This window comes from Malaclemys terrapin, chromosome 1, assembly GCF_027887155.1.
Source record: "Malaclemys terrapin pileata isolate rMalTer1 chromosome 1, rMalTer1.hap1, whole genome shotgun sequence".
Lineage (NCBI taxonomy): Eukaryota > Metazoa > Chordata > Testudines > Emydidae > Malaclemys > Malaclemys terrapin.
In genome coordinates, this window is record NC_071505.1 from 325069595 (window position 1) to 325213773 (window position 144179).

At 44.8% G+C, this 144179-nt stretch overlaps 3 protein-coding genes and 1 pseudogene across 6 annotated transcripts; 1 reads left to right on the forward strand and 3 right to left on the reverse strand.

Moving 5' to 3' along the window:
* Positions 1 to 9304: 9304 nt before the first annotated feature.
* Positions 9305 to 68851, reverse strand: PIWIL4 (piwi like RNA-mediated gene silencing 4). Of its 4 annotated transcripts, XM_054015623.1 has the most exons (20): positions 68647 to 68851; positions 67168 to 67273; positions 66437 to 66562; positions 64465 to 64679; positions 63051 to 63172; positions 58103 to 58183; positions 57452 to 57649; positions 55912 to 56023; positions 53563 to 53686; positions 39324 to 39441; positions 36334 to 36445; positions 35078 to 35262; positions 32037 to 32109; positions 30812 to 31012; positions 27395 to 27498; positions 24570 to 24640; positions 18452 to 18605; positions 17960 to 18085; positions 11355 to 11502; positions 9305 to 9877 (listed from the first exon to the last, which is right to left on the reverse strand). In XM_054015623.1, exons 1-20 carry the CDS (start codon positions 68734 to 68736, stop codon positions 9761 to 9763), a joined length of 2583 nt encoding a protein of 860 aa, XP_053871598.1. In that variant the 5' UTR covers positions 68737 to 68851; the 3' UTR covers positions 9305 to 9760. The 4 variants fall into 4 exon arrangements, with proteins under 4 accessions (XP_053871598.1, XP_053871600.1, XP_053871601.1 ...); XM_054015625.1 differs by lacking the exon at positions 57452 to 57649; XM_054015627.1 differs by lacking the exon at positions 11355 to 11502 and having other exon boundaries at positions 9790 to 9877.
* A 9920-nt stretch (positions 68852 to 78771) lies between these two features.
* LOC128838315 (39S ribosomal protein L49, mitochondrial-like) lies at positions 78772 to 79279 on the forward strand (annotated as a pseudogene).
* Positions 79280 to 100369: 21090 nt separating this feature from the next.
* Positions 100370 to 106366, reverse strand: FUT4 (fucosyltransferase 4). Its single transcript, XM_054015628.1, has 2 exons — positions 104519 to 106366; positions 100370 to 103554 (listed from the first exon to the last, which is right to left on the reverse strand). Exon 1 carries the CDS (start codon positions 106222 to 106224, stop codon positions 105148 to 105150), a length of 1077 nt encoding a protein of 358 aa, XP_053871603.1. The 5' UTR covers positions 106225 to 106366; the 3' UTR covers positions 100370 to 103554; positions 104519 to 105147.
* An 18791-nt stretch (positions 106367 to 125157) lies between these two features.
* On the reverse strand, positions 125158 to 136769 carry C1H11orf97 (chromosome 1 C11orf97 homolog). The gene is made up of 4 exons (XM_054015629.1): positions 135741 to 136769; positions 133490 to 133594; positions 127677 to 127802; positions 125158 to 126566 (listed from the first exon to the last, which is right to left on the reverse strand). Exons 1-4 carry the CDS (start codon positions 136144 to 136146, stop codon positions 126562 to 126564), a joined length of 642 nt encoding a protein of 213 aa, XP_053871604.1. The 5' UTR covers positions 136147 to 136769; the 3' UTR covers positions 125158 to 126561.
* Positions 136770 to 144179: the final 7410 nt, after the last annotated feature.

Genomic DNA, 144179 nt, shown 5'->3' on the forward strand with positions numbered 1-144179 from the left:
TCCTGGGAGCACAGTATGTGAATCATGTAATTAATGACTGAGGGCCAGATCTTCCGTTCTATGGGCCACAAACCATAGGCTGTTAACCATTAAAATTAATTAATCCATTAATTAATTAATCCATCAGCTATGGATCTGGCAATGTATCGTAATGCAGATGCACAAGAAGGCAGAGTTAAAGTTATACAGCCTTAATTGTGGCACTGCCTGGTTGATTAACTTTCAACATTCTCCATGTTGATTTTTGCATGTAAGTTAATAAGATTTCAGGCAACTGGAAACCACAAGTTAATCCATAATTTTAACTGTGCACTGTTAAAGTACAAGCCTATGTGCTCTAAGCCAGAATGCAACTATTCAGAGTAACACTGCACTTAGCAACTGTCATTGCAGGCTAGTCAACCTGGGAGCTGGAACTGAAATAACTGAGTTGCCGTTTAAATGTTTTGTTATTTTGGTGCAAGTCTCTGTATGGATATTCTTTTTTTCAATAGAACTTTCACTGACTTTTTTTTAACCGTCAATTCTATCAAAATAGAGAACTCTTATTCCAAAATAAGCGTATGCAGAAACTTGCACTGGAATAACTAAGGCTACAACTACAGTATGAGCTAGGTGAGTGATTCGTATCTCATGTAGACATACTCACACTACCTCCCATCAAGCTGGTGCTCTAAAAGTAATAGTGTAAGCCGGGTAACAGGACAGTGATGAGCAGCAGTACAGGCTAGCCATGCCACGTATGTACCTAGGGGGGCCAGGTGGGTTTGTGCTCGAGGAGACTGACCCATGCCATGCTTCTGCCTATACTACCCTAGCTACACTACTATTTTAAGCATGCTATCACGAGTATGTCCATGTGAGCTGGGAATCACACCCCAGTGCCAAGTGTGCACATACCCTAAAAGTATGACTTACAATTTATTTCCTTATTCTGGCTCCCATTACCATGTAGATAAACCCTTCGTTACACCCAATACCACTTGAAAGAGTGATTAAGTCTAGTGTCGGTCACTTGTTAGACCAGATATAAATTCGTTAGAAGAGAACTATCATTGCAGAGAGCCAAATTCTACCACCCATGCTCACTCAGAGTAGTATTTTACTTGGCGAGCATTGCAAGGGGGGTTGCTCAAGGAGTAAGGAACTTTTCAGCACAAATAATAGTGGCTGAATCTGGCTCAGAATAAACGTCACCTGGTTTGAAAATAAATGTCAGAGTAATAATCTAGAAGCAGACAGTAATCCCCATGACTACATTCCTTTGCATTGAAATGCATTTTTAAAATTTGATTCAAGTATGCAGCAGTATTTATTCAGCAGCTGCTGCTAAAAACAGGGCTTACAGGAATTCATTATTTTCGGGGAAATGATGCTTTTTCACTAGAAATTGGTTAGTGGTTGAGAATTCAAGCAGCTGAGTTTTAACTTCTTAAATTGTATTCAGTGCCCACTTTAAACACCTAATTTTTTTCAGGGGGGTCTAGTGATATAACACTATTTAAATAGATGCCCAGGCTGCCTGTGAACAGTTACTATAACTCCATCAATTTCTTCATCTGCAGCTCATCTTTGCTTGACTTCCCTTTTATTAGCACCTGTGGACCCCTACCAAGACTGGGGCCCCATTGTTCTAGGCACAGTACAAACCTATAGTATGAGACATACATGCTATGAAGAGCTTACAGTCCAAGGACACAAGACAGAGACAAGGTGTGAGGGGAAAACAATGCACAGAGGTGAAGTTACTTGTCCAAGGTCACACAGTATGTCAATGGAAAAATGAGAAATAGGACATAGGTGGTCCCAATTCCTGATTTAGTGCCCTATCCTATGGACCACACTGCCTTTCTCATGTTGATGACTGATGTATGACAAGAAAATGTTTTGCTTTGCTTGTCATTAAGTGCACATCCTGTGCTTTGGTGAACCAACCTGCAGAATTTTAAAAAAGGTTTTAGGATGTGGAAAACATTGTTTACTATCAGTTAAAACTGCGTTCTGCAAGCCCTACTCATAGACTTGGAGATTTTATCTTCCTCTGGTAGACAGGGTTGGTGGCCCCAGCCAATTTACTCAGGCTGGCCGGAACATTTTTGCCAAAATATATTATTTTGTCTAAGTCAAAATGTTTTATGGAGATGCCCTGGTTTCCATTGGAAGAGGTGTGTGTGTAAGAGATGCTGTAACTGGGTGGTTAGAGTTCTAATGCAGAACAAAAACCAATTTCAAAACCTTGAAAAGTGCTGCGAAACTGTTGCCTTCCAGTCCGCCGGCAGGTCTCTCTCTCTTTCACTGAACAATATTTACCTTGGGCTTCCTCATGATTGTTTATGTTCCAGTTCTCCATTTTCAGGGATTTTCTTTCCTTTAAGGCTCCATGTTTGTTTGCACATTTGATTTGTGGCGTTAAAGCGATTTTCCCTGCCATATTGCTGTTTAGTTTCACTAAGGGCTTCTCTATCAACAGAGAACTTGTACCTTTTAAAACTAATAATGTGATGATGTAATGATTAAGTTTAACCAGTGCATCTTTGGGTATGAACCCTTCAATAACAAGGACAAGCGTGTCCACACAGAGTTGCAGCATTTTAACTAAATCAATGCAACCCTGTCCCTTTAGTTTAACAGATGCAATTTTGTGTTTGGACCAGGCCTTAGACTTCACAAGCTTGATCTATGCTAAGAGGTTTTACAGTTTCAGAGAGAAAAAAGCCCGACAACTCATAGACTTTTAAGGCTCAATGAATACCACAGGACTCATTCTCATCTGACTCACTCTGGTATAAATCAAGAATACATAAGAACGGCCATACTGGATCAGACCAAAGGTCCATCTAGCCCAGTATCCTGCTTGCAACAATGGTCAATGCCAGATGCCCCAAAGGGAATGAACAGAACAGGTAATCATCAAGTGATCCATCCCCTATTGCCTACTCCCATCCTGGCCATTGATGGACCTATCCACCATGAACTTATCTAGTTCTTTTATGAACTGTTATAGTCTTGGCCTTCACAACATCCTCTGGCAAAGAGTTCCACAGGTTAACTGTGAGTTGTGTGAAGACCTATTTCCTTTTGTTGGGTTTAAACCTGCTGCCTATTAGTTTCATTTGGTGACCCCTAGGTTCTTGTGTTATGAGAAGGAGTAAGTAACAGTTCCTTATTTATTTTTCTCCACACCATTCATGATTTTATAGACCTCTATCATATCCCCCCTTAGTCATCTCTTTTCCTAGCTGAGACGTCCGTCTTTTTAATCTTTCCTCATACGGAAGTTGTTCCATACCCCTAATCATTTTTGTTGCCCGTTTCTGAATCTTTTCCAATTCCAATATATCTTTTTTGAGATGGGGTGACCACATCTGCACATAGTTGTGACGTTGTGCAGTCTATATGGTTTTATAAAACCATATAGACTGCACATCACACCCTCCTCCTGAACTTACTGCCAGAGACTTGGACACTGACCATGGCGGAGGCAGTATACCTAAAATTTGTTTTTGGGCTCCCCTATGGCGCAGACACTCTTGTGTCCCCCAAAAGGGAAAGACCCTGATCCAGCTGTAGGCTCACAGCTACCAGCTATGAGAGACCTTTCGCTGGCCAGCAATGACGAGTTGGATCACAGAAACCACCTTGGGAGCTGCCACCCAATGTACCAAGACTACCCCCGTTCCTGTTTTCCCTGCCAGCTCAGGACTCCAGCACCCTGTCTTGCTGAGCCAGACACTCCCGTCTGCCCCAACACAGACCCAGGGTCTGAATCACTTGCCCCAAAGCTGCAAGTTTACCTGAAGACAGCTCACAGTAGTGTGCTTGTCTTTAGCACTCAGATGCTCAACTCCCAATGGGATCTAAACCCAGATAAATCCGTTTTACCCTGTATAAAGCTTATGCAGAGTAAACTCATAAATTGTTCGCCCTCTATAACACTGATAGAGAGAGATGCACAGTTGTTTGCTCCCCCAGGTATTAATACATACTCTGAGTAAATTACTAAATAAAAAGTGATTTTCTTAAATACAGAAAATAGGATTTAAGTGGCTCAAAGTGGTAACAGACAGAACAAAGTCACCAAGCAAAGCAAAATAAAATAAAATGCACAAATCTATGCCTAATCAAACTGAATACAGATAATCTCACCCTCAAAGATGCTTCAGATTTTTTTTTTTTTTTTCTTTCTCAGACTGGACACTTTCCAGGCCTGGGCACAATTCTTTCCCCTGGAACAGCTCTTGTTCCAGCTCAGGTGTTAACTAGGGGATTCTTCATGATGGCTCCTCTCTCCCTCTGTTCTCTTCCACCCCTTTATATATCTTTTGCATAAGGCGGGAACCCTTTGTCCCTGTGGGTTTCCACCCCCCCCCTCACTGGAAAAGCACCAGGTTAAAGATGGATTCCAGTTCAGGTGACATGATCACATGTCACTGCAAGACTTCATTACCCACTTGCCAGCACACACACATACAGGAAGACTCACAGGTAAACACAGCCATCTGCAGATAATGGGAGTCATCAAGATTTCAAACCACCATTAATGGCCCACACTTTGCATAATTACAATAGGCCCTCAGAGTTATATTTCATATTTCTAGTTTTAGATACAAGAATGATACATTTATACAAATAGGATGATCACACTCAGTAGATTATAAGCTTTGTAATGATACCTTACAAGAGACCTTATGCATGAAGCATATTCCATTTACCTTATATTCACTTATATTTTTATAAAACCATATAGACTGCACAATGTCACAATAGTATTCAAGATGTGGGCGTACCATGGATTTATATAGAGGCAATATATTTTCTGTCTTATCATCTCTCTCTCTTAATGATTCCTAACATTCTGTTCGCTTTTTTGACTGCCGCTGCACATTGAGTGGATGTTTTCAGAGAACTATCCACAATGACTCCAAGATCTCTTTCTTGAGTGGTAACAGCTAATTTAGACTCCATCAGTTTATATGTATAGTTGGGATTATGTTTTCCAATGTGCATTACTTTGCATTTATCTACGTTGAATTTTGTCTGCCATTTTGTTGCCCAGTCCCTCAGTTTTGAGATCCCTTTGCAGTCTGCTTCGGACTTAACTATCTTGAGTAGTTTTGTATCATCTGCAATTTTTGCCACCTCACTGTTTACCCCTTTTTCCAAATCATTTATGAATATGTTGAATAGGACTGGTCCCAGTACAGATCTCTGGGGGACACCACTATTTACTTCTCTCCATTCTGAAAATGGACCATTTACTCCTACCCTTTGTTTCCTATCTTTTAACCGGTTACCGGTCCATGAGAAGATCTTCCCTTTTATCCCAAGACAGCTTACTTTTCTTAAGAGTCTTTGGTGAAGGACCTTGTCAAAGGCTTTCTGAAAATTTAAATACATTATATCCACTGGATTCCCCCTTGTCCACATGCTTGTTGACCCCCTCAAAGAATTCTAGTAGATTGGTGAGGCATGATTTCCCTTTACAAAAATTACATTGACTCTTCCCCCAATAAATTATGTTCATATATGTGTCTGACAATTCTGTTCTTTATTATAGTTTCAACTCATGTGCCCGGTACTGAAGTCAGGCTTACTGGCCTGTAATTGCCAGGATCACCTCTGGAGCCCTTTTTAAAAAATGGCGTCACATTAACTATTCTCCAGTCATCTGCTACAGAAGCTGATTTAAATGATAGGTTACATACCACAGTTAGTAGTTCTGCAATTTCACATGCGAGTTCCTTCAGAACTCTGGTCCTGGTAACTTATTACTGTTTAGTTTATCAATTTGTTCCAAAACCTCCTCTAATGATACCTTAATCTGGGACACTTCCTCAGATTTGTCACTAAAAAGAATGGTTCAGTTTGGGAATCTCCCTCACATCCTCAGCCATGAAGTCTGATGCAAAGAATTCCATTTCTCCGCAGTGGCCTTATCATCCTTGAATGCTCCTTTTGCATCTCGATCATCCAGAGGCCCCACTGGTTGTTTATCAGCCTTCCTGATGTACTTAAATTTTTTTGCTATTATTTTTTGTGTCTTTGGCTAACTGTACCTCATTCTTTTTTGGCCTTCCTAATTATATTTTTACACTTCATTTCCAGAGTTTATGCCCCTTTCTATTAGGGATGTAAATAGCGAGTAAAAAAAGTAATCGTTTAACCTACTGAAATTCAATCAGTTAAATGGTTAATGGGGAACAAGGGGTGCGGAGATAGTATTTGTTCATAAAAACAAATTGGGCAGTTGAAATCAATGAGTTAAAGATAGCCGAATTATTTTGTAATACTGGGATGCTTAAAACAGAATTTTTTGGTTAGTAGTAGCTCATCTTTGGACAACCTGAGATAACATCTTGCAGAAATCCAGAAGATGTTCAGTTCTTCTACCCTGTCTCTTCGCTCCTTTGAGGAAAGAAAAGTTAGTTAACCAGACACAATTTTTTGTATAACACCAGGTGCATACTCTCTGCTTTTGGAAGTAAAAACTCTTACCAGAAGCAGTTCATACACGCAAAAATACCATGAACAGAAAGTCAACATGGCATGTTCTAATAGAAAATGAAACTTGACCTTTTGTGAAACAGTTTCTAAGCTTCTGTTAAGACTATGTATATAATTCAAACAATATTAGCTAGAATAAATTTAGAGTTGAAATCTGTTCTGAGCAGGCTCATTCTCAGATGCAGTCCTTGCCCCACCTTCACTTTGTCTAAAATATGTTCTGTTTTTGAACGTTTACTATTATTGCCTGATTTACTGAATGGTGAAGCACTGCTGTGAAGAACACAGCTGTGGCAATCCCTACGCAGCAAAGCACTTAAGCACGTGCTTGCTTTAAGCAGAAAGTAGTCATAAGAACATAATGGTCATACTGGGTCAGACCGAAGGTCCGTCTAGCTCAGTATCCTGTCTTCTGACAGTGGCCAATGCCAGGTGTTCCAGAGGGAATGAATGGAACAGGTAATTATCAAGTGATCCATCCCATTGCCAATTCCCAGCTTCTGGCAAACAGAGGCTAGGGATACCATCCTTGCCCATCCTGGCTAAGAGTCATTCTTGGCCTTCACAATATCCTCTGGCAAAGAGTTCCACAGGTTAACTGTGTGTTGTGTGAAGACATACTTCCTTTTAAACCTGCTGCCTACTAGTTTCATTTGGTGACCCCTAGTTCTTGTATTATGAGTAAATAACACTTCCTTATTTACTTTCTCCACACCAGTCATGATTTTATAGACCTCTCTTATATCTCCTCTTAGTTATCTCTTTTCCAACCTGAGACATCCCAGTCTTTTTAATCTCTCCTCATATGGAAGGTGTTCCATACCCCTAATAATTTTTGTTGCCCGTTTCTGAATCTTATCCAATTTTAATATATCTTTTTTGAGATGGGGCAACCACATATGCACACAATATTCAAGATGTGGGCATACCATGGATTTATATAGAGGAAATATATTTTCTGTCTTATTATCTATCCCTTTCTTAATGATTCCCAACATTGTTAGCTTTTTTTGACTGCCCTGGACATTGAGTGGATGTTTTCAGAAAACTATTCACAATGACTCCAAGATCTTTCTTGAGTGGTACCAGCTAATTTAGACCCCATCATTTTATATGTATAGTTGGGATTATGTTTTCCAATGTGCATTACTTTGCATTTATCAACACTGAATTTCATCTGCCATTTTGTTGACCTGTCACCCAGTTTTGTGAGGTCCCTTTGTAGCTCTTTGCAGTCTGTTTTGGACTTAACTATCTTGAGTAGTTTTGTATCATCACATTAAGACTTATTCTCCTCTCACTCCAATATAGGTAAAGCAACTAGACCAGATTCTCCTCTCCCTTATACTGGCGTAATGACTTCAGAAGAGTTGCACCTGATTTATATTGGTGTTAGAGGAGAATTAGACAACTCCTCTCTCTAAATTTTTCTATACCAAAGAGACATAGCAATGGTTTAATGTGTATCTTTGTATTATTAAATATATACATGATCTAAGACCACTTCAGATATGATTCTTGCCCCAGTGATCTCATAATCAAATATGAGAAGAGATTTCACTGGGAGACCCAGAGGATGGTAAGTTAGTTTTGTATTTTTTTTAAATACAGGGAATCAAGATGTTATTTGTAGAAATTAGCTCTTTTGGGACTGCCTGTATGGTGTACGTGTACACAGCTATATAAAGCAAAGGGTACTAACAGACACTGGCACTTGTCTATTAGAATTACTCTGTAGTTGTATATGGAATAGTGTGAGAGTCACATCAGATACCCATCAAGATGCTTCATATCACCAGTTTGGCCAGGTACTCACTGGCTTCCAAGTGGCAAACTACCTGCATGAGGGACTCAATAATGCTAAGAGTGCTTATTTTGATAAGTGACCTGCAGTAACAATGATACGACTATTAATAGATTCCACTGGTTTCAGAGAACTAGGTCACTGACTGGAACTATGTGAAAAAGGTGCAAGATGCACAACTCTTTTGGGAGCAATCTAATTTGGGACATTTTTGGGCAGCAATCTCTCCACCGTTATTCTTTGCTATCAGTATCAATCCTGATTCTTTAACTCTATTTTGCCCAAAGTGGAAACAGCTCACCACAGCAATGTGTAGACTCCACTTTCATTACTTCCTAAGATATGACCTGTGGGTAACTTTTCTCTTTGAATCCCACTCATTTATTTTACAGATTTGACTGTATCTCTGTGTGAAACCCCCTTTTTAAAACTGTGAAACTTTTCATATTTGTGAAGTATCTGAACATAGAATATACGTATTTCTGTGGCACTAATACATAAAAATCAGACAGTTAAGGATGCTAGGTTGTATTCTTGCTCTTCACTCAAAATTTTGCTATGACCAAGACACTTAACTTCAGTCTACCCATCTATTAAGCATATATGGTAACATTTACCAACCATCCTGGGTTGCTAAGACACAATTTGGCTGTTGAACCCAGATCCTTGAATGAAAAACTCACAAAGTAGGGCTATTATCTAGCTAGTGCAGTGAGGCACCTACACTATTTAAAAATCAAACTAAAAAAAAAGAGACTCCTCCAAACCAATTTTTTTCAATTAACTCAATTCTAAACCATTTAGTAATACCTCCCAGCTAATATGTATGTATAACAAGGTGTCTGTTCCTACATTTTGTTTACTGTGATTTGTTAATTTGCAAAACATCCATGCAACACTGGGCGCTTTTTTTTTTTTTTTTAAAGGATTGTCTATCAATAGCAGAGTGAGCCTAAAAGAAAGTTTGGTATATATTCTAACTAATTATCAAAAATCTTAAAATGCAAACAGAATAAAACTTTATTTGTTAAAATTTCAACCTTATCCAAACAGTTTTCTAAAAGAGTCTTTGAAGGAAAAAGTAACCCTCCAAAACATTTTGGAAATTAAATGGCAATGATATGCTTACAGAATAATCAGCTGTACAGTGTATCTATATCAACAACATTACTATCACATACCCCTACATTTTCAAATGTTACTTGGGAGTATGCTCCAAGTCTCCTATTGGGGCTAACTGAAGTAAAGTACCTTAATCCCTTATACTGCTCAGGATGCTCTGTTCTCTTCATTCAGAGAATAGATATTTCTCTTTATGTCTAAAACTAAATGTTTTCCTTCAAATACAAGACTGAGTTTGAGCTACACTATGCTGGTAGCCATGAGACCATATCCAGATTTGGCCATGTTAGTATTTCTTAAAGTTGTCTTCGTGATTTATTATTATTCTCCTCACAAATAGAAAAGCTTGTCAGCTAGTTCCAGGCTTGGCTCTCTGTGAATGCTCTGACCCACCAGGAAGGTCAGCTTGTGGGCATACTGACAGGGCGCTGGCACTCTGATTAGACCCTATGAAACAAACATCAAATGAGTAAGACTGACATTCCCAGCCTGTATTGCTGCTTTCTGCTGAAAAAAGCAAACTATTTTTAAGATCCCAAGTGCCACTTCCATACATAATATAATCCCAGAATTCCTTTCCCGGCTAATGGTAGGCAGGAATTGCCCAAGTTTGTAGTGATGAAATTTAGCCGATAGAGGGCACTCCTGCACAATGAAAACACCATCCCCTTTATTCAAAGGATATACCTACTGGAGAGGTAGGCCATTTTCCCCCTCTCCCCCCGCCACTTTATTTTAGACTGCATCTGCATTCAATTTCTTAAATGCCTGCTGAATGGAAGGATTCACACCTTCAGCTCTCCTCTTCCCACTCCCTCATCAAGACAAGTATAATCCCACTGAGGATCCCGAGTACATACTCAGGGGGCTAGCCTGGGCTGCTGTGGCTACACTGCTATTTTTAGTGAGCTACCTCAATTAAAGCTAGCTCTGGTACACCAACATGTGCTGCAATTGCATATCTTGAGTGCAGTGTAGACATACCCAAAACGTCTCAACCTTGAAATGGAGTTACCACTTCTACAGCTGAATGTGTAATGCAGGCTGCCTGCCTATTCAATCATTGGCCTCTCTATTAAGTATGCCAATTAGTACCAATAATTGTGATATGGATACATGTCTACTAGGAACTGAATTAATATCACAAACACATTTTTCAGAGGGGTTTCAGCAAATAGATGCCTTTCAAAATAGCTCTTTGGCTACTAAGAAATTATCCTCTAGCCATTGTAAATATGTCCAACCAGCTCGCAGCTGGAGAAGCTGCTCCTCCCAGCATAGATGACATGGCGGAGGCATGTGGGATCAAGTACCCTCCCCAGATTTCTGCTTGGTGGGGGGAGGAGGAGGAGGAAGAAGGGCTCTGTCTTTCTCCTGCTGCACCTGCCCCCTGGCATGTTCAGCCCCTGTCCCTGGCAGCTGGGCCTGGGCAGGGAGCAGAGTGGGTGGGGCGGGCCGCTGCCCCAGCCAGGCTCTCTCTCAGGCAGCTGCGTGCCACACAGAATCAGCAACCCAGAGCGGCCAGCTTCAGTCGCATGAGAAGTGGCTCCATACCACTCCCCGTCTGGGCCCTGCTGTCAGTGAGAGCAGTCTAACATGGGCCAGGGGGTGCATAGCAGGAGAAAGACAGAGCCCTCCCTGCAGATAACTGGTGGGGAGCATGGCAGCTCCAAGCTCGGCGCAGTACGAAAGGGTTGCTGGGTAGAAGAGACATATGGGGCAGTCGCATGTCTTCCCCTTTACATTGTGCCCCCTACCCCAGCATCTGGAGGCACAAGTAATCTATGCCTCCCACCATAACAGCAGCAGGGTGGCTACTGTAATAACTGCACTGAATAATCAAATGTGAAACTATGTGTGATTTAAAACCAGCTGGAAAAATTACACTACTTTTAATGAAGATTGTATGTGACTATTTACTCACTGGCCAGTTGTAGTACAGGTGGCACATCTTGTACGTGAGGCGCTGCATGTGATCTGGTTTTAATCCACTGTTATCATACACAACATTATAGTATGTGGGATTGACAGTTCCCTGACGTGCTAATTGGCTGATTAGGTAAAAGTCATACCTAAAGAATTTGGGGGGGGGGGAAAATAGCATTAGCTTATGTGCACTTGACAGTTTACCCTCACTGATATTGCCTATTAGTTCAAATGAAAGGTGGTTCTTTATCATTTAAGGGCCTGTGATCTCACTTTGCTGCTGTAAATCAGGAGTAACTCTACTGAAGTTAGGTTTCAGAGTAGCAGCCGTGTTAGTCTGTATCTGCAAAAAGAACAGGAGTACTTGTGGCACCTTAGAGACTAACAAATTTATTAGAGCATAAGCTTTCGTGGACGTCTCTAAGGTGCCACAAGTACTCCTGTTCTTTCTACTGAAGTTAGTGGATTTACTATGCTGCAATCAGATTAAGGTTCTCTGGGCTAGATTCATATTTCCACTAAGGCCCCTGTACAGCAGTCTTGCAATGTAAAGGGGCCTTAGTGTAAATGAGAATCTGATCCTCCTCTGTTTATATTCTAGACAGGGCCCTGGCCTTGTCTACACTGCAGAGTTTTACCGACAAAAGGCAGCTTTTGTCTACTAAAAAGTGAAGGCAAAACCACTATAATGCAACTTTTGGTGGCAAATATGCCTTGTTTTGTCGACAAAACAAAACCATCCAGATGAGAGAGACAAGGCTTTTTGCGCAAAAGTTTTGTTGACAAAGTGCCAGTGTAGACACCGCACTTGATTTTTATTGCTTTAATTGGCCTCCAGGAGGTGTCCCACAATGCCCATCCTGACTGCTCTGGTCAGCAGTTTACCTGGCTGGAGGGCAGCAGATTTCAAACAACCATCCCCCGCCCCTCCCCTTTAAAGCCTGGGAATTTTTGAAATTCCATTTCCTATTTGCTCGATGTGGAGAGGTCTCATTGCATCTTCCCAGGTGACCATGGCAACCCCACGCATCAAACGCTCTCCTGCTGGACTACTAAGGAGCAGTGTTCCCTCTAATTTTTTTTACATCCATGTATAACACATCACCTTCATATTGGTGCACATAAAATTCATTTGGTGGGGGTGGAGCCGAGGGTTTCGAGGGGCTCAGGGCTGGGAGAGAGGGTTGGGGTGGGGGTGTGTGAGGGCGTGGGCTCTAGGGTGGGGCCTCGGGGTATGGGAGGGGGCTCAGGGCTGGTGTGTGGGGGCATGAGGGCTCAGGGCTGGGGGTAGGGTGCAGGTTCTGGGGATGAGGGGTGTGGGAGGGGGCTCAGGGCTGGGGGTAGAGTGCGGGGAGGATGAGGGCTACAGCTGGGGGGGTGAAGGCTCTGGGGATGAGGGGTTCAGAGTGTGGGAGGGGGCTCAGAGCTGGGACAGAGGGCTGGAGTGTGGGCTCTGGGGTGGGGCCGGGGCTGAGGGGTTTGAGGTGCAGGCTCCCCCCAGCCCTCTCTCGCCACAGGGGAGAGGCACCTCTTGCTAGCTGTGGCAGCTCCGGTGGGGCTGGCCCGGGGCTCCTCTCCCCCGTAACTGACTGGCCTGGGCTGGGCCAAGGGAGGTTCTCCTCTCCCCACACCGCAGCGGGTCTGTGCTGGGGCCGGTGGAGAGGGACGCCTCTCCCCGCTGCAGCAGGCTTGTGCTGGGACCCGGGGGAGAAGCACCCCTCCTCTCCCCGCTGCTGCAAGTCTACACTGGGGCCGGTGGGGAGCGGTGCTTCTCCCTGCCACCACAGGTCCACGCTGGGGGAGAAGCATCTCTCCCCACTGCAGCCCCAAGTCCTCATGCAGGGCTTAATAGGCAGCTGCACAGCCACACAGCTAAGAGGGAACTTAGCTGAGGAGCTGCTGGATCTGCTCAGTATTTGGGGAGAGGCAGAGGAGGCTGTACAGTCCCAGCCATAGGAATTTCGATACCTATGGGTAGATTTCTTGAGGCTTGTACGAAAAGGGGTATGACCGGGACATGGTGCAGTGCAGAGCAAAGACAAGAGAGCTGAGGCAGGCGAACCAGAAGGTGAGGGAGGCAAACCGTCGCTCTAGTGCTGCACCCAAGACCTGTTGGTTCCATAAGGAGCTGAACACTATCCTCAGAGGCGACCCCGTTGCCACCACCAAGAGCTCCATGGATACTTGGGCGGGCCTGGAGGTGACAGGAGGACTTAACCTGGAGGACAAAGTCGTTGATAAAGAGGTGGAGATAGACGATGATTTGGAGCCCATGGTGGAGTTGCCCAGTGGGGCAGGCAGCCAGGAACTGTTCACCACTCTGGAGGTGTCTAGCTAGTCTCAGCAGTTGCTCTGCAGCAAGCAAGAAGCAGGAGAGCACATGCCTGCTAAGCGGTTGTGCTTTGTGTAGTTGAAATTATAGCGATTAAGGATCACTTACTAGTTTGCAATGCGAAGCTGAGCCCTCCAGTAGAATAAACCTTTCTACCAAAGAGGTCCAGCTTCTTCACATCCTTACTTTTGGGTGTTGGACCTTGCTGCCCCTGCTTCTCCCATTCATTTGCAGCTGCTATCACCATTGACCCAGGCTGAGTGGGGGTAAAGAGGTATTTGTACCCCTTTGATGGCACAAAGTATTTTCTCTCTATCCCTTTAGTCATGGGAAGTAGAGAGGCAGGCGTCAGCCACAATGTCATGGTAGTGGTCTGAACGGTCTTTATGAGCAGCAAGTCACCCTCAAAGGGCCCTTGTGTCAAAATGTCCACCATAGGGTTCGTTGCCTCAGTCACCTCCTCCACCTGGAGTCCCAGATTCTGGGCCACGCTCCTCAACAGCTCCTGGTGAGGCCTGCTGTCCACTGGAGCTGATGTCACCAATGTCCCTGCCACCACTTCATCAGGGGTGAAGATGATGCCCGGGCTGGTACAGGGCCCTTCTGTTCCTCCAGCTTGCAGGGTCCGGCCTGTGCTGGTTCCTCAGTTTTGGTGCCAGGCTCGGCACCGGCCCTGATCTCGGTACTGGCCTCAGTGCTGTGTTCCTGTGTAGAACACTTACCCCTATCCCCCAGCCAACACTCACCATGCTTGGGGTGCTTGCCAAGACGTGTGCTTGCCAAGGGTCAGTGAGAAAGTGTTTGTTGTTACCGGAGGTGCATTTTACTGAAATGTTTCAATGCTGTGTGTGAACTTAACAATCACGCTTCTGTATATTGTTTCTTATGCTTCTACAGATGTGGCTTCAGGGGCACCCTCTACACTCTCGCAGAACATGTCGGCCAGATGATAAAGCACACGAGACAGAGCAAAGATGACATGTTTGGGGAGGTACTGCAATTCTCCAATGCAGAGAAAAGGGAATGCCAGGAATGGAGGGAAGCAAAAGGCAGGACAGAAAATAAAATCAGAAGTTAGTTAAGGACATTACTGTGCAGATGATTAAAGTCATGGAGGCGCAAATGCAGATGCGGAAGTCCTTAATAATGCTGCATACTGAGCAGATGCGTGCCCACCCTCCCGTGCAGCACATTCAGAACTCTTTTCCATGTCCCCCAACTCCACTCTCTCAATCCTTTCCGCTTTCTGAGGACTTCTCTGTTTCCCATTCACTCCACCCCCTCGGGCAACTTTCAGAATGATAGCTGGACCTATGCACAGCTCTGAAAGTCTGCCCTTCCCTGGTACCTTCTTTTTACACACACACACACACACACACACACACACACACACACACACACACACACACACACACACACACACACACACACACACACACAGTGTGTGTGTGTGTACACCAAGATATATACAGGCAGTTTAATCATTTGCTTACTGGAATTTAAGGCCCCAAAATTCACAATTGCTTCCTAGGAAAACTAGATGTAATGTAACACTGCTGTACCGAGCACAGGGATATACATTACTGGTTCTAATTTTCAAAGTGTTGCCTCAAAGCCTCCCTGATTCGAATTGCCACCCCCCCCCCCCCCGTGCCCCCGATAGCCCTGGTATCTGGCTGCTCAAAATCAGCAGCCAGGCAGTCTGCCTCAGCACTCCACCCCTGAGCACACCTTTCACCCTTAGCTTCCCAAATATTACGCAACATACAACACGCAGCTGTGACCATGGGATTATTATCCTCATTGAGGTCTAACCTGCCACAAAGGCATCGCCAGCGCGCCTCTAATCTGCCAAAGGCACATTCCACGGTCATCCAGCACCTACTCAGCCGGTTGTTGAACCGCTCCTTACTGCTATCCAGGTTTCCTGTGTAAGGTTTCATGAGCCAAGAGGTAAGCCAGGTCTCCCAGGATCACTATGAGCATTTCAATATCCCCCACTATAATCTTCTGGTCCAGAAAGAAAGTCCCCACTTGCAGCTTTCTGTACAGGCTGGTGTTCCTGAAGATGCATGAGGTGAGTTCAGGGTACAGAAATGTACAAGGCATGCGGTGTTTGTGTGCTCAACATTTCCTGTGCAGCTAATCAGTATGGCAGAAAAAACGGTTACCTACCTTTTTGTAACTGTTGTTCTTCAAGATGTGTTGCTCATGTCCAGTCCAAGCAGGTGTGTGTGTGCCACGGACACAGTTGCTGGAAGGTTTTTCCCCTAGTGGCACCCGTCGGGTTGGTCCAAGCGCCCTCTGGAATTGCACTTTCATGGCGCCACAAATAGGGCCCTGCCAACCTGGTACCTCTTCAGTTCCTTCTTGCCGTCTGGCTCCGACAGAAGGGTAGGTGGGTGGGTCTTGGAATGGACATGCACCTTCCTGGACCACTCCGCGTTTATGTCAGTGAAACACCCACAGTGATCCACAAGCACCTGCAACACCATGGAGAAGTACCCCTTCCTATTAATGTACTCTGTTGCAAGGTGGTCTGGTGCCAAAATTGGCATGTGTGCCATCTATTGCCCCTCTACAGTTAGGGAAATCCATTTCTGCAAAGCTGTCCACTATTTCACACACATTTCCCCGAGTCAGGGTCCTTCATAGGATGCAGTTAACGCAGCACCAATGATCGACCTTCTGACTCCAAACTGATTCACGACTGACCAGTAGCAGGCTGGAGTCACCAGCTTCCACACTGCGATCGCCACATGCTTCTCTACCAATAGGGCAACTCTGGGTCCGATGTCCTAGTGCCGCTGTGCTGGGGTGAGCTCTGCACACAGTTCCAAGAAGGTGGCTTTCTGCATCCGAAAGTTCTGTAGCCACTGTTCGTCATCCCAGACCGGTATGACAATATGATCCCACCACTCCCTGCTTGTTTCCGAAGCCCAGAAACAATGGTCCACCATGTGCAGCTGTTCCGTGAATGTCAACAGAAATCTAAGTTGCTCCTATCCATATCACACAGCAGGTGAGGCAACTGGGAGTCCTGTTCCGTTAGGAACTTCATGATTAACTGCACTGCCATCCACAATGTTTTAATGACAGTTATCAGAGCATAGGAGAGCAGTGTGGGATCCAACCCTTCACACACAGATGCTAGGGTGCACAGCGAACAAGGGCTGTTGAAAAATGCCATGAAAGAAAGCTGGAAGCCCATAGAATGCTGGGATGGAAAACAATGCATCATGGGATGTTGAGCCCAGTCCCAAAATGCGCTGCGATCCACTCCACCTTCCCACAAGACTTAGTGGCAGAAGGTGTCGAGCTGAACAGTGGCATAGATACCCACAATGCAATGCTTACAGTCAATGCTAGTGCCTGACAACAGATGGAGAGTAGTGTGAACATGCAATACCGATTTTTATTATCACGCTTTTTGAGTGTCGACCTAACTTTTGTCGACAAAACTCTGTAATGTAGACAAGGTCGAGCTTAAAAACTTGGCTGAAATGGGTTTGAAAAGGACATCAAAATGCAGACCTTTTTCCTTGTTAGGTTTCTGAGTCTGTCATCTCTGTATCAATGTCTATTAATGTAGCATCTTTGGCTAGTTACATTAATATTAATACCTATAACCAGTATAACAGAGAAAATAAACTTTAGGATTCTCATATGGGTCTGATTCACCCATGCATTACTCTAGCTTCATGCCAATGAAATCAATGGAATTACATCAACATAAACCTGGAGTAATGCACGGGCAAATCGGACTCCCATGAGAATCTTAAAGTTGTATTTTCTCTGTGGTGTTTTTTTTTTTTTTTTTTTTAGGATTTATCTTTTAAAATACAATGTAAAGATAAATGGATTATATTGATACGTACATTTTGTATACTATAACTGTCATTTTAAAAAATTAATGCAGCTTATGTACTTTTTCAATTTGGTTAGTGTAATTCAACGCAGAACACTGTATATTTCACTTTTAATAGGAGTTTCAAAATCAGAATTTTTGTACAGGGATTAAACGTAAAATGAATTGTGTTTGCTGAAGAAATTCTACAAGCATATCTGAAAACAGATATATTTGCTCCTTCAAACAAATTATACTGTATGGTTGTTGAATTAGGAGAGCTGAAAAAATTTCAGGGTGCCTTTCTAACCTGAAGTTTTAGAAGACTCCTGCTTAATAACATTATACTCCCTTAATCTGATATTCAAATTGTACTCTATGAAGGAGACAGCAGGTTCTTTCGGTTTGACGCAAGTATACTTGCCATTCAGGACGAGTAGCCTCTGTGTCAACAATAGTGCCAACAGGTGGGTTTTGCAGGCTTCTGTTTGCCTCTGCGAAGAATCGAGGAATGCATCTCTTCCTGACCACAATCACTGACACTTTGGGACTTGAAACAAAGGACAAATATAAAGTAGCTAAAATAAATGATTTCATATTACCTCTTTCCTAGTTATAAAAGGACTAAGAATAGAAACAGGCAGATGGCTTGAATTATGTTGCCATATCTCATTCAGAATGTTCTACTTGTCTTTTTATAAAGCATATAAACAATGGATTATGTCTGAGACCTGAAAGAACATATCAAGTTACATGATAGTGTCTGTAAGTCCTCAGTCTCTTTGGAAATCAGCAATGTCAGCCAGAATTTTATGTTTTCAGATATATTCTATAGGAAATGACATAATAGATACAAGTGCATTGAATTTGCTTTGATTTCTCCAACATGGAGGGGAAGAGAAGAAATTCTAGTTACCTGTAATTAGTAGTTAATTCTGTGAGGACACTAAGTAGTTGGGGGACCTCATAATCCACCACCATCTTCAGCTGGCCATCTGCAACACCATCACGGTATACTATGATGCGCGCAGGCAACTCACAATTATACTTGTGCCACTTGCTGATAGCGCCTATATTACATACCGCATCAGTAAGGAGAGAGTGATCAGGGTTTATTTCTTTTCAACCTAATTTAATATTAATATTCTTGTTTTCTTTTGTAACAATATGCAATCATTTTTTTTGATTGTGTCATAAAAATAATACTAGCTCTGGCTCTAGAGGTAATAAATCTCCTCTCTGCTAAAATGTGTACTGTACTGTATGTGCTATTAATAGTAACAGCAAGTTCTCTGATGCATTTTTCTTTCACTTGAATATTTTTAATGCATTAATATACAACATATTATGTTATGAAACTTCTAGTACAAATTCATTCCTGGTGTTAATGACTCAAATAAATTGATTATATCTTTTTATTGTGATTTCCTGTATTTTATATATAGTTGGCTGTATCAAATGTTCATGATTTACCAAAAGCTAAACACAGTTTTTATCTATTCCAAGTACCAAAGAAAACTACACATGCTTGTATTTAAGATTCTGTAAATACAAACTACCTAATGCAGAACACTATATATTTCTGTGTATATCATAAACGTATACTACAAACACACATCCATCTTAGATCTATTTAAAACTGGACACAATTTATAATTAGGGCTGTCAATTAATTGCAGTTAACTACGCAATTAACACAAAAAATGAATCACTATTAATCAGTTTTAATTGCACTGTTAAACAATACCAATTTAAATGTATTAAATATTTTGGATGTTTTTATACATTTTCAAATATATTGATTTCAATTACAATACAGACTACAAAGTGTACAGTGCTCACTTTATATTATTATTTTTTATTACAAACATTTGCACTGTAAAAAAGATAAACAAAAGCATAGGTGCCGACTCCATGGATGCTCCGGGGCTGGAGTACCCATGGGGAAAATATTGTGGGTGCTTAGGACCCACCAGTAGCCCCCCTATCAGCTCCTCCCCATCCCCCAGTGCCTCCTGCCCACTGGTGGGTCCCGTGGATCAGCACCTCCCCCACCCTCCCCGCGCCTCCTGCCCACTGTTTCGTGGCATGCAGGAGGCTAGGGAGGTGCGGGGGGAGGGGGGAGTAGTGAGGACTTGGCGCGCTCGGGGGAAGGAAGAGGCAGAGCGGGGGCAGGAAGAGGTGGGGCAGGGATGGGGCCTTGGGGGAAGAGGTGGAGTGGGGGCGGGGACTTGAGCAGAGCCAGGAGTCAAGCATCCCCCAGCACTCTGGAAAGTCGATGCCTGTGAACAAAAGAAATAGTATTTTTCAATTCACCTCATACAAGTACTGTAGTGCAATCTCTTTATTGTGAAAGTACAACTTACAAATGTAGATTTTTTTTGTTACTTAACTGCACTCAAAAACTAAACAATGTAAAACTTCAGATCCTACAAGTCCACATAGTCCTACTTCGTATTCAGCTGATCGCTAAGACAAACAAGTTTGTTTACATTTATGGGAGATAATGCTACCCACTTATTTACAATGTCACCTGAAAGTGAGAACAGGTGTTCGCTTGGCACTTTTGTAGCCGGAATTGCAAGGTTTTTGTGCCAGATATGCTAAATATTCGTATGCCCCTTCATGCTTCGACCACCGTTCCAGAGGACATGCTTCCATGCTGATGACGTTCGTTAGAAAAATAATGCATTAATTAAATTTGTGACTGAACTCCTTGGGTGAGAATTGTATGTCCCCTGCTCTGTGGTTTTACCCACATTCTGCCGTATAGTTCATGTTATAGCAGTCTCGGATGATGACCCAGCACATGTTGTTCATTTTAAGAACACTTTCACTGCTTTGACAAAACGCAAAGATACCAATGTGAGATTTCTAACAATAGCTTCTGCACTCAACCCAAGGTTTAAGAATCTCAAGTGCCTTCCAAAATCTGAGAGGGATGAAATGTGGAACATGCTTTGAGAAGTCTTAAAAGAGCAGCACTCCCATGTGGAAACTATAGAACCTGAACCACCAAAAAAGAAAATCAACTTTCTGCTGATGGCATCTGACTCAGATGATGAAAATGAACATGCAACGGTATGCACTGCTTTGGATCGTTATCAAGCAGAACTCGTCATCAGCATGGATGCATATCCTCTGGAATGGTGGTTGAAACATGAAGGGACATATGAATCTTTAGCGCATCTAGCACCTAAATATCTTGCGACACCAGCTACAACAGTGCAATGCGAATGCCTGTTCTCTCTCAGGTAACACTGAAAACAAGAAGCAGGCAGCATTATCTCCCGCAAATGTAAACAAACTTGTTTGTCTGAGTGATTGGTTGAACAGGAAGTAAGACTGAGTGGACTTGTAGGCTCTAAAGTTCTACATAGTTTTATTTTTGAATGCAGTTTTTTGGTACATAATTCTACATTTGTAAGTTCAACTTTCATGATAAACAGATTGCACTTCAGTACTTGTATTAGGTGAATTGAAAAGAACTGTTTTTAGCAGTGCAAATATTTGTATTCTGTGTTGTAATTGAAATCAATATATTTGAAAATGTAGAAAACATCCAAAAATATTTAAATAAATGGTATTCTATTATTATTAACAACGCAATTAATCGAGATTAATTTTTTATCACTTGATAGCCCTATTTATAATATACTTGAAATATGCAAATTATGGGCCAAAGCCTACCACAGTAAATGGAAACATTCCCACTGATGTTAATGCACTTTGGATCAGGATATAAGTCTCCAGAGGCCAAAATCAAAGATGCAAGTTGCACACTGGAAATGGGTGTATATACTGTAAATAAACTGATGTAATTTACATGATGAAGAGTTGGACAAAAGTCACATATCTGAATTTGGATCTTTTTCTTTGCATCTGCTAAGCACCAATTCCTCAAAATAAAACAGAGTCCTGTGCTGGAATGGCAGAGAGTGAGATTTCCCTCCTCCTGTACCTGACCCCAGCCATCCCAAAAATAGAGCAGCAGCATCAGAACAAGGAGCAGGGTGATCCAAGCCAGCCTGAAGACCAATAGCAGCGGGCTCCTTGCCTGTTACTGCTACAGAGGGCTCTTCTATGGGGGAAGGGGGCGGGGGACGTGAGGAGCAAAGATTCTGCTAGACCAGGGATCGGCAACCTTTCAGAAGTGGTGTGCCGAGTCTTCATTTATTCACTCCGATTTAAGGTTTCGCGTGCCAGTCATACATTTTAATGTTTTTTAGAAGGTCTCTCTATAAGTCTATATATTAGATAACTAAACTAGTGTTGTATTGTAAAATAAACAAGGTTTTCAAAATGTTTAAGAAGCTTCATTGAAAATTAAATTAAAATGTTGATCTTACACCGCCGGCCCGTTCAGCCCGCTGCTGGTCTGGGGTTCTGTTCACCTAGGCCAGCAGCGGGCTGAGCGGGGCCTGCGGCCGGGACCCTGGCTGGCAAGGGTCCGGCAGCCAGAACCCCAGACCAGCAGCGGGCTGTGCAGGGTTGGTTGGTGACCAGGACCCCGCAGCCCACTGCCGTTCAGGGGTTCCATCCGCCGGCTCCTGCCAGCCGGGATGCCAATAGCCGGACCCGCTCAGCCTGCTGCCGGTCTGGGGTCCCGGCCCTGCACACATACAGTGGGTACCTACCTTCTCCCTGGTTCTGGCCCATTCTCTTCCTCTCTCTGCACTGAGCTGAGGGTGGGAGTGCACTGAGCACAGGGCTGGGGTGAAGGGTCTGGCCAGGAGCTAGAATGAGGGAGGGGACTCAGGGTTGGGGCTGGAGATTTGGGTGTGGGGCACTTACCTGGGCAGCTCTCATTTGGTGCAAGGGGTGCAGGTGGGAATGTGTGTGGGGTGTGTGTGCAGGAGCTCCGTTTGGTGCTCACGGTGGGGGTGGGGATGTGGGGGGTGCATGGGGCGAGGGGGCGCAGGGTATGAGGGGGGGTGCAGGTGTCAGGGAGGGGAGGCTGGGTATATGTGGGGGTGCCAGACTCAGTGCTGGGGTCATGGGGGGGTGAAGGAGTCAAGCAGAGGGCTAGGTGTGTGTGAGGGGGGTACAGGGCTCAGGGCAGGGGCCTGGGGTGTGTCCGGGGCACAGGGCATGGGCCTGGGGGGAATGCGGGGCTGAGGGCAGAGGGCTGGGGGTGTGTGAGGTGCAGAGGGCTGAGGGCTCCCCCCACTCCTGCGGCCCCCAGCTAGCTCACCCACTCAGGGCCCTGCGGCGCACCCCACGAGCGCAACTAGCACCCCCCAGCGAGAGATTCCCCTCTGGCTGTGTCTGGAGGAGCCACTCTGGGCGGCGCATGACCCCACGGTATGCGAGCTCCTCGCCCCAGGGCTCTCTGGCCACCACTGATTCCCGCTCACCCGCACCTGCTGTGCATTCAGCGCCACCAGGCCGCGGGGCTCTCCGCTCCTCCCAGCAAGTACTGATACATGGCCCCGGCCGGCCACCTCCTCCTGGGGACGCTCAGCAGCCGGCGCTGCTGCCACCGCCGGCCTCTCCCACCTCCACTGCCCCTGCTTATTGCTGCCGGGAGTCGGGACCGGGTCTGGCAGCGAACCCGCTCCCCCGGTGCACCGCCAATCCACCATGGCCAGCTATACCAAGGCGTCCAGGTGAGCGGGCCCCTCCACGCCCCCGGGCAGGGCTCCTCGCTGGGTGAGGGGACGCGAGAGCCCACAGGCAGACCGCTGAGGCAGCTCCTCTCTGGGGCGGCGCGGGCTCTGCCCCTCACTGGCTGTGTGTGTCCTTGGGACTTGGTCAGGCAGCAGCGTGCCATTAAAAATCAGCTCGCGTGCCATCTTTGGCACGCGTGCCATAGGTTGCCGACCCCTGTGCTAGACATTCTCCCACTGAGCACGTGTGAGCCTCTGCTTTTTATAGGAAGTGGCGCAGAAGCCCCACCAAGGCCCATCACTCCTAGGAGTGATGGCTGGACGCTGGCAGCCTTAGCACTGGTGACAGGCACACTCATCATCTGCCCCTCTTAAAGTGACAGCAACATTGGAACCATCTCTCTGAAGACTTATACTACATCTACACTGCAGGCTTCTTTCGGCAGTGTGTAGCGTACATACTCAGCCTCCCAGCACAGATATAAACAGCAGTGTTGATGGTGAGACATGGCTTAGGCAAGTAAATATACATCGGGGGGGGGGGGTTGGCTATGTAACCAAGTACATACCTTACATGGCTCTGCTCGCCCAAGCCATGCCTCCCTGCCTATACTGCTATTTTTAGCCATCTACTGACCCAGTGCCTGAGCCTTTCCTTGCTGCAGGAAAAGACTCTGGTGGGGGAGCGACTGACACCTTTTGGCAATGCCAGAGCATTTTACTGAGTTGACACATACTGCAGCGAAACTACACATACCCTGCATGCTGCCAAAAGTGGTGCATAGTGTAGATGTAAGCCTTGGGAAGAGCACACTTGCTTCTTGGGAGGTTTTGTTCACAACCACAAGAGCTAGAAAGGGGTTGGGGTGTTTTTTTTTTGTTTGTTTTTTGGTAGAGTTTAGATTCTACAGATGTTGAAGAAGTAGAAAAGAGTCCTAATCATGCTGGATGAGTGACATTTTCAAGGTTTCTTACTATATATTGCCATGCAATTTTGATTATATATTTAGATAGCACACTTGGTGAACCTTACTCTTTACAAATACATAATAAGTCAACGTTCCTGCCCCAAGGAGCTTACAAAGTGAGGACATGGGAGTAGTACTCCGTATAATGAATAAGGACTATTCCTGTGACTAAGGATTTACAAGTTAAAGCCCTAACTTATTATTAAAAGAAAGAATATAAGAATTTACAAAATACAGAGTAATTGGTGTAATAATGTTGTGCATCTGGTTTTAAAACTAGTCTGGGTAGCCAATTTCTGTAATAATAATAGTTTCTATAATACTACAGGTTCTGATGCATTGTGAAATTCATTTACACAGGAGATTAGAATGTAATGCAAACAATACATTGGGAAATAGCCAATAATCAACCTATAAACTGTATTGCTCTAACTTTAAAAGATACATGACATTATACCTTTCATGCAGACTTTTAAACAATCTGCGATATCAGTCCCTGTATTCTGAAGGATGCAGCGAGAGAACCACCTAAAAATAAGTAGTAAGTTACTAGGCAACCACTACAATAATGTTCTTCTGAGTTCTGCATTACTTTAACACCAAGTTTCCTTTACTATTGGCTGCGCGTCTCATAAATCATACAGCCATCACCTGAAACTACCAATAAAGGGAGGACTCTTTAAAGTAGGGATAGCTTATGAGAATATGAAATCTAGATCCTGAGCAATGCAGTAGAACAGGTCAGACCTGCCTTATTCCCCAGGATTTATGAGCTACATTTTTCAAACTTGATGTCTAGTTAGCTCACACTGACTCCATTGGTAGATTAAGTGTTCAACAGCTCTGAAAATTAGCTAGTTGGTGTCTAAAGTTGGCCACCCAAAACACTGAGGAATCTGAAATTAGAGGCCACTTTTGAAAACTTGAGCTTCAACCTCCTGCTTTTCTTTCTTCTCTGTAAAATGCTTACATCTCTAACTGGGGTGTTGTAAGATGAATAGACTATATTTGTGAGGCACTTTCAGATTCTCAGATGGAAGGTTCTATGTAAATGCTAATTATTATTATAATATGCAGAAGAAGGGGGTACACCAAAGAACTGGACTGAACATATATGAAGGGAACATTAACATCCATTCAGCACTGAGAAGTTGACCAACCATATCATGACAGCTTATAATGAACCCCATCAGGGCTGCCAACAAGTCTTTCCAGGTTCAGGATTGTGAAGACACTATCATGCACTAATAAAATAGCTGAATTTGTTTACAATGTTTGTTTAATTCTAGAGTTCTTCATAAATAATGCTGTGTGGTTTCAATGGTTTAAAAATACATCCTTACTGGATTACTGTAAAAAATAGCTTTACTTTGAAAAAATTAAGTTTGTGTTGGTTGCTGAATATACCCCCAAACACGTAAACCATCACAATATTTAAGTTTATACAGACTTCTGAATGCAAAGAAATTTCTTTTTCTAACATTGACTCTATATCACAACAGTGAAATTAAATTGCCACCATTCTATCTTCTGAAGAGTCTACAGACCGAATACTGTATTAACAAACACTTGCCCTGACACTGTATGAATTAGGATTTGCAATGAATTCACTATCATTATACCAGGTCCAAACTCCAAAAAGTTCTGAACTCATAAATAATAAACATTATTTTATATTTATATAGCACCTTTTATCCTAAAGCACTCCACTAAATACTATTCAAGTCATATACAGGAGTCACTTAATCTATCTTTGGGGCGAAAAAAGGCAGCTGTTTAATACTAAGACAGAAAGTGAAAAGAATACTATATCCAATTTAGTAGGCAGAATGTAATTACCTAATTCAGCAAAGACACCAGGGTTAACACCCATATTATTGCCAAAAATGCCCGTGCCTTTCAATAATACATGCAGCTGAATTTTACATCCTATCCAAAAAACAGCCCATTGATAGGCACGGACTCCGTGGGTGCTCCAGCCCTACAGCACCCATGGAAAAAAAAATTAGTGGGTGCTTAGCATCTACTGGCAGCCAGCACCCCCATCCCTCCCAGTGCCTCCCACCCGCAGCGATCAGCTGTTCCGCAGTGTGCAAGAGGTGCTGGAGGAGAGAAGGGGAGGAACGGGGCTGGGACGCGCTCGGGGCAGGGGGTGGAACTGGGTGGGAAGAGGCGGGGTGGGGCCTTTGCGGAAGAGGTGGATTGGGGGCCGGACCTGGGGCAAAGCAGGGGCAGGAAGAGGTGGGGCAGGGGCTTGGGTGGAGGGGTGAAGTGGAGGTGGGGCCTGGGGCTGAGCAGGGGTTGAGCACCCCGAGGGAAAGGAGGAAGCCAGCACCAGTGAGCACATCCAATGTGGGAGCAGAACCCAAGAGTCCCCCAGACCCACATGATACTCTTGATCCACATATACAACTACAATCAGTATTAACTGGAAGTGATGCCTAGTTCCCAAGGGCGTGATATTGTCTTTAACATGGAAGACTCCTCAAATGGCTCATAACAGATGATCTTAAAGAGTATCATCTATTCTGTAATACTTAGGAACTGTTTGAGTGATGGATAGAATAAGGACACAAACTTACTGCTGTTGAAGTTGATGGTAAAACATCTATGGCTGATGAGCATAGGCTCGTGACTTAATGGCCATTTTTAAGACTTCTACAGTCTTTATGGATTTAAGAGTCATTTGAAGTTATTTCATATTTGTTTTAAACTCTCATTTTCTTTGGTGTATTTAAGGGATTGCAAAGAAAAACACAAAATTATTGACTTTTAAAATAAATTATATTTAAACCATACTGGTTTGAAATTGTTGCGGTGATTTACTAAGTCTGCCTCCGTATGAAGGCGGATATTAAGTATGTATATATGTACAGAAGTGAATGAATGATAATGACACCATTCTGCTGATTATACACCATAATCCCCAAATCTTTTTCAGTCCCAAGATATAATCTCACATCTTATAAGTATGGTCTATGTTCTTTGTTGCTAGATATATGAACTTACATTTGGCTTTACTGTACTGACCTTACTGTATTAAAAGGCATACATTAATTGTGCCCTGCTTACCAAGTGATCCAGATCGCTATGTATCAGAGACCTGCCCTCCTCATTATTTACCATTCCTCCTATCTGACACCTGAAAATTTTAATCAATAATAATTTTATGTTTTCTTCCAGGTCAGTGATAGTGCCTTCTGTCCAAAGAATTCAAAACAGAAAGTAAGCCCCCAGAGATAGGTAGGCATAATTATAGGAGTAGTAGTATAAAAGGCTTACCTTGTAATTTTTGAATTAGTGCTAGCCACAAATCCAACTACTGAACTTCCCTTGTTAAGAGCATCTTTATTGACATCAATACCTATCACCATGAGTGATTTTAGCTGTGAAATAAATTTAAATTGAGAATAATTTGGTGATGCAATGAATTATCAATTATATACAGTACTTCAAATATACTGATTTTCAAAGCTTTACCAAATCACTTTTTGAAACAGTTAAAATGCGTATGGCATAGAGCCACACAACAGAGCAAAGCTAGAGTATTGTCAGATGAGACTACACTATTTTCAATAAAACCCTCAAATCCTCAAGTTTAATTTTGTTAAATAAAGACATTTTAAACTCTGTTTAGATGAAACACATTCACACCAATGCTAATGGATCACTTCAGACCTGATTTGCTAATTCTGTAAGGTCCTGACCTTGTACCCACATTCTACATAGATCATTTTACCATGCCATCACAATGATATGCCAATGAACATCAACATGACTAGAGGCTGTAAAACATGATCCTTTCTTTCTCCCTTTCGCTCACTGGGGAAAAACTGTTAAAGAATTAAAAAATATTTTATGTATGCCGCTATGCGTATTTATTATTGAAGGTCAGGTCATAGTGTGCTTTCCACTTGGGGGGGGGAGGGGAGGAAGTGGTAAGACTTAAGGTGATTCTGAGAAGGAACAGATTGCTAAAAGACACTATCAACTTGGAATAATTGAATCAAATCTTTTGAATTAAATAAAAGTGTCAGAAATAACCACTATTTAGGACATCTGTAGATGGGACTCAGGCTCTCTGTAATAGGTGGGAGCAAATAGTTCATACAGTACTACTGGTGAAATTTAACTGTGTGTTATGAAAATAAGATCGTGTTACTTAACTTTTTTCTACCTATGCAAACTATGAAAGTGAAGAATGTTTCATTCTAAAGTGGGATGGAAATCCCATCCTCATCCCCACAAAATGTTTGTAGTCTGATGCCTATCTCACCTAATTAAATTACAAGAGGATTCAAATACAAGGACTGCAAAAGTACTGTAGATACTTGGGTTAGTGTACCTATTTTTACTGTTATTTATAATTATAGCAGGACCTCATTACGAGGCTCAGACTCTCATACAACACAAGAAGAAGTAGGGATACAGGGTGAAATTCACATATAGAGCACAACAGACATGGACTGCAGGGGAGTAATTCAGGGCAAAATTTGGTACATAGTTTACATTTTTATATCTTATTAAATAAACCATAGAAGGGAAGTGGAGTGATAGCAGAAAGGCATAAAGAATGAGCAGAGTTCTCTGGTTCATGATAAAAGAGAACATTGTAAGGATATTGTCTAGCACTAATAGAGTTAAGCCCTGCTCATTCAGTAAGGAATCTTGACACCTTTTATGAAGGGAAATCAGATGAAATGGAAGAATTTCAAAAGGAGCATAGGTGTCTCATGATGAAAGATCATACTAAATAAAACAAAATAGTCCATTTCCTCTACTTAGTTCTGGCAACTGAATTTCAGCATGCTGTCAAGCTGTTTTTATAATGACAAAGAAAATCAATGAATGAAGTAAATGTTCTTGTTAAAGTGAGTGCTAAAGATTAAAGATGAAACAGAATTATCTGTTTCCCATTAAACATTAGATTGATAAAATATATATGAAATAAAGCAGAGTTCTGAATACTTTAAGAAATACAGAAGAACTCTGTTTATCTGAACCTCCATGTGGTGTGGAGCCCTGGGCAACTGCAACAAAAAGGCTGAGAAACACTGTTGTAGACAGTCCCTATAATGTTCAGGGTTAAAAGGAAAGAATGTAAAAATGATCAATACCTGTACTTGTTAAAAACTCGCATTGGTTTTCTTGTTAATAAATGAACAAATCATTCTTTGCAAAAACTAGGGGTTTGTATATTCTGTTAAGTGGATAAGAGGGGGGGGATATGTTTTAATGCTTTTCCGGAAGTGGTCAAGCTAGTTTTAAAGCAACTCCGCATCTTAAAATAACAGATAGAAAGCTCTTTGCCCATTCTCCTGATTATCCAAATTTTGATTATCCAATCTGGTCCTGGTCCCAATTAGATCAGATAAACGGGGTTCCATTGTATTTTTAAAATGTGCAGGAGGCATCCCAAAATGATCAATTAAAAATCAGGGGGAGATGACAGAACTTGATATGGAATTAATTGCTTACTGAATCTCCTACTGATGAATGAAAACATTATTCTGTAGTGTGATCATTTATTTTACTTTTTACCAAGTTTCTAAGAAATCGCTATTCAATCTCACTTTTGGCCTCAAGTCTGAAGCCACAAGGTGTTGAAGCACATGCAAATACCATAAGTAACAATCAAATAACTGGCATTTTAACACTAGAATTTGTTATTTCCAGACAGGACTTGCTTGATATAAACTTTGGCCCGAATCGTGTTCTTTTTTCAGTCACTGGAAATTTGGCTGCTGATTTCAATGGAAGCAAGTTTGGACCTCAAGAGTGATTGTACAGCCCTTACATCAGCGAGCTATTACTCACACAAGTAGATCCACAGAGGTCAAAAATATTATTAAGCCTCACTGCACTTCTGTGAGATACATAAATATTATTATACCAGTGTTAAATATGGCTAATATGAGACATATGAGTTAAAACTGTTTGGGGGCAGAGCTGTCTTACTATGTTTGTACAGTGCCTTGCACAATGGGACTCAGATCCTACTTGGGGTCTTCAGGTATTATTTGTAATACCACTGCTACATCTAATGATCCCCTTTACATTCCTTTAAATTCTATTCTTTTAAATCTCATCACCACTGCAAAAATACTGTCAAACTAAATAGCCTATAGATATGATAACATGAAAATAAAGCTTATTTAAAGAATTTTAGAGGTTTTTTCCCCCGTTGGTTGGGCCATTAGGGTCACAAATGCTTGATTTCCTGCCCAGAAATGTGGATCAAAGAAATGCTAAAGTTGGACATTTGTTTGTATACCTTCATAAAACATGGATATGTTTCACAATACTGTACCTTGTACCAATTTTTATTGTAAACAAGAAGTGCTCAGATTTTTGAGTATGCACAGAGACATACTTTAATGTAAAAATGATTTTGATGGGATTAAATACACCAACATTTTGTGAAGTCATCAGATCAAGAGTAAGGATCCTGCACCATTAACACAGGGCCCAATCTGGGGCAATCATTCCTCATGCTGAGGAGTGGTTTCTCGTATGAATTATTGTTGCTGAAGTATTCTGAGATCCTCAGATGAAAAATGTCAACAAAGCACAATGTATACCAAGCTAAATCAATTTCAGCTAGAGCTAAGCATTTTTGACATACCAAAGACTAGTTAACATAAATGGTTGAAGAAGTTTTGCTGTGATAAAAACAAACATTTTAAACAAATTACTTACAGGGATCTCGACTGCCCATAGCTCCCCTCCGAGTTTACAGATAATCTGCATTGCGATTTTTGTGGCGACACTCATCATCATGCCCTGCTTGTTCAGAGTGCGTGCTAGTACACATTGGCTTGGGACAGGTCGGTCAAGGCTCAGGAACTTTTTAATCGAATCATAACAGTCCTTCTGATTGGAAGACAGTACACACATTACCTAAGTGGAAGAAGGGGAGAACAGTGGTCAGTGCTCTACTTCTGCAGATCTCTCCTTACACTTTGATACATTTCACCCTCTTAAAAGACATAACATTTCCCCCACAAATCTGAAGAATTTATAAAGCCAGTCTAACTTGTTTTTCCTGCAAATCTCTTGCTCTTGTGAGTTCATGATTGGAAAACTAACATTGACAGATAAAGGCTTGTATACATTTTTTAAATGGACCACATTACACTTACTGGTTGATTAACTATAGGCCAAATCCAGCCACAACCAGTGTAAACCGAGGGAGCAGAGATATTGGCAGATGCGTTCCCTTCTCTAGGAATTCTGCCAAATGGGGGAGGGTGCCTGTGAGAGGAGTACTGGTTGCAGAATTCTGGTCACAAGGTTGCTGCAGCGCAGAGAAAGTGGCAGCCTTAACTGGAATCAACCTGTTACTGGTGGGGATTACTGACACTTGAGTGGCAATTGGTGGGCTAATAAAGTAATTGGCTTAGTAATGGGAGGATATATAATCAGGAGGAAGGGGGGCGGGGAATCTTAGAGGGTGAGCTGGGTGAAGGAGAAAGCTGTTTGGAAGACTCCCCCAGGCTGTATACCTGTGCTACATCCTACCCTATTAGGAAACAGAGGATTAAAGGTATATGAGGTGAAAAAAGTAACCATGTGTGTTTGTGACTGAAAGACCACAAAAACAGGCTAGAAGTGCTGCTCACTTGTTAACTGAAAAAGCATCCTCTGACAGTGCTGTTCTGGAAAGAAGCAGTGCATGTCCTGAGCTAGACATGCCTCGTAATTGGAAGGCATAACCTTTGGGGTTATGGTATATTATCTGCTGCTGTAGCCAGGCTACTGATATTGTTCTCAGAGATATTCTGCTCTGCTGATTCCACAGGGAGAAGAGGCTCTCTATGCTTTCTCTCCTCTCCCTCCACCTTCCTTGCATATCAGAAGATTGGACTTAGCCCTATCAAAAGCATCACAAAGCATCGCTTAACGAACAAAAACTTGTACACACCAGCTGTACTTCAGGATTTACATGCTGTTGCACTGCTCGCAGGAATGCCATTGGGCTTTCTTGTACTTGTAGTCTGAACAAAAACATATAAAGACATTTAAACATGCACTAACTTTGCAAATGTCAGTTCACTGCACATCTTTAGAAGCATTATGAACAGATTTTCCACAAAGACTAAAAGGTTATTCATATTTGATTAGTTTGGAATTAATCAGTAACCAGTGACAAAGGATGTGTCTACTAAAACTAATACTCAAAACTCCATCCATTGCCTGAAAGAGGCTGCATGTGTGTTGAGACTAGAGTTGGGCAAATCACTGATTTTTTGGGAGGCTGCTGATGGTTCATTATCCTACTCCACAGATTCTGACATGGAGGTGAAGAAAGTCAAAAGAGAGGCAATGCATATTTGTGGGATATAGGAGAACACAGGTTTTAGGACTAGCATGACAGTCAGCTCACTGAGAACATATGAAAATAGCATGGTGACAGCAGTCTATGGTGCAGTCAAGGTGAAGGAAAAATGTGACTTAGTTATTTCCTTGTAAAAACAGGGGGGGTCTCACAGCTGCTTGAAGTGCACTTAACACCCTATAGAATCACTCATCATATCACAGGACCAGCTTCCTGAAGGAATAACCCTGACAATGCCATATGAAGTCTAACCACCCTTCAGTTTCACTCTCAAGAGATGCTCAATTTTTGCATATATAACTCCCACTATCTATAGGAGTTAAATATGTATATATCAAAAGAACAAGATAAGTGAATATAAAATCATTGAGGAAACAGATCTGAACACATTACACATCACCATCCACAGGAAAGACTTTGGAATCTGTCCATAGCTGGCCAGCTAAGAATTTTCCCAGTGGCATGGACCTCATAACTAGAAACAAACTGACATGGCTGGCTTTTATGCTACCTTCCTGGCCTAGGAGGCCACGCCAAGGAGTGGGAGAGGGCAGGTTTAGGGGCATGGTCAGAGCATGGGTATACTCAGACCATTCTCAACTGTTGAAGGATCCCCTGGAGACTCCTGCCAGCTGGTTTAGGTTAAAATAGTTCCTATACTGCTCTAACCTAAGGTGGGTGACAACTGCACAAGGCAGAAGATCAGGGAGCTGTACATGGCTCCAACAGACCCATACTCTCGAGTCAAGTAGACATAGGAGAGAATCTGGCCCAAAGTTACTACAGAATATAAAGTATTAATATTTAATTTATCAGGATGGTAGTTTAATGAGGATCTGAAAAGGTTACTTTCCTTCAAATTGCAGCTTTAGTAAATTAAGCAATAACCTGGTATATAGTGTAAGATATGTCTGTTGAAAGCTGCTTACATTAAAATGCAACTTTTTGTAAAACTAAGTTTGCATTAGATATCTTAAAATATGTAGGAAAGGCTCCTATGGCCTAAGTCAAGTCTTGCAGTTTATTGTCCTTGAATATTTATATTCTGCTTCCCTAAATCACTTGTGTAGTTTCAAATGGATATATGGTATTCCTCTACTCTAAGGCTCCGTTACATAATGTTGCTGCAAGTTGTTAAATAGCTGGTCTACTATATGTCCCAGAAGTGACTGTTTCTAGTAGTGGCTGAGATATTCCACCCTCTTTTTTTTTTTTAATTTCATTTCATCTATTAGAATCTATATTCCATTGTGCCTACTTGCATACATAATTATTTATACATACTACTTATTTATTATTGTTATTATTCAACATTTATATTGTGGTAGTGCCAAGAGACCAGATTGGAGCTAGGCAGTGTGCAAATATACAGAAAATGAAAATAATTGCCCCAAAGAGCTAAAAATCAAAACACAGTAAGTAGATGGGAAACAAGCAAGCTTGGATAGGAAAGAGAGAGCAACAAATGTAACAGGATGTGTCTCAATCCTTGCCAATCAGGTGCAGTAACCACAACTCACTATATGCCTAGCCATGATATGGTTGCAGTTTAGTATACGCATAATGGAAGAAGTGAGTTTGAAGAAGGATTTGGAGGACAAGGTGGTGGCTTTACAGATTTTGATTGGGAACTTTTATGTGCATGGGGGACAGCATAAGAGAGAGCAGTGGTTCTTGAGAGAGAAGTGGGTAAGCAGGTGATTGAGGCTGCCATAATTCATTTGATAATTTTGTGAAGGACTTTGGAATATTGCCGGTTGAAAGAGCTACATAAATGCAAGTTACACCTCTACCCCTATATAACGCAACCTGATATAACACGGGTTCGCATACAACGCGGTAAAGCTCTGACACGCTGCTCTGAGCAGTGTGTTAAGGGTGCCGGGCCAAGGTCGAGGGGTTGGATAAGGGGCAGAGGGTCTCGGGGGTGGTCAGGGGCTCCCCCCCCCAGGGTCTAGGAGGCAGGAGCTGTTGGGGGGGGCAATTTTGGGGCCCTACAGTCCCAGAGTGGCCTGGGGGATTAGCGGGGGACCAGGAGCAACCCACTCCGCTTCCCTCGCCCCGGCCCCAGCCGTGTCGCTCGGGGGATGGGGCTTGGGGGAAGGGATCCCCCCGCACTCAACGGCAGTAGTGGAAGCGGAGCAGCCCGGCCCCAGCCCACTCCACTCCGGCAGCTCTGAGCTGTGGCGCTCCGCTTCCTGCCGCAGGTGAGTGCGGGACCTTTCCCCAACCCCTTTCCCCCCCCCCCACGACATGGCTGGGGCCGGGGCAAGAAAAGCGGAGTGGGCTGGGGCCACGTCGCTCCGCTTCCCGCCGCTGCCAGTGAGTGCCTGTCAGGGTGCAGGGGGTGAATATGGGTCGGAGCAGTTAGGGAGTAAGGGGGTTGGGTAGGGTCCTGGGGGTGATTAGGGACAGGGGTCTCTGGAGGGGGCAGTCAGGGAACAAGGAACAGGGGGGCCAAAGCAAGTTCGATATAACACGGTCTCACCTATAACGCGGTGAGATTTTTTGTCTCCCGAGGACCGCGTTACATCGGGGTAGAGGTGTATTATTATTGGTAGTAATAATGCACAGGACTGATGGATGAAAGAAAAGCAAATATAGGTTAGTCCTCTGAGAAATCTCACATTCTGGGATATTCAATGTGAAATCCCATAGGACCTCCCACTCTTTTCAGACAATTCAAAAGGTTCTCAGCTAGTTCTCCATTTCTGTTACTGCACAACATTAACCAGTTGTCCAGAGGCTGCACTCCAATTATCTTCATATTACGCATATCCTTTGACCAGTCACCAGCACTCATTGGCAGACACTGCCAAAGGAAAAAAACAATAAATTAACAATTAAAGAAAAATATCATGTCAGAAGACGATTCTTCATAGACAAACAGTCTTCAGCAGAAAATATTAAGTGTCATTTTTGATGACCATCCTTACATTGTTATACCTAGCTCAAGGGGTAATTCAGTAGCCCTCTTCAAAGACAGGCTGTAGTAGTTTACAGTGGAAACAGAATTCTTTTAAGGGTCCGATCTGGCACTTGGAGCAAATGTCAGGACTTATTTCTATGCACTGGGAAAATCTTATTAAATGAAGTATGCATTCACCCTACTCCATTGATCATACCTAAAAACAACTGCCAAATATGTTTGAGTATCTGGCTGTGAGATGGTTCTGCAAGCAAGTGAGCTGATACAAAAAGTACCATATGCAGGTATTAAGTTAACAAACACCACCATCCGAGGTCCCAAGAGGCTGTCGACTTGACAGCCTGTCTCAGCTAGCTTTGGGGCTTGATCATGCAAGCTTCTGAGCATCTTTAACTCCTACTGATTTCAGAGGGAGTTCAGGGCATTCTGCATCTACTGGATCAAGCCACAAAGCTGTTTTTTACAATCATTTCTTACAAAACAGATGTCCCATATCTGGCTCAGCACCCTCATATTAAAGGTGCTGGTGGTTGCTGAGCATGTCAATGATGGCTAACTGACCTATGCAGACATTTTTTTTCTACAGCTAAGGAAACTATTCACACAAGGGTGAATTGTGGTAAATTCTCAGCTACAAAGTGTAAAGTAGCAAGTACCAATTTCCTAGACTCAATCCAGACTGCTGGGATGAATTTCTGTATTCCAAAGGTGGGGGTGCATAGAGTATGGCCTGAGGGCTCAATGTGGTCTACAGCCACCTAAATTACAGCCCCAACCTGACTCCCATAACTACTGAGTAATGATAAAACCGAGTTTTCTAATAGCAGGCTTTCCCTCAGTAAGTTTCCCAGCCTTAGATATATTGGCACCTTTAAACAACAGTTACTGGGCACGCTGGGAGTGCCTAGAGAGACATTCACATATGGAATTTAAAGTGAAAGTTTCTGTACTCACTGTCTGCTCCTGCATTAGGATTTTTTCAGTTGGGACAACACGACCTGTCAGGGAAACTTGGCACCCAAGCTGCAGCCCCCACATCTCCAACTCTAAACGAGCCTCTTTGATTCTGTAAGAAGATTTTTGTTGATCTTATGGACAAGAACAAAAAAAAAAAGGAAGAAAAAACCCACCAGCACTGAAAATCCCAGTGAAGAGTCAGTCAGTAAAGTAGCAAACAAATTTTCAAAGGATCTGTTTCTATTTCCATTTTAATTTCTATCACACAGGAAAAAATACCAGCTATTCCATTAGAATAAAATAAATGTAATATGGGTGCTCTATACATGATCATTTCTAAAGGTTTCAGAACTTCTGAATAAAGGAAAAAACTATACACCACCAGTTATCAATGTCAGCTAGTTAAACTAGTGGGCCTGAGTATTACATTATGTTTAAGTATGTAGAATACACTAAGTTGTCTAGATTTTATCCAGCCTAGTGTACTGTAAATATAAAACCATCAACAGCTAACTAAGAATTATGGTACTTTAACTCCATCTAGGGGATCTACTCATATCATAAATCATAAAAGTAAGTGTATGTAGTTGCTAAAACTCTAATACAGAATTCAAAGCTTGTTGTTCATTTTAAATAAAGTAATGAATTATTTCAAGTACAAGACCTGTACTTTTCTCTCCTTAACTCTCTTCCTCACAACTGTCAAGCCATCCTATTCTTGTGTCCCATTACAGCTCTCTCATTCTCCTCTTTTCTTCAATGTATCACTCCAGCATTTAGGCCTTGCTGCCGCTCACCTTCATCTCCCCCAACTGTCCACACTAGTCAATATATTACATTGATAATACACAGTTTAAGTATATAAATACAGTGGAGCCCATTTAAACAAATATCTTTTAAAGGATTAGACTGGCTAAAAGGCAGTCAAAACAAAAGTAATACTATTTAAAAAAAATAGTTGGTAAAGCAATAAAACTGATTAAAATAATTTCCACTGCATAAAAAAGATAAAATGAGCTAGTGTCCTAGTAAAATAAGAGCGGTTATATACATGGTCAGGTATACAGAAATAATTATAGCATTAAATATCAGAGCCCATCTGTTCTACCAGCATCAGTCCACCCCAGTGATTACTGTACAAACCTAGTAAAAGTATTCAATGATGTAGGTAGAATGTTCATTCTTCCATCCTATTCCATTATTTACGAATAAAATATTTATAGGGGTGTGTGTGTATAACTTACACCTTAATTTAATGGCCAAACATTTTTTAAATGGGTGCTTAGAATACACCCCCAACATATCTATGCACTGATGCAAGTATCTGATTGCACATAGAGTATTTTAAAGGTCTGGTGCTACACCGATGGAAGTCAATGGCAACGCTCCCAATGACTTTCATGGGTGCAGGATGGAGCCCTAAATGAAGAAACTACCTGTGATGTAAACTGAGCTAATATCCTCCAAATAATTAATAGTCATTATAGCTACTCAGCTATTAACCTTACTTTCCCAGAAGACCAAACTAGTGATGCATTCTCTTATTTTTGATCCCATCTACGCTACAGAAAAATCAACCATGCTGGGGGCCCATTTACAACATAGTTGTCCCAACACAGTTAAAATCATAGAATCATAGAATATCAGGGTTAGAAGGGACCTCGGGAGGTCATCTACTCCAACCCCCTGCTCAAAGCAGGACCAATCCCTAACTAAATCATCCCAGCCAGGGCTTTGTCAAGCCTGACCTTAAAAACCTCTAAGGAAAGAGATTCCACCACCTCCCTAGGTAACCCATTCCAGTGCTTCACCACCCTCCTAGTGAAAAAGTTTTTCCTAATATCCAACCTAAATCTCCCCCACTGCAGCTTGAGACCATTACTCCTTGTTCTGTCATCTGCTACCACTGAGAACAGATGACAGAACAAGGAGTAATGGTCTCAAGCTGCAGTGGGGGAGATTTAGGTTGGATATTAGGAAAAACTTTTTCACTAGGAGGGTGGTGAAGCACTGGAATGGGTTACCTAGGGAGGTGGTGGAGTCTAGATCCTCCCTCTATGGAACCCCCTTTCAGGTAGTTGAAAGCAGCTATCAGATCCCCCCTCATTCTTCTCTTCTGCAGACTAAACAATCCCAGGTCCCTCTGCCTCTCCTCATAAGTCATCTGCTCCACCCCCCTAATCATTTTTGTTGCCCTCCGCTGGACTTTTTCCAATTTTTCCACATCCTTCTTGTAGTGTGGGACCCAAAACTGGACGCAGTACTCCAGATGAGGCCTCACCAATGTCGAATAGAGGGGAATGATCATGTCCCTCTATCTGCTGGCAATGCCCCTTCTTATACAGCCCAAAGGCCGTTAGCCTTCTTGGAAACAACGGCACACTGTTGACTCATATCCAGCTTCTTGTCCACTGTAACCCTCGGTCCTTTTCTGCAGAACTGCTGCCTAGCCATTCGGTCCCTAGTCTGTAGCAACACATGAGATTCTTCCATGCTAAGTGCAGGACTCTGCACTTGTCCTTGTTGAACCACATCAGATTTCTTTTGGCCCAATCCTCTAATTTGTCTAGGTCCCTCTGTATCCTATCCCTACCCTCCAGTGTATCTACCCCCCCCCCCCAGTTTAGTGTCATCTGCAAATTTGCTGAGGGTGGCAGCAATGTGCTCCAAATTATAGTGTAAAGAACAGCAAATCATATGTTAACTGTGTCCCAAAATCTTTCTACAGTCCTTACAAGCTTGAAACCAGGCTGTCACATGATTTTAGGTACACAGCTTGTTTTTGTAGTAGTAGCAAGTGTTTTGGTAAGCCATTCCTCCTCTTCTACATCTGTGCTACGATGACGAATCATAGAATGAGATGGCATGGCATTTTAGCAGAACAGGTAACTACAGACTGTCAAAAGATCACACAACTCATTTCACTTAACATCTCAGGCTGAAGTCTAATTTTGGTCCTAAAGGCGGGTTTTGTTATATTAAACTACCTCTGAATGTTGTCAACAAGCCGAGACAGCCTTTGCTGTCTTTGCTCAGGATTCAGATGCATTTCTTGAGCCAGATCCTTCATCAGACGGAAGTCAGAAATTGCCCGGCTGGTCAAACCTAATAATGATAATGAATATGTCAGAAAGCATTCCTCCCCCTTCCCCCCCCCCCCCCAAAAAAAAAACCCAAAACAAATCCAGAAAAAGAATAGCATCAGCACTGATCTTGAGTATCTATGTGTTCATACCAGGCCTATCATCATGGTATCTGATGCTATATTATTACTTAACAGATATATTGTAGTGTCCCCTACTGGCTTCAACCTGATTGCGATTCTTTATGCTGGGTACTGTATAAACACAGAAAATTGACAATCCCTGCCCCAAAAAACTTACGATCTAAAACAAGAAGGTTGGGATAGGAAGAGGAGGTGAGATAAAAATAGAAGGATGTGTGCAATTCTTAGTTGGGAGCTTCCCTAGCTATTAATATTTAACCTCCCTAGCTATTAATATTTAATTCCTCATAAAAAAAGCATCCTTTGGTTTAGCAGACAGCCATTTTGCCACTGTGCAAACTTCCCACTAGTAGGGAATTGGATGCAAGCCTGAGGACTGGTCTTCACTACAGGGAGATTGAAGCTGTTGCAATCGATGCAGCAGAGGTCCATTTAGTGGATATAGTGAAGACCAGCTAAATCGACGGTAGAGCACTCTCCAGTCGACTCTGGTACTCCAGCTCCCAGAGAAGATTAAGGTAAGTCAACCAGACAGTGTCTCCCGTCAACACAGTGCAGCAAAGACACTGGGGTAAGTTGACCTAAGCTACGTTGACTCCAACTACGTTACGTTATTCACGTAGCTGGAGTAGAGCAATTTAGGTCAACTTACCCCGATAGTGAACACAAGCCCAAAGTTAAATGGTTTAAATTCCTGGTTGGACAGATGCCACCTATGGAGATCTTATCTTATGAGTTTAAAGATGACATCTGCTATCAATCTTGAAAGAATGCAGGTTATTCTTTTGGCATGCATGATGTTGAAATTATTGTCAAAAAGATGACATAAAAGTGGTTGCCCAATAAAGGGGAAAACACTAGATGAAGTGTCCAAATTGATAATAGCTGTAACCCCTTCCACCAAAAACTGTAAATCTCAGGTCACTGCTGTAGTTTTTCTTTTAGATTTACATCAACATTTTGGTATATGTATTGTGCAGCCTTGAGTGTTTTCACAAGTTGTCACTGAGACAGTGTAATCTATTTGAGGCATCCTTAATTTATACAAATATACACTCTTCAAAAAGTATTCCTGGTCTTCACAACCCTGGCCAGTGTCTTAGTATGGCTTCTTGTCAATTTCACATTGCATTCAATGGAGTTCCTCCAGATTTAAAGTGGTGTAACTGAAAGCAAAATTGGCCTGCTGTATATAGGGCTTTTGATTTGTTTCAAAGTGAGTATCAATCCAAAAAGCATATAATTTGCTGCTATGTTTCATACTGCTGCCAATTTGTGAACCTTAAATTGTGCCAGACCCATGCTCTTCTCTAGTCTGAAACTGACAAGGAGCAATGCTCAATATGCATTTAGTGTAGTTACCCCAGATTAAATCAGTGAGAGACGCCCATCTCCTAAAAGAAATAGCTGAGAAGTGAGAGGTTGCTTATTTCTGATCATTGCCTCATATGCAACATAAACAGAAATTTCTTTAGCAAAGAGGCTTATGCTGTTTATTCCATCTTCATAGCTCTGGATGCAATTTACAAATATCTTGTTTTAAGTGTATAATAGTTTGTAAGTAGACTGCAGGTAAAAGATGGTTACTAACTTTTCATACCCATTGTTCTTCAAGATGTGGTGTTCATGTCCATTCCATTCTAGGTGTTCGCGCGCCGACGTGCTCAGCTGCTGGAGATTTTTGCCTTAGTGGTATCTGTAGGGCCAGCTCTGGTGCCCCCAGGAGCCCTGTGCTCATGTGATGGTATATGAGGTGCTGCCTGCCCTGTGCCCTCTCAGTTCTTGCTTGCTGTCAACTGCGACTGCAGGGAAGGAGGGCGAGTCATGGAATGGACATGAGCAACACATCTCAAAGAACAACATTTACAAAAGGTTAGAAACAGTCTTTTCTTTTTCGAGTGCTTGCTCATGTTGATTCCATGTTAGGTGACTCACAAGCAGTATCCCTAGAGATGGGCTCTGAGTTCACGGATGTGCTGTTTGCAACACTGCGCTGCCAAAGCTGACATCGTCCCGAGCCTGCTGGGTGATGTCATAATGGGATGCGAAGGCATGGACTGAAGACCAAGTAGCGGCTCTCCAGATGTCTTGAATCAGCACCTGTGTGAGGAAGGCTGATGATGAGGCTTGCACTTTGGTGGAGTGAGTGGTTACAATCGCGGGTGGTGACATCTTTTCTTGTTTATAACAGAACTTGATGCAGGTGGTTATCTACGAGGAAATTCTCTGAGGAGACCAGCAGACCTTTCAGACTGTCTGCCACTGCGACAAAGAACTGTGTCGACTTATGGAAGAGTCTAGTTCTTTCGATGTAGAAGGCCAAGACCCATCTAACATCCAGAGTATGCAACCTGCGCTCCTTGCTGGATTTGTGAGGTTTCAGAAAGAACACCAGTAGAAACGTGTCCTGATTATTGTGGAACTGTGACACCACCTTTGTTAAAAAGGCTGGGTGGAGCAGCAGCTGGACCTTGTCCTTGTATAACACCGTATATGGGGGTTCCAATGTCAGCGCTCTAATCTCGGAGACTCTCTGGGTTGAAGTAATTGCCACCAGGAAGGAGACCTTCCACAACAAGGAGCAGCAGAGAAGAAGAAGCTAATAGCTCGAACGGGGGACCCATGGCCTTTTACAGCACCACATTCAGATCCCAAGGCAGGATAGGGTCACGAACTTGAGGGTAAAGCCTTTCTAGTCCCTTTAGGAACCTGATTGCCATATATCAAGGCTGATTCCCCACTCAGGCACTTTGAGTGCTGAAGATGGGGGCCCGCAAGGGTTTTAAAAATTAATACTTGCCACTCCAGGCTTGTATTAAACTCCCAATGTTACAGCTTCTCCCTGACCTTGGCTTGGTAAATGCTGCCACCACCCAAATGCAACCCCCTTTTTCAGATCTTAGGAAGGCGCACTTGGGAATTCCTTCCTGTGGGGTACCCTCAAGGCCTTTCACCCTACCCCCCTCCAGGGAAGAGCTGAGAAAGAAAACAAAGGAAATTAGCTGCCACCAGCTAATTTAACAACATATGCACAATCCTCTTAGGACACCAAAATCCAATCATGTTCTTAAAAAAGGTAAATTTTATTAAAAACAAAAAGAAAGAAAATACACCTGGAACTTAGGCTTTTGCTAGATTTTAAAAGCGAATTCCAAAAATTAAGCAACCAAAATAGCTTTCTTGGGAGTTCAGCTTAAAGGTTACACACAAACAAAAGCATCTGGGGTTAGCACAGAAAAGAAATAAACCTAATCGTGTCTTTCTAGACATTTCTTAATCTACGTACATGTTTGGGTAGTTCTAGGTACAATCTGATGATTTCCATACCTGGCAAAAAGCTTTTTACAGCACAGTCATAAGCCCTAACTTTGCTCTGTTCCCCTCTCTTCGGAGAACAATCACAGAACACAAAAGAAAAGCTTTTTCCCCTATTTTAAAAAGTTTTAGCCTTCCCATTGGCTCTTTCAGTCAGGTGCCCACTCCCTTTTCTTTACCTGGGGGACTTTTTTAACCCTTTACAGGTAAAGCAAGCAGCCACCAAGAGGGACTTTATAGCTAACTGGGTGGATGGATGTCCATAAAAGGGAGCTCTCCCCTCCCCCCTTCATTTATCACACCATGTCATTACAGAAAACTGATTTCCCTTGGAACAGAGGGTAGAAGGCTGAGATGGCTGCCAGGTGAACTTTAATTAGTCCAAGGTAGTCCAAGATGGATTGTCGAAGATGGATTGTAATGAGGCCCAGGAAGGACAAAGTTTCCGGTCTGAGGCCCACTTTGTAAAGCGCTTCCATTTGGCTAGGCAGGTCACCCTAGTGGACAGCTTTATTCTACCCATCAGAACTTGCTAAACTTGCATTGAGCATGCTTGTTTCTCCACATTCAGCCACGCTGTCAGGCGCAGAGACGCTAGCTTTGGGTGCAACAGACAGCCATGGCTCTGTGAGAATAAGCCCGGCCAGACAGATCTCCTAGATCACACTTGCACCAGGAAGGCAACCAAGGCCACCTGCGCCCTAATCAAGTGGACCGTCACGATCGCCAGCGGGGCCACCTTTGCCAGCTCATAACAGTAACGGAAGCAGGCTGCGATCCAAGACGAAATTCTTTGGGTAGACACTGGGCAACCCTTCATCCTGTCTGCGACAGCAACCAACAGCTGCGTTGACTCACAGAACGGCTTGATCCTATCTATGTAGAAGGCCAGCACCTGTCAGACATCCAGGGTGTGTAGCCTCTGTTCCTCGTCCAACGCATGAGGCTTTGGACAGAAGACCGGTAAGTACACATTCTGACCTGTATAAAACTGGGAGACGACCTTGAGCAGGAAGGCCGGGTGCAGATGCAGCTGGACCTTGTCCTTGTAGAAGACTGTATAGGGTGGCTCCAAAGTGAGCGCCCTGATCTTGGACATCCTGCAGGCCGAAGTTATGATGACCAAGAGAGAAGCAGGAGGGCGCACGAAGCCAGGGACTCAAAGGGAGGGCCCATGAGCCTTGACAACACAAGATCCAGGTCCCAAGGGGGGACCGGGTCCTCGACATGCAGGTAGAGGCGCTCAAGACCCTTTAAGAACCGTGCCATCATAGGACGGGTGAAGATTGACCAACCTTGAAACGGAGGGTGGAATGCCGAGATGGCCACCAGGTGGATTCTAACCAAAAAGAGTGACAGGTCCTGGGTCTTGCGGTGCAGTAAATAGTCCAGGACGTGTTGCAGCGGGGCCTCCTCTGACCAAAGTTGTCAATCCGAGGCCCAATATGTGAACCGTTTTCACTTTGCCAGGTAGGTCGCCCTGGTGGAAAGCTTCCTGCTGCCCAACAAGAAATGTTGGACACCAACAGAGCATGCTCACTCGTCCAAATTCAGCCATGCAGTAGCCATGCTATCAGATGCAGCACTGCCAGGTTCAGATGCAGCAAGATGCCGTGGTTCTGGGCCAACAGATGCGTCCAAAGAGGCAGCTGCAGCGGGGTGGCTGTCGAAAGACTGAGTGACATGCTGAACCAGTGTTAGCAAGGCCACATTGGAGCTATGAGGATGATGCTCACCCTGTCCTGCTTCACTTTTATCAGGATCCTGTGAATTAGGGGCACTGGCGGGAAGGCATATATCAGCACTCCTGACCACGGAAGCAAGAAGGCGTCCAACAGGGATCCCTTGTCCTTGCCCTGCAGGGAATAGAACATGTTGCACTTTTTGTTCTGCCTGGAAGCAAGACCCACCTGGAAGCAAGGCCCACCTGGGGACTCCCCCACCTGCCAGGTCCACCTGGGGACTCCCCGAGCTGCAGAAGATTAGGCTGACCACCTCTGGGTGGAGCAACCATTTTTGGCGAGATGAGAAGGCTCTGCTGAGGCAATCTGCCATGATGTTCTTGACACCAGGCAGGTGGGCAGCCACCAGATGAATATCATGCCGCACACAGAAGTTCCAAAGGCTGAGGGCCTCCTGACAAAGGGCCAAAGTCCTGGCCCCGCCCTGCCTGTTGATGTAATACATTGCAGCGGTATTGTCCGTTAGGACCTGCACTACCTTGCCTTTTAGGTGGGGCAAGAAGACCTGGCAGGCCAGGTGAACTTCTCTGAGCTCCCTGACGTTGATATGGAGGGGTTAGGTCATCCCGCAGCCAGCAGCCCTGGGTGCTGAGCTCGCCCAGATGGGCTCTGCATCCCAGAGCGGAGGCATCGGATATCAGAGTCAGCAACGGGAACTCCCTGCAGCACCGCTGCATCGGTGCCAGCAGGGGAGTAGGTCCATTCCCGCTCACAGGAGTCAAAGGAGGACCTTTTGTCAGGCTGACGGCCCCGACCAGGGAGGGCTGACCACAAGGCTCCAGTGTAGGCAGCCGGCTTGGGGCCCTTTTCTTCGGCACCAGCGACATGGAGCAGTGCTGGGAGGGCCCCAGTGGCGCACTTTGCGCTGATGCTGAGGTGCTGGGAGATTTGTGCCGAGATGGCTTGGATGCCGGGTGGACTCCATAAGCAAGGCTCTAAGCCTGATGTGTCTCTCCTTCTGCATGCGAGGCCTAAAGGTCTTACAAATGTGGCACTGCTCTTTAACGTGCGCTTCCCACAGGCACTTGAGACAGCCACCATGGTGGCCTGTTACAGGAGTCGCAGGAGGCAAAGTCCCCGCTGGGACCTAACTACTAACACTAACTACTACAATTAATAGGTACTTAACGCTAAAGATAACTATACACAAAGCCAAAAGGAAGTAACCAGTCCTTGACAAGCAAAGAAGGCGCTCTGACTGACTACCATGGGCGGTAGGAAGGAACTGAGAGGGCATAGGGCCGGCGGCGCCTGATATACTGTGCCACGAACATAGCACTCCAGAGGGCACCACAGCCGACCCTACGGGCACCGCTAAAGCAAAAATCTCACATGGGTGTGCGTACACCTAAAATGGAATAGACGTAAGCAAGCACTCGAAGAAGAACCAGAGGTACCAGCGGAAAGTGGTATAGTAGTGCCTCCGTCCATGGAAGTAGGAAGGCATCGAAGAGAGTACCTTTGCTGAGCCAGCAGATCAAGCAGAACTGGTGACACTTTCTGTTCTTCCTGGATGCGAACAGGTCCACCTGGGAAGTCCCCCACCTCTGGAAGATCATACTGACTGCCTCTGGGTGTAGTGACCACTCATAGCGAGATGAGAGGACCTCCTAAGGAGATTTGCCAGTGCATTCCTGGCACCCAGAAGGTGTGACGCCATGAGATGAATGGCACGCTGTACACAGAAATCCCGTAACTGGAGAGCCTCTTGGCATAGGGCTGACAAGCAAGCTCCACCTTGCTTGTTGATCTAGAACATCATGGCACTACTGTCCATCAGGATTTGAAACACTCTGCCCCTCAGGTAGGGAAGAAACACCTGGCAGGCCAAGCATATAGCCCTGAATCCCCTAACATTTATGTGGAGGGCACGATCCTCCTGTGACCAGAGGCCTTGTGTGCTGAGGTCATCGAGTTGGGCTCCCCACCCCAGATCCGAAACATTGGAGACCAATGTCATCAATGGAGATTGGGCCACGAAGGGAATTTCTTCCAACACCGATCGGGGATCCGTCCAACAGGTTAGGGATGACAGGATGTGGGATGGGACTGTGACCACTAGATCCAAATCATGTCTGCCGGGAGCATAAACCAACGCCAGCCACATCTGCAGGGTCCAGAGGCACAGACGCGCATGCCGGAGCACATAAGTACATGCTGCCATATGGCCCAGCACCTTGAGGCATACCCGAGCAGTCAGGCTCTTACGTGCGTGATGAGGTCCGACATGGCTCAGAACCAGGACTCTGGCAGAAAGGCCCTGGCCTGAGTAGAATTGAGTAGTGCCCCTACAAACTCTATCTCCTGAACTGGGGTCAGGGTTGATTTCCACTTGTTTATAAGCAGGCCCAGATCCTGACAAGTGGCCCACACCAGATTGAGGCTGTTCAGAACCTGGGCTTGTGACCTGCCTCTGACAAGTCAGTCATTGAGGTATGTGTAGATCTATACCCCCGACGTCTCAGGTAAGCGGCCACTACCGCTATACACTTTGTGAAGACCCTCAGAGCAGATGAAAGATCAAAGGGAAGCACCATGAATTGTAAATGGCATTGGCCCACTACGAATCGGAGGAATCTCCTGTGTCCATGGAAAATAGAAATGCGGAAACAGGAAATGGATCCAGAAAGGGGATGATGGAGGCCAGGGAGACCATGCAGAACTTCAACTTCTTGAGATATTTGTTGAGGAGATGCAGGTCTAGGATGGGTCTGAAGCTGCCTTTGGCCCAGGGGTCGGCAACGTTTGGCACGCGGCTCACCAGGGTAAACACCCTAGCGGGCCGGGCCAGTTTATTTACCTGCTGACGCGGCAGGTTCGGCCGATCGCGGCCCCCACTGGCCGCGGTTCGCCGTCCCGGGCCAATGGGGGCGGCGGGAAGCCGCGGCCAGCACATCCCTCGCCTGCGCTGCTTCCCTCCGCCCTCATTGGCCCGGGACAGCGAACCATGGCCAGTGGGGGCCGCGATCGGCCAAACCTGCCGCGTCAGCAGGTAAATAAACTGGCCCAGCCCGCTACGGTGCTTACCCTGGCGAGCCGTGTGCCAAACATTGCTGATCCCTGCTTTGGCCTTTGGGATTAGGAAATATTGGGAATAAAACCCCTTTCCCCTCATATCTTGAGGAACTTCCTCTATGGCTCCAATCTGTAGGAGTTTCTACCTCCTGGACGAGGTGTTGCTCGTGAGAAGGGTCCCTGAAAAGGGACAAGGAAGGAGGGATGGAGGAAAACTGCAGGGTGTAGGCCAGTTGCAATGGTGTTGAGCTCCCACCGGTCTGAGGTAACCTGAGCCCATGCAGTGAGGAAAGGAGACAAGCAGTTCAGAAACAGAAGGGGGGATGGATCCTGGAGCCAGACTGAAATACCGTCCTCGAGTGCACCCTCAAAATGCTGGCCCTGGGCCACCTGGGTGTCATACGGGCCCCAACTGGGCAGCTGGAAGATAACAGGGTGGGATGACAACATTTAAAACCTTTGTGTCTGTCCCTTCTCTTGTAGGAGCTCTGCCGTGGTGGACCCAAGAATCTAGGCAGTGGAGGCAGCCGGAAATGTCGGCCTGCGGCATGTACAGTCCCAAGGAGCGAAGTGTGGCACAGGAATCTTTCAGTTCGTGCAGCCAGGTATCCATTTGCTCTGAAAACAGAACTTTGCCCTCAAATGGAAGGTTCTGAATGGACTGCTGCACTTCTTGGGACAGCCATAAGTTGCTTCTCATGGATACAGCGGAGGCCATTGACCTGGTCGCCAAATCAGCCGCATCCAATGCCATCTGGAGAGAGGCTCTAGCTACCGTTCTACTCTCCTTCAGGATGGATGCGAACTCCTGTCCAAGTTCTTGTGGCAGGGAGTCCTTAAATTTACTCAACGAATCCCAGATATTGTAATTATCTCTCCCCAACAACGGCTGCTAGTTAGATATCCTAGGTTGGAGACTGATAGTAAAATAAATTTTTCCCCCAAAGAGGTCCAGTTTTCTAGCGTCCTTGTTTTTAGGTGTGGCGCTTGCCTGTCCTGCTCATTTGCAGCAAACACTACCAGAGATGCTGGAGGTGGGTGTGAATATAAATATTCACAGCGTTTGGCAAGCACATAAAATTTCTTTTCTGCCCTCTTAGACATTGGTGGCAAAGGGGACGGGGTCTGCCAAAGGGCCTTGACCACTTTCAGCACCCCTTCATGCACTGGCAGCATACCTTAGAGAGTGCTGCAGCCACCAGTATGGCAAAGAGGCTATGTGTTGGCTCTGAGCTCTTCCTGGTGGGCCGAAAGTCATCTGGTGGGAGTGGGTGGGAGGAACCTGCAACTGCCTCGTCCGGGGATGAGAAGGATGATGACAATACCAAGGGAGGGGCTGTGGCACCTTCTACCGGGAAGTCTCCCTGGGACCGACACTTGCCCTTCAGTACCAGCATCACAGACCAAGTCTGGCTCCTTCAGCAGTGCAGGCAGTGCCACGGACTGCTTCTCGGATGTGGCTGCGGATGATCAGTGAGAGTACGGGTCTGGCATCATGGGGAGCTTCGGGTCCAGCTCTAAAGTCCAGTGCCCAGGCTGACCAATGCTTCTGAGGCTGCGAACTGAACTCCCCCTCCGACTCCGAGGAGGACTCCTCCCTCGGGGATCATGGTGGGGCTGTCAGTGCCTCCCTATGTCAGCCCTGACAAGAGGCCGGAAAGCAGTTCTAAGAGGAAGGTGACCAGCAGCGTTCCGGAGAACGGTACCGCGTAGGCAGGGACCAGAGTCGAGATGGTGGAGAGTGGCACCGAGCTGGAGACCACGTCGAGGACCTTTGAGGAGTCGGCGATTGGTGCTGCAGCATCACTAACTGTTGCCGAGAGGAGGGCAGCTGGTACCGGGAGTTTGGTGACTGACACTGCAAGGTCAGTGAGCCACATCATGAAGCTCGAGAGCGCGAACATGGAGCCGGCAACCTGGGCCGTGGGATCGGAGACCGTAATTGTGGTACAGGAGATCAGGGCCATGATGTGACAGACTGGTGCCATGACTCCAGGACCGGCAACAACCGAGTGCCCATTGCGGTGGTCCCATGGAGAGCTTCCATTTGGAAGGAGGAGCCTTCGCTGACTCTGTAGCTGACTGGAGATCCCGTTGGTAAGCGGTACTGGGAGGGCCATGAGGTCCCTGGCTGCCTGAAATGCCTCTGGTATTGAAGGAACCGTTATATGTAGGGGTCCCCTACCGCTCCCAGGAGTGTGAGGTAGTTCCCTGGATGGGCTCGGGGCCCTTGGTGCAGAGGCTGCCCCTTGCCACTCCACAGAAGGCAGGTGGCCTGACACAAGTCATTTATCTGCCCTCCCTTTCCTGTCCTTGCTCAGCGCCGGGGAGCACCCCCCCGCTGTTTTTTGCACCTCTTTCTTGGCATCAGCGATGGCGAATGGTGCCAGGGTGAGCCCAGTGCCGGTGGAGCATTCCGTACCAATGCGAACATGCCCAGTGCAGAGTCAGAATAGGATGATTCTGACGCCGGTCTCAGGGCCGCCTCCATCAGGAGGGCTTTCAAACAGATACCTCTGTCCTTGGTCTGAAGTTCTTATGAATTCTGCCCTTATCTTAAACGTGCATCTCCCCCAAACACTTCAGACAGCTTCTACAGGAGTCACTGACCAGCATAGGCTTATGGCAAGTGGAACACAGTTTGAAACCCGGGGACTGGAACATGCTACATCCCTGGGATGATGTCCCTAATGGGACCATTAACTAACTCTAACTTACTAACTACAAAATACTAACTCTATTGAACAACTATATAGAAGAAATTATGACAGAGAACCACTGTAAGCACTTGCAGTTGCAAGAGGAAAGGCGTTCCAGCAACTGTCACAGGCGGTAAGAAGGAACTGAGAGGGCACAGGGCTGGCGGCACCTCATATACCGGTGCATGAGCACAAGGCTCCAGAAGGCACCAGACTCAGCCCTACAGATACCACTAAGGCAAAAATCTCCAGCAGCCACATGGGCACGCACACCTAACATAGCATCAGCATGAACAAGCACTTGAAGAACTCCTCCATTTTCTGCAAAGCAAACATGTGAAAGTTCTCCCACTTCCTGAATATCTAAAATATGAGCCTAGTTCTCACCAGTGCAGCATGTATACAGCACTTCACTCATGAATATTTAAAGAAGCTGTTTAGTGACAGGGAAAATAACTGCTAAATTCTGGCAGAATAAAATGGTCAATTAAAAACACACACAACTCTTGTAAAGGAACTAACAGTGACCCATATGAGAACCCACTATACCAATCTAATTTTTCTCTTCCCTTAGATAACGTAACTCCACATAGCATATAAAGTACTGAAAAGACTATCACTGTCTTGAAATGTAAGAAAATGAATCTGAGCCTGTGTCATGTGGATCACTGTTGAACCTATTGGTTAAAGCGAATTCCTGTAAACAAAATAATAATTAGAATGTATGTAGCATTTTACATTTTCAAAGCACTATATGATCACCAGGGTCCTGATTCTGAACTTGCACTGGTGTAAACCTATAAACTTCAACTGAGTTGCTCCTGATTTACAACTGTTTTAAATCAAAATAAGATCTAGCCAATTAAGCCTCTCAACACACCTGTATGACAGGTATTATTTATCCTTATTTTACAAATTAGGAAACAAACAGTGAGGGTAAGCGAATTGCCCAAGCACATATATACCTAGACATATCTCATATAGGCTCCTGTTTCTAGTTTAAACTAGAAAACTGTTTAGGGCTGTCGATTAATCGCAGTTAATTCACGCGATTAACTCAAAAAAATTAATCGTGATTAATCGCACTGCTAAACAATAGAATACCAATTGAAATTTATTATATATGTTGGATATTTTTCTACATTTTCATATATATTGTATTCTGTGTTGTATTTGAAATCAAAGTGTATGTTATTTTTATTACAAATATTTGCACTTAAAATGATAAACAAAATAAATAGTATTTTTCAATTCACCTCATACAAGTACTGACTGTAGTGCAATCTTTGTCATGAAAGTGCAACTTAAAACGTAGAATTTTTTTGTTACATAACTGCACTCAAAACCAAAACAATGTAAAACTTCAGAGCCTACAAGTCCACTCAGTCCTACTTCTTGTTCAGCCAATTGCTAAGACAAACAACTTTGTTTACATCTACAAGAGATAATGCTGCTCTCTTCTTATTTACAATGTCACCAGAAAGTGAGACCAGGAATTTGCATGGCACTTTTGTAGCCGGCATTGCAAGGTATTTACGTGCCAGATATGCTAAACATTTGTATGCCCCTTTACTCTTCTGCCACCATTCCAGAGGACATGCTTCCATGCTGATGAAGCTCGTTAAAAAAATAATGCATTAATTAATTTGTGACTGAACTCCTTGGGGGAGAACTGTATGTCCCCTGCTCTGTTTTACCTGCATTCGGCCATATATTTCACGTTATGGCAGTCTCGGATGATGACCCCGCACATGTTATTCATTTTAAGAACACTTTCACAGCCGATCTGACAAAACGCAAAGAAGGTACCAATGTGAGATTTCTAAAGATAACTACAGCACTCAACCCAAGATTTAAGAATCAGAAGTGCCTTCCAAAATCTGAGATGGCCAGGGTGTGCAGCATTCTTTTAGAAGTCTTAAAAGAGCAACACTCTGATGCAGAAACTACAGAACCCAAGCCACCAGAAAAGAAAATCAACCTTCTGCTGGTGGCATCTGACTCAGATAATGAAAATAAACGTGCGTCGGTCCACACGGTCTGCTTTGGATCGTTATCAAGCAGAACCAATCATCAGCATGGATGCATGTCCCCTGGAATGGTGGTTGAAGCATGAAGGGACATATGAATCTTTAGTGCATCTGGCATCTAAATATCTTGTGACGATGGCTACTACAGTGCCACAAGAACACCTGTTCTCACTTTCAGGTGACATTGTAATCAAAAAGCGGGCAGCATTATCTCCCGCAAATGTAAACAAACTTGTTTGTTTGAGCGATTGGCTGAACAAGACGTAGGATTGAGTGGACTAGCAGGCTCTAACATTTTACATTGTTTTATTTGTGAATGCAGTTTTTTTGTACATAATTCTACATTTGTAAGTTCAACTTTCATGATAAAGAGACTGCACTACAGTACTTGTATTAGGTGAACTGAAAAATACTATTTATTTTGTTTTTTTTACTGTGCAAATACTTGTAATAAAAATTAAATATAAAGTGAGCACTGTACACTGTGTATTCTGTGTTGTAAACAAAATCAATATATTTGAAAATGTAGAAAACATCCAAAAATATTTAAATAAATGGTATTCTATTATTGTTTAATCGTGTGAGGGTTACTTGTCTCTATTACCTCATTAGGTCCTCACTGCCCCCCCCCCCGCAACATAGGGACCCTGAATGGCATAAGGAGAACCTCTTATGTTGGGGGCAGTGAGGTGATACTGGTATCTGTCATATTCCCCTCCCTAATTAACCCAGGACTTTGCGGTATTAGGAGTGCTTGGTTCTCTCCAACCCCATCCCAAGTTGAATCTAAGGGTATGTCTACACAGCCCACAGCAGCAAGTCTCCGAGCATGCCTCCTCTCTAGGTTTCAGAACCAGAGCTCCAGCCCAAGCTGCAACTTCCAACAGCCATTTTTACAGAACTACCACAAGCCTGAGTCTATCAACCGGGCTGGGAGGCTTGCTCCCAAATGCTGTGTACACATACCCTCAGAGGCCCTAGTGCAGTTTCCATATGACACAAGCTAAAGAGCTGTTCTATTCAGCAGCCAGGTCTGGTTCTGCCTCATGCTTCCCCATCATACTGAGTCAGAGTAAGTTTAATATACTATCATTTTGCTAAGTAAATACCATTCCAAGTGCTCCTTGTCCTCTTTTGCTGTCAGACTACATTACTTGGCTGCTGGATCAGACAAGAATTATAAGTTAAGTGTGGTTTACCTGTTAGATAGCACAGCTCAGGGATCAGGTGGACAACACGTGGTTCAACAGTGCTATTCTGCTTACTTTTCAATCGGCTAACCAGCATAGGCTGATTTAGGTCAGTCAGGACTATATCATACTGCTGTAAGGTGAAATATTATTGAGGAAAAGGTTAATCAGGAGACACTGCACCACATTCCAGATAATCAGTCAAATCTGCTCATAAGCTGCAAGCTATTCTAGTGGCTGTGTTCTGGGCTGTACAATAAAGACCAAATTAATCTTGTCCACAAATAGAGATACATGCACTCCCCCACTCCGGAGGTACAAAGGGGAAGGAAAGCAGACTTTCCCAACCACATGGGATTCCTCTTGTGTAGAGGAATTCCTGTGTGGTAAAACTGGCATAGAAACCTCTAAACCAGTCATTCCTTACTCTCCCGATGTATAAGGCACACAGTGCAAGAGCCGAAGCAGGCAGTGCTTCAGCTATCCCCAGCTCAGGGGATGGATCCTCAGGAACCACAACTAACTCGACATAATTCACAACAGGCCTGAGACTGTTCTAAATTGCACCAGTTATCAAAATCAGCCCCCAGCATTAGGGGGAAGGGCAGAGAGTGGGGTCCAGTACACTGAGAATCTAGCCCTACATTTTTATCCTGTGCTTCTAACATCATTCAAAACTACTCTCTGGAAAGATATTGGGCCTGATTCCACTAAGTGTTAATCGCTACCAAATAGGAATGGCTAATATTTTACACAGGTCTAAATACCTACACAAGGTACAAGGCAGTACAGAATCTTAAGTTTTCTTATATGACATTTTCTGCTACTGTTCTTATGCTGCCGCCACCATCAGCTACTATATTCCTTTTCTGGTTTCCATGTGTATTTAGAATAATCTTTTGCTTCCACTGAAAGTGATTCCTGACCAACCAAAAGGGATAAGAATGAAGTATTGTCTTCTCTGCATATCAACATGCCAATCCCTATCTTTCTGTATTTTCTTGTATTTGTAAAGAACCAGTTCATATTATAAAGACTGAGGTTCTAATTCACCATCACCTCCAATACAACTCAGACACTAACAAAGGAGAAAATTGAACCAAAATGCATAAAGTGACTTTATATCTATAGACATAAAGGGAGGTATCTGACTAGCTAGCTACTTTATACATCTGCATCAATAATTACAATGAAAGGCCAGATTCTGTTATCAGTTATACCCTTATAAATCAGGAGCAACTCCACAGAAATCAGTGGAGTTACTGGAGTTACTCTGGCACTAACAATAAGACCATTCAGGAAGAGTATATTTGAAGGTACAAGGCCAAATGCACCCAACAAGTGTAAGAGTCCCAATTTTATCTTTTGGCCTAATTAAACCTTTAAATGAAAAGCAGCAATACTTTACCTCGATCTAATGTCTCAAAATATGATTAGGATAGGATGCCTGCGATAAGACCAAACGTAAGCCTGCCCTTAAACATATGAACAAGAGCAAAGATGGATAACAATGGCATTCTAACTACTGTACAGTTGTGTTTCCAGCACTGGAACTAATGAAATATAACACCTTTTACTGTGTATTGTACACGCAGCATCTTAAGAGTATGAGCAGATTTTTTCCATATTAGCACGTTTAAGTGCTTTGAAGCATATTAAACACAAAAAGGGACTATTTCTAGTCTTATTGTACATTGGTAATATAGATTTTTAGATATTTTTAGATATTTAAAATTACTTTTACTAATACACTGTGCAATACAGTAGCGATGAGTGTGAAAATGCTTTTTGCCACACTCTAAGCGTACTCCAGATTTTATTAATGTTCATAAAGTGCTTTAAATATATAAGTACCATGTAAGTGTGAAACATCATTATTCTTAGGATTTCACTGTAACTTATTTTTTATGCATGTATGTTTATGGATGGAGCGATGTTTGCTCTTACTTGCCAAGAGCACTCTGTCCTGAGCATACTTTAAGACAATGGAACAAGTTAAAGTTCTGTTACTTTTCATAAGAGGATCAGCCAAACGCTCGAATATATGGAATGCTGTTAATAATATTTCACACTTATAAAGAACTATTTCATCTTCAAAACACTGTACAAACAGTTCCTCATCCTAGAACCTGGCAAAGAGTTCAAAGAGTCTATTAGTAAAAGTAATTTTAAACATCCAAATGTAACAGTACTGTATTTCCAATGTACATCATACTACTAAAAATGGTTCCTTTTTTGTGTTTAATATAGAAAACCTTGGTCACACTTGCCACAATTACAGCGCCAGTACATTCAGAAGCGACAATACAATAAAAAAAATTATATTATTTTGTAACAGCTTCCTAGTTTTTAACCTACCTGGTTATAATAATCAACGTAAGAGATTTCAGTACCATCACATTTCGGAAATGTGTCAGTTGGCTTCACACACCAGTCAATATCATCAATACGGTAGGTTTTATTATTATATCTGTGAAAATGCAGAATAAGTGAGGGGATTTAATTGCTTGGCCTGTTTAAGTGTGGTATAAATTACTGTAGTTATAAGCCTTCTCCAGTATAGAGACTTGTCCATTTGGAAATATGTGGAGGGGAAGCTTAGAATGACACAACAAATATTATCAGTATATCGCCTAACAGTTGTATGTGATGTTGTCTTCTATATTTTCTCAAAGGATAAAGCTTGCACCTTTAATGAATTTTCAGTAGTACAATAAAAACTTTAAAAAAAAATCTTATCAAATATTACTGCAAACCAGACTGATTAATTTACAAAAGACAGTTTTAACACAGATGTACCAGTAGATACATATTTACTCTAATAACCTGGTGATCACTTTAACTACACTGAATTATGTTTAAAAAGATCTAAGGTTCCAAACCAGCAAAGACATATGCATGCATTAATTTTATCTACTGCAAGTATTCCCATTGAGGCCACTGGAATTACTCACAGCACCCTAAAAATAATGACATACATATGTTTTTGCAGGATCAGTGTGCAAGCTTTGAAGTCATCAAATTCAAGGAGTACATATCTATCACTCCTTCCAGGCCAGAAGGAAGAGGTACCACAAGAGCAATCCAAACAGACAGACTAAACAGACTAACATGGTGTGCTACCTAGTCCCAACAGGTGTTGAACAGTGGCCTAACATCAGACACCAGAAGGTTCTGTTTAAAAATCAGAATAAAAAAAGAAAGCTAAGAGTCACACTGTGGTACATGTAGCAGGCAAAAGAAATCAAAACCCTGTACAAATCCAGGTTCTGCTGGGGGGGCGGGGAGTTGGTTTCTCCCACTCCAATTCCCACAGAACAGGAGGATCATGCAGGGGGAAGGGTCAATAATGGCCAGCTCAATCTTCTAGAGACAGTAAGGTCACAGTGAGGGGAGAAAACTGATGGCCCACTGCCCCTTCAAGGGGCAACAATACTGTGATAGGGAGGCTCCCTCTTAAAGACACTTCCCATAGGAGGTTCTTTTTCTGGCGGAGACACCCAATGCACTCCCACATGAGGTACATATCCTTGTGACATGGACATGTCTCCAATATCCTCTCAAACCAGGCTAATATCCACACAAACTAGCAGCTCTCCCCCACATACATTATCCACCTCCACATTTGTCCTCTTCATGGGACACTCCGCTTTCTTTCATGCTGTCCTGCTTTTGCAGATCTTTCTACTGCAAGACACACCTATAATCCTTAATAGACAGCCATCTCCTGCCTCATAAACACTTAGTTTATGAATGACATAAGAAACCACTATAACTTTTAACACAGACTACCACTTTTTAAGTAGAAAGAAGTGCAAAAAGCCACTATGTACAAATAGTTCTAATTGACAGGACACCTAAGTCAACAGAACAGCAAAATAAATAGTGATGTCTTTACCTCGTAAGCACAATAAGCCCTACCAGCTCCTTTTCACATGTTTGTATGAAGCACGCGCTGTCAGTCCTGGTATACAGACTTGTCATGAATTCCAGAACAGTCTCACTGCGAAGGACTTTATGGCTCACGTCAGCACTTAACATCACTCTGTTCTCAAACTGTGTAATGGAAACAGCAAATCCTGGCCAAAGAGTCAGTCTTACGGAATGCAAAGAAAAATATTTAAAATAACTATTTTTGAATTAACACATATTTAACAATGTAGGTCCACTTCCACCATGTTGGCTGCTATGTGTTTAAATTTAAGTTTTGCATATTTATTGTTACACAAGCATGTAAGACGTATAACCTCTCTCTCTTCTCACTCTGGTAATACAAAGAGTATCATCACTGGTTTGCCTAGCTCCTGCTGCTCTGCCTTATGGTAGCGACTCTGTACCCAAGTTCCTGCTGCAATTTGTAATAATTCAGCACATCCTAAGAATTAAAATAATAAATCCTCTGTGTGATGGCAGGGATTCTGTTCAAACACAAGGCTCAGACATTAAAACTATTCTCCAGCATGATGTACTGGAAAGGGTTTACATGTTACCATAAACTGTTATCAGAAAATTCTAGAATTAAAGGGAGGAAAAAACCCAAAAACCTTACTTGTGCTGGGGAATTTCCACCGGGTCTGAAGGACTGTAGAAGTTCCGTCCAACTTGGTACATGGACAGCTTTTTCAAAACCCTATGTATTAATGCATATTTTTCAACACATCACACAACAAGTATAATTCTTAGAACACACTAAAAATAGATGATATTTTAACTCATTATTAGATCATTAAATTTTAAGTTAACCAAATTCACAACAGAAGCTGAACTCACAACGGAAGTCTCAAATCTAGCTATATTCTTTACTCCTGGGGGAATTCTGCACCAAAAAATTAAAAATTCTGCTCATAATATTTTAAAATTCTGCAAAATTCTGCATATTTCATTTGTTAAAATAACACAATATAATCATGCTAGTTCAATTATTTTGGTAATTTATTTAAATTACAATGCAATGGACGGAGATTGGTAGTGGGGAGCATGGGAGGAAATCCCCAAACCCCCTTTGTCTAATAGTAATGTAGTTAGGTTTGACCCTTTACTTTGAATTATTAGTCAACACAAATATATGCAGCCATATGCTCAGTGTTACATCATAGGCAACTGAAGAGCAAGTGAGGTTTGGGGAATCAAACTCATAATTTATATTGGCTATGGACCATCTCCAGAAAGGTCAGTAGCAAACAGTTCATGGAGCACATTTTGATAGGAAATTTTTTCAGTCCAAAAATTTAGAACAGTTCATAGATTCATAGATTATAGGACTGGAAGGGACCTCGAGAGGTCATCGAGTCCAGTCCCCTGCCCGCATGGCAGGACCAAATACTGCCTAGACCATCCCTAATAGACATTTATCTAACCTACTCTTAAATATCTCCAGAGACGGAGATTCCACAACCTCCCTAGGCAATTTGTTCCAGTGTTTAACCACCCTGACAGTTAGGAACTTTTTCCTAATGTCCAACCTAGACCTCCCTTGCTGCAGTTTAAACCCATTGTTTCTGGTTCTATCCTTAGAGGCTAAGGTGAACAAGTTCTCTCCCTCCTCCTTATGACACCCTTTTAGATACCTGAAAACTGCTATCATGTCCCCTCTCAGTCTTCTCTTTTCCAAACTAAACAAACCCAATTCTTTCAGCCTTCCTTCATAGGTCATGTTCTCAAGACCTTTAATCATTCTTGTTGCTCTTCTTTGGACCCTTTCCAGTTTCTCCACATCTTTTTTAAAATGCGGCGCCCAGAACTGGACACAATACTCCAGCTGAGGCCTAACCAGAGCAGAGTAGAGCGGAAGAATGACTTCTCGTGTCTTGCTCACAACACACCTGTTAATGCATCCCAGAATCATGTTTGCTTTTTTTGCAACAGCATCACACTGTTGACTCATATTTAGCTTGTGGTCCACTATAACCCCTAGATCCCTTTCTGCCGTACTCCTTCCTAGACAATCTTTTCCCATTCTGTATGTGTGAAATTGATTTTTCCTTCCTAAGTGGAGCACTTTGCATTTGTCTTTGTTAAACTTCATCCTGTTTAACTCAGACCATTTCTCCAATTTGTCCAGATCATTTTGAATTATGACCCTATCCTCCAAAGTAGATGCAATCCCTCCCAGTTTGGTATCATCCGCAAACTTAATAAGCGTACTTTCTATGCCAATATCTAAGTCGTTGATGAAGATATTGAACAGAGCCGGTCCCAAAACAGACCCCTGCGGTACCCCACTCGTTACGCCTTTCCAGCAGGATTGGGAACCATTAATAACAACTCTCTGAGTACGATTATCCAGCCAGTTATGCACCCACCTTATAGTAGCCCCATCTAATTTGTATTTGCCTAGTTTATCGATAAGAATATCATGCGAGACTGTATCAAATGCCTTACTAAAGTCTAGGTATACCACATCCACCGCTTCACCCTTATCCACAAGGCTCGTTATCCTATCAAAGAAAGCTATCAGATTGGTTTGACATGATTTGTTCTTCACAAATCCATGCTGGCTATTCCCTATCACCTTACCACCTTCCAAGTGTTGGCAGACGATTTCCTTAATTACTTGCTCCATTATCTTCCCTGGCACAGAAGTTAAACTAACTGGTCTGTAGTTACCTGGGTTGTTTTTATTTCCCTTTTTATAGATGGGCACTATATTTGCCCTTTTCCAGTCTTCTGGAATCTCTCCCGTCTCCCATGACTTTCCAAAGATAATAGCTAGAGGCTCAGATACCTCCTCTATTAGCTCCTTGAGTATTCTAGGATGCATTTCATCAGGCCCGGGTGACTTGCAGGCATCTAACTTTTCTAAGTGATGTTTAACTTGTTCTTTTTTTATTTTATCCGCTAAACCTACCCCCTTCCCATTAGCATTCACTATGTTAGGCATTCCTTCAGACTTCTCGGTGAAGACCGAAACAAAGAAGTCATTAAGCATCTCTGCCATTTCCAAGTTTCCTGTTACTGTTTCTCCCTCTTCACTAAGCAGTGGGCCTACCCTGTCTTTGGTCTTCCTCTTGCTTCTAATGTATTGATAAAAAGTCTTCTTGTTTCCTTTTATTCCCGTAGCTAGTTTGAGCTCATTTTGTGCCTTTGCCTTTCTAATCTTGCCCCTGCATTCCTGTGTTGTTTGCCTATATTCATCCTTTGTAATCTGTCCTAGTTTCCATTTTTTATATGACTCCTTTTTATTTTTTAGATCGTGCAAGATCTCGTGGTTAAGCCAAGGTGGTCTTTTGCCACATTTTCTATCTTTCCTAACCAGCGGAATAGCTTGCTTTTGGGCCCTTAATAGTGTCCCTTTGAAAAACTGCCAACTCTCCTCAGTTGTTTTTCCCCTCAGTCTTGATTCCCATGGGACCTTACCTATCAGCTCTCTGAGCTTCCCAAAATCTGCCTTCCTGAAATCCATTGTCTCTATTTTGCTGTTCTCCCTTCTACCCTTCCTTAGAATTGCAAAGTCTATGATTTCATGATCACTTTCACCCAGGCTGCCTTCTACTTTCACATTCTCAACGAGTTCCTCCCTATTTGTTAAAATCAAGTCTAGAACAGCTTCCCCCCTAGTAGCTTTTTCAACCTTCTGAAATAAAAAGTTGTCTCCAATGCAGTCCAAGAATTTGTTGGATAGTCTGTTCCCCGCTGTGTTATTTTCCCAACATATATCCGGATAGTTGAAGTCCCCCATTACCACCAAATCTTGGGCTTTGGATGATTTTGTTAGTTGCTTGAAAAAAGCCTCATCCACCTCTTCCACCTGGTTAGGTGGCCTGTAGTAGACGCCTAGCATGACATCTCCCTTGTTTTTTGCCCCTTTAAGCCTAACCCAGAGACTCTCAACACTTCCGTCTCCTATGTCCATCTCTACCTCAGTCCAAGTGTGTACATTTTTAATATATAAGGCAACACCTCCTCCCTTTTTCCCCTAATCACTGGGCAGTTCTAATCACTAAAGCACCATAAGCCTTTATAAGGCCACACTGTCCTTTATAATAAGGCTCCTTTAGACCACTCCGGCAATGTAAAGGAGCCTTAAAACTTTTACACCTGTTTTATACTCCTGGGGGAAATTCACTAAGAACAATGGGTACAATTCTGCTCTGCCTGAGGGGACAGAGCCTGCTCCATGCCTACCCCTCCACGCTGAGCGTGCTGCAATAGCAAGCGAGAGGGACAGAATGTCTCTCTCTGTCTCTCTCTCTCTGTCTCTCACACACACACACACACGACTGCCCAGCCTCTTCCTCACCCCCGTCTCTACCGGCTGGTCTGGGCGCCTGAACCGACATGTCTGCACTGCCAGGGAAGGAGACATGACTACTCTTTAAAAAGCAACAGAGGTCCTGTGGCACCTTTGAGACTAACAGAAGTATTGGGAGCATAAGCTTTTGTGGGTAAGAACCTCACTTCTTCAGATGCAACTTCTTTGTTGCTTTTTACAGATTCAGAATAACACGGCTACCCCTCTGATACATGACTACTCTTGCGGCCTCCCTTTGCTTCCCCATCAGACGTCACTTTTCTTTAGTGAAGCAAAGAAATCTGCGAAGGTCATGAATTCTGTATGTGCAGTGGCGCAGAATTCCCCCAGGAGTAATTTTTCAAACGAAGCTATCTTCTAGAAACTGCTCAGGTTTCAAGACAGCAATCTGGACCTGAAAATTAAACTATATCTAGTAAATCTCACAATCTACTGTGCAAGAAAAAAATTAAAAAGAAAAAGACCACATCCAGATCAGTGACACATAGTCAAAAGGAAAAAAGGGGCAGTTCAGAAATCAATATCAGCTATAATACCTTAGTACAAACTGGAAATACTGCAAGAGTTCAGGACAACAGTAGCTAGTACTACCTCATTCTATTGAAAGGTCTAATGAACAAATGATAAGTGAAGTCAAAAAGTCTGTGTGGTGGCGATTTACGAACACTTGGTATGGGGGCAATGAGGCCACACAGCTGTGAGATTTGATTAAGACATAGTTGAGTTATAACCTGCATTATGGAATGCAATAAATGAATTAATTCCAATGGTTCTTATAAAAGAAAAAACATGTCCTTTAATAAATGCACACAATTCCATTAATTCCATATATTGAGCTATTCATGTGTTAAGGAAGCGTAGAATCTCAAAAAAATTGACCATCTTCAAAATTCAAGTGGAAATCACTATTGCTGCCCAAAACTCTGGACATAAATAAAGTTTTAATAATAGGTAATACTACTAAATAATGACAGTATCACATTTATGTTAACACTTTCAGCAGAAGCACTTATATTTTCTATAACTACTTCTGGCAATTAATATTTCATAACAATTTTTTTTACTATGTACAATACACCAAGAGATTTTCAACCCACATTTTTACAACTTGAACAAGTGAAAAAGTCAGATGCTGCTAGATATGCAACTTTTTAGAAGTTTAATTTTCACAGTTTTTTATAAGGCCATGTATTTATGCTCCATCTTTAACAGTTAATCTAAAACAAACACTTTCAAAACCACTTACTTTTTGAAGATGATATTGAAAAACTGAATGCACACAGGGGAACTTGAGGCTAGCTGATTTGTTAGTGTAATGGTGATATTTACAGTCTCACCTCTTTTCGTTACACTCGCTAATTCTGTAACCTAAGAAAAAATTCAAAATACATACATATAATATCCAATCCACATCTTTCCTTGAATATAGAATAGTAGCTGTAAAAGTCTAACTGCCCAAAAATGTATCCTATATTACTTTTCAGATAATTTGTCTTTTCATCGATTTTCTGGGATCAGGAAGTTAATCTTCACAACAAGGACTGTAACTAGTGCAAAAATTAACTGGGCAGGCAGGCCTTCGACCAACATATCCAGAGCACTGTGTTTATTGGCACAATCTTTACTCTCCCAAAGACAGAGCTTTCCTACAATGCAAAGGTCACTGATAATTTAAAATTTATTTCTGTGCCAGAAAACTACTGCTCCAGCATAACCCAGAAGAAGCTAAAGGGTTGTGGCATTTTCTTCCATAAACCCATTTAAACAGCTCCTTGGTTTACAAGGTTTTTTCTCCTACTTACTCATCTTTTGTTCCAGTAATATGTTTCAAACTGCAGACTAATGGAACACTAGCAATATTACTAAAAAACTTGAGACTGTGCAGTGCTCGTAAGGCCACCAAACACTGGGAAATACAACTAAAGTGCAATAGCAATTTTAATATGGCAAAGTGAAGCCACTTCAGTGTGCTTTGTGAAACCCCAGAAAATAAAGAACTGTACACCACAGTTCTGTCTTTTTCTACTTTTTAAAAACATATTGTATTTTCAAGCTTTGAAAAGTGTTAGATTGACAGACCTGGAAACAGACACCGTCTATTAGCTTAACAGACATAACAAACAGTTGAAATGGGAGCTATGCTCAGCTAAAGATTGCCAGCACATATGCATACATGCAGCACTAATGAAATGCAGGCACCTCTGGGTAGAAGGACAGAAGTCAGACAAGACAACCAGCATGTAAAACTCTACACATCAGAAGATGGTGGCCAGGGGAATTTTGGCCAAGGACATCATTACAGTGCCATCTTTAGAGTCCTCACAAAGCGGACAAGCCTCAATTTTTAAAGATCCACATACAATAAAATGCATGGAATTCAATATATCTACCTTGGAAGATGATTAACTGAATTGATCCTGTTATTTCAATCTTAGTGTTTAGCTCACTAAACCATCCCCTCCGGCTGTAGATGTTGCCAACACCAAACAAACTTCAGATAAGAGGAGATGGCTTGGTCACAAAATTATTTGAACTCTTTTAAACAAATAAAACAAAAGGTTTTGGGGAGGGGATAGTTTCAGCCTGCCATCACAAAGGTCATAATTAAAATGACTGTGGCTTTGTGGGAATGCAACAGTGCACAAGAGGCTTATCTTCACCTGATTTTCCAGCTTTTGAGAAAGAAAAAGGATAGCTCCATCAAATGCTTTGGCTTTTCCAAGAAGTTCGGTATGGCTGTAAAGCAAAGCAAGGCGCAAGCGCCTTGATTCCAACTCTGGATTAAATGTTATATGGTATTGGTAAAGCTGCCATTCCCTGGGCAAGCCTAAGCCATATAGGTTTGTGACCACTTTCACTGGAATTCCACTGAAGCCTGCAACAGATAAGTAAGTTTATTTCTTTTAAGACAAATATTACTACCAAAAATATTTAAATCATATTACATAATTACAGGCAATACTTTATTGCCCAGTAACCTTAAGAAACAACACTAAGATCTTTTTGACAAGAAAGTCATCAAAATACAAATGCAAGTCAATCAAAATGAATGCCTTACCAACATCAATACAAGTAGATGGAACACAATGTCTAATGAAACATAAGATGATACAAATGGGCTGGAAAAAGTAATTTCCCACTGCCAACATATGTTATTTTACAAAAATACACTAAAGATTAGTTTATTTCTCCCAATGAACTATTTGATGGTGACTGGCAAACGTACCGGACCTGTCAAAATAAATAATAATAAAGCTCCAAATAAATATGGTAATATGGGGTGGGTGGGTACCAGCCTTTGATTTCTTATTCTGAAGGATCATGAAGACCAGACTTATGACCAATCACCAGGTTACACACAGAGAGATGCCCTAATGTGTACTGTTCTGGAGACATAACTAAGGAACCCTGCTGATGTCAGCTTGTAAGGGTTAGGTCAGATCGATCAATGGATCTCTCTCTCTCTCTCTCTCTCTCAAAAAAGCAGTTTCATAAAATACTTATTACTACCATATTTTATATTCCAGACAAAGCATGACACATATAAATAGGGTCACTGTACTTAAGCAGAGCAAGTTTGCTTTTAACTGTAAACCCAAACTGCTTTGCAGTATAATAAAACAGTACACCACCATGATGTAGCTGATTTTTTCTAAAATGTTCACTCATCCCAGTTATACTTGCCCCTTTGAAATGCATGCTATTGTCTGACTAAGAAATAATACTGTTTAATTCTGTATCATATTCCATCCAAGGATCTCAAAGCACTTAAATATTAACGGATTAAGCCAGACAATATCTCCATTTTATAGATGGGGAGACATAGGCATAGAAGGCTTTATAAGTAGTTTACATAAAGTCACACAAAAAGTAAGTGGCAGATTCAGTAACAGAACGCAGATCTGACTCCCGGTCCTTTGCTACACCCCTAAGATCACATTTCCTTTCTAGTGGAATTTTTTGTTTAGCAGAGACTACATTTTTCTATGAAAAAATAAAATCAAAATGCCCTCCTTGTTTGATAGACAACATTCTTGATTTTTGAACTATGTTGAAAGTCAATCTTTGAATCAGTTTCTAAATACTAATACTTCATTTAACAAATACAAGAGACATTTATTCCACATCTTTCTAGAGAAGCCATATTTATTCTATTCTTTTTTTAAAAAACTAAAATAAAGATTTTCTCTGGTTAGATATATTAATCCCTTGGATTCAACAGATCAAGAGCGCCTGCCAGAAGAGCTAATGCAAAATGTATTGTGTTATGTCAGAGAAACTTAACTTCAGAAGCCAAGAAAGTTGAAATATCTCATACAAGTAACACAAAGAGAATTTACATGTCAAAAACTAGACATCTCTGAACATTCTCTTGACAACTGGAAACTCCTGTAAGGGGCTGAAAACATATTCTGAGGTAAGGAGCACCTCAGCTCCAAGTTAAGGGCTCTCAGCACTTTGTATATGCATACTTTCATGTTCTCATGTACTAAGCAAATACTGTGGGCTTGCTGCTGAAAGATACGGAGCTCTTGCAACTCACTGAAATCAATAGACTACTGGTACTCAGAACCTCCCCAAATCAGACCCTTAGAAGACAAGGCTAACCTGAAGGAAATGGAGTTACTCTACCTGTTTTACAGTCTTTCACATGTGCCATAGTCTCTCTAGTATTTACTCCCAAATCTTGAAAGTTACATCGGGTCTTTCCCCCTCTCTCCAGCAGTGTGCATCCAGAAACCCCAGCAGAAAAGCCATCTTGAACAGAAATGTGGAAAGAACTGTAAAATGTATTCATTCTCTGTAAATCCAGCAAAATAACCTAAGAATTAATAAATTTGGATACAGGTAGTTTTATAGCCTTCAGTCTACTAGCCTTCAATTTTTGTCAGCCTAATAGCAAGAATTAGGCTACGTAATTGGAATAGGTTTAACTGGGTTTTATTTGGACAGCAGAACATAAAATATGTAATAATGAGATGCAAAATCACGTGTTAATAACCAGAGCCTGAGCTACCACATGTTTGTCACAGCACTATTTACAGCACCTTATTCTTAAAGTGGTTTAAAAAATAAATTCCTTTTTAAAGACGTCAAGATGTTTTCATATTTTTATACAAGACTTGCAATTCATTTATGTCTTTATACTTCATCCTGTTTATAATTTCCCAATACATGTTAATAGATTCACTTAGAAAACAAACTACAGTGGTTAATAATAATAAAATACATTACCTATTATTAATATGTATTCTACTAGCACCAGGAGCCTCAGTCATGGACCAAGACTACAGAGAACAAATAGATAGTCCCTGCCTTCAAGAGTTTTCAAAGTAAAGTAAATAATGCAGTTGCCCTCTTACATCGCTGTGTAAGTTTTGTTGTTTCCCTGTGGCCACAGGAAGTTGAGGCTTCTTTCTCAGATTGCAGAGTCCTAACAGCCATGGGCTCGTCACCTCTAGAACCATCCTATGAAATATGGATAAGGGATGTCCGTAAGATGGAAAATGGCTTAGTTACCAAAATAGTTACTCTGTAGATAGCCCGTTGTCCTAATAATGATACATGTTATCATGGAAGAGATGAAATTTCACTGCTGAAAGTCACCACGTACAGCACAAGTGATACGGTATATAAATTTCAATACTGCATAGAACAGACAGAGGCAGCTATTACAGAATAGAAATAACATTATCCCCAGCACATATTTAACTTTAAGCCTGTGCAGAAGTCCCCCATCCTTAAACACTTTCCTGATTAAGACAGATTGCTGAATCACAGCCTTAGTGAACTGAGATCATTTCATTCAGAGACCTACCCAAATAGAAGCAACAGAGAGGTACCAAACACTAGAAACAAATACAACCTGTCTACTACTTTAAAATCTTCAATTCACGAACACCAAGAGAATTCATTCTACAGAACAGGAGTACTTGTGGCACCTTAGAGACTAACAAATGTATTAGAGCATAAGCTTTCGTGGGCTACAACCCACTTCTTCGGATGCATAACAGAATTCTACAGAACAGCATTCTTCAGGTTTTTCAAGCGACATTAATAGTAAGAGTTCTTTTTCTTTAGTATTTTATCCATGTAGTCACAAAAATACTGAGTCAAAAGAAAACAATTTTGGTGCTTAGTTTTGAATGGTAGAGGTCACCCCTTCTTGATAAGGCAGGCCTTTTTCACCCATTCTCTATTATAAAAACTAAAGGCAGAGTGGCAGGACAGAAGGGGCACATGGACAAATTGTCCTGGGAGGACTATCAATGCCACCTTAAATGCAGGCCACTGTTTTGCAATGTCGGTTAAAACCAGGCAGTATTCATGGTACAATTTTGTAGTTTGTGTCTTTCAAGGTTTACAAAGGAAAGCAGATAAGCTGCACAAAAGTGTGAATATTTTTGTATTTCTTGCCATTAGAGGAAGTGATATTAGACTTTTTTATTTCAGTGATTGATCCACAAAGATAAATTAAGTCATACGAAGGAATGAAATGGTGCTGGCCCTCCATTCACACTCAGTGTCCACAGCTACAAGAACCAGTTTCCACTCTCTGGCTCAGATACTTACACCCCACACAAGGGTGATTGGGGGCCACTGGGGAATGACACTGGGGAGGAAGGGGATGACCGCTGTCACTGATGAGCAAGGCAGGGTTCAGACACCACCCTGGAGGTCAGGAACAGGAATGAACCTGACCAGACAGCACAGAACAGCAAGTGCGGGATCTGTCCCGGCCCCGGGCCCCCCCAAGAGGACACAGGCGAAGGACACGCTGGAGACATGACAGCTGGCCAGGGCAGAGGACACGGAGCACATCACGGATACGAAGTACGCACCGGCCGCCGTGGGGAGCCAGGCTGCCCCGCGCTGCCGGCGGCGCCCGAGAGGGCTTGTCCCCTCGCTCGGACCCGCGCACGCCCGGTCATGTCCCTCGCAGAGGCACCGCGCGCCGCCCTGTGAGCAGGAAACACGCAGACACGAGGGTGTGAAACACGCTGCCTGGGGCGGGGCCGTTACAACCGCGCGTTCCCCAGCCCGCTGCCAGCGGCCGGCTCACCGCCAGGCTGGGCGGGGGCATCACCGGGCGGCGCCCGCGCGGGGCGGGGCGGGGCCGGAACCGGCTCCGGGGGGCCGGATGGGGTCTAGTGCGGGCTGGAAGGCCCATGGGGAGACACCGGGTCCGCCTGCCTGGGTGTCCGGAGGCGCCTCAGGACCCCGGCCTAGGCGCGGGTCCAGAACGGAGACTCCGCTCCGCGCGCGCGCGCGCTCACCAACCCCACCCGCAGCTGCCCCCGCGCTCCTCCGCACACACGTGACACTGCAGAAAGCCACGCCCCTCCAGCGGCAATACCACGCCCGCTCCAGACTAGGCGCGCGACCCCCTGCAAGCCACGCCCCTCCCCACCCCTTGTTCCCCTTCAATGTTACGGCAGCGCACGGGCCGGGGGAGTGCTGCAGCCACGTGACACCTCCATGTGGCGCCGGCCCTAGGGTGGGGATGGGGAGAGCCCTGGGCAGGTGGCAGCCATACAGAGCCACAGCCCAGGAAAGACAGAGAGAGATGGGGGAAACTATACTGCAGGCACGTTTGGGACATGGGGTGGCAATACCAGGGCACATCATGACATCACAGCCCCGCCCCAGGGTGCAGTGTCACGGTCACCACGAAATCGCCTTGCAACTGACATGTCGTCATGACAAAGTTGCTTCCTGACTGAGATGTTACATTGTGACAAAGCCACCTCATATTGCTGTCACAACAGTCGCCTTGCGCTGCAGTGCAATACCATGGCACCCAGACACGAACAATTCATGCTGTCAGAAAAAAAGAAGCAAATAGATGCCAATACCTATGATGTATTTTCATAAACATTTAATATGCTAAATAATGCAGCATATTTTTCCAGGTTCTTGTCAGTTTAACTTATAAGGCATATACATACACATGCACATATACATGTATCCTCTTGGTGTTCACCCAGTTACAGTGAGAAGGGGGCATGTGCTTCCTCTGGACATTTTTGCTCGGATCTTTTCATCAACCAATACGGAGATGGCTTTTGTGGGCTCTGAATATAGAATAGATCTACCAAATTAAGTTGCAAGTTGAATCCTACACAGAAATCTCCCCAAGGTAGCCTAATATACTGCTGTCAACTGTCAGGATTTTCTTGAAAACAACAAGGAGTCTGGTGGCACCTTAAAGACTAACAGATTTATTTGGGCATAAGCTTTCGTGGGTAAAAAAAACTCACTTCTTCCTTGGCTGCATTTTCTAACTCTAATCTGATTCAATCTTGGCACGGGACTGCACCTTAAATCAGCGTGGAGATTGTATTAGTGCAGAGGTGCATCCGATGAAGTGGGCTGTAGCCCACGAAAGCTTATGCTCAAATAAATTTGTTAGTCTCTAAGGTGCCACAAGTACTCCTGTTCTTTTTGTTAAGCTGCGTTTCTCACCATGAGCACAAAACAACAGTGCTCCTGGCTTTACACTGTCTGCCTGCTGGTTACTGGATTGCGTTTAAGGTGTTGTCTTGTAGTCATATCATCAGGGCCGTCCTTAGGCATACACAGCATACGCAGCTGCGTAAGGCATCATGAAATTTGGGGCACCAAATTGCCCTAAATTTCATGGTGCCCTTGGCAGCTGCGTGCTGCATACACAGCAGCACCAGCCCCGGCGACCAGCCCTATCCCTCGGCTGGCCCCCCCCAGCAAGGGGCAGGGCCGTCCCGGGGAGGGGGGCTGGACAACTCCCTCCGCCCAGCCTCTTACCCTTCCCCCCACCTCTGCCTCCATTCCACTTCTTCCCCCAGTGACCCCGTACTCACCAGCAGTGGCAGGAAGCGGAGCAACCCAGCCCCAGTCCACTGTACTCTGCCAGCTCCCAGCTGCGGCACTCCACTTCCCATCGCCGGTGAGTGTGGGGAAAGGATTGACCCCCGCACTCACCAGCGGCAGGATTCGGGAAGCGGAGAGATGTGGCCCCAGCCCACTCCACTTCCCTTGCTCCGGCCCCAGCCAGGTCGCTCGAGTTGGGGAATAGGACTGCCCCCAGCTCTCACCAGCAGCGGGAAGCGGAGTGCTGCGGCTGGGAGCTGGTGGAGTAGAGCGGGCAGGGGCCAGGTGCTCCACTTCCTGCCACTGCCGGTGAGTGTGTGTGGGGGGAAATCCCTCGTCTGGGGCCGAGGTGAGGGAAGCGGAGCAGGCTGCTCCCGGCCCCCCACTAATCGCCTGGGCCACTCTGGGCCTCTAAGGTCCCCAAAAGTGGCCCCCCACAGCTCCTGCCTCCCAGACGCCGTGGGGGGGCTGCGTAAGGCACCCAAATGGCTAGGGACAGTCCTGCATATCATGGCTACACCTACCCTTTTGGGAGATCACCTCTCTTCCTGTTCCATCCTGCCACAACTAGTCAGAGGTGATACCTAAACTGGAGCCCCCTTAATTTGCAGAGTATTTTTTGTGAAGGGCTCTAGACTTTTAAATTCATTTTTCTCCATCATCATCCAAAATAGCCAAATCTGTTGACATTCAAGGCTCATCTCTTTTTCCTAGCCTTTTTGGGAGCGAGGGGTGAGCTGAGATCTGGGACAGGTGCACTGGGTGTAAGCAACTGGTATGATGTTTTTCTTTTCTTCCTAGTTTCCAGCATCAGAACATAAGAACGGCCATACTGGGTCAGACCAAAGGTCCACACTAATGGGACAATGAAAAAAAAAAGTCAGCCAATTCTGCTGCTGGTGTACAAGCAAAATAAAATGTTTTCCAAGTAGAGGAAGTTAATATTTATGTGTATTCATGTACCTAAATTACATTATAATTTATGCAATGAATTGCATGTACAGTTGCCTTTATTTAGAAGCTTAACTACTTAATTGCACCAAAAAATATTGGAGGTTGGATTGAGATTTGGCTAAAAATCAGAGCACTCAGGATCTTTGATTTCAGATTGTTTAGCAGCATTTTCTAATAACTTTCAGGAACACAGGTTGTCAGTGAACAGGGTTTTTTGTTTGCTTCGTGTTTGACCTGGGTGGTGTGCATTGGAACAAATAACCGTGTTTAGATGACCTTGAGCTTGAGACTTGGACGAGGGCCACCTGTCTGTGACTGAATGTGGAAAAAACTGAGATTTAATGTGTGGTTTTTGAGAAGTAGCCAGAAGTGGTGGTGACGTCGAACCTGACTGAGGGAAGGCATCTACTGTTTGTAACAAAAGTGCATAGCATAGGGGCTGCTTGTAGAGGCCCAGGGAGCAGCTGTGGCTAAGAGTGTTTTTTTCCATCTGTGTCTAGTAGGAAATGGTTATCCTTTCCTTTCCTATATGAACCTTTCCACAATTATCTATGCTTTCTCACAGTGAGATTGGAATACTGTAATGCACATTTAAAATTTTTATTAAGATGATGTTAAAAAATAGTGAACAGAGTTTGAGCATAGAAGTTTCTGATTATCAGGGAATAATATACAGATTATCGAGGGTGCAAAGTTTGGTTTAAGATAAGGTGGCATGAGGAATACATAATCTGCAATATCCTCAATTGGGGGTAAAAGGTTGATGGATCAAAGTACAGTCATTGAGATATGAGGGTATGAAGTTCATAAAGTGGCTATGTTCGGGTGTGGATTATAATGAGTGGATATGATGATGAGGATGGATTGACCCTCATTTGGTGAGATTTAATGTTAAGGGAGTTTATGGTTCCAGTTCATATGATCCAACGGAGGAGGTCACTTGGTCCCTTTCTCGTAGTGGGAGAACGATGTCACTCTGGCTCACGCCTCCTGGTACTGTCGGAGGCCGGTGATGTGCTCAATGTAGATGTCCCTATACCATTAGACATACTGTAATGCACTCTACATACTCACAATGACACCTTAGATTAGAAACTGAAGCTAGTGCAGAATGTGATGACCTGCACAAAAAGCTAAGTTTCAGGCTGAGCGTGTGTTACACCACAGTTCTAGTGGTCCCAGCCAAAGCTCTAACATCTACACTGCAATTTTATAGTGCCGCAGCCTATGCACCACAAGCCTGAGTCACTGACACAGGCCTACTGTGGGAGCTTTATTGCAGTGCAGACGGAGTCTGAGAGTCTGCCTCTCTCCTTGTGTGATACAGCCCCAGTTACAATCCATGGAAGTACTTGAACTAGAGCCCCTCAATATAAAAGGGAGGGGATTGCTAGCAAAGTATTCTCTTTGATTTGCCAGATGTGTTACGCTTCAGGACATTTTTTTCCTCAGGCATTTGATAGCTGGGTTGAGGGTTTGAGAGGTCTGTTGCTTTCTGTGTAGTTAGGGTGACCAGACAGCAAATGTGAAAAATCATGACGGGGGTGGGGGGTAATAGGAGCTTATATAAGAAAAAGACCCAAAAAGCAGGACTGTCCCTATAAAATCGGGACATCTGGTCATCCTATGTGTAGTTCATGTTATCTTCTGGCATGTATTTATTTTAGGTTAGAAAGAGCAATTATCTGCTTTGTTTAATTTAAATTAAGATGGTTAAAAGTAATGTTTTTTTCCTGCAGTAGTAAAGTTTCAAAGCTGTATTAAGTCAATGTTCAGTTGTAAACTTTCAAAAGAACAACCATAATGTTTTGTTCCGAGTTACAAACAACCTCCATTCCTGAGGTGTTCGTAACTGAAGTTCACCTGTAGCTCAAAAACTTATTTTTATAGGATTAAAGCCTTCTTAAAGGGTCCTTGTTGGATAAGATTTGAGAGACATTGCACCCAAAATAAGGGATTTCCCTTAAAATACAGAATAAGTGGTCTTATTAGTTCTTGCCCATAGTACCAGGTTCTTGATGCAGTAGTTTGCTGTCATAGAGCCCACAGGCGCCATTTTCCAATGTGCATGGGGGTGCTCGATCCCCAGCTCTGCCCCGTGCCCCACCCCCACTCCACCCCTTCCTCCAAAGCCCCATCCCTGCCCTGCCTCTTCCTGCCCCCACACCACCTCTTCCCACCCCCGCTCCCACCTCTTCCCGCCCCGTTCCATCCCCTCCCTCGAGCGTCACGCCCTCGCTCCTCCCCAGCGCCTCCTGCATGCCGCGAAACAGCTGACCATGGCTAGTGGGAGGCGCAGGGAGGGAGGAGGAGGTGCTGATCGGCAGAGCCCACCGGTGGGCAGGAGGCAGGAGATGAAGATGATAGGGGGGCTGCCGGTGGATGCTCAGCACCCACCATTTTTTTCCCCCAGGGATGCTCCAGCCCAAGAGCACCCAAGGAGTCAGCACCTATGGTAGGGGCCACTGCAAGGTGAAATCTACGCAGAGAAGATTTTGTGAGGTTCTGCATGAAGCACACAAAGGAATACATATGGAGCCATAATATTATTGCTTGCAGTTTCCTGCACTGTGTATTCTGTAATCTCCATGTCTGCAAAGATCAAAGCAATTACATTGTACTTTATCACAGTGTAAAGTACATAAATCTGAGTGTAAATATCTCCTACGCAAAGGCTGTATGTGAAAAAGAACAGTATGACCTTATTTCAGTGTTCCCTTTCAAACCAAACACGTCAGCTGGTTCCCTGTACTTAGTACTGTACCAGTTCTTTAAAAAAATCTGAATGAACTGGATCATTCATGATCACGACTGTACTGTGGCTGGATTAGACAAATACAGTACCATCTATGATTATGATATGGAGAAATTGGCTGGGAATTTTCCCCATGTTTTTTGGGGAGTCAGAAATGAATAGATACTTTTAACTCAACCAAATCAAGCTTAATTCTAGAATGTTGGCAGCAAGGAAAAAGCTCCTGACCCCAGCGAAGAGGCTTAGTTAAAGCATCACAGCACAGAGAATTCTCTCGGAGACAAAACCCAGGGGATTATAAACACAAAAGCTGTACTGTCACATGCTTATCTGAAGGATAAGTGAGAGCTCCAGCAAGTACTTCAGATTAATAGAGTTGTCACACAGTTTATCCAGGCATAAGTCACAAGAGTCAGTTTTAAAGGAGCACTCCTTTCCTCTTCTTTTATTTGAATGTACTACTGTGGTCCCTTCTCAATGCTTCTGTAGAGTTTGTTATCTACAGTTCTCAGAATACTTTATGGACATTAAACTAGGATTGTCAATTAATTGCAGTTAATTTACACAATTAACTCAAAACAATCGTGATTAAAAAATTAATCGCAGTTTTAGCCACACTGTTAAATAGAATACCAATTGAAATTAAATATTTTGGATGTTTTTCTACCTTTTCAAATATAGTGATGTAAATTACAATACAGAATACAAAGTGTACAGTGCTCACTTTATATTACAAATATTTGCACTGTAAAAATGATAAACAAAAATAGTTTTTTTCAATTCACCTCATACAAGTACCATAGTGCAATCTCTTTATCGTGAAAGTACAATTTACAAATGTAGATTTTTTTTTCTTACATAACTGCACTCAAAAACAAAACAATGTAAAACTTTGGAGCCTAAAAGTCCACTCAGTCCTACCTCTTGTTCAGCCAATCACTAAGGCAAACAAGTTTGTTTACATTTATGGGAGATAATGCTGCTCGCTTCTTATTTACAATGTCACCAGAAAGTGAAAACAAGCATTTGCATGACACTTTAGTAGCAGACACTGCAAACTATTTACATGCCAGATACAGTATACATTCATATGCCCCTTCATGCTTCAGACACCATTCCAGAGGACTTGTATTAGATGAATTGAAAAATACTTTGTTTTTTTACAGTGCAAATATTTGTAATAAAAATAGATATAAAGTGAGCAGTGTACACTTTGTATTCTGTGTTGTAATTGAAAACAATATATTTGAAAATGTAGAAAACATCCAAAAATATTTAAAGATATTCTATTATTGTTTAACAGTGCCGTTAATCGTACAATTAATGGTGATGATTTTTTTTTAATTGCTTGACAGCCCTACATTAAATCATTATTTCTCACAGCACCTCTAGGAAGTAGATTAATATTATTGGGCTTATTTCTCCTTTTACAAACTGAGGGCTCAGTTGTGGCTTTGCCATGAGCCCTGCATTAGTGGCAATAAATCATTGCACTGCCCCGGGAGCAGCCCAAGAGGGAGACTCTGATTCAGGAAGTCAATCTCCCTCCCAGTCCCCATGCTGCTCCAGAGAAGGGATATGCAGCACTAGGCCTATACCTGGTGCAGCATAGAGGTAGCAGCGGAGCTGCACTGCCAGGTGCAATGGAGAAAGGTGGGGGGTGGGGCACAGTGCTCCCCTGCTCAGGGAAGGGATGTAATGGCTCTGTGGAGTCTGTGTCCCCTCCCATGCTGCTACACATGATGTGGGTAGTATACCCACCCCTGCTCTGCCACATAGCTTGGGCCATGATTAGGCCTGGAGAAACTAAGGGAAAGAAAGATTTAGCACCTTACTCAAGGTCACACAGCAGAACAGTGGTAATCCCCAGTCCCCTGCTCTAATTGCTACACCACACCTTTATTAATAGAATCATATAAATGTAGGGGTAGAAGGGACCTCGAGAGGTCATCTAGTCCATCCCCCCCATGCCAAGGCAGGACCAAGTAAACCTAGATCATCCCTAACAGATATTTGTGTATCCTGTTCTTAAAAACTTCCAACGATGGGGATTCCACAGCCTTCCTTGGTAACCTATTCCAGTGCTTAAGTATCCTTATAGTTAGAAAGCTTTTCCTAATATCTAACTTAAATCTCTCTTGCTGTGATTAAATAGTAACTATGATTATGATGATATGGAGACATGGGAAACAATTGATTACCATCCTTTTTATAATAGCCCTTAACATATTTGAAGACTGTTGTCAGGTTCCCTCTCAGTCTTATTTTCTCAAGACTAAATATGCCCAGTTTTTTTAACCTTTTGTCATAGGTCAGGTCTACTAAACCTTTTATCATTTTTATTGCACTCTACAATTTGTCCATCTCTTTCCTAAGTGTGGCATTCAAAACTCAGCAGTGCCGAGTAGTGCAGAACAATTATTTCCAGTGTCTTACATATGACAGTCCTGTTAATTCACCCCTTTTATATTTGGCTTTTTCACAACTGAATCACATTTTGGCTCAGATTGAATTAGTGATTCACTATAACCCCCAGATCCTTTTCTGCAGTATTACTGCCTAGCCAGTTATTCACCATTTTTATTTATGCATTTGCTTGTTCCTTTCTAAGTGTTGTACTCTGCACTTGGCCTGAAATCAATAAGATGAAATTCAATAAAGACAATTCTCCAGTTTATCAAGATCATTTTTAATGCTAATTCTGTCCTTCTGTCATCTGACTATCCTGCCTTTAATTTAGAGAATGACCCATATATAGAACAGGGGGAACTGACTAAGTCCCCAATCTTGCAATAAGCTCCATGCAGATGTGCAGAGTTCTGCTTGCATAGAACTCATTGCAGGATCAGGATCCAACCCATTGACTACATGGGGGAAACAGTAACTGACTATACAAAAACTGGTGCTCTAAAATACACAAAGTGAACAAACTGAAAAATAGAGCAAAATCATTATTTTCTCTAATCTCTTCCAGTTCTAATCACCTCAGATGTCATTGAGGTGACAAAATTATTTCAGACAAAAGTGTGACTTTTAAGTTGATTGTACCCCTTCAAACCCTCTTGCAATTGGCTCAGTCCTGTAGCATAATTGGGTCTTGCTCTGTATTGTGGGGGAAGCACATCCTGTCCCCTTTTGGGGCAGGGTGAGGGTTGTTATATCCCTGCAGCTAAGTCTGTGCAATCACTCTTTTTCTCAGGGTACTGTGGCCTAGGGGCAAAAGTCAATATGGCTGCCCTCTCTCAGGGCTGCATGGCCCAACAGCCAGGGTGAAATATGGCTTCCCTCTCCCTCAGGGCAGTGTGGCCCACTGGTCAGAGTCAATATGGCTGCCCTCTCCCTCAGGGCAGTGTGGCCCACTGGCCAGAGTCAATATGGCTGTCTTCTCCCTCAGAGCTGTGCAGCCTAGTGGCCAGTCAGGGGAGTGGAGTGGACCACCTCTTGTGGAGAGGTGGCTGGGGTAGGGGGATCCAGGCCCTCCCTTCTCCACTGGGTCCCAGCCCAGGGCCCTATCAATGGCAAGTGTGCTCGCCACTGAGTCAGCGGGTATCCGACCAAAACACACTGATGTCACCCAGCACAATGACTAGTCTCCCTGGGCTACTTCTTACCCTGTCCCTGGTGTGTGGTCCAGGTGTCTCCGGGGTCTCTGGGCTCCTCGGCCTGTGCAGCTCACGGCAGCTCCGACACTCCTTAGGCATCCGCCTGGGTCTCAGCGCCTCTGGCTTCCCCTGCCTGGGGCCTCAGCAGTTCCTTGTCTGGAGTCTGCAATGTGCATCCTTCCTCCTCAGCCTGAATGAGCTGGGCTGCTTCCTTTTATACCTGGTCTCCAGCCAGAGCATGCCCAGAAAGGCCAACGGGGTGTGGCCTCCTCAGCCCAAAGGGTGAACACCTGCTGTATCAGTGTGGGGCAAGTGCACCCCATCACAGTCTGTGACTGAGGCTCAGGGCCAGCCTTAGGGGTGGCTGATCAGAGCAGTTGCCCTGACTGTCAACTTCCAGGGGCACCAGATCAACATTTGGGGGGTAGGGGAGCAGGAGTGCCAAATTGTTTTGTTTGCTCAGCTGCTTGGGGAGCACCAAAAACATTTTCTGTCCCTGGCAGCAAAACACATAGGGCTGGCCCTTCTTGGGCTCTTAGGTGAATTAATACTATAACTAATACATACCTTAAGTATACTTTTAAAAGCAGAGAATGAAATGGCCAGAATCTGCTAAGAGGATTTGAAGTTCTATGATTATATTGATCAGGAAAGATCCCCTCTTTTTTTCCTGACTAGGACTTTGGAACAGCTCAAATAAATACCCTATCAGATCTTCACCCCGTGTTTTAACAAAGACCTTATGCAGGCTGAGCTAGGACATCCAACAATTTTAGTTAAGTTTCCTATAGTCGCCCCAGCTGGACATGGCGGTGGCCATGGCCCTAGCAGAGCTGAAGAGGCGGCCAGGTGGTGTGTGGGGCACGGGGGCTCAGTGGCTGCTACAGAGCCAGTCCTGGGACAAACCTGAGACCTGCAACCCTCATTATCCCTGGACTGTGGAATCCACTGAAGAATACTTGGAGAGATTCATTCCACCCACCAGAAATCCTGCTTCCCCCAAACATGACCAGCACCCCACCCCGTCTGGTTGGAGAGCGCCATCAGATACTCCACCTGCCCTTCCTTACTTTGTGAGATGTCCCCACATGCACAACGTTCCAGTCTATAAGGACATTACCAGTGGCAAGAGGAGGATGACGCTCATCAGGAAAATTGAAGGAGATATCTGGGCCCTGGAGGAGGAAGTTCTTCACTCAGCTTGCTAGGAAACCACCACTACCTATTCAAATCAACGAAGTCACTGGCAGCATCCGTATCAGGGGCTATTTTGACAATGAATTGAAAGAGTGGTTGTTGAACAAGGGGTTTTAAATAAACCAACTATCCCGTTTTCTTTGTGCTGATTCATAGCTATTCTAGACCCAGATGAACCAGTCTTACTTTTTATGTAACAGCAGCAAGGAACCACGGGGGCACAACAAGGTTCCAGGAACATCCATATTACACCCCATCCAAAGAAGGAGGAAGTGTCCATGTAGTGGGTTTTTTTTTGCCAAGAGAGGGAACTGTACTATGACACCCATGTGAAAGTGAACAAAACTCCATCCTCTGCTGCGCTGAGGGACAAGGTCTGATTCAATGCATGTTTATTTACACCACGTGAAATGTGCAGGAAAAGTTTACAAAATGACCCTTCCCTGGATGACTGTTGCAATAAAGTTAATTTAAAAAAAGCTATACCAAAGCTGGGTACATTCATTAAATCCACTAGATCTTTCCCTTCATTCTGAGTCTCTGTTAAATGTTCCAAATAGGACATATCTGGATTTGTTTTCTTTTTTTAGGGTGGATTACTATTTGTGAAGCCGGACAAATTGACAGCCTTGGAAACTAAAGTTCTCTGTATCCCCACAGAACAGATATAGCACAGACTGCAAGTTTCACCAAACTGTTTCACCCATCCGGTAACACCAGGGTGGGAAGGCTAGGACAGATGACAACACATCATCATCATCATCATGTTCCTATTACGCCTCTGACGTTTAGGGCAGCAACGAAGCTTCTCCACTCCAGTCTGTTTCTGGCAAGTCTTTCAAAATCACTATGTTGTTTTCAGGCGGCCTTATTTTCATTTGCCTTCAGGTGTCCATTGTGATCAACAATGCATGTAAAGTTGAAATAGAAGCTTTTGATGACATTGATTATATGGAAAGGAATTCCATATGTCTGCAGAATGTGCCATAGGCTGGTCCTGTGAATGCTATCAAAAGCCTTCTCAAAATCTATGAAATTTATGTAGAGTTGCCGTTGCCATTCTAAATACTGTTCTATTATGTTTCATAGAGTGAAGATCTGGTCTGTGCATCCACGACCTTTTCGAAAACCAGCTTGCTCTTTTCTAAGAACATTATCAACTTTCTCTGATATACACTGGACTATGATTTTACACAATACTTTGCTTGGCACAGATAAAAGTGTGATACCATGCCAGTTATTACAATCATTGAGAGTTTCTTTCTTTGGTATCTTCTCTATAACCCCATTGGTCCACACATCTGGCACTTTTTCCCTTTCCCAGACTGATGTAAATGGAGGGGCCAGGATAGATGCTGCTAATTTAGGATTTACCTTGAGCAATTCTACATTCAAGTTATCCTTGCCAGGAACTTTCCCATTTTTTAAGGATTTGATGGCTTGAATTATCTCTTCCTTAGTTGGGGTGGGGGTGTTGATATCAAGGAGTTCTTCTGCCTCCTAGATGTTTGCTTCCTCTTTAGGTGGCTCCCTGTTCAGCAATTCTTTGAAATGCTCTGTCCAGCGCATTTCTTGTTCTTTTTCGGTTGTTAGCAGACGTCCTTGTTTGTTTCTGATGAGAGTGTTTGTTGGTGTCTGCCGTTTGCCACTGATAAGCTGCATCATTTTGTTGATGGTTCCTTGTTCACCACGAGCAGCTGCATCCTCTGCTTGTGTTGCCAGGTTATCAATATAATCAGGGCCGGCTTTAGCAAGAGCGGGGCCTGATTCCTGGGGGCGGGGCTTGCTGCAAGCCCCGCCCCCAGGACCCGAGCCGCGCCGCGGGGGGGGGACAGGGACGAGCCGCGCCGCGGGGGGGGGACAGGGACGAGCCGCGCCGCGGGAGGGGGGACGGGGACGACCCGAGCCGCGCCGCGGGAGGGGGGACGGGACGGGGACGACCAGAGCCGCGGGGGGGGGGGGTGAGCTGCGCTGCGCCGCGCCGCGCTGCGGGGGGGCCGGGGAGAGCCGAGCCGCGCCGTGGGGGGGCCTGGGGGAGCCGAGCCGCGCCACCGGAGGGCCGGGGGGCGCCGAGCCGCGCCACGGGGGGGGCGGGGGGAGCCGAGCCGCGCCGCGGGGGGGGCCGGGGGGAGCCGAGGCGCGCCGCGCCGCGGGGGGGCCGGGGGGAGCCGAGCCGAGCCGCGGGGGGGTGCCGGGGGGACCCGAGCCGAGCCGCGGGGTGGCCGGGGGGACCCGAGCCGAGCCGAGCCGCGGGGGGGCCGGGGGGACCCGAGCCGTGCCGCGCCGTGCCGTGGGGGGGCCGGGGGGACCCGTGCCGCGGGGGGGCCAGGGGGACCCGCGCCGCGCTGCGGGGTGGACGGGGGGACCTGAGCCGCGCCGTGGGGGCTGCGCCGGGGGGGGGGGGGAATCCGAGCCGCGGGGACCGGGCCGGAGCCGGGCCAGAGCCGCTGGGGCCTGCGGAACGGGCCACGCCTCCCCGAAGCCCTTCTCCCGCCCCCACCCCAGCTTACCTCGTGCTGCCGGCCAGCCCGCCCCTGCTTAGTCTCAGACTTCCCGCGAATCTCTGATTCGCGGGAAGCAGGGGAGGGGGCGGGGCGTGCAGGGGAGGGGAGGAGGGGGAAGTGAGCTGGGGGCGGGGCGGACAGCTGCAGCGCGGGGCCCTCTTGGCGCGGGGCCCAATTCAGCCGAATCGGCTGAATCGGCCTAAAGCCGGCCCTGAATATAATGCCATTTGTCTGCTCTCACAAGGCATTTGACCTCCCAGTGTGCCTTGCTATGCTACTTGTGCCTTGCTATGCTATTACTATGCTATGGTATTTGTCCTTTAGCTTCTGGGATTGTGTCTAAAACCTTTTTCTTCAGGGCTCATCTGGTTTCTATGGCGTTCCAAGTGCTGGGTGTAATTCACTCCTTCCTTCTCTTCTGCCTGTAGCCTAGACAGGCTTCACTGCTCTGTTTATAAATTGCTGTTACTTTGTCCCTCTTCTTATCTCATCTAGGGTTACCATATTTTGTGCCTCCAAATGGAGGACACTCCAGGGGACCCCGGCCCCGCCCCCAGCCCCGCCCATGCCCCCGCCCCAACTCCGCCCCCTCCCCAAAGTCTCCGCCCCCTCCCTTGCTTCCCGCGAACATTTAATTTGCGGGAAGCCTGAAGCAGGTAAAGGGGGGGGGGGAGGAGGTGCGGCCCCGGACCGGCCCCCCGGCTCAGCGCACCCCGCGGCTCCGCGGCCCGGCGCACCCCCAGGCCCCGCGACCCCGGCCCGGCTCCCGGACCGGCCCCCCGGCTCAGCGCACCCCGCGGCTCCCGGCTCGGCGCACCCCCCCGGCCCGGCGCACCCCCCAGCGGCCCGGCTCCGCGGCCCGGCGCGACCCTGGACCGGCTCCGCGGCCCGGCGCACCCCCGCGGCCCGACCCGGCGCACCCCCCAGCGGCCCGGCTCCGCGGCCCGGCGCGACCCCGGACCAGCTCCGCAGCCCGGCGCACCCCCCGGCGGCCCGGCCCCCGGCACCGCGCCCCCTGCTCCCCGCCCGGCCCCGCGACCCCGGCCCGGCCCCGCACCAGCCCGGCCAAAGAGGCCCCGGCCGAGCCCTCCCTCCCTCCTGATTTTCCCGGACATGCCCGGCTTTTGGGGATTTCCCCCCGGACGGGGATTTGAGCCCCCAAAAGCGGGACATGTCCGGGAAAATCCGGACGTATGGTAACCCTAATCTCATCTGCATTCCCCTCCTCTTCATCCAGGTCTGCAAGTTCGTGAAACCTTTTCTTTAACTGCAGAACGAAGGCTTTCTGTATTTCAAGGGACTTTAGCTTTATACACTGTGGTTTATAATGAACACTCCAAGCCTTAGCTATATTTTGAACAACATGAAAAATAGGATGGATCCTGGAAGGACAAGGCAGGTCAGATCCACTAGTGATAACATCCATCAGCACCATTTTTATGCTAATGACTTTAAGGCATTACCACCTCATGCCAGATTCAAATTCATGATTAGCAATCAAATGCTCTACACCCCATTACTAATCCTTGAGTCATCCAGTCCATGATTTGCAGAATTATTTTGTTATTTATATACAGCTAGGTATGTGTAGAAAACTAAACATGTGGAGGGGTTCAGTCATAAAAATAATGTTATGGATAGTGTACTGTACAGATGTATTTTACTGCTAAAACACTGGAACCATGCAAGATATTCCTTTAGCTCAAGAGGTGAAAACTGGTGCTTTAGGCGAACACAGTCCTGAGTTTTAACTCCACATATAACCATGTGGCCACAGTCATAGATTCATAGCATTTAAGGCCAGAAGGGACCACCAGGTTATTTAGCTCTGAGTGTCCCTAGCCTCAGTTTGCTAGAAGCTGAGAGGGGACAACAGGATGGATCACTCGATGATTGCCTGTTCTGTTCATTCCCTCTGAAGCACCTGGCATTGGCCACTATTAGAAGACAGGATACCGGCCTAGATGGACCATTGGTCTGACCCAGTATGGCCATTCTTATGTTAGTCTGACCTCCTGTATATCACAGGCCACACCATCATCTGTACTACAGATGATGAATCTGAAGTTCAGTGCAGCCACTGAATCACTACAATTGTTTTTAAAAGATCCCCCAATCAATTTTTATACATTCTGCAAAGCTTACTTCTCTTGCTTCTTATACAGATCTTTGTTAAAGGATTTAGTCTGCTACATATGTTCAACTTCTTAAGCGTCTCTGGAGATACTGAAATTATATTTAAATGTATTGCAACTGCACCATGGGGTGAATACAATAGTCATGAACACATAACTTGTGAATATATTTGCATCTGCTTATGCGCTGCACAGCTATAGGATATTGGCAGGTGCACTTGAATATAATATAGGAAACTCCCAGTACCTCCCATCTTAATAATACCTTTAATAAGCAGTTTAAACTTATCCCCTTCACCTTTAGTAGGTGGCTTTGTGAAGTTACTCAAGAACTGCTTCATTAGAATATATGAAATCTGTTCTTTTTTGTTGTTTATTTTATTTGGTTGTTGTTTTTTTTGTGTGGCAGCCTTACATCTGTTAGAACAGAATATGCAATAGCAAAGAAAGTGCATTTTCCTCCAGAACCACACACCAATGCAGTAATGAAGTATGTGACTGTCACCAGTAAAGATTCTCTCAGCACACCCTAAAACATTGAGCCAAATTTAGCCTTGATGTAAGTGGGCATTAGGCCACAGAAACTTACATACTTTAAAATGTCTTGCTTGTATTTTCTAGCTGTCGGACAGATATTTTTGTATGGATTGTATACATAGACGTGACATTTTCCAAAATGCCTAAGTGACCTAGGAGCACAAATCCTGTTGACTTTCAATGTGCTCTTAAATCACTTTGGGTGGGATATTCAGAAATGCCTAAGATAGGAGTCTGACTATATTCAGTATGGCAACCTATTCATAGAGGCGTGTATGTGTCTATGTTGACTGAGGTTTAAGTAGCACATGGCTTACAAATAGCCTGAGGGCCCAGATATACCCTTGGCAGCCTATAACTGCTTTGGGAGTTATGCAGTGGAGAAAAAGCAAACAAGGGATCCTTGCTGTGAGTAACTCACTTTCTCCTGGGTGGGATAACACTCTCTGCCTTCCTTCCTTCCTCAGCACAGATAGAATTAGAGAGCAGTGTAGAATCTGGTTGCCCAGGAAGGGATTAAGGTACAGGAAGGGACTATGGTATGTAGGATTTGCAGTATCAGAGGACAGGGAAAAATATGTAAAGACTACAGAAGATACACCTCCTATAAATGCCACTCGGTATTAATTTCAAAAAGTCCTACAGAGAATCCAAAAAGTAGCTGTACAAATAGTACATTGGGTCACCTTCCCTCATTGATTCTCCCTTGCTCCTTGTGAGATGCTCCCTCTTGTGTCATGAGCAGCATGATTAATTCAGAACATAACAGAGCTACTCTGGGATATGTTGCAAGATGACAACTACACTAAAATGACACTATCCAAATCTTGCCCAGTTTACACAAGTAGTCCCAGTGAAGTGAAAGATTACTCCATGAGTAAGGCAAACAGAACATAGTCTACAGTCATACAGTGGCACAATCTGATGCTGCCTTCAGAGGTAGTTACAACCTGAGGCATATCTTTGATAATCATTATTTCAATAAATCATTATGTTGATATAGCATATACTTTCTGTATTATAATCATTTCACTATTAGTTATTAGTTATTCATATTCTGGTAGCACCCCCACTGTGCTAGGCACTGTCTAAACACACAGGTAAAATCCTTCCCAGAAAAAGCTGAAAATCTAAGAATGGGTCTTATCCTTTGCACTCCAAAATCGTCGTTTTTTCTATGCAAGGGTCTCAACATACACTTTACAATCATGACTGAATTAAACCTCTCATCACAATACTGCTGTGGGATAAATACATTTCATTACCCACCCCACTATGTGCTTTAATCAGGAGACTATGCTTCCTCTTCTAAAGACATGCATAAAACTAAGATATTTATTTAAGAATTCATCAGTGCCTGCTGCTTATTCCTCACATCACATCATAATCTTTAATTTAAATATCATTCTAATAAATTGCTGCAAAGGTAATTAAAGTATCACAACAAATTAGAACAACTGCAATCAAGGAATCTTTGGGAAAAATATGTCAGAATCTAAGAAATGGTGTGTATCTAATTTTTGCCAGCATCCTGAATATTCTGGAGGAAGAAATAGCTTGGTGTATAATATTCCAAGAAAGAAAGGAGGAGCCAAATTCTCAGTTGTTGAAGTCAGTTATGTTGATTTACACCAGCTGAGGGGCTGTATCTGTATTTCAGGTAATTTTGGAGACTCAGGTGGAAAGAGACCTCTCAAAGGAGGGGTTGCTCTATGAGATCCTTAAAGCTACTCCTAGAACTAAGGAAAATGTCAATAAACATTTTAGGAAATTCTATTCCTAACCTCTCCACAGACTGATGGCAGAATCTGATAGATCCATTTGCAGACAATTGCCTGTGGCTCCATGATAAAGTTCAATAAGAACTTTAGACTAATTTCTAGCTGTCCACATTCTAAAATGGAGTAAGATGAGTATATTAACGGCCTGATTTTTAGAGCTGGACAGCAACCCCAGGTCCCATTCAAGCCTCTAGTAATTGGCTGAGCCTTAATCAGTGGGTGGGGTATTCACATAGGCCAGGGCTTTATAAAGCAGCACAGAAGCGACCAGGGGCTGCTAACAGGGAGTTTTGCAAGGGAGTGTGGGAGTGGGAAGGGAGCAGGGGTCCCTTTATTCCCCTTAAAACCTATAAACCAAACTACATTCAAAACCTCTTGCTTAAATAACTAGGAGACAATTAACTAGGAGACAATGCAGGAAGAAGCCCAGCTGCAGAGTGGGGGCTATCCAGTTTATTGCACTGAGTGCAGTATGTATCATTACCTGCCCTGTGGGCGGGTGGCGTATGTGTGTATTCTGTGCAAGGAGCTCCTGGCCCTCAAAGACCATGTACGGACTTTGGAGGCCAGGGTAACGGAACTGGAGGACCTAAGGGAGGCAGAGAGGTATATTGATGAGGCTTTCCGGGACACTGTGGAATTGTCCCACCTCCGGTCAGACAGCCCCTGTGCTGTTGAGGAGGATGAAAGGCCCAGGGAAGCAGAGCAGTCAATGGGAGCAGAGGGAAACCTTCCCATAGTTGGGATCCTCCTTCCAGATGGTGCTGGGGTTACCTCTTGCACTGAGGTTACCTCTCTGGGGGAGGGAACTCCAGTTGCTAGGAAAAGGCAGGTGTTAGTAATGGGAGATTCGATCATTAGAAACGTAGATAGCTGGGTTTGTGATGACCGGGAGAACCGCATGGTGACTTGCCTACCTGGTGCGAACGTTGCGGATCTCTTGAAGCATCTAGACAGACTTATGTGTAGTGCTGGGGAGGAGCCGGTGGTCATGGTACATGTAGGTACCAATGACATAGGGAAGGGTAGAAGAGATGTTTGTAACCTGTCCTTTAAATCGGCTTCTGTACCAAGTGACTGGAAGTTAGCTAATGTAACCCCAATATTTAAAAAGGGCTCTAGAGGTGATCCCAGTAATTACAGACCGGTAAGTCTAACGTCGGTACCAGGCAAATTAGTCGAAAAAATAGTTAAGAATAAAATTGTCAGACACATAGAAAAACGTAAACTGTTGAGCAATAGTCAACATGGTTTCTGTAAAGGGAAATCGTGTCTTACTAATCTATTAGAGTTCTTTGAAGGGGTCAACGAACATGTGGATAAGGGGGATCCAGTGGACATAGTGTACTTAGATTTCCAGAAAGCCTTTGACAAGGTCCCTCACCAAAGGCTGTTACGTAAATTAAGTTGTCATAGGATAAGAGGGAACATTAGGTATGATGTCATCTCAAGAACTTTACAAGGGCAAAGGGCTTTCTCATTCTTGCATGGTCTGTTAAAACCAACTCCCGAGCATGGCACTTTTCACATGTTTCAGTGGGAGTTAAACTGATGAGGGCAGAAATAAATATACTGGGTGAAATCCTGGCCCCATTGAAGTCAATTGACTTATAGGGCCATGATTTTACCCATCTTGGAAAAGCCTCTTTCCTCCCACTCCCTAAAGCAAGCAGCCTGTTTCAGGATGGGTTGTAGTGTTCTGCAACGTTCTTTGAAGGACTTACATTCCACGGGCGTAATAGTATTTCAGTTGGGATAAACCAGAGACATTGGAGTGCAGCATTAGAGACGTGTTTTGCCCTATGTACCAGGTATGCTGGCAACACTCAAATGGATCAAAAACGAGGATTGATGGCCTCAACTTCTTCAAAACAAAAGGGGAAATATAACCTATGGTAATAGGCCGTGTGTTTATCTTAGCATGAAAATCCAAAAAGTGGTTTTAGTAATTCCGTACATGCACCTAGGGAATGAGATAGACACTTCTTGTAAAGTAACTTTTTGTTTTGTTTTTGCTTTTCTATAGCACTTTCTGTTCAGTGATCACTAAGCATGTTGCAAATATTAATTAAGTCTCATACTACACTTGTGAGGTAAGTATTATTAACCTCACTTTACAAATGCAGAAAATTTAGGTACACAGTCTAATCCAAAGTCTAATGAAATCAAAATTCCCAGGGTACATCTACACTGGATTAAAAGAGCTGCAGCTGGCCCATGTCAGCTGACTTGGGCTCACAGTGCTTGGGCAGCAGGAATAAAAATTTCAGTGTAGACATTTGAGCTCTGGCTAGAGCCCAGGCTCTGGGACCCTACCCACATAGGCACGGGAACTAGAGGTGCAGGGGGTGCTGCAGCACTCCCAGTTTTTGTGCAGGGTCCTGCCCACCACCCTGGGCCCCAGTGCTGCCATCCCAATGCCTGGGGCTCTACTCCTGGCCTTGCACTGGGGTCCCGACTCCCAGCTGCAGGACCTGCACCTGGGGCTCTGTTCCCGGCCCCGCATGCGGGGTCCCAGCCTTGGCCCCCTTACCCCATCCACGTGCCCCCCCGAGCCCCGGTCCCACTCCTGGCCCCAACTCTGGGGGGGGAGGCATGGACAAGGGTAAAGGGGGTGAGGTAAAAAGTTTGGGATGGGAACCACCGGCTTTCAGCACCCCCACTGTAAATTGTTCCAGCGCCACTGCCTACCCCCTTGCGGGGCTCCAGAGACCGGGCTCCAGCCCGAGCCGGAATGTCTACACAGCAATTTTATAGACTGCAACCCACGCCCCAGTCAGCTGACCCAAGCCAGCCACAGGTGTTGAATTGCTGTGCAGTCGCACCTCTACTGACTTCAGTTAAAATCAGACTCAGAGAACTTCAGTAACACCCCCACAATCACACAGGACCTCTGTAGCAAAACCAGGAATTGAACTCACATCTCCTGGCCATGTGCTTAAAATTAAAGACCATCTTTCATCCCTCAGTTACATTAAGTACTGTGCTTATTATTTATATTTTAAGTAATTTGTCAGATGAGACATATTTTATATATATTTATAAATTAAAGTATTCAAACACTATACAGTGAATATATCAATGTTAGAGGTATCTATACTTAGTTATAGATATATCTTGATTTGTTATAATGGCAGTAATTTTTACATTTGAAAAATAAAACACTTCTGGATTGCAAATCAAGGAAGTGGTTTCTATGCATTAACCAGGTTTCAGTTTCCTGCACATGATTCTGTGTCAAAAGACGTATCTAATGATAATGGAGAAAGAACTTCTGTTATTCCGTTAACGCACTTGCTGGCAACTTGCTAGAACTTCATCTTAGCATGTACCTAGCTCGGATTAACTGAACTTACTTGTGCATGAGCATAAGCAATGGATTGATTTGGGAGTCCCTGTTAGCATCCAGTCTGTAATAATAGGGACTGAAAACATTCATGGATACTCTACAAAATAATCATAGCTAAATAGAAAACCCATTAAGATCTGATGGAGTTTTTCACTCAGTGGAAATGAAGATTGAGGTCCCAAAAAAACCCTCTGGCATAGACTTAACTCGAGGGGCCTGGTTCTCCTCTCACTGATACTTAGGGTTGGAAGGATTCGATTTTTATCAATAAATGTCAGTACATCACTTTCACTATACACATACTTACTGACAAAATATATTTCCCTCAATAATAATAAAAATTTACAGATAGGCGAAGTAAGAAAAATGCTGTTTGAGAAATTAAAGTCAAAATCCAGTGATTTAGATTTTAATTAGGCTGGTTACAAATGGACTAGCAAATGAATAGTAAAAACACGTATAATTTGTTGATTTAAGGATATTTACTTCATATATTTTGACATGTGATGTTGATAATTTGTGTTAACTTTTTGAATCTCATCATCTACTGTCATAAAATTGTCTGACCCTCCAATTTCCCACAACTGAAAATTTATAAATAGAAAAAAATGCTTAAACCCCATAATTTCATGCAACTGTGAAAAATTAAATAGATAAAAATCTAAAAATAGCTTAATATAGACATTGATATCTGTCAAAATTATAAAAAATAAAATTTAATTCTGCCAAGTCCACTGATCCTGTGGTAACTCCATTGTGGTAGGTGGAGTTACCCCTAATGTATACCCATGTGACAGAAGAATCAGCCCCAAGGTATATAAACGCCAAACTTCTGTCGTGAACTTCCACAGATTCGGGTAGCCTGACACCCATTGAAAATTACAGGTGCTGTAGCTGAAAATAGAGGTCTGACACATGCACCAGTACAAAGGCTACATGGAGGACAGAGATTGTAATGGCATGAGGACTAATATGGCCTAAATGTAGGTTCCTACAGAAAGATGATCTGCTGATATAACTCCATTAATTGAGAATTTGGCCCCTGGATCCATATTTAGATACCTTAGAGGACTGACATGATTTTCAAAGGTGCTGAGCACCAGTTCTGCTCAGCACCCTTAGGCAGACAAGTTTGAAAATTGTGTTTTTTTGTCTGTAAAGCACTATACACACCTATAAGATTATATCACCAGTAACATTACAGAAGGGGTAGTAAAATGGTACACTTTAATGTATGACAGTGGTAGATAATAGTGCAAGAAAGTCAGGAGGGTCAAGAGATTATATGGAAGATAAAAAAGAGTTTCAGAGTTGTGGTCCCAATTCAGGAGAGCATCCCTATTCAGGAAAGCACTTGAGCACATGCATAACTTTAGGTACATGCTTAAATGCTTTCCTGAATCAGGCCTTAATCAAGTACAGCATATGGTACTCCTGGGGGGAATTCTGCAACAAAAAAATAAAAATTCTGTTCACAATATTTTAAAATTCTGCAAAAATCTGCATATTTTATTTGTCAAAATAACACAATATAGTCACACCAGTTTCAATTATTTTTGGTCATTTATTTCAAAATACCTGTTAGCGAGTATGTCTGTAACAATATATACAACAAAAAGGATTCAGGAAATGTTTTTTGAGAAATAGATTCCTTACTAGGCATATTAATACAGAACTCTGAATAATAATTCATTTAAAGTACAACAGGGTTTCTCAAAATTCATTGCACTGTGATCCCCTTCTCACAACCAAAATTACTACACGACCCCAGGAAGGGGCACTGAAACCTGAGCCTCGTCACGCCAGGCAGGTGGGCCAAAGTCGAAGCTTGAGGGCTTCAGACCAGGGCAGTGGGGTGGAGACTATAACCTGAGTTCCACCGCCCAGGGCTGAAGCCAAAGCCTGAGTCCCGCCACCCAGGGCTGAAGCCCTCAGGCTTCAGCTTCAGCCCTAGGCGGTGGGGCTTGGACAGGCTGGTACTGTGCCCTGGCTCCCCAAGAACACAGAGCTGCTAGGTAACAGTTATGAGGAAGAAAATGTGTCCTCATGGCTTAAAACAAGCCCAGGCAAAACTCTCCAGGAGCAAAGGGGCAGTTCACACCTCATCGGGGCATGTATGGGACAAACCCAGCCCAGCCTCACAGGAACAAAGGACACTGGCCTAGGCAGCAACAGAGGATCTGCTGGTCTCTTGAGTGACTCACCCCCCTTCCTTTGGTCAGTTTGGGACTATGATGAGGTAATGCTCACCTGACTCGGAAGGGGTGGGCAAAGCCAAGAGGCAAGAAAGAACATGATAAAAGGGAGAGACGTTTGCCATGCTCTTCCTCTCTCTTCCACCTCCATCTACAGCCATCACCACCAAGCAACTGAAGCACTGATCACAGGGGGTAGCCTGACTGAAGGGCAACCAGCCAGCCTGTGGTGAGAAGCATCTAAGTTTGTAAGGGCACTGAAAGTGTTAAGATCAGCTTTGAATGCATTTTGCTTTTATTTCATTTGCCCAAATCCGACTTGTTATGCTTTGACTTATAATCACTTAAAATTTAGCTTTGCAGTTAATAAAGTTGTTTATTCTACCTGAAAAGTGCGTTTGGTTCGAAGCATGACAGAAACTCCCCTTGGGATAACAAGCCTGGTGCATATCAATTTATTTGTTAAATTGATGAACTCATATAAGCTTGCAGCATCCAGTGGGCATAACTGGACACTGCAAGACGGAGGTTCCAACGGTTGTGTCTGGGACCGGAGATATTGGCTAGTTTCATTCGGTTGCAGAGTCCAAGAAGCAGCTTACATGCCAGAGACCATGCGTGAACAGCCCAGGAGTGGGGGTTCTCACAGCAGAGCAGAATAAGGCTGGTTCCCAGAGTCAAGGATTGGAGTGACCTAGCAGATCATCGGTCCAGATAACACCAGGGGAACGTCACAGTGGCGCTGCAAGCAGTGTATATGTGCAGCTTGTTACTCCAATTGAAGTTCACACTTTAAGCACTGATATTTGTGATTTTAAGTGAGTCTTAAGTGCAGTGGCTAAGAACAGTCAGGAGGAGGTCACAGTTTTGTTATTTTCTGTTTGTTTATTTCAGGAAAGGGAAGTAGGAACAGAGAAGCAGAAAAATTATTACCAGTGAGGCAGCTACAAAACTAGAGCTGGCCAGACTGGAAGAGGCAGAAAAGGCAAAGGACCACGAGTTTCAAATGTGTCAGGCAGAAATGAGGCTCAAAGAAGCAGCTGCGGACAGGGAAACTACAGAGAGGGAGGCAGCATACAGAAGGGCTATGGAGGCAGAGGCAGCCCAGGAGGAGGCTGCACACAGAAGGGCCATGGAAGAAAAAGAGAGAGAGAGAGAAGAAAAAGAGAGTGAAAACACCAACTGAATCTGTTAGAGAAGCAGAACCAGAACCCACTGACCCCAGCAATTCCCATCACTCCAAAAATCCACAAATGGGAACACTTATGTCCTGCATACAGTGAGGATGATGATATTGCTGAATATCTGACTACCTTCGAAAGGCTTTGTGTAATATATGAAATCCCTGATGATAAGAGAGTTCCTACCCTGATTGCGAAATTAACTGTTAAAGCTCGAAATGTATTCAGTGGAATGCCTAGTGAAGATGCTTTAGACCAGGGGTCTCAAACTCAAATGACCACGAGGGCCACATGAGGGCTAGTTCATTGGCCGGAGGGCCGCATCACTGACACACACTACCTCGCTGCCCCCGGCCCTGCCCCCACTCCACCCCTTCCATGAGGCTCTGCCTCTTCCCACCCCTTCCTTGCCCCCATTCCAACCCCTTCCCTGAAGTCTCCAACCCAACTCCACCCCCTCCCTGCCCCCAGAGGGTGCCTGAGGGGTGTGGTGGGGGCTCAGGGCAGGGAGTTGAGGTGCAGCAGGGGGTTGGGTGCAGGCAGGGAGCTCAGGGCAGGGAGTTGGGGTGCAGCAGGGGGTTGGGTGCAGGCAGGGGGCTCAGGGCAAGGCATTGGGGTGCAGAAGGGGTGTGGAATGCAGTAGGGAGTTGGGGTGCAGCAGGGGGTTGGGGTGCAGGCAGGAGACTCAGGGCAGGGGATTGGGGTGCAGAAGGGGTGTGGGATGCAGCAGGGGGCTCAGGGCATGGGGTTGGGGTGTGGGGTGCAGCAGGGGACTCAGGGCAGGGGGTTGAGGTGCAGGCAGGGGGCTCAGGGCAGGGAGTTGGGGGGTGGGGTGCAGGAGGGCTTCAGGCTCCGAGGTGGCAGCGGCGCACACCAGAGCCAGAGCAGACTGCCGGCCCCGGCCCCGCTCCGCTCCACTCTGGGAAGTAGCTGGAAACATGTCCCTGCGGCCCCTGGGGGAGGGGGAACACAGGGCTCTGCACCTTGCTTGCCGTGCCTCCAGGTACCTCCCCCGAAGCTCCCATTGGCCACAGTTCCCCATTCCCGGCCAATGGGAGCTGCAGGGGGGGGGTGGGAGGGAGCAGTGCCTGCCTGGAAGCCAGGGCAACACAAGGACAGAGCCCTCTGCTTCTCCCCCGCCCGGCTGCAGGGACGTGATGCCAGCCACTTCAGGGAGCGGCGTGGAGTTCGAGGGGGGCAATCCTGAGGCTGTAGTTTGCCCACCCCTGGAGGCACGGGACGCTTGGCGGGCCACAGGAAATAGCCCCGCAGGCTGTGTGTTTGAGACTCCTGCTTTAAACTACTGTAAATTTAAAGATATTGTATTGCGAAGATTTCAGATTACCCCTGAACCATATAGAGTTAAATTTAGGAATCTTAAGAGGGATATTGGTTTGAGTAATGGGGAATATGTAAAGAAAATGAAAGATTTGTTGAGAAAATGGGTGAGGGGTAAAGAGGTAGCAAGTTTTGAAGGAATGCTTGATCTTGTCGCTCACAAGTATTTACTAAGCATATGTAAGGCTGATGTAAAGCAGTGTCTATGGGACAAAGATGTAAAGACTGTGGATGAGATGGCTTTTTTAGCTGATGCCTTCGAACAGACTCAGGCGTCTACTGAGGGCAGGCCACAGAAAGAGGGGTTTAAAACTGGTGGGAAGGGAGGATCCCATTTTGCCCCTGGGAACAGAGAAGGGGGTTGGGAGCCTAAACATTCTCTTACCCAAAAAATCCCTCTACTGCTAACCCTCATCCCAAATCTCCTGTAAAAGCAGAAGAGCCCTGTGACGTTGTGCAGTTTATATGGTTTTATAAAAATATGATAAGTGAATATAATGTAACTGGAATATGCTTCATGCAAAAGGTCTCTTGTAAGGTATCATTACAAAGTTTATAATCTACTGAGTGTGATCATGCTATTTGTATAAATGTACCACTCTTGTATTTAAAACTAGAAATATGAAATATAACTCTGAGGGCCTATTGTAATTATGTAAAGTGTGGGCCATTAAGGATGGTTTGGAATCTTGATGACTCCCATTGTCTGCAGATGACTGTATTTACCTGTGAGTCTTCCTGTATATGTGTTTGCTGGCAAGTGGGTAATGAAGTCTTGCAGTGACATGTGATCATGTCACCTGAACTGGAATCCATCTTTAACCTCGTGCTTTTCCAGTGAGGGGGGGTGGAAACCCACAGGGACAAAGGGTTCCTGCCTTATGCAAAAGATATATAAAGGGGTGGAAGAGAACAAGGGGAGAGAGGAGCCATCATGAAGAATCCCCTAGCTATCACCTGAGCTGGAACAAGAGTTGTACCAGGGGAAAGAATTGTGCCCAGGCCTGGAAGGTGTCCAGTCTGAGAAAAAACTTACTGAAGCATCTCTGAGGGTGAGATTATCTGTATTCAGTTTGATTAGGCATAGATTTGCGCATTTTATTTTATTTTGCTTGGTGACTTACTTTGTTCTGTCTGTTACTACTTGGGACTACTTAAATCCTACTGTCTATATTTAATAAAATCACTTTTTATTTAGTAATTCACTCGGCGTATGTATTAATACCTGAGGGAGCAAACAAATGTGCATATCTCTTTATCAGTGTTATAGAGGGCGAACAATTTATGAGTTTGCCCTGCATAACCTTTATGCAGGGTAAAACGGATTTATCTGGGTTTAGACCCCATTGGGAGTTGGGCATCTGAGTGCTAAAGACAAGCACACTTCTGTGAGCTGTTTTCAGGTAAACCTGCAGCTTTGGGACAAGTGATTCAGACCCTGGATCTGTGTCTGGAGCCAGACAGGAGTGTCTGGCTCAGCAAGACAGGGTGCTGGAGTCCTGAGCTGGCAGGGAAAACAGAAGCAGGGGTAGTCTTTTGCACATTAGGTGGCAGCTCCCAAGGGGGTTTCTGTGATCCAACCCGTCACAAGCCCAAAAGGTGCAATCAGTGTAATTCCACTGATCACCTGGGGAATAAATGCCCTGTGCTAGAAGGAAGCAGGCAACCAATAGCACATGTTAGTTCCGCTGTCCTCAACACAGAAACCCCCCCAAGCAATTGAAACCTATTATGTCGGTTTTGTGAGATTAGCCTCTGCAGAACCAGACATGGAGCATGTTAAGGCTGTCGAAATTAATGGTAGGGAATACTTGGGGCAGAGGGATACAGAGACCCAGATCTCTCTGGTTAAGTTGAGTGTGGTCCCAAAGGCCAGTATGTTACCTGGCCAAATGGCAGAGATTGTGGTGGTGGGCAAAAGCAGATTCCTCGTACCACTAGCTAAAATCATGTGGTGTGGGAAGGTTTGGAAAGTGTTTTGACTGTGGGGGTAATAGAACACCTCCTAGTTGACCTGCTTCTTGGTAATGATTTTTTCCATGTAGCTCAGATTAAAGTATTTGCCTGCAGCAGGAGGGAGTTTTATGCTGGGACTCCTGAGGGAAAGGGTGAGGTCTCATGAACTGCTGAGGGTCTCCTTGATTCTTCTGCAGCAGGGGGAAGCCACATGCTTCCAGGTGGGAGGGTGGTTCAGACCAACTCCTGCACTGCAGCTGGAGGCAACACCACATAAGGAAGGGATGGAGGTGTAATGCCTACCAGGGAGAGAATTGTCCAGATTGTTAGTTGCCAGCAGGTTGCAGCTGAACCAGAGGCAAAACCGGCTCTAGGGAGCGTAGAGAAATGTGTCCCAGAGAACAGTCCAGAGAAGGGGCAGGGGATCTCAGAAACCACTGAGGTGGGTGACGATTCCTGTGACTCTGTAACACAGGGAAGCAGTGTGCTTCCAAGTATGGGAGGGGCTGAGGGTATGGCTACACTTGCAGCTCTACAGCGCTGTGAGTTAAACCTGTCTTTGTACAGCTGAGTAGGGAAAGTGTTGCAGTCTGTCCACACTGCCAGCTGCCAGCACACTGTTGTGGCCACATTTGCAGCGGCATTGGGAGCGGTGCCTTATGGGCAGCTATCCCAGCATTCAAGTGGCTGCAATGTGCTTTTCAAAAGGAGTGTGTGGGGGGTGGAGTGTGACAGGGCGCATGGGGGGAGAGAGAGTGGGTTTTTGGAATGCTGAGAGTGTGTCAGCACGTGGCCTTGTAAGTTCCAACCCCCCTCCTTCCCCCACCCCTCTCTCACTCACTGAAAGCAAACAGCAGCTGTTTGTTTTTTTCTCATAGACGAGATAAGCAGCCGCTCGCCGAAACGGACCCCAACCCCCTCTCCCCCCGCCGCCTCTCTCTTCAAGCAAACATTAGCTGTGGGCATCCCAAAGGGAGACCCCCTGCCTGCCTCTACTCATTCAAAGCAAACAGTAGCTGTGTTTGTTTTTTTGATAAGCAGCTCCCGAATCCGAGCATCCGAAATTCACAACAAAACAAAGAGAGGAAGCTTCAGCTAAAAGGATTCTGAGGAGTTTCCGGAGGTCAATCACTGCATAATAAGGTTACTCCCCGTTTACACTGGAGCAGCAGCGTCTCAGCCACTCCACAGTAGCTGTTAATCCTCTCGGGGAGGGAGTACCTGCAGTGCTGTAGCCACGGAGACACAGCGCTGTACGTGCCTTGCCACAGTGGACGGGGAGTGAGGTATAGCGCTGTGGGTGGCTTTATTGCGCTGTAACTCTCAAGTGTAGCCAAGGCCTGAGACTAGCTCCTTTCCAGCAGAAGGCAACATGCCCTCAGGCACAGGGGCAGGAGAGGTGTTGTCAGTGATTAAGAAAACTGTCCCAGTTGTTAGCCAGCAGAGTTTTGCTGCTGAATGAGAGCGAGGACCCTTCCTAGGGAGCACAGAGAAATGTGTCTTAGGAGGGGGCCCAGAGGAGGAAACTGGGGAAGGAATAGTGGAGGTATAGGAATGTCTCCTCACTAGTCACTTGGGACAGAATGCCCAGGACACTAGGCGGATGGCTGGGTCAGCATCTGTGCATCCAGACACTCAGCCTGTGACCCAGTTTTGAGAAAGCAGTTATGGGAGAGCTGCTGGGAAAAGGTGCATCTGATCAAAGGGTAAACACACTTAACTCACAGAGCACAGATCATAGTCCTCTAAGAATAGGGGGCAAGAAAGGACTCAGTGCTGGGAAGGGGAAACACTGGGTAACTCCAAAAAGGGGGCTGGATTTTCTGTATATGTACAGTCCAGGGATTGGGAGACCGCTCCCCAAAGGGCCAGCCAATGTGCAGGATCCCCCTGAACACCTATCTTACCAGAGCCCGAGGCACCAAAATTCCAGAAACATGATTAAATTAAGAGCCCACACAGAGGGGAACACTGGAGGGAAAGAAAAGCCAGTGACTGATTACATGGGAGAGTCAAAGGACACCATGGGTTATAAACAAACTAAACTCAAACTACACTATCTGAACAGAGGGCATGGTATCCTAAATATACTTGTAAACGAACATCTGTGATAAAAATTTTGGTATTAATGTTAAGTTTTGGGGATAAGAATTTTGACACGGCTGTTAAGCCTTATGACAATGCTACTTTTCAATTAATACCTGTAAACAGGTTTAAAGCTTATCGCCTGGTTTGCTGTGTGTGAAAGGGGAAACTGAGGCACGCTGCCTCATGGCCTTAATGGCTGGATGCCAAGCGAACTATAACCCAAACTGCCTTCACGATAGTCAATGAATAATCCTATTGCAATAAACTAAAGGGGAGCTGTGATGGTCTGTACCTCGGGGGAACACCCCACCACCCCCATGTTCATCCTTATAAAATGATTGTGTGGTATCCAATGCAAAGTTTGTCATGCCAGGTGTCTTCAGAAAGCTCATGATGCACTGGGCATTGTTGTTATAGTGATGTTATAGTAATTGTTGTTATAGTACTGATATAGGTTGTAATTTCATGTATATAGTTATGAAGCTGGAAAATGTGTCCTCGTGGCTTAAACAGGCTCAGGCAAAACTCTCCAAGAGCAGAGGGGCAGTTCACACCTCATCAGGGCACGTATGGGACAAACCCAGCCCAGGCTCACAGGAACAAAGGACACTGGCCTAGGCAGCAAAAAAGGATCTGTTGGACTCTCAAGTAGAGTCACCCCACTTCCTTTGGTCAATTTGGGACTACGATGAGGTAATGCTCACCTGACTCTGAAAGGTGGGGGCAAAGCCAAGAGGGAAGAAAGAACATGATAAAAGGGAGAGACATTTGCCATGCTCTTCCTCTCTTTTCCACCTCCCTCTACAGACATCACCACCAAGCGACTGAAGCGCTGATCAAAGGGGAGAGCCTTGCTGAAAGGCAACCAGCCAGCCTGTGGTAAGAAGCACCTAAGTTTGTATGGGCATTGAAAGTCTTAAAATCAGCTTAGAATGTGTTTTGCTTTTATTTCATTTGACCAAATCTGACTACTTATGCTTTGACTTATAATCACTTAAAAATTATCTTTGCAGTTAATAAATTTGTTTGTTTATTCTACCTGAAGCAGTGCGTTTGGTTTGAAGCATGACAGAAACTCCCCTTGGGATAACAAGTTTGGTGCACATCGATTTTTTTGTTAAACTGATGAACTCATATAAGCTTGCAGCGTCCAGCAGGATAACTGGACACTGCGAGACGGAGGTTCCAAGGGTTGTGTCTGGGACTGGAGATACTGGCTATTGTCATCGGTTGCAGAGTCCAAGGAGCAGCTTACATGCCAGAGGCTGTGCGTGAACAGCCCATGAGTGGGGGTTCTCACTGCAGAGCAGGGTAAGGCTGGCTCCCAGAGTCAAGGATTGGAGTTACTAGCAGATCACCGGTCTGGATAACACCAGGGGAACATCACTTATACCAACAGTGTCCGGTATCCGCCTGCTCCCCTGTCTCGTAGGGAGCCTCCTGCTGTGGGTCTAACACCCCCACTCAGACACCGCCATTCCTGTCCCCATGTGCCTCTGTGCCCTCACCCAGCCAGTCCCATCCCTATATAGCTCTGCACTCCCTCCCCCATCACCATGTGGCCCTGCACCTCCTTCCCCCCCCTCTGGCCCTGTGCCTCCACTCCCATTCAACCCCTGCCCCAGTCTGTTCTTCCCCACTAGCCCTTATGAGTCCCTGTCTGACCCCCTCAGTACCCCACACTGTCTGTCTCCCCATAGCCCCCGTCTCCTGACCTGGCCTGGCCTGACAGGTGCTGTGAAGAAGGCAAGCTCTTTCCCTTCTCTAGCCAGCTGGGAGCGGCTGCTGTGTTCTATCACCACAGTGCCATCTGGTGGGCAAAAGGCAGAACTGCAGGAACATTTCAGCAGAAGCTTTGTTCTGCGCAAAAAAATTAAAATATGCACGGCTCATAAATTATGTGCACGCACAGTAGTGCAGAATTCCCCCAGGAGTAATATGGATTCAGTAATTCCCACATAGTTCTGGTTGTTTAAATATGTAAGATTCATATTCTTGTTCTCTCGCAATTCCAATCCATTTGCTTCAGTTTGTTCTGAATTCGATGTGTCTACTTTTAAATATTTAATTTTGCTTTTAGAACAACACTTTTAACGTTTCTGAGCTGATCCTATTGGGCTTGTTTCACGACCAACAATTTTAATCTTTCACACTAGAAAAAACTTGGCAAGGCTGGCAATGTTGCAAAATATATTCCACAATATGATCATCTACATTTATTTTTTTAATAAATAGAATTCAACATGTTGTGATTAAAAACAGAATGTTTCAGTCATGGGCATACAGGTTTGTATTTGGATGCTCAAAGAAGCCCATCAAGCCATATCCTGCAAGTGCAATTTCTATCATAAAAGTTGAACTTACAAATGTAGAATTATGTACAAAAAAACTGCATTCAAAAACAAAACAGTGTAAAATTTTAGAGCCTGCAAATCCACTCAGTCCTACTTCTTGTTCAGCGAATCATTCAAACAAGTTTGTTTACTTTTGCAGAAGATAATGCTGCCCGCTTCCTGTTCACGTCACTTGACAGGGAGAATAGGTGTTCTCATAGCACTGTTGTAGCCAGTGTTGCAAGATATTTACGTGCCAGATGCGCTAGAGAATTCATAAGTCCCTTCATACTTCAACCACCTTTCCAGGGGACATGCATCCATGCTGACGACGGGTTCTACTCGATAACAATCCAAAGCAGTGCAGACCAACGCATATTCATTTTCATTATCTGAGTCAGATACCACCAGCAGAAGGTTGGTTTTCTTTTTTGGTAATTCTGCTTATGTAGTTTCCGCATCAGAGTGTTGCTCTTTTAAGACTTCTGAAAGCAAGCTTCACACCATGTCCCTCTCAGATTTTGGAAGGCACTTCAGATTCTTAAACCTTGGGTCGAGTGCTGTAGGTATCTTTAGAAATCCCACATTGGTACCTTCTTTACACTTTGTCAAATCTGCAGTGGAAGTGTTCTTAAAATGAACAACATGTGTTGAATCATCATCCGAGACTGCTATAACATGAAATATATAGCAGAATGCGGGTAAAACAGAACAGGGGACATACAATTCTCCCTCAAGGAGTTCAGTCACAAATTTAATTAACACATTTTTTTAACGAGCGTCATCAGCATGGAAGCATGTCCTCTGGAATGGTGGATGAAGCATGAAGGGGCCTACAAATGTTTAGTGTATCAGCACATAAATACTTTGCAATGCCTGCTATAAAAGTGCCATGCAAATGCCTGTTCTCACTTTCTGGTGACATTGTAAATAAGAGGAGGGCAGCATTATCTCACATAATTGTAAACAAACTTGAAGTAGGACTGAATGGACTTGTAGGCTCTGAAGTTTTACATTGCACTCAAAAACAAAACAGTTACGTAACAAAAAAAATCTACATTTGTAAATTGCACTGTCACAACAAAGAGATTGCACTACAATACTTGTATGAGATGAGTTGAAAAATACTATTTCTTTTATCATTTTTACAGTGCAAATATTTGTAATCAAAAATATACACACTTTGATTTCAATTACAACACAGAATACTATTTGAAAATGTAGAAAAGCCTCCAAAATATATAATAAATATCAATTGGTATTCTATTGTTTAACAATGAAATGAAAACTGCGATTCATCGTGATTAATTTTTTAATTGATTAATTTTTTTGAGTTAATCGCATGGGTTAACTGTGATTAATCCACAGCCCTACGATTTATGCAATAAATGATAAATCAGAACTTTAGATTATCACTCTAAACTGTGGTTCTCTAACTTTTTCCATGATGTGGACCACATTTTAATGAGTCTCACAAACCCTCCCATCCCACTCCCAATTGTGCAGACCAACTTCATTCCCATTCAGAATCATATAATATCACTGCATAAACTGTGGCAATTGCCAATATCAAAGAGTAAGATCAGAAAAGAATATGTAGTGCTTTTAGCTGCATTTTACTGAAACTTTAACAACCAGAAATACAGATGGGAACCAGCAGTGTGACCTGACCACCAGCAAGTGGCTCATGCACCACAGTTTTATTATTATTATAAGTTTTTTCTACAATGTACAGAAGTGTCACTTGACCACTACCTAGCCATGGGGAATCACTGATTTAAAGTAAATTATAGTCTGCTGACAGCAAATGAATCTCAAAACTAGCAACCGGCCATGTAATAGTTCAGTCAAGTCAAAACCTCTTCTAAACACTGGTCCACGATGCTGGTAAACTTACATATACTAGTACCTCATTCTTTCCAACTGGTCCTCTTCTCTCCCCGTCCCTTCCTTTTGACCCAATCGTACTCCTACTGAGGTCCATGGGTTGCCGAAGGAGGCCCATAATTGTCTGTATTGCACTCTAGTGTGTAGCAACTGTCTGCTTCCCATTCAACTGTGTGCACTTTAACCTGCAATAAAGCTTGGACACCTGAAATACCAGAGTGGAGCCGCCCAAGGTCCTTTGTGGGTTAGAAAGCATGCAGACACTGGAGGTGGCAAATAACTAAGAGGTAGAAAACACTGACTGGTATGGCAAAATCTTAGTCTGGCAAACTGGCACAGTTGCATGAAAGGGTTGGGACCCACTGCACTAACAGGAACTGTCTAAGAAAGTTTCTAGCCTAGGGACCTCATTTTATCTAAACAAATAAAAACAAAACAAAAAGATGGAATAAAGGTATCAGAAAAATAAACTCAATAAATAATAGAACTCTGTGCTCTTCTATTTGCATTCTTTCTTAGTATCAAACATTTTAAAAATATAGCTTTGACCTAGTTTTCCATAATGTTTTTCTATAAGAAAGAGAATTATATTTACAATGTACCACAAAACAGCATTTTGAATTCTACCACCTGATAGACTTTTTTAAAATTCATGTTGCAAGCCCAGATTAATCATTATATAAGAATTTCTAATAATATAGAAATAAATTAACCTTTTCATAAATGTTTTGGCTGAAGTAACAAATTTTGCATTGTTCTGAACCCTCCCCTGCCCTTTTCTGTGTAGCAGTACTGTTGCGGAGAAAAACATGCAGACTCCTTTAAACACATTCTGATTCCTGAATAAAGCAAAGATGGAAGAGCTCTTCTTCTCCTTTCCCTAGGTCTCTTCTTCACTTTCATACAGGGCAGGAATGCACTTAGTTTCAGTAGACTTACTTAGACTTAGTATCAAAGGGGTAGCCATGTTAGTTTGTATCCATCATAGGACTCAACCACAGCAGCCACACCATCAGGGGCTCATTCACCTGCACATCTACTAATGTGATATATGCCATCATGTGTCAGCAATGTCCCGCTGCCATATACATTGGCCAAACCGGAAAGTCTATGTAAAAGAATAAATGGACACAAATCAGACATCAGGAATAGTAACATACAAGCCAGTAGGAGAACACTTCAGTCTCCCTGGACATTCAATAACAGATTTAAAAGTAGCCATCCTTCAACAAAAAAACTTCAAAAACAGACTTCAAAGAGAAATTGCAGAGCAACAATTCATTTGCAAACTTAACACCATTAATTTGGGCTTGAATAGGGACTGGGAGTGGCTGACTCACTACACAAGCAATTTTCCCTCTCTTGGTATTGACACCTCCTCATCAATTATTGGGAGTGGACCACATCCATCCTGACTGAATTGGCCTTGTCAACACTAGTTCTCCACTTGTAAGGGAGTTCTCCACTCCCTTCTCTTCATGTGCAAATATATTTATGCCTGTATCTGTAATTTTCATTCCATGCATCTGAAGAAGTGGGTTTTTTACCCATGAAAGCTTATGCCCAAATAAATATGTTAGTCTTTAAGGTGCTACTGGACTCCTTGTTGTTTTTACTTAGACTCAGTCCATCCCGTGCTTTGCTGCACATTGGGCTACCCACCAGGCAGTGGAAGAAATACTTGCTACCCTTCAGAGCTGGTTATTGGTCTACTCCCACCCACATCCTTCCACACACTTCTTCCTCACTGGGACTTTTAGGATTCCTAGTAAAGGATTTTTCCATTTTTATTTTTCATTATAGCTATTTAAAACACTGCCAAAAACTGCCTGTGCGTTGTTATACTATTACATTAAAGGCACAAGGCTCAGAATTTGTATGCAAAGGAGTTTTCATCTTCCCAATGATCACTGTTAATACATTTGCCTTTATGCAGCAGAAATATGTTCCCAGAAGGGAATAAAAATACACAGTCAGAACTGTATGAGGAAGTCTCACAATCCTGGAAACTGTCACAGCTGACAAAATTGGCCGAGTGACAGAAATTGGAGTTGATAGCAGCCTTCAGTTACCTGAAGCGGGGTTCCAAAGAGGATGGATCTAGGCTGTTCTCAGTGGTAGCAGATGACTGAACAAGGAGTAATGGTCTCAAGTTGCAGTGGCGGAGGTCTAGGTTGGATATTAGAAAACACTATTTCACTAGGAGGGTGGTGAAGCACTGGAATGGGTTACCTAGGGAGATGGTGGAATCTCCATCCTTAGAGGTTTTTAAGGCTCGGCTTGACAAAGCCCTGGCTGGGATGATTTAGTTGGTGTTGGTCCTGCTATGAGCAGGGGATTGGACTAGATGACTTCCTGAGGTCTCTTCCAACCCTAATATTCTATGATTCTAACACTGTACTGCATTTAGGGTTTCAGCTCTGGATGACCAGATAATCAAGTTCTTGAGAAAGTGCTGGGTCTGTCATAGCCCAAAGATGGAATTGCATAAGTTCATAACAAACATATAGCGGTCTGATGGTCTGTTCACCCACATTTTTAATCCTGCCTCTCAAGCGACAGCTCAGACACACTTCTGAAATCTTCTATTTTTTTTGGCCGGGTGCGTGACCCCATGAAAACCAGTGCTTTTTAAGCCTTGGTTTGACTGTACTGCATCCTCAGGAAAAGCCAACAAAGAAAACCTCCCCAACCAACACTATCAGCTTTCAAACCAGCTGGCCAAATTTTGTATGGTCTTGAGTTGATCCCCAGCTGTCCTGACAGCCTCACAAACCTTGCAATATTGCTCATCCCAGAACGAAGTCATATGAACATCATATTTGTCCCTCCAGGCGAAGTACCGCCTGTAGAGGGGTTTGTTTTGGTCAAGGAATTTCAGGTAGATGGCTAACTTCCTAGGACTGGGGAAGTCGTCGATGTGGATGAAGGAGTCGGGTGGGATAAAAAGCTCGTAGTTGGACCTGGGAGGGCCCAGCACGATGGGCACAGCGCTGGATTTGAAGGCATTCCGCCACAGCTTCTCGGTGATGTAGTCGGTGTGCTGGGAGTTTTCAAAGGCCAGGTAGAACTTGTACTGGGAGATGGTCCTGACCATGCTGCCTTCCTCTAACGCCAGTCCTTGTGCCCCATACACGTCGATGGGGACGTACTTCCTCAGCTGGTGGTAGTAGCGCACCCTGGCATGCGCCTCGTTCCAGTTGCTGATGACCCAGGCCACCAGCTTGGTCTTGCGGGGCAGGCTGAAGCGCGGGGATCCCCGCCTGGCACGGAGGTACCCGTAGGGCACGAAGATGTCCGAGTCCACCCGGTAGGACATGGTCCAGTTGAAGATGCCAGCCAGGTCCCTGAGCCCGGGCGAGTGCGAGGGGGACTCGAAGTTCATCCACACCCACCGCTGGGCCGGGGGGCGCTGCGGGGGCCCGGCGGGCAGCTGGCCCAGGCCGTGGAGGACGAAGTCCCGGTGGTGGAAGATCACAGCCTGCGCTTCCTGGTAGCGGCTGCGGTCGGCGCTGGGCCGGCAGCCGCTGATGTTGAAGCGCCGCTGGCAGTCGGCCATATGGCGGCGGTGGCCGAAGGGCTCCCACCACAGCAGCACGGTCACCTCCGGCGGGGGCCGCGTCCGACTCCGGCCGGGCCCCGCGTCCAGCGGGGGCAGCTCCTGCAGGCAGATGTACAGGGCCAGCACGGTGCAGCTCAGCCCGGCCGCCAGCAGCAGCAGCCGCCGCCGCCCGCGGCGCAGTCCCCGGCCCGGGGGCCCAGCGGGGCCCGGCTCCATCGGGGGCAGCCGCGCGCGCTGCCTCTGCTCTGCCTCTGCTCTGACCGGCGCCGCTGCTGCTGGGGAGCCGGGGATCGAAGCGACGGCGCGAGCATCCTGCCGCCGCCGCAATTCCTCCAGCCCCCAGGTGCGGAATCCGGGGGAGGCTCCGAGCCCCGCCCCGCCAGCCACGTTGTCCCCTCTCGTGCCGGCCCGGCGCTATCAGCCCCGCCTAGCCGGCCCCGGCCCTTGAGTAGCCGAGCAGCCCCGGCCAACAGCCCCGTGCCAGCGCATCAGCCACTCCCCAGGGACCCGCCCCCCCCCCCGGAACCCACCGCCTACCTGGGCACAAACCCCTCTCCAGGGACCTTCACCCCTTTCCGGAGCACCAGTCACTCCCTTACGGACACACCCCTCCCTGTGTAGTTACCGCTCCCTGCAGTGCACGTCTCTCTTCTTGCCTCTTCCCTCCTCCCTCGCCTACCCCCGTCCCCGCGCCGGGTTATTTCTCATCCCTTAGCCCCTCCTTGCCTGTAAAGATACCACATCTCTTCCCTTACTTCCGTCCCTCCTCCTTCCCTTGTGTGGTTCCCCTAGCAGCCCCACCATCCCTCCCCAAGGTATGTTCCACTCCTAGCTGCTCATCCTTTCTGGGTTGATTTATCTGCAGCAGCATCTTACTGATGTGGCATACCATGGCTGAAGGCAGCATAAAGACAACGAACGTCCTTGTTCACTCTGAATCCTGCAGAGAATAAGGAAACCCACTTCTTCCCTTCCACTGGCTGCATCAGGGGTTGCACTTCAGGAAGGAGACACGCCACCTACCCCACCCCACCCCACCCCGTCCGCCTCCAAGCATAGGCGTGAGGAGAGCGCACAGGGAACAGAATATGAGGACACAGACTGTGAGGACTGTGGGCAGACACAGGGCAGGATGGGGAGTGCAGAGGCCACAATAAGCACAGTGAGGAAAGGGCCCAGCGAACACTCAGCGTGAGGGTTGGAGGACTCTTGCTTCTTCAGACACTTTCACTTGTTCCTTATACTTCTGAGTAGGCTCTCTCCTTCCAAGGGATTTGGAACAGCCTCCATTCTCCAAATACTTTCCCTCCATCTTCTCCTTCAGATCACTCCTTCAAACACACTTTGTTCCCAGAGCCGCAGGCCTTGGCCCATCCAAATCCCCTTCTCACATTGCCTCTATGTCTCCCTGTGTTTGAATCAGGTTGTGTATTTTCTGGGTTTGTCTGTAAACCCCGTGGGGCAGGCAGGGACTTCCCTGTTTTAACAAAGTGCCGTGTACAGCTTTGGTGCTTTGTAAACCTGAGAGCTATTTTATGGAAAGGTGAAGTTTCCAAATCTGATACTCTATTTTCATATCCAGTAGATATGTAGGGCCAAGTTCATCTCTCATGTAAATCTACCCACAATCCACAGTGACCCATAATTTAAATGAGAAGCTAGATTTTATTATAAATGATAATAGTAAATAATTTGATAACAGTAGCCTCTAGATGCCAGCCAGATCAGGGCCCCATATGTGCTAGGCACGGTGCAAATATAGAAAATGACAGTTCCTGCCGCAAAGAGCTTAGGAGGATTTATGTCAGGATTATGTTGATCCAGAAAAAGGAAGAAGAGCTTATGTGTGGAGGTGCTCAAAGATTAGTTGGCATCCTAGAGAGCCTTCCAATTCCCTGTTCACAGCACTTACAAAAATCTAAGCAACAGTAGCCCTGATATTCACTGTATATTTAGAATAGTCTATCTGTGCTGGGTCCTTATTTGCAAAGATTTACACATTCCGTATCATATATTCCTAATGTAAAAACAACACATATCTCACCAGATAAATACAAGATCATGTTTATTTTGCTAAATTTGTCACTACTGTGGAAGTGACTGGGGGTTAGTATTTTTGAAGTCTGATGCTTTAGATAGTTATTTCCTTCAGTTGTTGGTATCCAGGGTTTGCTAGTAACTGGAACATGTTAAAAGCAAATGTAGGTCCCAATCCTGCAGTGAGTTTTGCATTCAATCAATGAGGCTTTGGGCAGGCTCACTGGAGGATCAGCACAATAGTTATAAATACTCAGCACAGTTCTCTTATCCAAAGTAAATAACACTTTACCCCTATTCTAATGCAATTGCCCTTCAGCCAGGTAGTTAATGGCAGCAAAAAGGGATGGGTTCAATACATCTAGGGCCCCACTTGAGAAACTGGCTTGAGTTCCCACCCAGAAATCTGGGAAAACCAGACTCCCTCCTTGGGTTACCCACTGGCAAGTACTCCAAAACTGTGTACAAACAAGAAAATCTTTATTATGGGAAAAGGAACATAGTCATAAACTTGGGAAAACCCAGAGTATGTATGTGAATAAAGAGTAAAATATCTCATCCCTGGCCTTCCAGTAACTTTGCCTATATTCTAACTCCTTTCCCATCAACCGGTGAGAATGTTGGCTGGGTGGTGATCCCTTGACCGCATCACCTCACCCATCCACCAAACCCTGCTCACAGTTTGGATCACATAGGTAACCAGCACCATGAACGGTACGTACAAGTCAGTGCAGAGCATTGAGCACATGTATTATGTGTTCACTTTGGCCTAACTGGCTTAAAGAGAGGATGACCATCTTCTGCTCTAACAGAAGAGTCCAACTGATATAAAAGGGCCACTTTATTGCTACCAATTCTTTAGTTGAGCCATTTTTGCTTGATAATTAATGAAAACCTGGCCCCATTGAAGTGAGAAAATGCCATTGATGTCAATGGGGCTAGGATGTTGTACATTATATTTATCATAATGGCTATGATCATAGTTCTTATGACTTTCAGTAGTATAATTTCTAGCAGTGATGTCAGATGCTATGAAAAGTTCAGCTACATAATTTTTTGTTCATGTGGGTGGCTCTACTTGGCACATCAAGTTTTTATTTTTGTAGCTTGCAGAGGTGGTTCTATGTTAAGCATATTATGATTTGATTATACAAAGCCCAATCCTACACATAGTGAACTCAGTCAGTATTTTGTCATTGCTTTAGAATGTATAAAGTACTTTGGGACCCCTCAAAGTGTAAGTTGCTATATGTTAAATATTATTAAGAAATATGAAAATAAATATAATGAAAATTCCAACTCTTCTGTCTGTGTTCCATTGATATAGGACATTGTTTCTCTCACTGATTGTGCAAGGCTTCCCCTTTTCATAGCCTTATCTGTTTTAAAGGTAAAACAAATGGTTTGTTTTCTCTTTGGGGATTAGTAGTAACATTTGGCTAATTACTTCTGATTTTTTGCAGTCTCACATTGAGTCTTCAGTAACAAATCTGAAATCTCACCTAAAAAGCCAAATAAACAGGTAGGAAAAACAGCTGCAATACACTTTGAGCCTGATTCTGTCCTTACATTGCTGTAAAGCAAGTGCAACACTATCCAAATGTGTGGAGTTATTCTGGTTTAAACAAGGTCAAAATCAGGCCTCTTGTATTCATACACGAATGAAAGCTCTATTGTCTTCTATACAGGAGCAAGCTATTATAAATATCTATATCAAGTTGTTACAGTAGCTAAAGATTTGAAAATATAACATGGATATCACCTTATTATTTGTCTTCCTAATTATGGCAAATAAAAATAAGACCAATCTGAAGTAGAAGATGGGATCTTAAATTGTGTTTTAGTGTTATTGCAGTGTAGTAAAAGCAATTCCACAGTTATGTCCTGCTGTTACAAAGACTTACACGTGCCTAGCTTTACATATTGTACATAGTCCATTAGAAATTATATTTCTAATAACAAAATGAGGACATGTGTAGCATTACTTGGATCCTGGCACATATCAAGATAACAGGGAAATAAATCACTGAAAAAGTAGCTAAAAATGCTGTATGAAATGGAAGAATTGACACAGAAATACCCTTGAGTAAATGGGAATTCAAAAGCTTAGTACAGAAAAAATTAAAAAAGGAATGTCAAGAAAATTAATAAAAAAAAGAGGGAAAATATTTTTTGAATTGAGGATAAAGATATATTTCAGGCCCTGGATAGGAAAAATGAAGTGCTTTTTTTTTTTAGAATACTAACTGGCCATTGTGGCTTAAACAAAAACCTTTTGAAATAAATAGACACAAAGATGGACTATGTGTGCACTCACTGTAAGGTGGAAGAAACAGTTGATCACCTTTTATGGGTATGTAAAGGCTTTGATGAATGGGGTAGTATTAGAAAGTGGTTGTTGCATTCCCTGAAGGACACAGGGTAGACTGAGAAAATATAAACTGCTAAGGATTTAGGAATTATAGCTGATGGGGGCTATTGACTATTCAGCCAAATCTGCTTCCCCATTAAAAAAAGAAAAAGAAAGAAAAGTTGTCTGAGCAACTGATTGCTACTGCTGCAGCATCAGATCCTGCTCCTTCTCCAGCACCAGACCCGGCTCGTGCCTGCTGTACCAACCCCTGTTCCTTAGTTCCTGCTCCATTCTTGACTCGCTTCTGGATCCTGCATCACCCTCTCTTTGCTCCCAGTTCCTACCATGCTCCTGCTCCGTACTTATCCTTGCCTAGCCTCCCATTCCCGCCCTTATGCCTCACTTCAGACCATAGGTTACCAGTTTTGGATCTGACCCCCAGCTTGGACTTCTGACTCCAACTCTGGCTTGACCTTTGGGTCTGGCATGTGGTATCTGACCCCAGCTCTGACTCTCAGCTTCGATTCCTGACTCTGGCTCAACCCCTGGCTCTGGTGATCAGCAATTGACTCTGGTGCTTCCTTCAACTCCATTCCCTGACCTGGATGTGTGATTCACGCACTAAACTGCCTATGTCTCAGACCCTAACAACTGCTACCTCTTCCACAAACACCAGAAATGTGAGAGACAGCATAATAATCTCTTTTAAGCACAGTTAATAATTATCATAATAATTATAGTACATTGCAATTTTAAAGTGCCTTGCCTTTGACAGTCTAACAACATGTTGTAAATGTGGATTAGTTAAGCCTGGGAGGTAGGCATTATAATTCCCACTTTACAGGTGGGGAAATTGAAGCTCAAGAAAATTGAGTGACTTGCCATAGAAAGAATCAATCTCATTGTCAGGGTTATAAGTCAGGAGTTTTTGTCTCTCACTCCTGTGTTCACACCACTTTTTTTTTTTTTTTAATTTAATTCTTCACTTCCTTTATAAAGAAGGAGTACAAAATTTGGACAAATTTCTGCATGTGAGCTCCCCTATACCTGATCCTCTCCTGGTATAAGGGATTTTATTCCAGCAGTGTCACTTGGGCCTGCTTCCCTGCTGCTTGAGTAGGAGGAATGAGGTTATTTTACCTCTGTATCTGGCACTGGTGCCACTGCTGCTGGAACACTGTGTCCATTTCTGGTGCCCACAATTCAAGCAGGCTGTTGATAAATTAGAGAGGGTTCAGAGAAGAGCCACAAAGATGACTAAAGGATTAGAAAACATACCTTATAGTAACAGACTCAACAAGCTCAATTTATTTAGCTTAACCAAGAGAAGGTTAAGGGGTGACTTTATTACAGTCTATAAGTACCTCCATGGGGAACAAATATTTGATAATGGGCTTTTCAATCTAGCAGACAAATCTATAACACGATCCAATGGCTGGAAGCTGAAACTAGACAAATTCTGACTTGAAATAAGGTGCACATTTTTAGCAGTGAGGGTAATTACCCACTGGAACAATTTACCAAGGGCTATGGTGGATTCTCTATCACTGGCAACTTTTAAATCAAGATTGGATGTTTTTGTGAAAGCTATGCTGTAGTTCCAACAGGCACTAAGTCAAGGATGTCGTATGGCCCGAGTAACACAGGAGATCAGACTCAGACTCTAAAAGCTGTAACCAGCTCCCTGCACTACCCTTCCCCCGCCACCTGAGCGGAGCTCAGACAGGGTGAGGAATCTGCCTCTCAGGGTATGTCTACACTGCAATTAAAAACCCGCCTCTGGCCGGTGCCAGTTGACTTGGGCTTGTAGGACTCCAACTAAAGGGCTGTTTAATTGCAGTGAAGAGCTTGAATTCGGGCTCCAGCTGGGGCTCGAGGACCCTGCGAGTGCGGGCGGGTGTGCAGAGCGCGGGCTGCAGCCCAAGTCGAATGTCTACAGTGCAATTAACAGCCCCGTAGCCCAAGCTCCGCAAGCCTGAGTCAGCTGGCACAGGCCAGCCCTGGGTTTCTAATTGCAGTGTAGACATACCCTTAATTTCTCTGGGTGGGGAGACTGGAAACTGCAACGCTTTCCTTAGCCATGGTTCTTCTACACAAACATAGGGTCTTATCCGGCAGTCCTGCTCTCTCTTTACTTGGGCAAAACTCCCATTGATGTCAATGGCAAATATGCCCTAATAAGAACTGAGTAATATTGTAAAGCAAAACATGTTTGCTTGTTTTGTATTCCAAATGTTTGCAGTGTCTAACAGCAGCAAATGTTTTTGCCCAAGAGCTGTCCAGCTGGCCTCTTCACCCTCTCTGACTCACTGTCTTCTTTAGCACTTGACGTTTATTTAGGTCTGAATTCTTTCTAAATTCATCAACTGTCTCAAAACTCCAGTTTAAAAAGGCACCGAAAGATGGTGATGTATTTCTAGTCCCAAACTATTGAGCCAGATACTGTAGTGCAATGGGAGACCTTACAGAGTTTGTTTTAAAAACAGAAATGATTATTTTCACAGAATGGCAGGATACCATTTTCCTGCATATAAATATTTCTGGGTCAGATTTTCAAATCCTTTCTCCACAAATAGTGTTCAAGGGAGTGTTTGCAGAATATGGCATTACTCAGTGTGAAAAAGTGGGTCAAATCCAGCACAAAATGAATTATATGCTATTTTCTGGTGTAATGTTTAAACACATATGTAATTTGATTACATACAGTGTATTATTTGGACAATGTAATCTATTTGGTTGAAGGATTAAACAATTCTGAAAAGTAACTGTGGATAAAAGATTAAATCCATGGTCTTTATATGCAGCAAAGGGGGTGTCAATGTGTACCGGTATTCTAGTAGGCAATAGCCCCATGTGCAGGACCGGCTCTAGGCACCAAGCACGTGCTTGGGGCAGCACAATTCCAGGGGCGTCATTCTGGGAGGCTTTTTCTTTTCAGCAGTTGCACTCTCGGAGGGTTTTTGTTGTTGCTTGGGGCAAAAAACCTAGAGCCGGCCCTGCCCATGTGCATCTGAGTAGCATAGGCACCAACTTTCCCCAGTGCCAGTGGGTGCTTGGGCCCCCCCACCCTGGCCCCACCCCAATTCCAACCCCTTCCCCAAAGGCCCTACCCCAACTCTGTCCCCTCCCTGTCCCTATTGGACCCTTTCCCCAAATCCCTGTCCCGGCCCCGCCTCTTCCCCGAGTGCGTCGCGTTCCCCCTCCCTCCCAGCGCTTGCCGCATGAAACAGCTGTTTCGCGGCACAAGGGCTGGGAGCTAGGGGGAGAAAGTGGGCACAAGGTGCACTCAGGGGAGGAGGCGGAGGCGAAGGCAGAGCGGAGGCGGAGGTGAGCTGGGCAGGGGAGCTGCCGGTGGGTGCAGAGCACCCACCAATTTTTCCCTGTGGGTGCTCCAGCCCCGGAGCACCCACGGAGTCAGCGACTATGCTGAGTAGGATAGAATTAATCTATGCAGAGGGCTGGGTAAAGTTAATATTGCCAGGTCAGAGTGCAGAAATGCACAGATGTGTTGACCACACCCTGAACTGCAAACCCTGTCCCAGAATGCCTCTATGCTTTCTGTTGCAGAAGATGTCCTCAATGGCCACTCCATGTGTTAAGGTCAGAGCCAAAACTGGAGCAAAAAACTTTCATTTCAAGATTCCAAACTGCTCTCAGGTTTTGTGACACACACATAGAGGCACCAGACAGCCACAGTATGACTCTGTGGATGTCTGTTAGTTCTTTTATGATACAGTATCCCATCTTGAATCTTTGTTTGGAAGCAGGTCTCGGAACACTTGGCTATGAGACTTGGGTTTATAAATCCAGAGACAAAGAATAATTCTGCACAACCAAGATTTCTCCCCTACTCTAAGGTCCCATATGTGATGAAGCTATTAACTAAGGAAAAATTTTTAAAAGACTAAGACCTGCGATTCTGCAACTGGTTCCACTCAGATGGATCCTTGCATTGGCACAACTGAAATCAGTGAGTTTCCATACAAGTGCAAGGATCCACCCTTCCAGAACTGCAGGATGGGGAGCTGCAAGTATTATATTAAACTTACTCATAGACTACCCCAACTGCTAAAACCAGACTATGCATACCTCTACTTCTACTCATGATAAGATGCAGGAGGAAATACTTGGAGGAAAAACAAAAAGACAATGACTTTTATGCCTTTGTTATATAATTCAACATTCTTAATCAGCAACAACCATTTCATAGGGAAGTGTTTCCCTTATTATTTTGTCTTTGATTTCTTGATATGTTGATTTTGGATCTCTTTTGTGTTAGTAGTTAAAATATATTGCATGACTTTGAAAGACAAAAGTCAATATACGAGCATTTGTAAATCTTATCAACACTTACAAAAATAAGAAGGGTTCTTTGGGTTTTTTAATGGTAGGAATGTTTAGTTTGGAAATGGAGGGAGAGATACAGGAGAGCTATATAACAGAGAAGGCCAGTTGGACAATCCTTTTAACCCTGTCCCAGAATAAAAGATCAAATCAACAGCTGATAAAATTAAAAGACAAACACAATCAATGCAGATGAAGGGAAATATTTTTGTGTGCAAGTACTTTGAACTCACAGTTATGGAATATTATTGAAGCAAACTGTTTAATAAGATTCAAATGAATGATTAAACACATGAATAAGCATAGTGTCTGTGTGTATATTAGCCTTGATAACAGTTCAAGAGAAATCAATCCTCAAGCTTCTAGGGAAAAAATGTTCAGTGGATAGGCTCAAGAAGAAATGTGCTCCATGGTTGCACAGTTGTGCAGGTGCAGTATGAGGCTTTTCATCCTCCTCTGAAACTCCTGGTACAAACTACTTTCACAGCTAGGACACCAGACTAGATGGACAAAACTAGACAGAGGGTGAAAGGAAATTGCTGTGCTCCTTATAGTCAATTTTACACCATCTTCATTGCAGCAAGGTGAGACTTAGGCTTCATAGGATATGTCTACACTGCAATAAAAGACCCGCGGCACGGCTGACTTGGGCTTGAATGGCTCAGTCTGCAGGGCTGTAAAACTGCAGTGTAGACATTCAGGCTCAGGCTGGAGCCTGGGAGCGGGGAGCGTCTCAGAGCCTGGGCTCCACCATGAGCCCAAATGCCTACACTGTAGTTTTATAGCCCCACAACCTGAGTCAGCTGACCTGGGCTCTGAGACTCAGTGCCACAGGTTTTTTATTGCAGTGTAGGCAATCATAATGCCTAAAGCGACTCCCAGGTCAAGTAGACAGATGTGCTAGCCGTGCTTGAGCTAGCATGCTAAAAATAGCAGTGTGGATGTTGTGGCATGGGTGACTGCATGGGCTAGCTTCCTGAATGCAAGCCTGGCAGCTCCCCTGGGTCCATACTCAGGTGGTGAACTCATGCCACCACCCATGCTGCAATGTCCACACTGCTATTTTTAGGATGCTAGCTCAAGCAGAGCTAGTGTGTGTCGCTCTGTCTGGGCTAGGAAGCTTTCTCCCAGCTTCAGTGTAAATGCACCCTTAGACTTAGGGTGACCATATTTCCCAAAGGGAAAATGGGACACCGCATGGGACTAGCCTGAGGGCCTCCTTCCTCTCCCTGCACCCCCCCGCCCCCCCCCCCCGGCATAGGACTGGTCCAAGCCACTCGCCTGAGCCCTGCCCCCCCTTCCCCACATGGGGCTGGCCTGATCTGCTTACCTGAGCCCTGTCAGCCCCTCGCCTGAGCCCTGTCTCCCCCCCTGCACGGAGCTGGCATCGCTGCTCACCCTCCTCTGCTCTCCACTTTGACAAAATGGGCATTTGTCCCATTTGTGCTTTCCAACGTGGTCAGTTTGGAAGAGCAAACGGGACAAATGCCCACTTCTGCCAGAAAAGTCGGGACGGCCGCGACAGGGCTTAAAAAAGGGCCTGTCCCGGCCAAAACGATGTATGGTCACCCTACTTAGGCTTCATAGTGCCTAAGTCACTTTTGAAAATGGAATATGATTGAGGCCCTGTGAAGCTAATCTCATTACAAGTAACTAAAAGTAACTCCTACATGCTTCAATCATTTTTGAAAATGGAACTTGGGCTCCTAAGTTACTTAGGGTACATTACACTGCAATAAAAGACCCGCGGCATGGCTGCAGCTGGCCTGGGCCAGCTGACGGGGGTTCAGGCTGCAGGATTATAAAATTACATGGTCGATGTTTGGGCTTGAGCTGGCGCCTGGGTTCTGGCTATGTGTACACTGTGACAAAAGACCTGCAGCATGGCCACGGGGTCAGCTGACTCAGGCTCCCAGGGCTCAGCTGTGGGGCTATACAATTGCAGTGTAGACGTTCTGTCTCCGGTTGGAGCCTGAGCTTTGAGCCCCCACGAGGGGAAAGGGTGTCAGAATCTGGGCTCCAGCCCGAGCCCAAATGTCTACACTACAATTTTGTAGCCCCAGAGCCCAAGCCTAAGTCAGCTCCCTGGGCTCTGAGACTCAGTGCCAAAGGTTTCTTATTGCGAAGTAGATGTATACTTTCACTGCAATGTCAACCCAGAGTTAGTGAGCCTCGAGTATGTGGACCCTGCTCGCTCCCGGTAACCAGAACCAGCAACATGGAGGAGTCATAATTTTAAGACAGCTTTCAGAGTGGTAGCCGTGTTAGTCTGTATCAGCAAAAACAACAAGGAATCCTTGTGGCACCTTAGAGACTAACAAATTTATTAGGGCATAAGCTTTCGTGGGCTAGAACCCACTTCATCAGATGCATGGAGTGGAAAATACAGTAGCAGGTATAAATACACAAAAAGATGGGAGTTGCCTTACCAAGTGGGAGGTCAGTCTAACGAGACAATTCAATTAACAGTAGGATACCAAGGGAGGAAGAATCACTTTTGTAGTGGTAATGAGAGTGGCCCATTTCAAACAGTTGACAAGAAGGTGTGAGTAACAGTAGGGGGAAATTAGGTTTTGTAATGACCCAACCACTCCCAGCCTTTACTCAGGCCTAATTTGATGGTGTCCAGTTTGCAAATTAATTCCAGTTCTGCAGTTTCACATTGGAGTCTGTTTTTGAAGTTTTTTTGTTGAAGAATTGCCACTTTTAGGTCTGTTATTGAGTGACCAGGGAGATTGAAGTGTTCTCCTACTGTCAGATTTGTGTCCATTTATTCTTTTGTGTAGAGACTGTCTGGTTTGGCCAATGTACATGGCAGAGGGGCATTGCTGGCACATGATGACATATATCACATTGGTAGATGTGCAGGTGAACAAGCCCCTGATGGTGTGGCTGATGTAGTTAGGTCCTATGATGGTGTCCCTTGAATAGATATGTGGACAGCGTTGGCACCGGGGTTTATTGCAGGGTTTGGTTCCTGGGTTGATGTTTTCATTATGTGGTGTATAGTTGCTGGTGAGTATTTGCTTCACATTGGGGTGCTGTTTGTAAGCGAGGACTGGCCTGTCTCTCAAGGTCTGTGAGAGTGAGGGATCATCCTTCCGGATAGGTTGTAGATCCTTGATGATGCGCTGGAGAGGTTTTAGTTGGGGGCTGTAGGTGATGGCTAGTGGCGTTCTATTACTTTCTTTGTTGGGCCTATCTTGTAGTAGGTGACTTCTGGGTATCCTTCTGGCTCTGTCAATCTGTTTCTTCACTTCACCAGTTGTTGTAGCTTTTGTAGTTTTAAGAACACTTGATAGAGATCCTGTAGGTATTTGTCTCTGTCTGAGGGATTGGAGCAAATGGAGTTGTATCTTAGAGCTTGGCTGTAGACAATGGATCGTGTGATGTGGTCTGGATGAAAGCTGGAGGCATATAGGTAAGTAAAACGGTCAGCAAGTTTCCGGTATAGGGTGGTGTTTATGTGACCATTGCTTATTAGCACCGTAGTGTCTAGGAAGTGGACCTCTTGTGTGGACTGGTCCAGGTTGAGGTTGATGGTGGGGTGGAAATTGTTGAAATCCTGGTGGAATTCCTCAATGGCCTCCTTCCCGTGGGTTCAGATGATGAAGATGTCATCAATGTAGCGCAAGTAGAGTAGGGGCATTAGGGGACAAGAGCTGAGGAAGCGTTGTTCTAAGTCAGCCATAAAAAAGTTGGCATACTGTGGGGCCATGCGGGTACCCATAGCAGTCCTGCTGACTTCAAGCTATAAATTGTCCCCAAATCTGAAATAGTTGTGGGTGAGGACAAAGTCACAAAGTTCAGCCACCAGGCCTGAAAACAGGCCTAGCATCCATGAGATGCTGGTGGACATTCCAGCAGTGATTTCTGCCCTACCAAATGTGCCTGAGAGAGGTGGAGGTAGAATAGGACAATACAGACATGAAAGAATGGAATTGGCCGATGCTGCTTGTGACAGACAATGGCAAATTAGAATTTACATTTTAGTTTGCTTATTTGTTTAAAAATTGCAGAGCTCCTTAGCCTTTTTGGGGTGGGAAGAGACAGGGTGTACTACATGAGCCTCTTCTGTACTTTCGGGCATTCCACATTCTTGAGGACATCACAATCCTAGAGGTTCCAGAATGGTAAAGGGAGATTTTATTCCAAGCTGCCAGTGGCGAGCCAGATGTGTATGCCACAGAGGTTTTCAAATTTATGGTGACAGAGTAACCCATCTGCGAATGGAGTGGGCTGGTGACTTACAGAGGAGGGCCTAAGAAATATGCTCTGCCCTGAAATTTGACTACCTATCTGGAGTTCCTACTATGGGAAAAGTTTGTGGCTATCAGAACCTGGGATTGGGTCAAAATTCATGGGGGAATCAACAGGATACTGTATTAGCATCCACATGGGTGACTGCCTTCCTATGGGCTCCATTCAGTACCTGATGTAGGCTGCTCTGAATGAATATACCCAGGGACTCCATGCAAACACACACGATAATATGGACTCTCAAAGAACTATTGTTGTTTGCAGTGTTGTTGTAGCCATGTTGGGGTTTTAGAGTAGCTCTAAAGCTTGCGTCTTTCACCAACAGAAGTTGGTCCAATCAAAGATATTATCTCACCCACCTTGTCTCTCTCATCTCAAAGAACTACATAGCCATCCTCCTTACTGCCCTGGCACACTTCTGGACTGCATACAAGCCCCTCCTCCCCCATACTCTGGACATTGATTTTGTCACCTGTGGACTAAATTTAACTATTGCTTCCCCTCCCCTCCCCCTGTTCTATTTACAACAGTTTGTTTTGTTGTGGCATGCCCGAATTGTACAGCCTGACATATTCAAGGGGAAGGCAAACAAATTCTTACTTTAAACACCCCCAGCCCATCTCTGTAAGAATGTGTACATTTCTAGTAAAAATTTCATTTTAAATGTTTGTTTCACTATTGTTTGTGCTTCTCAGTCTCCATTTTGAGCTCCATATGGTGGTGGTGGTGAGGGTAACGCCAGGATGCTGAAGTGTAATCCACCATTAGTGGATGCATGCTGCTGCCTATGGCTTGCAATAAATTTTGCAATGGGTCATAAACCAGAAATCCCTCTCTTCCCCATACAGTATTAATAACAACAAACATGGGATCAGAAACTTACCAGGCTCTGGGCTACTTCTGCCTCTTGTGTTTCTGATGCTGGTTCTGCAGTGGACAGCTCCTCCACAGACAGGTGGGGGGACCAAAAACCTGCTCTGAATAGGGACCCAGAATGTGCTGCAGCTGCTCTGGTGGCAGAGCCTCCTTGGGGACCAGTGTGACTACAAGAGTCACTTCGGCAGCCTCATCTGATGCTTGCTGCCTCCCCTCCAGTCCTATATTGGAGTCAGGGGTGAGAAGGTCACTGTCCCAGCTGACCAGGCTTTTGTGAAGCGAGACTGGTTCTGCGCTCAGCACAGTACCCAGCACCCAGTAAAACTCCTCATAAAACTTCCCAGAGGTGCAGTTGTCATCCCTGACTTTCCTGTGGTTGGTCTTGAGCCATTTAATCTGCTCCCTGCACTGGTCACTGGTCCAGTGAATCCCAAATGCTGCCAGCTTCTTTGCTATTAACTGGTATGCGTGGTCATTCCTTTGCTAAAGTCAAAGCACTTACTTACCTCACACCAGAGATTCACCAAAGTCTGGCTGTGTTCCCATGACCAGTTAGCAGCATGCTTGGCGAAGGATTTCTTCATGTCAGTGGCCATTACAAATGCAGGGGAAGGTTTATTCTGTGTGCAGCTCAGCAGTCAAAACAAAATGGAAGGGTTAAATGCTGAACAGCTGTACTTGAACCATGGGGTTGCTTCAGTTTCCGGGGAATCGATTGGCCAGTCTTGGGATAGAAAGGACACTATCCCATGGGATTGTGGGATAGCATTGGTGGACTCTCAGGACCTAAGACAGGGGGCCCAGGCTGAGCTGTGTTCACACTGCAAAATGATGGAGTTTGGGCCTGTGCCTCCGTGGGACTCTGTCTCAAACCCTCCACCCCTCAGTGTCCTGGGCCCAAGTTAGACACATCAATGGCTATTAGCCAGGATAGGCAGGGATACTGTCCCTAGCCTCTGTTTGCCAGAAGCTGGGAATGGGCGACAGGGGATGGATTGTGACAGATTTATGTTACCAATCTGCCTGGGGCATCAGGTGATCAGGCTGAGGCCACAGGATCTTTAGGGGAGGAGATGAAGAGCACACCAAGTGTCTAAAGTTTAAAGCTTTATTGATAAAATAATAAAATAACAGCAGAGAGTGCTGGGGATCCCCCACGTCACTCAGAAGAAGGAAAAAGCAAAGCGTTAGTGCCCCAAGCTCTAGCCCACTTTCATACTCACACCCGCACTACCCGAGGCTGGCCAAGCCTGGGTGTAACATAAGAAGAAGAGCGGGGAAGGGTAGACGGGAGTTCTTGTCCCGTGAGTGGGTCGTCCAGGGTCCGCTGTGATCTCCGACTTGCTTTTGCTCTTGGGATGGTTTTTAAGTCCTGGGTTCTTTTGGGGGTGTTTTCGTTCAGGGCCCTCTGTGCCCGGTGCTCTTTGTACCAGTCCAAAATGACTTGCTGTGGCCTCCTTGGCTTTCCCAAAACACACCGGCTTCAGAGACTTTGTTTTCCCCCCCGTTGGCCTTCGCCATCTCATTCACTCTCACTGTTCTCACTGCAATCTCTGCAGCCCTGCTCAATTTAGTTCTCCTCTTCTCATGGCTGGGCAGCTGCAGATTTCTCGTCGAGCCCATGACCTTGGACCGGGGTCAGCGTCTTATCTTCAGATGGAGCTAGCTGAAGTGTCAAGTTAACCCGTTCTCTGCTCTCTTCCTCCCTCCCCCTTTGGCCTTTCGCAACCTGCAAAGGAATCTTCCACTTTACACTCACACACCTTTGACCCTCCCACGAAATGCCTTGCAATGCTTGCAATCGCGTTAGCAACATACAATGCTAATTTGCCTCCCCATGGGACCCCCTAAGGGAGGGTGTCCTTGGGCCTGTGACAGGATCACCTGTTCTGTTCGTTCCCTCTGGGGCACCTGGCATTGGCCACTGTCGGAGGACAGGATACTGGGCTAGATGGACCTTTGGTCTGACCCAGTTTGGCCGCTCTTATGTTAGATTGAGCGTAGATGGAAGGTGGGTTTGGGATTGAGCCTGAATCTGAGCCTGGGCTTACATTGCATTGTAGCTACACCCTTTTATGCTTTTGAAAATGTTACCCTAGGTAAATAACCATGCTCTAGGTCAGTGGTTCTCAAACTTTAGCAACCCAAGGATCCCCACTTTGATTTAAAAAAATTTGGGGACTCCCTAAGCCCCCACTCAGCTCTGGGCCCCGCCCCCAACTCCCACTCCACCCCTTCCCCCACAGCCCCACCACACGTCTTTCCGCCCCCTGTTCACTCCATCCTCCGTCTCTCCATCGCTTGCTCTCCCCCACTCTCACTCACTTTCACCAGGCTTGGGCAGGGGGTTGGGGTGTAGGAGGGAGTGCAGGATATGGGAGGGAGTTTGGGTGCAGGAGGGGGTGTGGGGTGTGGGCTCTGGGAGACAGCTTGGGTGCGGGGTATGGGCTCTGAGCTGGGGCACGGGTTTGGGGTGCGGGAGGAGGTGAGCTGTGCGGATTCTGGGAGGGAGTTTGAGGGCAGGAGGGGTGCAGGAGGCTCTGGGGGGGGGTTGGGTGTCAGCGGAGGTATGGGCTCTGGGAGGGAGTTTGGGTGCAGGAGGGGGTGAAGGGTGCGGGCTCTCGGCTGGGGCAGAGGGTTGGGGAGCGGGAGGGAGTGAGGGGAGGCACTTACCTCAGGTGGTTCCCGAAAGCAACTGACACATCCCTCTGGTGGCGGCTTCTAGGTGGGGAGGGCAGGTGGTCTCTGCGTGCTGCCCCTTCCCCCAGGCACCACCCCTGCAGCTCCCATTGGCCTCAGTTCCCGGCCAATGGGAGCTGCGGAGTTAGCGTTGGGGCAGTGTACAGAGACTCCCTGCCCCCGCCAGAGGCCACAGGGATGTAGCGGACACTTCCGGGAAAGGTCCGGAGCCAGGGCAGGTAGGGAGCCTGCCTTAGCCCTGCTGCAGCGCCGGAGTTTTAGTGGCTAAAATCTCCCGGTTTGGCTTCAGTGCCTCTGGAAGATAGAGGGAGGGGGAGGAGTTGATCAGCGGGGCCCACGGGGCCCCTGGAGTTCCCTCGGGGTCCACGGATCCCAGTTTGAGAAACGCTACTCTAGGTTGATCTCTCTCCCATCTGTACTATACCAGTGACTATCATACATAGAATCACAGAACTGGAAGGGACCTCAAGAGGTCTCTAGTCCAGTCCCCTACACTCATGGCAGGACTAAGTATTATCTAGACCAGTGCTCTTTTTTTAAGTGGGGGCCACTTTGGCAAAAAACCTTCAATGTGAGAGCCACATGGGGTGGGGCTGAGGGGTTCGGAGTGTGAGAGGTTGTTCAGGGTAGGGCAGAGGGTGAGGGCTCTGGCTGGGGTGAGGGCTGTAGGGTGGAGTGGGGATGAGGAGTTCAGGGAGCAGGAGGTGGCTCAGGGCTGGGGCAAAGGGTTGGGATGCAGGGGTCTGGGCTCTGGGATGTGGCCAGGGATGAGGAGTTTGGGATGCAGGCAGGCTGCCCCGGGGCTGGGGCCAGAGGACTCCCCCAGCCCTCTCTCTGCTGGCAGGCAGCACGGGAACTCCAGGGGAGGGGCACTTTTTCCTCCCTGCTGGCAGGCAGCATGGGAGCTCTGGGGGAAGGAGCCCTTTTTCCCCCCAGCTGGCAGCAGGGAGTTCCGGGGTCAGGGGAGAGGCCCATAGCAGCCCTGCAAGCCCCAACACTGATCTAGACCATCCCTCACAGGTGTTTGTCTAAGCTGCTCTTAAAAACCTCCAGTGATGGAGATTTCACAACCTCCATAGGCAATTTATTCCAGTGCTTAACCACCCTGACAGTTAGGAAGTTTTTCCTAATGTCCAACCTAAACTGCCCTTGTTGCAATTTAAGCCCATTGCTTCTAGTCCTGTCCTCAGAGGTTAAGGAGAACAAGTTCTCTCCTTCCTCCTTGTAACAACCTTTTAGGTACCTGAAAACTGTTATCGTGTCCCCTCTCAGTCTTCTCTTCTCCAAACTAAACAAACCCAATTTTTTTCAATCTTCCCTCATAGGTCACGTTTTCTAGACCTTTAATCTTTTTTTTTTTTTTTTTTTTTGCTCTTCTCTGGACTCTCTCCAATCTGCCCAAACTTTCCTGAAATGTGTCACCTAGAACTGGACACAATATTCCAGTAGAGGCCTAATCAGTGTGGAGTAGAGCAGAATTACTTCTCATCTTCTTACAACACTTCTGCTACTACATCCCAGAATGATATTTGCCTGTTTTGTAACAGCGTTACACTGTTGACTCATATTTTGCTTGTGGTCCATTATGACCCCCAGATTGCTTTCTGCAGTACTCCTTCCTCGGCAGTCATTTCCCATTTTGTATGTGTGCAACTGATTGTTACTTGCTAAGTGGAGTACTTTGCAGTTGCCCTTATTGAATTTCATCCCATTTACTTCAGCCCAAAGACAGGAATTGCAGAGGGAGCAAAGTAACAGGAATGGAAGATGATTTTGTCAGCAGTTTTTTGGCTGGATTAAGGGTGGGCCAGGTTAGTATGGAAAAGACCCAAGGTGATGTGGACGTGGATGAGTAATAGGGCTGTTAGGGTAAAAAGGAAGACTGTTCATATGGAATTTAGCACTGGTTACTGCAAAACTGGAGACAATAACAACTCTGCTCTTAGAAAAGAGGCAAATTCTCATGTCTGGTTCATTATGTTAACTGATGGTTAACAAGAGCAAGAGCATGGCAGCTGCACGAGCCCAGCACCTCTCAGGACCAGGCCACATGAAAGGTGTGGACTAGCTGTCTGCACAGAGAATGAGGAGCCAGGAACTCCTGAGCTCCAGCTCCCTCATCGACCTCGGGCAAGTCACTTAACCCCTACATCCCTCAGTTTCCCTCTCTGTAAAATTAAAATAGTACTTGCTTACTTCACAAGTGTGTTGTGAGAATACTTGTGAAGTTCTCTGAAGATGAAAACTCTGGGATAAGGGCTAAAGCTTATTCAGCCTGGAGTAAAGTGTGACAGAAGTAGTTGGGAATATGCTGTAACTGTTTCTATCAATAAGTAATGGATTTCTCATTAACCATTTCTTTAATGAGAATTTTTTAATGAGAATTTTCTGTAATAATGCCTAAAGGCTGCAGTTAATTGATTTATTATTTCTGGGTTCCCTGGTGCCCTTTTCTATTCTCTTCAACACCTGGTGCCCATTTTTAGTCTCTAACACATGAGGATAGATATTGATTCACAATCTTTTAATTTTGGGCTTACAAGATGCTGCCATCAATAAATGAGCCCAGACAAAGGTGGTTAAAACAATTGCCAATTGTTTTATAATCTTGCTGTAGGGATTGGTATCACTTTACAGTAAAATTGCCAAAAAGAGGGCCAAAATACCAGCATTAATTACACTTTACCTTCAAATACATTTCACTGTTCACATGTGGTAAATGCGTCTTGTATTGTGGAGTTCCTAATTGATGTGCTGTCCAAGATACATGCAGGTTTCCTTTTAGCTCAGCCATGGATGTTACAGTAATATCAGGTGACTAAGAAATACAATGTTCAGTAACAATTGAGCAGAACGGTGACCCCATCACTTTCCCCAACACTTTCGATGGACAAGCCTACATTTTCAGAAGTGACTAGTGATTTGGAGCGGCCAATTGGAGACACCAAAAAGGGCCCAGATTTTGACAGAGCAGGTGCTCAGCATTTTGTGAAAACCAGGTCCCTCTAAGGTGTCTCAAGTTGGGCACCCAAAACGTAATTGTTTTTGAAAATTCAGGCCACAAGACAAATGTCAAGGAAAGACAATAAAATATAGCAGCAGAAATAAATACAGGAAATTCACTAAAGTCCGCATTGTAGGCATCTTTTCTTGATTCTCCCTCTCTTCCAACCTCCTCTTCTCTTATCCATTTTATTGCTTTTCCCTCATTTCTATTTAATTTTCTTATTTGAATCTTTCCTTCTCCTGAAAAGCAGCATCTACCTCCCTCTCCTTCTTTGCCTCTCTCCAATTTGCCCCCTGTTCTGTTACCTACCTTGCTTGTTCCCCCTAGGTTGCCTCTGTCCCCTTATTCCTCCTCTTTTGCTCTTTCCTACTTTGGTCTCCCTTGTCGCTCTCCTATATTGCATGTGATATTGGGTGTGATATTTTACTGAAATAGCTATACCAGTATAACCTATAGTGTGGACACAGTTATACCAGTATAAAGGTGTCTTATATCACTATTGCTTATTCCCCAGGCCCCTTCCCATATGGAAAAAAGTTCTACCGGGATAAGCACGTTATATGGCTATAACTGCATCCACACTAGGGGAAATGTGCCACTTTAACTATACTGCTACAATTTTTCTATGTAACCGAGGCCTTAGTACAAGATTATTTGCCCAATATGTTAATCTGAGGTCAAAAAACATCAATAAACCTGAGTGGCTGATCTGTACCTGCCAATGCCTGCAACTAGACAGGTTTGGCAATCACGCCTTTACACATTCAACACCTTCTAGCTGGAGTGCTCTGTCATTAGAGCTGATCAGGTGCCAATACAGATGGCTTTATTATTTTATTGTACAAAATATAATACATGGTCTATATTGTGGTACTTTGAGTTTGCTGGAACAAAATAATCGTAGGTTTGGTAACACATGGAGGTGCCTGCCCTGACCCACGTCCTCCAGAAAGACAGATGTTGCTTTTCATTGGGGCTACCCTAGGGGGAAAAATATATGGAAACAGAAATTAGTACAGATTTTACTTGGCAGGGGATATTTTTAAACAGCCTTTGCCTCAGAATTCTAGCACATTTTATATTTGTAAGGAAGCAGGACGAGACAAAGAGAGCACAGTGTGTTGAAATCCACTGTGGAGCACTGCACACAGCACAACATGCGACCTTTGAGGGAAGGAGAGTAACAGTGGAGGTTGGGGAGGAAATAAGTTGTACATACTGTGTATGTCTGTGTGTAAGCCAACAATTTATGGGCCCCCCAAAAATGAGTTCTTAGGGGATCACTAATAGGTTAATCACAGAATCACATGCCCAGGCAGGAGGAGAGAGCTGCAACAGAAGAGCTGAAGCAAGTCCTGCCTGGAGTGCCCACTCCCCAGCCTGGTGAAGAGGCGCCCTACTTAACCACACAGTATGCAGAGAGTATGAACTCTGCATGCTCCCCCTGGCCCTAACAGCACTGTCCTGACAGACCTTATAAACTTTGTATGCCCCTGAGCTTGGCAGCTTTCTCCCCACTACAGAGTCCACAAATTCCTCAGGAAGCGAGCTGCTGGGCATAGTGAGAGTGCTATGCTGATAGCTGGGAGAGGACAGGCCCATTGGACTGAAGAGGCCCCTTGGAGATTGTAAGGGAAAAGAGAAATCTCACCAAGCTGCCCACTACCCTCCCAACATACAAAGAGGGAAATGACTGAGACCTCACCCCAACCTCGTATCTCCCCAATGGGAGATGTGCAGAGGAAGGGGGTTACTGCAGTCCAAGACCTGAAGAAAACTCTGACTCCCATGAAGACAGGAGAGCAAGTGTGACTCAGGATCCACATAGAGCTATTGAGATCCACCCACCAACATGAATAAAAAGTAAGTATTCTGCATCTTCAAGCAAGGTCCTTAGCACAAGAGCTTAAGGTGGCTCAACAAAGCAGCACTCAGCAGCTTTCCTATGTAAGGTCTGCAACCTAGTGCCCTGCTATTGCTGAAGGAAAAGAAGGGGTTGGTTGAAATGTTAAAAAATATTATAAAACAGTGTCATCCTAATGTTGCAAAATGAGGTGTTACAGTTGAAATCTACTGATTACTGTCTCTTACTTCTTATTCCTCCGTGCCTGGAATAGTACTTGGGCTGTGAAAGTAAACTGTTTCTGTTCTGTGATGCTGGCTTCAAGCCTCCCACGGAGAAATTTCTTTTCACACTCCATATTCCTTCCAGAGCCACTGTTAATAATTTATTAGAATAATACCATTAAAACTGATCATTCTAGCTTGGGTTGTTTTACTTTTCACCTAGGCTACTGTAAAAGAATTAATATAAACCACTTTTAAAATAAATATCTTTGGTCAACGTAATAAACAGAAACAACATAATATACTACAGATGAACACTACCAGAAGATAGTGGCCTGTAGAACGTGGTCTTGGAGAGTCGCCTGGCAGCCTCCTGTTCATAATCCGACCTGTTCATTATGACTACAGCACCTCTTTTGTCAGCCCCTTTCATGATAATGTCAGAGTTGTTTCTGAGGCTGTGGATGGCATTGCATTCTGTACGGCTGAGGTTTTGGGACAAGTGATGTTGTTTGTCCACAATTATCCACGATCTACAACCTATCCTGGAAAATGATCCCTCACTCTCACAGACCTTGGGAGGCAGGCCAGTCCTTGCTTACAGACAACCCCCAACCTGAAGCAAATACTCACCAGCAACTACACACCACACCACAGAAACACCAACCCAGGAACCAATCCCTGTAGCAAACCTCGTTGCCTACTCTGTCCCCATATCTACTCTGGTGACACCATCAGAGGACCCAACCACATCAGCCACACCATCAAGGGCTCATTCACCTGCACATCCATTAATGTTATATATGCCATCATGTGCCAGCAATGCCCCTCTGCCATGTACATTGGCCAAACCGGACAGTCCCTCCGCAAAAGAATAAATGGACACAAATCGGACATCAGGAATGGTAACATACATAAGCCAGTAAGTGAACACTTCAATCTCCCTGGTCATTCTATTACAGATTTAAAAGTCACTATCATTGAACAAAAAAAACTTCAGAAACAGACTTCAAAGAGAAACAGCAGAACTAAAATTCATTTGCAAATTCAACACCATTAATCTGGGCTTGAATAGGGACTGGGAGTGGCTGGCTCACTACAGAAGCAGCTTTTCCTCTCCTGGAATTGACACCTCCTCATCTATTATTGGGAGTGAACTACATCCACCCTGATTGAATTGGCCCTGTCAACACTGGTTCTCCACTTGCGAAGTAACTCCCTGCTCTCCATGTGTCAGTATATAATGCCTGCATCTGTAACTTTCACTCTATGCAGCCGAAGAAGTGAGGTTTTTACCCACGAAAGCTTATGCCCAAATAAATCTGTTAGTCTTTAAGGTGCCACCAGACTCCTTGCTGGATTTATGGCTTATTACAACAATCTGTAACCCACTAACCCCTATCCTATGACTGCAGAGGTGTTAATGGGCCACTCTAGCTTGAATGGTCCCTTATACTATGGGCTAACTACTATGCTAAACACTCTATTCCACCTTTTTTGCTGTGACTCTGGGAGTTCCTTTTCCAGACCTGAAGAAGAGTTCGGTGCGGCTTGATAGCTTGTGTCTCAGGACAAATCTACACTTAAAACGCTATAATGGCGCATCTGCACTGAATGCAGCTGCGCCACTGTAGCACTTTAACGAAGATGCTCTATACCGACAGGAGAGAGCTCTCCCGTCAGCATAGTTAATCCACCACCCTGAGAGGCAGTAGCTATGTCAGCAGGAGAAGTTCTCCCACCGACATAGTGCTGTCTACACGGAGGGTTAAATCAGTATAACTACGTCGCTCAGGGGAGTGGATTTTTCATACCCCTGAGCGATACAGTTATACTGATATAGATCTGTAGTACAGACCAGACCTCGCCAACAGAAGTTGGTTCAATATAAGATATTACCTCACCCACCTTGTCTCCCTATTAAGGGTACCTTTCAATTCCAAGTGTGCTGGTGATTTATGTTACAATAGAAACAGCCTTTCTATATCTTCTCCCATCTAAAGATAAAGTCTTTTTATTAAAGATGATTGCCCATCCAGCCCCCTGAAAAATCAGCTTCTGCAGGAAATATCAGGATGAGAGTGTGCAGACAGGAACAAGGGGTTTTTAGACTGACATTAACTCAGGTGCAAGCATATTTTAAAATAACAGAAAATTCAACTCTCCTTAAGATTGGAGAGATTTTTTAAAAGGAATAACTCATGTAGAAAGAGTTTTATTAATGGGAATTCAGACTGATTTTACCCTAGTACTGTGCTGATATTAAAGAGCATGTTGTAATGATTAAAGAAAAAGCCTTTTGTGATACTATGTATGAGGAGCAAGACACTATTACAATTAACTGTATAAGCCTATTAAAAGCTAAGGACCCAGTCCCATGTTATACTGTGCATTCGTAGTTGAGAACTCTCAGTACTTTCCTGGATCAGATCCTCTAATGGTCTTGTGCGGATTTAAATGCATTTTACTAGCCCCTGCCTGTTGCGGAATCAGACAGATACCTCATTAATGTGTTTGTTCAAACAACCATTTACATAAGGGAAGCGAATGTGTCATATACACTTTATATATGGATTCCATTACAGAATGAATGGATGGACCTGGTAGATATGCTGTAAAAGCAGACTTCCTGGATGAACTAAGTAGGTATGATAGATTCATCAAATAATTTTAAAACTAACATTTAAAACAAACAAAAACAACACATTGGTTTTAATGTCTGTGCAAATGTTTGATTAAAATGTACTGTAGGTACAATTTTGCACCTGCGGGGAGATGGGCTGAATGACCTACATGGCCTTTTCCGTCTCGAACATCAATGATTTTATGCTACCTAACATTTCACAGCTAGACAGCAATATTGCTAGATGACAGTGTGATTCTCACAGTTAGACGGAAAACATTCAAAATCTTACTAATGTATAAAAGGCAGGTTAAACAAGGCATTGAAAAGGATTAAGTAAAAATGTGGAAGAACAATAAAGAGGTTTATATTTATTATGTGGTGACTCAAAGTCCTGTAGGTGCAGATTCATTCACCTTCTAGAAACTGCTCTTGCATTCATTGTGAGTTTGGCCAAATCTGCAATTGCCCATTGGGCAGGAAAAAAACAGCCTGAGAGAACAGATTGCAAAAAGGAACTGTTTTAAGCTTCATTTACCAATAATCATTCACATCAGCTACCAGTCAGATCTGCTGGGCTTAGCTGTAGGAATTCATAGTCATGAAACAACTGTAATATAAAGGTTAAACAATAATTAAACAAGCAACAAAAAAATATGCTGAGATGCCTTTCAGTGTTGTCAAAGGAGATTTCGAAAGCAATTTAATAATTAAAAGCCAGTTAGTGACATCAGCTAACAAAATGTTCCAAGAATGTTTCAGTGATTTCTGCCAAACACCCTCCTTCCTTATTCCCAATCTGGTATATTAGTATGGATCTTCTTAAACTGCAATGCAATCCTTTCATGCCTGGAGGGCAAAAACTTGCCTTCCTAGCCCACTCGAAACTCATTCTGACTTCAATAGGAACATTGGGTATGTATGCAAGAAATGCAAGATTGGATCTTGAGTCTGCAAATTAGTGGTCTCACTCTCTTTGTCCACAGACCATTGTAATGTTGCATAATAATAAGGACTTGGTAGGAGTCAGGAACTCTTGCCCAAAAGCCTCCATTCAGGGTGGAGGAAGTATGGTTGTTCTTCACAGAAAGGAATTTAGGGTATATTGGGAACACACAAGATTAATGTTTAGCAACCAAACTGTATGGTAGGAGAGTTGAAAACATAGCCTTCCATGTCTTTACTGGAAAAAAGGTTGTGTTTTTATGCTGCGATAGCCATGTGTGTAAAATCCTAGTAGTTTTTAACTCAATATAGCTAGTTCCCAAGGGACTTGAGTAGCTATATTGGTATAGCTATAGGTAAAACTACCTATGTCATGTCTCATAGTTTTCTCAGTGTAAAAAACACACCTTTTTTGCAGTGAAGATAAAACCTGTGTTACAGTGAATCTAGAGGAGTGGGAAGATGGAAAATACTTCTTAGACTTACCTCTGAATTTAGCTTTTGGTCACATACAAGCTTGGCAGAATTAGATTATTTTTTAAAAATAATTTTGATGGATAATATCAATATTTGTTTTTAACCATGTTTTTATTTTTACTGATTTGCATTTTTACAGTTGCAGGAAATCCTGGGTCCCAAATTTCCTGGTGCCCTATGCAGCTGCGTAGTTTGCATATGGGTAAGGATGGCCCTGACTGTACACTTTGTATTCTGTGTTATAATTGAAAACAATATTATTTGAAAATGAAGAAAAACATCCAAATATATTTATAATAAATTTAAATTGGTATTTGATTATTGTTTAACAGTTTGATTAAAACTGCAATTAATTGTAACTATTTTTTAATCTTGTGATTAATTGCAATTTTTTTTTTAATCGTTTGACAGCCCTACTTTATAGGTGTTAAAAGACAAAATTGTCAACATCGTATATCAAAATAATCAAAGTACATATTCTTAAATCAAGCTCTAATAAGTTCTTTAACACCATTATCTTACTTTGCCTATAGGTAAATTTTGCTTATTATTAATGGAAATATTTTTTATCAGTTTCTGTATGTACAGTGCAATCAACATTTACGGATAAAAATCTAATCCTACAAAACCAAGTCATATATCAAAAGGAAAAGTACAGTATAACAGTAGCATAAGTGAAACCTATCCAGAAAATGACTATTACAGAAGCACCCTCTTTATGTGATATACAATCATTAGACAGGATGCTACAGAAGAAACAGTAGCCTTGTTTGTGCAGGACAATTTTAGTTTCAAATGATGGGATTTGGGAAACTCCGTTAATAGATTCAGGCAGACACAAATCAAGACTGGAGAGATCTTAGAGAATAAAATAGCCACAAGGATATGTTTTTGAACATGTGACTTAAAAACAGACGGATCATATGTTCTTAAAATGATTTTAACTAGGTATAGACTGGAGCATATTAATTGAACAAAATGATACTCAAGCTATGTTTTGAGACCTGGTATAGGATTTATTTAAACTCACTCTGGGTCTTATCCAGAAAGTACCCTTGGGACCATGCAAGCACTAAAAAGTTGCTGCAGATGCTGGTTCTGTAGCAGTCTGATTTGCTCAATGGAAAGACTGAAATGTCCTGGAAACCGATACATTAAAAATAACATTTATATCCCAAATGGCAAGTTGCAGAGCTGACTGGGAAGCAGAGATCTCTTTACCTCTTGTAGTCTAGGTGTCATATTTTAAAACACTCTTCTGCCCCTTGCGATTACACGTCAAATGGGAATTCAAGAGTAGCATAAACCTCTTGAATGACCACAAGCAAATCAGACAAGTTCCTAAATCCATGGTCTCAGTGGCTGCAATTGAATTTAATAAAATATGGAGTTAGAAATATGCTGAACTCAGTGTTTAAGAAATAAAGGTAAAGAGCTATTTTCTCTGTGCAATGGTGTCAAGAAGGTAACAGGTATATTTGCAATAAGAAAATTTGATATATATCAGATTACTGAACCACATGGTCTTTTCCACGTTCTACATTGCTAGAATGTCAAGCTGATGAATTGCTTGGACTTCTATGTGCTCTGTATGTTCCCCAAGTTTTAGAATGATGAAACAAATAATGGGCCATAAGGATTTCTCCAAGTTCTGTACATTCCCATAAGGATGATAATCAACATCATGGTTTTGCTTTAATGAACTGACCCAGTTTTCAGCATACTCTCTCATCAGCATTTTAGATTCCATTTCCAAAACAAACACTTCTCATTTTCTGACTATAGAGATTACCTGCAGCTGGATGTTTAATTTGGCAACCATCTCTCCGAAAATAAAGCTCTTCTTCAAGTACTTCCTTAACTCTCTTAGGTGGCTCAACATATACAAATTTCTTCCCTGTTTGCAAAACATATTGCAAAAAATTGGTTACTTTAAAGCCCCAAACTGTCAACGTACATCTTGTCTGATCCTGCTCTACTGGTGTTTTTAATACCCCTTCCCACTTCTCATCATTTAGAGATATCCAGTGGTATGCAGTCAGGCCCAGATATTCCAAGCTTGGGTGGTACTGTGGCTCCCAATATTATGGCCATAAGGGAACTGTTTGCAAACCTTTGCAGGGTTCAGAAAGTGCAAGACTGTGCTGTGGATTCACTGAACCACCGTGACATGGCACTGCAACTTTTGAGACTATGGTACAGTATATCTACATTGCAAACAGCAGCCTGTGGCAGTGAGTCTTGAAGTCCGGGATCTACAGACTCAGGCTCGTGGGGCTCATGCTACAATGCTAAAAACAGCTGTGTAGACATTGCAGCTTGTGCTAGAGCCCCTACCCCTGTTTGCTCCCCAGGGCCTCCGTGAGCTGCAATTATTTTTAGCACTCGACGATCCAGTCTGTAGACCTGGGCTGGGAGACTTGCTGTCACGGGCTGCCATTTGCAGCGTACATGTACCATGACCCCATGATGTTGTTCCAGCACATGAAGAACCCAGGGGAATGGCAGTGCAGGGGGATGGAGCCCACTGCGATACCCAGCATAAATGGACAGGTCACACCCCTGCCCAAGGAAAAGACAGTGTCCTTGACAGGGTGGGGATATCTGAAACTCGCTGGGGAAAGCTACTGTTCACTACAGGGTGGGGATGGGGTAGGAAAAGACCCATAGGAGGAAGGGTGAAGGGGCAGGAGAGAAATCTGTTAGTCTTTAAGGTGCCACCAGACTCTTTGTTGTTTTTGTAGATACAGACTAACACGGCTACCCCCTGATACTACACAGGAATAGTGTGGTGACCTTCAGGGAGATGTGGGGAGACTCCCCCAAGGAAAGGCACTGCAGGAAAGGATGAGCTGGGAAGGGGGGAGACCACTAGGACAGTGGTCTTCAATCTTTTTTCATGTGCGGATCCCTAAATATTTCAAATGGAGGTTGGGACCCCTTTGAAAATCTATTGTCTGTACATATAGTTGAACAGATTCAGTCACTTTTCAGTCTAAGTCATTCATGGAATCCTTAAACATAGCCTGTGGACCATCAGGGGTTCATGGATCAAAGGTTGAGAACTACTACACTAGGGAAAGGATAGTGATTCCTGGAGAGTGATGGGGTGTTTGGGACCCATGGGGAGGCAGTGTCACCCACAATGAGGACTGGAGATGGGGTGAGACACCCCCCCCTCCACAGGAGAGGGCTGGGGTGACACCACCAGGGCCAAGGCTGTGCCAACTACTGGGGAATGGATGGGGAGATGGGACCCCCACGGCAGGGCAGTCCCACTTGAAGGGGGATGGATAGTGAGATGGGATTCCGGGGCAGGACAGTGCCCTTTGCAGGGGGGATGAATGAGGCATGTGACCACAGGGGTGGGGCAGGCAGCAGCCCTGCTGGGGGATGGATGGGGAGATGAGACATGACAGCAGAGCAGTGCCCCTATAGGGGGGTGGATGGGAGCTGGGACCCGAGGGCAGGGCCCCTATAGGGGGGTGGATGGGAGCTGGGACCCCAGGGCAGGGCAGGGCCCCTGTAGGGGGGTGGATGGGAGCTGGGACCCCAGGGCAGGGCAGGGCCCCTGTAGGGGGGTGGATGGGAGCTGGGACCCCAGGGCAGGGCAGGGCCCCTGTAGGGGGGTGGATGGGAGCTGGGACCCCAGGGCAGGGCAGTGCCCCTGTAGGGGGGTGGATGGGAGCTGGGACCCCAGGGCAGGGCAGGGCCCCTGTAGGGGGGTGGATGGGAGCTGGGACCCCAGGGCAGGGCAGGGCCCCTATAGGGGGGTGGATGGGAGCTGGGACCCCAGGGCAGGGCAGGGCAGTGCCCCTGTAGGGGGGTGGATGGGAGCTGGGACCCCAGGGCAGGGCAGGGCAGTACCTCTGCAGGGGACTGGACGGGGGCTAGGACACCCCAGGGCTGGGGATGGATGGGAGCTGGGACCCAGGGCAGGGCCCCTGCAGGGGGACGGACGGGGGCCGGGACGCCCCAAGGCCGGGGGTGGCGGGGCCATGGGACCCCAAGGCCGGGGGTGGCGGGGCGACCCCATCACTCACAGGGCTGGCTGCAGTGGCCGCTCCCCGCCGGCTCCGCACAGACGCTGTTTCCCGCTTCCCCGGGCGCCGGCTCCTGCTGCTGCTGCTCCCCGGCCGCCTCCCTCATGCCGCCGCCTCTGCCGGCCGCGCCCAGCCCGGCTGCGGGACGCGCCGGCCGGTTGCCATAGGAGCTCAGGGGCGGGGGAGGGAGGGGCGGCAGCCCCGGGGACAGCAGCGCGGCAGGGCCTGGGGGCGCGGCTCGGGCGCCGTTGGGCCCCTGGGCGGAGGCGCGGGGAGACGGGCCGAGCAGCCCGCAGGGCGCCGCCCGGGTGACGGGGGGAGCGGATGGGGAGGCGAAGGTTCCTGGCCCTGCGCGGGCGGGCGGCCGCCGCTCTCCCCTCGCTCGCTGTCTGCTCCGGCGGCTCATTAACCAGCCTGGCTCCTCTAGCTCGCACTTTTCACCCCGGGGTCTCCCAGAGCGACGCTGCTGCAAGCCAGAGTCACCCCCCGACCCGGCCCCTGCCCGAGGTAGGTGGGGAAGGGAGGCCAAGAGCGTGGCTCAAGTTCAGCCAGTGGTAAACCTAGCAACGTAACGTGAGTCCTGCTCCCCTGCTTCGCCCGCCTCATGGCCACCTGAAGTAGTGACAGGGGCAGCAGGAGCTATGGAAAACACCAGTTCCAGCCTCTTCCTTTGGCTGTTTAGACCAGTGGTTCTCAAAAGGTGACCCTTTTCACATAGCAAGCCTCTGAGTGCGACCCCCCCCTTATAAATTAAAAACACTTTTAAATATATCTAATACCATTATAAATGCTGGAGGCAAAGCGGGGTTTGGGGTAGAGGCTGACAGCTGGCAACCCGCCATGTAATAACCTCGTGACTCCCTGAGGGCTCGCGACCTCCTTGAGAACCCCTGTTTTAGACTGTACATTCTTCGGGGCAGGGATTGGGTCTTCCCCTGCCTTTGGAAAGTCCCTAGCACATTTGAGGCACTATTACAATCTAAAGAAATAATAATTTGGGGAAAATAAATTAATTAAACACACACCTCCTCCTGGCTACAGCACGGGAACAAATCTACATGGACACACCCCCAGAGCCCCGACCAGGGGTATTCAGTCTATCTGCTACCCAAGATCCATAAACCTGGAAATGCTGGACGCCCCATCATATCAGGCATTGGCACTCTTACAGCAGGATTATCTGGCTATTTGGACTCTCTCCTCAGATCCTACGCTACCAGCACTCCCAGCTATCTTCATGAGGATGGACTACAAGCTGTCAGGAACAGTATCCCTGATGAGGCCAAAGCACGCCTGGTGGCTGAGCTTTGTGACTTTGTCCTCACCCACAACCATTTCAGATTTGGGGACAACTTATACCTTCAAGTCAGTGGCACTGCTATGGGTACCCGCATGGCCCCACAGTATGCCAACATTTTTATGGCTGAATTAGAACAACGCTTCCTCAGCTCTCGTCCCCTAGCGCCCCTCCTCTACTTGCGCTACATTGATGACATCTTCATCATATGGACCCATGGAAAGGAGGCCCTTGAAGAATTCCACCTGGATTTCAACAATTTCCACCCCACCATCAACCTCAGTCTGGACCAGTTCACACAAGAGATCCACTTCCTGGACACTACAGTGCAAATAAGTGATGGTCATATAAACACCACCCTATACCGGAAACCTACTGACCACTATACTTACCTACATGCCTCCACCTTCCATCCAGGACACATCACATGATCCATTGTCTATAGCCAAGCCCTAAGATACAACCGAATTTGTTCCAATCCCTCAGATAGAGACAAACACCTACAAGATCTTTATCAAGTATTCTTAAAGCTACAATACCCACCTGGGGAAGTGAGGAAACAGATTGACAGAGCGAGACGGATACCCAGAAATCACCTACTACAGGACAGGCCCAACAAGGAAAAAACAGAACACCACTGGCCATCATGTACAGCCTCCAACTAAAACCTCTCCAGCGCATTATCAATGATCTACAACCCATCCTGGAAAACAATCCCTCACTCTCACAGACCTTGGGAGGCAGGCCAGTCCTCACTTATAGACAACCCACCAACCTGAAGCAAATACTCACCAGCAACTACACACCACACCACAGAAACACTAACCCAGGAACCAATCTCTGTAGCAAACCTCATTGCCTACTCTGTCCCCATATCTACTCTAGCGACACCATCCGAGGACCCAACCACATCAGCCACATCATCAAGGGCTCATTCACCTGCACGTCTACTAATGTTATATATGCCATCATGTGCCAGCAGTGCCCCTCTGCCATGTACATTGGCCAAACCGAATAGTCCCTACGTAAAAGAATAAATGGACACAAATCGGACATCAGGAATGGTAACATACAAAAGCCAGTAGGTGAACACTTCAACCTCCATGGACATTCTATAACAGATTTAAAAGTAACTATTCTTGAACAAAAAAACTTCAGAAACAGACTTCAAAGAGAAACAGCGGAACTAAAATTCATTTGCAAATTTAACACTATTAATCTGGGCTTGAATAGGGACTGGGAGTGGCTGGCTCATTACAAAAGCAGCTTTGCCTCTCCTGGAATTGACACCTCCTCATCTATTATTGGGAGTGGACTACATCCACCCTGATCAAATTGGCCCTGTCAACACTGGTTCTCCACCTGTGAGGTCCTCCCTTCTCTTCATATGTCATTATATAATGCCTGCATCTGTAACTTTCACTCCATGCATCTGAAGAAGTGAGGTATTTTACCCACGAAAGCTTATGCCCAAATAAATCTGTTAGTCTTTAAGGTGCCACCGGACTCCTTGTTGTTTTTGTGGATACAGACTAACATGGCTGCCGCCGATACTCCTCCTTTCGTGTCCCACTTTTTAGGTCTTCCACACATTTTATAGACCAGGTAAAGGTAGTTGGGTAAACTGCCTTTTTTTACCAGATTGCACTGTTTGTCCTATTGCTAGGATTGGTTCTAGCTCAAGGCTAGGAACATCCAGTTTCTGTGGCTTATGGCAAACTATGTAATAATTCTTTGCAGCCTTATAAACCAGCTGTGGGTGGCCACTATAATTAAAAGTGGGTGTGGGTTTTTATCTGTTATTGTATCTGAAAGGTTTGTGCAAGTCAGTATATTGGACATTGAGTATGCACATTGCACTAATTAACCTTTTCTTTGCCACATCTCTACATGGTGCCAGTGTTATGCCTTTTAGAAGCAGAGCTATTTAAAAGAGAGGACCTACAGAAAATAATCACAGTAACAAAACAAAAAAATGCTATGTAGGTTGGCTGTTGTAGATTTATAGTGTAGGAAGAATGTCTGATTTCAATAATAATTAAGTTTGCAAACTGTATAAGATTAAACATCTTGAAATGTATTCCATTCATAAAAATAAAGCAGAGCTTTGCCTCTTCTTGTTTAGCGGATGTTTTATTTTTTCTAGATTTGAGGAAAAAAAATGTTGGTATTTATTGTAGTCCATAGAGAACGCCACTAGATGGAGGTAGGATTGCAAAGATTGATGATCTGATGCTGGTCCGGTAGAAAATTGTGAGTTTTGCTAGTCACATCAATTGGAGCAGCCTCAAGGAGACCCAAACGAATTTTGAAGAAGCTGAAATTAAAGCTTGTTTTATGGATACAGTACCTAGTTGTATGGATGCAGAGTTTGTAATCAGTAAGGAGTCATATATAAGGAATGATGATTTTGAAAATCTGGGCTTCTTTACGCTTATCATTTTTAGTTATGTTTTAACATGTTAACCTGTGCTAACACGTTTGTAAATTCTAGTGTAAATCCTAGCCTAGGCTTTGAGTTAAGCTCGATTAGCAGTATATGTCTTTGTCCTGGAACAAATGTTCGTTCAGCATCTAGCATTTACAATCATATTAATAAAAGTATTAAAACACCACTAAAAATAGACAACACCCATGTTACTATCATGTTTGCATCTCTGTTACTCTGTGTGATACTGGTGTAGTTTGGACTCAAGGGTTTCATTCACTTTCTGCAGACATGCTACAAATAGAATTTCCGAACAATGTGATGATTAAAAACCAGGATTGTACTTTGAAATTTCACTTTTCAATTGCAGTTCTGTACATTATAATAGAAGTACTGAGTAATACTACTTTTGTAATACTTTTCATCTCAAACTACTTTACAAAGGAAGGCAAGTCTCCAAAGTACAGAGAGGTGAAGCGTTTATACCAGGGATCAGCAACCTTTGGCACGCGGCCTGCCAGGGTAAGTACCCTGGCGGGCCAGGCCAGTTTGTTTACCTGCCGCGTCCGCAGGTTCAGACAATTGCGGCTCCCACTGGTTGCGGTTCGCCGCTCCAGGCCAATGCGGGCAGTGGGAAGCGGCGGCCAGAACATCCCTCGGCCTGAGCCGCTTCCCGCCACCCCCATTCCACCTAACGAAGAGAGGGAAGAGCATCTTCACAAGCAGTCTGGCTAACCTAGTGAGAAGGGTTTTAAACTAGGTTCACAGGGGGAAGGAGACCAAAGTCCTGAGGTAAGTGGGGAAGTGGGATACCGGAAGAAAGTACAAGCAGGAGAGCGTAAGAGGGGCGGACTCCTACCTCATACTGAGAAAGCAGACAATCAGCGAGTTATCTTAAGTGCCTATACACAAATGCAAGAAGCCTGGGAAACAAGCAGGGAGAACTGGAAGTCCTGGCACAGTCAAGGAATTATGATGTGATTGGAATAACAGAGACTTGGTGGGATAACTCACATGACTGGAGTACTGTCATGGATGGATATAAACTGTTCAGGAATGACAAGCAGGGCAGAAAAGGTGGGGGAGTTGCATTGTATGTAAGAGAGCAATATGACTGCTCAGAGCTCCAGTATGAAACTGCAGAAAAACCTGAGAGTCTCTGGATTAAGTTTAGAAGTGTGAACAACAAGGGTGATGTCGTGGTGGGAGTCTGCTATAGACCACCAGACCAGGGGGATGAGGTGGACGAGGCTTTCTTCTGGCAACTAACAGAAGTTACTAGATCACAGGCCCTGGTTCTCATGGGAGATTTCAATCACCCTGATATCTGCTGGAAGAGCAATACAGCGGTGCACAGACAATCCAGGAAGTTTTTGGAAAGCGTAGGGGACAATTTCCTGGTGCAAGTGCTGGAGGACCCAACGAGGGGCAGAGCTCTTCTTGAACTGCTGCTTACAAACAGGAAAGAATTGGTAGGGGAAGTAGAAGTGGGTGGCAACCTAGGCAGCAATGACCATGAGATGGTCGAGTTCAGGATCCTGACACAAGGAAGAAAGGAGAGCAGCAGAATACGGACCCTGGACTTCAGAAAAGTAGACTTTGACTCCCCCAGGGAACTGATGGGCAGGATCCCCTGGGAGAATAACATGACGGGAAAAGGAGTCCAGGAGAGTTGGCTGTATTTTAAAGAATCCTTATTGAGGTTGCAGGAACAAACCATCCCGATGTGTAGAAAGAATAGTAAATATGGCAGGCGACCAGCTTGGCTTAACAGTGAAATCCTTGCTAATCTTAAACACAAAAAAGAAGCTTACAAGAAGTGGAAGATTGGACAAATGACCAGGGAGGAGTATAAAAATATTGCTTAGGCATGTGGGAGTGAAATCAGGAAGGCCAAATCACGCTTGGAGTTGCAGCTAGCAAGAGATGTTAAGAGTAAGAAGAAGGGTTTCTTCAGGTATGTTAGCAACAAGAAGGAGGTCAAGGAAGGTGTGGGCCCCTTACTGAATGAGGGAGGCAACTAGTGACAGAGGATATGGAAAAAGCAGCTAATGTACTCAATGCTTTTTTTGCCTCTGTCTTCACGAACAAGGTCAGCTCACAGACTGCTGCACTGGGCAGCACAACATGGGGAGGAGGTGACCAGCTCTCTGTGGAGAAAGAAGTGGTTCAGGACTATTTAGAAAAGCTGGACAGGCACAAGTCCATGGGGCTGGATACGCTGCATCCAAGGGTGCTAAAGGAGTTGGCAGATGTGATTGCAGAGCCATTGGCCATTATCTTTGAAAACTCATGGCAATCGGGGGAGGTTCCGGATGACTGGAAAAAGGCTAATGTAGTGCCCATCTTTTAAAAAGGGAAGGAGGAGGATCCAGTGAACTACAGGCCAGTCAGCCTCACCTCAGTCCCTGGAAAAATCATGGAGCAGGTCCTCAAAGAATCAATTCTGAAGCACTTAGAGGAGAGGAAAGTGATGAGGAACAGTCAGCATGGATTCACCAAGGGCAAGTCAGGCCTGACTAACCTAATTGCCTTCTATGATGAGATAACTGGCTCTGTGGATGAGGGAAAAGCAGTGGACGTGTTATTCCTTGACTTTAGCAAAGCTTTTGATATGGTCTCCTACAGTACTCTTGCCAGCAAGTTAGAGAAGTATGGGCTGGATGAATGGACTATAAGGTGGATAGAAAGCTGGCTAGATCATCGGGCTCAGCGGGTAGTGATCAATGGTTCCATGTCTAGTTGGCAGCTGGTATCAAGCAGAGTGCTCCAAGGGTCGGTCCTGGGGCCGGTTTTGTTCAATATCTTCATTAAGGATCTGGAGGACTGCACCCTCAGCAAGTTTGCAGCTGACACTAAACTGGGAGGAGTGGTAAATACGCTGGAGGGTAGGGATAGGATACAGAGGGACCTAGACAAATTAGAGGATTGGCAGGGCCGGCTCTACTATTTTTGCCGCCCCAAGCAGCGTGCCAAATTGCCGCCGCGGACAGCTGAACATAGAAGCTGCCACCGAATTGCTGCCGCCACGGAAACACGTGCCGCCCTAACAGCACACGGACTGCCCCCGCTGTCGCAGCAGCAATTCGGCGCGCTGCTTGGGGCAGCAAAAACACACGGACTGCCGCCCCTTGCAGATAGCCGCCCCAAGTACCTGCTTGGAATGCTGGTGCCTGGAGCCGGCCCTGAGGATTGGGCCAAAAGAAATTTGATGAGGTTCAACAAGGACAAGTGCAGAGTCCTGCACTTAGGACGGAAGAATCCCATGCACTGCTATGGACTAGGGACCGAATGGCTAGGCAGCAGTTCTGCAGAAAAGGACCTACGGGTTACAGTGGATGAGAAGCTGGATATGAGTTGACAGTGTGCCCTTGTTGCCAAAAAGGCTAACGGCATTTTGGGCTGTATAAGTAGGGGCATTGCCAGCAGATCAAGGGACTTGATCATTCCCTTCTATTTGACATTGGTGAGGCCTCATCTGGAGTACTGCGTCCAGTTTTGGGTCCCACACTACTACAAGAAGGATGTTGAAAAATTGGAAAGAGTCCAGCGGAGGGCAACAAAAATGATTAGGGGGCTGGAGCACCTGACTTATGAGGAGAGGCTGAGGGAACTGGGATTGTTTAGTCTGCAGAAGAGAAGAATGAGGAGGGATTTGATAGCTGCTTTCAACCGCGAGGTTTCAAAGGGGGTTCCAAAGAGGATGGATCTAGACTGTTCTCAGTGGTAGCAGATGACAGAACAAGGAGTAATGGTCTCAAGTTGCAGTGGGGGAGCTTTAGGTTGGATATTAGGAAGAACTTTTTCACTAGGAGGGTGGTGAAGCACTGGAATGGGTTACCTAGGGAGGTGATGGAATCTCCTTCCTTAGAGGTTTTTAAGGTCAGGCTTGACAAAGCCCTGGCTGGGATGATTTAGTTGGGGATTGGTCCTGCTTTGAGCAGGGGGTTGGACTAGATGACCTCCTGAGGTCCCTTCCAAGCCTGATATTCCATGATTCCTTGAAAAGTCATAAATTTACACAGATAGCAATGATTTTTGCTTCAAACATAATGTACTTTTTTAACACCTGCTATTGATAAATCAAAGTGGTACACACCCTTCTTTCCACACTCCAGGAAAAATAACTCCGGTTTGAAAAAGTACACTATTGTAGCTATTTAATAATCCAGATATGTTCATTTTTCAAAGTAAATAGCAACATTGACAAGTTCTATAGGTGCGTCTTTCCCAATGTAAGCACTGGGGACAGGAGGTGCAACTCTACTTCAGTCATAAAACTTTGGCTTGCTTTCAGAAGGGCTGAATCTATTGTTGAAAGAGGGCAGGCTTACTAAGACAGGGAGCTGTTCAAACAGCAGACTAAAATTTCCTGCTGAGCAAAACAAGGATGAGTATCTATATAGTGCCAAGACTACAGCACACACTAATGCCATCCGGTAGCAAGAGTCACATAGTCAACAAGGCAGTGATCTTAGCTATGTATTGTAGATGTGCAGTTGGTCTAGGTTAGAAGTGACCAAAGTGCAGCACATGAAACAAATGTGGTGCAGGAATCCTGTGACAAGCATTCCACCACTAAGATAAAAAGAGAACTTTGCACACAGGGCCTGAACATCTATGCCACAATTAAACAGTGTTACCGGATTTGCCCATTACTTTGGGGTATGCTCATTTATTACAGTTACTTGTCTGGGGGGGGGAAAGGGTTTTG

Bases quoted from the DNA above. Each gene is read 5' to 3' on its own strand.
- PIWIL4 (XM_054015623.1), bottom strand. From the start codon at position 68,736: ATGACCGGGCGTGCGCGGGTCCGAGCGAGGGGACAAGCCCTCTCGGGC. The intron at 56,024-57,451 runs GTAAAGACATCA...GCATTTTCACAG, and splicing joins GGGCTTATTGTGCTTACGAG to ATATAATAATAAAACCTACC. The intron at 53,687-55,911 runs GTAGGTTAAAAA...TTCACCTTACAG, and splicing joins ACGTTGATTATTATAACCAG to CAGTATGATATAGTCCTGAC.
- C1H11orf97 (XM_054015629.1), bottom strand. From the start codon at position 136,146: ATGAGCCGCCGGAGCAGACAGCGAGCGAGGGGAGAGCGGCGGCCGCCC. The intron at 133,595-135,740 runs GTGAGTGATGGG...TTTTGCAAACAG, and splicing joins CGGCCACTGCAGCCAGCCCT to GGAAGAAATTTGTATATGTT. The intron at 127,803-133,489 runs GTAATCTCTATA...AATTATTAACAG, and splicing joins AATTAAACATCCAGCTGCAG to TGGCTCTGGAAGGAATATGG.
- FUT4 (XM_054015628.1), bottom strand. From the start codon at position 106,224: ATGGAGCCGGGCCCCGCTGGGCCCCCGGGCCGGGGACTGCGCCGCGGG.